Source organism: Oncorhynchus clarkii, chromosome 33, assembly GCF_045791955.1.
Source record: "Oncorhynchus clarkii lewisi isolate Uvic-CL-2024 chromosome 33, UVic_Ocla_1.0, whole genome shotgun sequence".
Lineage (NCBI taxonomy): Eukaryota > Metazoa > Chordata > Actinopteri > Salmoniformes > Salmonidae > Oncorhynchus > Oncorhynchus clarkii.
Genome location: NC_092179.1, coordinates 25,478,658 through 25,622,836, shown reverse-complemented (window position 1 = coordinate 25,622,836; position 144,179 = coordinate 25,478,658). Strand labels below are relative to the sequence as shown.

The 144,179-nt window shown below is 43.1% G+C and overlaps 5 protein-coding genes across 15 annotated transcripts in view; 3 read left to right on the top strand and 2 right to left on the bottom strand.

The window, feature by feature from the left end:
• The window catches only part of LOC139392954 (collagen alpha-1(VII) chain-like), a 23,116-nt gene extending 543 nt beyond the window's left edge, over positions 1-22,573 (top strand). Inside the window, exons 2-27 of the mRNA XM_071141265.1 lie at positions 708-734; positions 909-968; positions 2,146-2,271; positions 2,918-2,989; positions 3,076-3,111; positions 3,214-3,273; positions 4,681-4,725; positions 5,013-5,048; positions 5,657-5,692; positions 5,777-5,833; positions 6,045-6,116; positions 6,299-6,370; positions 6,474-6,509; positions 6,638-6,718; positions 6,829-6,882; positions 6,977-7,030; positions 7,260-7,322; positions 7,590-7,652; positions 7,804-7,920; positions 16,107-16,184; positions 16,323-16,376; positions 16,502-16,550; positions 17,019-17,249; positions 18,535-18,615; positions 19,399-19,584; positions 22,152-22,573. Of these exons, the coding sequence (XP_070997366.1) occupies positions 708-734; positions 909-968; positions 2,146-2,271; positions 2,918-2,989; positions 3,076-3,111; positions 3,214-3,273; positions 4,681-4,725; positions 5,013-5,048; positions 5,657-5,692; positions 5,777-5,833; positions 6,045-6,116; positions 6,299-6,370; positions 6,474-6,509; positions 6,638-6,718; positions 6,829-6,882; positions 6,977-7,030; positions 7,260-7,322; positions 7,590-7,652; positions 7,804-7,920; positions 16,107-16,184; positions 16,323-16,376; positions 16,502-16,550; positions 17,019-17,249; positions 18,535-18,615; positions 19,399-19,584; positions 22,152-22,171 (1,866 nt within the window). The 3' untranslated portion in view covers positions 22,172-22,573. The remainder of the gene's footprint in view (positions 1-707; positions 735-908; positions 969-2,145; positions 2,272-2,917; positions 2,990-3,075; positions 3,112-3,213; positions 3,274-4,680; positions 4,726-5,012; positions 5,049-5,656; positions 5,693-5,776; positions 5,834-6,044; positions 6,117-6,298; positions 6,371-6,473; positions 6,510-6,637; positions 6,719-6,828; positions 6,883-6,976; positions 7,031-7,259; positions 7,323-7,589; positions 7,653-7,803; positions 7,921-16,106; positions 16,185-16,322; positions 16,377-16,501; positions 16,551-17,018; positions 17,250-18,534; positions 18,616-19,398; positions 19,585-22,151) is intronic.
• Positions 22,574-33,019: 10,446 nt separating this feature from the next.
• On the top strand, positions 33,020-34,472 carry LOC139393144 (urocortin 3, like). Its single transcript, XM_071141514.1, has one exon. It carries the CDS (start codon positions 33,020-33,022, stop codon positions 33,479-33,481), a length of 462 nt encoding a protein of 153 aa, XP_070997615.1. The 3' UTR covers positions 33,482-34,472.
• Positions 34,473-39,707: 5,235 nt separating this feature from the next.
• LOC139392643 (COPI coat complex subunit gamma 2) lies at positions 39,708-51,355 on the top strand. Its single transcript, XM_071140768.1, has 21 exons — positions 39,708-39,860; positions 40,534-40,667; positions 40,756-40,827; positions 41,086-41,241; positions 41,441-41,533; positions 41,643-41,729; positions 41,924-42,081; positions 44,967-45,100; positions 45,258-45,325; positions 45,405-45,593; positions 45,885-45,980; positions 46,218-46,461; positions 46,784-46,859; positions 46,955-47,058; positions 47,274-47,468; positions 49,103-49,284; positions 49,607-49,736; positions 50,040-50,137; positions 50,296-50,434; positions 50,525-50,623; positions 50,843-51,355. Exons 1-21 carry the CDS (start codon positions 39,824-39,826, stop codon positions 50,971-50,973), a joined length of 2,622 nt encoding a protein of 873 aa, XP_070996869.1. The 5' UTR covers positions 39,708-39,823; the 3' UTR covers positions 50,974-51,355.
• Positions 49,464-77,424, bottom strand: LOC139392644 (mesoderm specific transcript). 2 transcript variants are annotated; one of them, XM_071140769.1, is made up of 12 exons: positions 76,854-77,424; positions 76,316-76,508; positions 67,919-67,998; positions 67,576-67,653; positions 67,130-67,266; positions 66,804-66,862; positions 58,992-59,032; positions 58,821-58,891; positions 56,950-57,051; positions 56,473-56,549; positions 54,066-54,129; positions 49,464-52,053 (listed from the first exon to the last, which is right to left on the bottom strand). In XM_071140769.1, exons 2-12 carry the CDS (start codon positions 76,467-76,469, stop codon positions 51,936-51,938), a joined length of 981 nt encoding a protein of 326 aa, XP_070996870.1. In that variant the 5' UTR covers positions 76,470-76,508; positions 76,854-77,424; the 3' UTR covers positions 49,464-51,935. The 2 variants fall into 2 exon arrangements, with proteins under 2 accessions (XP_070996870.1, XP_070996871.1); XM_071140770.1 differs by having other exon boundaries at positions 76,782-76,866.
• A 512-nt stretch (positions 77,425-77,936) lies between these two features.
• LOC139392731 (ATPase plasma membrane Ca2+ transporting 1a) lies at positions 77,937-134,911 on the bottom strand. 10 transcript variants are annotated; one of them, XM_071140941.1, is made up of 23 exons: positions 134,514-134,911; positions 120,015-120,440; positions 112,932-113,129; positions 111,105-111,362; positions 110,332-110,457; positions 108,185-108,343; positions 108,000-108,044; positions 106,160-106,192; positions 103,998-104,153; positions 101,733-101,947; positions 99,103-99,345; positions 98,473-98,714; positions 97,483-97,720; positions 96,743-96,922; positions 96,369-96,456; positions 96,144-96,250; positions 90,492-90,683; positions 88,628-88,841; positions 87,451-87,662; positions 86,812-86,919; positions 83,462-83,650; positions 82,716-82,808; positions 77,937-80,581 (listed from the first exon to the last, which is right to left on the bottom strand). In XM_071140941.1, exons 2-23 carry the CDS (start codon positions 120,199-120,201, stop codon positions 80,213-80,215), a joined length of 3,852 nt encoding a protein of 1,283 aa, XP_070997042.1. In that variant the 5' UTR covers positions 120,202-120,440; positions 134,514-134,911; the 3' UTR covers positions 77,937-80,212. The 10 variants fall into 10 exon arrangements, with proteins under 10 accessions (XP_070997042.1, XP_070997039.1, XP_070997033.1 ...); XM_071140938.1 differs by lacking the exon at positions 108,000-108,044 and having other exon boundaries at positions 82,634-82,808; XM_071140932.1 differs by lacking the exon at positions 108,000-108,044.
• Positions 134,912-144,179: the final 9,268 nt, after the last annotated feature.

Here is a 144,179-nt window from a genome sequence, read left to right as displayed (position 1 = left end):
ATCCTTTATACACAGTTTGTAAAGGCTGTATAAGAAGTTTGTAGACAATGTATTATTAATGTGTTGATCAGTGATACCCTGTGCATGGCAGACAGCTCACACCACCAACATGACGAGAACTACGTGCTTTATAGTCTATAGCTCTCTTAGAAATGAAGGCACACCTTTAATAAAGGGTACCTTAATGTAATGTCAACCCAATCTGTCCTTACACCCGTACACAGTGTCAATGTCACCAGGTCACAACATCAAACGTATCCTCGCTCCCCTCCTACCCACATCTCATTATCAGTGTCTCACACACACACACACACACACACACACACACACACACACACACACACACACACACCTATTTACCTACCCACATCTTCCCCTATGAGTTTGTCCATGTCTCTCTGCTCTCCTGTCAGTCAAACCAGCGGAGCTCAGAATGTTGGTCTTTGATGTCCCCAGAGTTCTATTTCTGATCCCATCATGACACAGTGGATTAATCATGTGGTATTAATAATTCCGTCTGTTAGCTGGCGGCATCGATACAAAACATATCCCTGAAAAACTCTATGGACTTTTTTTTCTCTCCGGCTGTCTGAATGTGATGGTACTATTTTGGTGCACGAGACGCAGACAGAGACATATGGAGAGAATGAACTTGAATAACAATCACTTTGTCACTGATTTGTCGACAATTCTCTTCGTTCTTCCAGGGGGAACTTGGTGAAAAGGGACACAAGGTAAATGCTTTTCCAATTCAGTCATGTGATGGAGCAAAGCCCGAACCAAGGTCATTCATGTTTTGAACATTGAACTATTCTTATTTATTGAAATATCTAACTAGAATGACTCCTGCACACTGTACTGTATATTAGCAAATTAAACGTATCCTATTGACATTGTTGTGTTTTTAGGGTGAGCCAGGTATTGGCCACAGAGGTCCTGTGGGACAGGCTGGTCCACCTGGAACTAAGGTAGACTCCCACACCATCACTTAGCTCTGCCTTCTACTTGGTCTAAATCTATTTAGCTTTAACTGGCTTCAATTGACAATTTTGTCACCTGAGGGCCTGATTGTTGCTATGGAGATACAATAGCCGAGAGGAAACACTGAACTTCAGTAGCTGCTGGAGAAATACCAACACGGTCCTTATCTGTCTCCTATTAGCTATCCCCCTCTCTCTGGGATTGTCTCTTTCTTTTTCTATTTGTTTATCAATTGTTGTTAACTTCCATTTACAAAGCAAAAACAGTAGAACATATGGAATTAATAACTGCAAGGGAATTATCATTGTAGTTATATCAGTGTAGTAATTAGAGCAATGCAAAAAAATGACAATACCTTTCTACCTTTGTCCCCCTGACTCTCTTTCTCTCCTGTCTGTCTGTCTGTCTCTCTCTCTATCTCTGTCTCATTATCTCCTGTCTGTCTGCCTATCTGTCTCTCTCTATCTCTGTCTCATTCTCTCTTTCTGTCTGTCTGCCTATCTGTCTCTCTCTTTCTCTGTCTCATTCTCTCTTTCTGTCTGTGTCTGCCTATCTGTCTCTCTCTGTCTCATTCTCTCTTTCTGTCTGTGTCTGCCTGTCTGTCTCTCTCTATCTCTGTCTCATTCTCTCTTTCTGTCTGTCTGCCTATCTGTCTCTCTCTATCTCTGTATTATTCTCTCTTTCTGTCTGTGTCTGCCTGTCTGTCTCTCTCTATCTCTGTCTCATTCTCTCTTTCTGTCTGTGTCTGCCTGTCTGTCTCATTCTCTCTTTCTGTCTGTCTGCCTATCTGTCTCTCTCTATCTCTGTCTCATTCTCTCTTTCTGTCTGTCTGCCTATCTGTCTCTCTCTCTATCTGTCTCATTCTCTCTTTCTGTCTGTGTCTGCCTGTCTGTCTCTCTCCCTCTGTCTCATTCTCTCTTTCTGTCTGTCTGCCTGTCTGTCTCTCTCTCTCTGTCTCATTCTCTCTTTCTGTCTGTCTGCCTATCTCTCTATCTCTGTCTCATTCTCTCTTTCTGTCTGTGTCTGCCTATCTGTCTCTATCTCTGTCTCTATCTCTGTCTCATTCTCTCTTTCTGTCTGTGTCTGCCTGCCTGTCTCTCTCTATCTCTGTCTCATTCTCTCTTTCTATATGTGTCTGCATGTCTGTCCTTCTCCCTCTGTCAGGGTGAGCCTGGTGAACTGGGGCCTTCTGGTGCTCAGGGTATCCAGGGTATCCGTGGTAATCCCGGTATTTCAGGTTCTCAGGGCTTGAGGGGCCAACCAGGAGACCCAGGAGAGGCGGGGAGAGAGGTGAGGAGCTCCCCGACCATCCCTTCAACCTGGGGCAAGGAGTTTGTCCTGATTACTGGAAGGCTTTGTACTCTAGTTATAAGAAACCCAACACCTTGTACTGTAGTTTTAAGAAACCCAACACCTTGTACTGTACTTTTAATAAACCCAACACCTTGTACTGTAGTTTTAATAAACCCAACACCTTATACTGTAGTTTTAAGAAACCCAACACCTTATACTGTAGTTTTAATAAACCCAACAACTTGTACTGTAGTTTTAATAAACCCTACACCTTGTACTGTATCTATAAGTAACTCAACACCGTGTACTGTAGTTTTAATAAACCCAACACCTTGTACTGTACTTTTAATAAACCCAACACCTTGTACTGTAGTTTTAATAAACCCAACACCTTATACTGTACTTTTAATAAACCCAACACCTTGTACTGTAGTTTTAAGAAACTCCTGGCCTTGTAGTTTTAGTCTATTTCCTGGTCAGATCACGTAGTCCAAAAAATGTTGCAGACAAATTTATATCAAATTCACCAATAGCCAGAAACCCAGAACAAAGATAAATGTTTTCAAAGAGCAAAAATTCTGCCTACTAAGTAGGAAGATAATTGTGATAAAGTATGATGTGTACTGTTTTTGTTCATCTGTAGGGAGACAGGGGTAGAAGGGGTAAGAATGGATCACCTGGGACTCCAGGAGCTAAAGGGACACCAGGAATAGAGGTATGGTGAAATATAACTTGCCCTAGTCATTGTTTGCCTTCCTATGGTTATCATGTAACATAATGGATGCTTTCTGTTTCCCAAAGGGTCCACCTGGTCTACCTGGGACGAAAGGAGAAAAGGTAAGACAATAGCATGTTTGGTGGTGGTGTTGTTGTTGTCATTGTCATGTGGTATATGAGGAGATAATAACATTAGCACTCACTTCGTGTTGTTCCCAACAGGGCGACAGTATCCCAGGGGAACCAGGGGCCAGGGGTGTGGTCGGGATCACAGGTCGCAGGGTGAGACGGAACAATGGACTTAATTACCTCAGAGAGATGGACTTAATTACCTCAGAGAGATGGACTTAATTACCTCAGAGAGATGGACTTAATTACCTCAGAGAGATGGACTTAATTACCTCAGAGAGATGGACTTAATGATCGCAGAGAGATGGACTTAACCTCAGAGAGAGATCCTAGGCAGCATTGTAAAATATGGAAAAGCTGCTCGTCACAACAGGATGGCATAATATGCACACATTTACACTGAACATAAATATAAAAAGAGCATGTAAAGTGTTGGTCCCATGTTTCATGAGCTGAAATAAAAGATCCCAGAAATGATTTTTTTTCTCTCAAATTTGGTGCACAAATTTGTTTACATCCCTGTTAGTCAGCATTTATCCTTTGCCAAGATAATCCATCCACCTGACAGGTGTAGCATATCAAGAAGCTGATTAAACATTATCATTACACAGGTGCACCTTGTGCTGGGACAGTAAAAGGCCACTCTAAAATGTGCGGTTTTGTCACACACAATGCCACAGATGACTCAGGTTTTGAGGAGTGTGCAATTGGCATGCTGACTGTAGGATTGTCCACAAGAGCTGTTGCCAGATAATAACATTTCTCTACCATAAGCCACCTCCAACATCGTTTTAGAGAATTTGTCAGTACGCCCAACCGGCCTCACAACCGCAGACCACCTGTATGGCGTTGTGAACAGGGTGCCCCATGGTGGCAGTGGGGTTATGGTATGTTATGGTATGGGCAGACATTTTATCTATAGCAATTTGAATGCACAGAGATACCCTGATGAGATGCCGAGGCCCATTGTCGTGCCATTCATCCGTCACCATCACCTTATGTTTCAGCATGATAATGCACAGCCCCATGTTGCATGGATCTGTACACAATTCCTAGAAGCTGAAAATGTCCCAGTTCTTCCATGGCCTGCATACTCACCAGACATGTCACCCATTGAGCATGTTTGGGATGCTCTGGATAAATGTGTACGACAGCGTGTTCCAGTTCCCACCAACATCCAGCAACTTCGCAAAGCCATTGAAAAGCGGGACAACATTTTACAGGCCACAATCAGCAGCCTGATCAACTCTATGCGAAGGAGATGTGTTGCGCTGTATGAGGCAAATGGTCACACCAGATACTGACTGGTTTTGTGATACACACTCCTACTTATTAGTTTTTTAAATGTATCTGTGACCAACAGATACATATCTGTATTCCCGGTCATGTGAAATCCATAGATTAGGGCCTAATGAATTGATTTAAATTGACTGATACCAATTGACCTCATATGAAGTGTAACTCAGTAAAATCTTTGACATTTTAGCATGCATTTAGCATTTTAGCATTATCTTTTTTTTTGTTCAGTGTAATATTTGTGATGTGTTTTGTTTGTGACAGGGTGAAAAGGGCATTGCAGGAGTCTTAGGAGCCCCAGGACATACTGTGAGTTGACATCATCACCTTTCATGACATGGACAGTCCAGAGGAGGCTGGTGGGAGGAGATATAGAAGGACGTGCTCATTGTCATGTCTGGAATGGAATAAATGTAACGCAGTCCAACGTGGTTTCCATGTGTTTGATGTGTTTGATACTGTTCCATTGATTCCATTCCAGACATTACAATGATCCTGTTCTCCTATAGCTCCTCCCACCAGCCTCCTCTGGTACAGTCATGCAGTTACGGACATTTGTTTCATAGCTACCTTTACCTTTGACCTCTTTTACTTAGGGTCCAAAGGGCTTCCCGGGCAGCAAAGGAGCAAAGGTAGGTTGACGGTTACTTCTCTGATGACATGATCATTTTGGTGGACTATATTTTACAAATGTATGCGATTGAGTGGGTCTTACTAAATACTTTGATATTTTAGATTTTCATCCCCTCATACGTCCACTCAGGTTCTCCAGATACTCTAGATATTTTTACTTCAGAGACCGTTTTAAAGATGGTTTTGACAGCCCGGTGTTTCAGCGTTCAGTCAAATTCTCTGCTCGTTCTATTGAAGTGTCATCACTCTAGTCACTTCTGTCTCTTCAAACCCTCTATAGAACCTTCTTTTTGAAACATGTTTCAACGCTCACCATGTGGCCAGTCTATTTCAATTAACTTCAGTCCATTTTGTTATGTATATAGGGATGTGGACAATGAAAATTAAGAGTCAATGTTTTTATGTAACTACCTGATACAGCCATATGGTATATAGTTTGTGTTTTCTACACACAGACTACAAATGAATAGTGTCTCATAAGCCCATACAGGCCGGGCACCATTTGGTGTATGACACTAAAATACAAATATTGTCAATCAATCAATCAATCAATTATTGTATGAATGTTATAAGCCATTGATTCCTTTCATAAAACATATTTTCACAGGGCGACAGAGGTTTAGCAGGAATACAAGGAGAAAGGGTAAGCCAAACATGACATAAGTACTACACAAACAGTATTTTGTATATGATTAATTCACATATGATGTACGTTCTTTATGTTTAGGGAAGCCCCCTCCAAATCCAGGGACCGAGAGGCTACAAGGGCTTAAAAGGAGAAGGGGTGAGAAACAAGTCCCCTAAAACAAGTCCCCTAAAACAAGTCCCCTAAAACAAGTCCCCCACAATGTATTTTGAATTCTAGTTTTATTTCCAGAGCAATTCTCATTAAACAAATGTTATTTTAGAGAGACAGATTTTGCATTTTCACTTTGTGTGTTTTCCCTTTTAAGACGCTGTTTATCTGTTTTTGTTTGTTTGGTTGTTTGTTTTAGGGAGAGCGAGGCTCCCCAGGTTTCGATGGAGATAAAGGAGAGAAGGGCGAGGATGGGCCCCCGGGGTTCAAGGTGCTTCCTAATGCTTGATGACAGAACATTTTATGTGGAAAAAGAGAAAAAGAAAGATTGTTAAAAGATGTAATGAAAGAGAGACAAACAACAACAGAAAGAGAAAATACATTTTCCAAAACATGGCAGCCAAAGAACATAGTGTTCTCACATTCAGCTTTTTGTTTGTTCCCCATCTGAAGGGCCTCAAAGGAGAGGCAGGGGCCAAAGGAGCCATGGGGCTGTTTGGGGTCCGTGGATCAGTGGGCCAAAAGGTCAGCAGGAAATACAGCATGTATCTATCTACAGGCTACATGGAACCACTGTTATCAGATCTATGCTGCTATGTGTATGCTCACTGTTGTTCTGTGCCTCCAGGGAGATACTGGTGAGCCTGGAGTCAATGGAGAAGTGGTGGGTATTTATCTAACACACTTTAACAGTTTAATATATAAACAGTATCTGTATAACTGTATATATACTATGGTGGCTTGGTATGAGGTCAAAAACAGGCTTTGTTGATTGGCTTGTTGTTGTCACAGGGTCGTAACGGGGACGATGGATTGGACGGAGCCACAGGAGCCAAAGGAGACATGGGACTCCAGGGACAGAAGGGAGATCAGGTGAGGAGAGTGTGGCATAGAGCATAGAATTTAGAGTCTAGACAAATAGAACCTGTCATCTGTGATTCATTATACAGTAATTTTTTTCCGTTCTGGTATTCTATTCCTAGGGTGACAGAGGTGAACCTGGCTTACCAGGGGATACTGGGCAGACAGGTGTGAAGGTCAGGGCTTGATCCTAATGCATTAGGCATGTTAATGAGATGGTAATGCAATGATCAAAGGTAACTCTTGGTGTCGGTTGTGGTTGTTGCACAGGGATTCCGAGGCCTACCTGGACGCATAGGAAGCACTGGGCTAGATGGAGAAAAGGTGAGTTGCCTGCTGTGGGATTCAATACAATGGAAGTATCGTCAGTACCACTGACCTGCAAAAGTAAAGGTTTACAGTAGTGCCAACTAGCTGCCACACGCTGCATACAATTTAGCATACGGTTCAATTGTCTGATCTAGTAGGCCACTGTCAGACTATGGTCAATGGTTGCACAGTTTCAGACACAGTTTCAGTGAAAATGTAAGTATTTCATCGTTGTTTGACACAGGGAGAGATGGGTATTCCTGGAACCCCAGGACATCCAGGGCTCAATGGACTCACAGGACGGAAGGTAGACACACACACACACACACACACACACACACACACACACACACACACACACACACACACACACACACACACACACACACACTCTCCGAGGGTGCCTCATGGGGTTGGGATATGCAAGAAAATACATTTCCATTTCACACGTATAATACACACTTGTGAAGTAGGACAAATATAAGCACCCGCCTAATTATTTATTTATTATTTATAGACACAAATCAAAATCATTGTCACTAATCTTCTGAAAAGTGTTGATTGTGATGTGTAGGGTGAAAAAGGGGACGGGGGTATCAATGGAGTAGAGGGAGCACCAGGACTAAAAGGAGAGAAGGTTGGTTCAAATCACATGTAAAAACACTATTGAAATGATGACTATTAATAGTCTATGTACTACAGAGGAATGTGGAAATATTCATGTAGTTGTTGAAGCGTTATGTTTTTCTTCCATCATGCACCATTCATGTTGTCCCTGTCTTGTGCAGGGTGCCACTGGTTTCCCAGGGTTCCCTGGGTTTAAGGGGTCAGCAGGGACACCAGGCAGTGATGGAGCGGAGGGGCGACCAGGACGTAATGGGTCCAAGGGAGAGACAGGAATCAAGGTAGATTGAGGTTGCCCTCCAGTCAAGGTTATTATACTGAAAACTGAAAAATTTGAAAAGCTTTATAGTAAATTGAAATAAAAACAAAAAACATTTGAAAAACTATACTGAAACTATCATCTTTGCCAGCAAAACTAACTAAAATAACTCAACTTTAGGCAAAAATCTCATTTCAAATGGGGTTTTCAAGCTTCTTTCTTTCTGTCTGTGTCTTTCTTTCTGTCTTTCTGTCTTTCTTTCTTTCTTTCTGTCTTTCTGTCTTTCTGTCTTTCTTTCTTTCTTTCTTTCTTTCTTTCTTTCTTTCTTTCCAACCACAGCCCACCAACCCCAAAACATAGTTTAACCCAGTCAGAGTGCACCTTAAAAAATCCACTTTTCACAAAAATAAAAAAAGAACCACACATTGTGATGATTAGATAAAACAAGCCTGATTCTGTCAGGCACATTGTGATGATTAGATAAAACAAGCCTGATTCTGTCAGGCACATTGTGATGATTAGATAAAACAGCCTGATTCTGTCAGGCACATTGTGATGATTAGATAAAACAAGCCTGATTCTGTCAGGCACATTGTGATGATTAGATAAAACAAGCCTGATTCTGTCAGGCACATTGTGATGATTAGATAAAACAAGCCTGATTCTGTCAGGCACATTGTGATGATTAGATAAAACAAGCCTGATTCTGTCAGGCACATTGTGATGATTAGATAAAACAAGCCTGATTCTGTCAGGCACATTGTGATGATTAGATAAAACAGCCTGATTCTGTCAGGCACATTGTGATGATTAGATAAAACAGCCTGATTCTGTCAGGCACATTGTGATGATTAGATAAAACAAGCCTGATTCTGTCAGGCACATTGTGATGATTAGATAAAACAAGCCTGATTCTGTCAGGCACATTGTGATGATTAGATAAAACAAGCCTGATTCTGTCAGGCACATTGTGATGATTAGATAAAACAAGCCTGATTCTGTCAGGCACATTGTGATGATTAGATAAAACAAGCCTGATTCTGTCAGGCACATTGTGATGATTAGATAAAACAAGCCTGATTCTGTCAGGCACATTGTGATGATTAGATAAAACAGCCTGATTCTGTCAGGCACATTGTGATGATTAGATAAAACAAGCCTGATTCTGTCAGGCACATTGTGATGATTAGATAAAACAAGCCTGATTCTGTCAGGCACATTGTGATGATTAGATAAAACAAGCCTGATTCTGTCAGGCACATTGTGATGATTAGATAAAACAAGCCTGATTCTGTCAGGCACATTGTGATGATTAGATAAAACAAGCCTGATTCTGTCAGGCACATTGTGATGATTAGATAAAACAAGCCTGATTCTGTCAGGCACATTGTGATGATTAGATAAAACAGCCTGATTCTGTCAGGCACATTGTGATGATTAGATAAAACAAGCCTGATTCTGTCAGGCACATTGTGATGATTAGATAAAACAAGCCTGATTCTGTCAGGCACATTGTGATGATTAGATAAAACAAGCCTGATTCTGTCAGGCACATTGTGATGATTAGATAAAACAAGCCTGATTCTGTCAGGCACATTGTGATGATTAGATAAAACAAGCCTGATTCTGTCAGGCACATTGTGATGATTAGATAAAACAAGCCTGATTCTGTCAGGCACATTGTGATGATTAGATAAAACAAGCCTGATTCTGTCAGGCACATTGTGATGATTAGATAAAACAGCCTGATTCTGTCAGGCACATTGTGATGATTAGATAAAACAAGCCTGATTCTGTCAGGCACATTGTGATGATTAGATAAAACAGCCTGATTCTGTCAGGCACATTGTGATGATTAGATAAAACAAGCCTGATTCTGTCAGGCACATTGTGATGATTAGATAAAACAAGCCTGATTCTGTCAGGCACATTGTGATGATTAGATAAAACAAGCCTGATTCTGTCAGGCACATTGTGATGATTAGATAAAACAAGCCTGATTCTGTCAGGCACATTGTGATGATTAGATAAAACAAGCCTGATTCTGTCAGGCACATTGTGATGATTAGATAAAACAAGCCTGATTCTGTCAGGCACATTGTGATGATTAGATAAAACAAGCCTGATTCTGTCAGGCACATTGTGATGATTAGATAAAACAAGCCTGATTCTGTCAGGCACATTGTGATGATTAGATAAAACAAGCCTGATTCTGTCAGGCACATTGTGATGATTAGATAAAACAAGCCTGATTCTGTCAGGCACATTGTGATGATTAGATAAAACAAGCCTGATTCTGTCAGGCACATTGTGATGATTAGATAAAACAAGCCTGATTCTGTCAGGCACATTGTGATGATTAGATAAAACAAGCCTGATTCTGTCAGGCACATTGTGATGATTAGATAAAACAAGCCTGATTCTGTCAGGCACATTGTGATGATTAGATAAAACAAGCCTGATTCTGTCAGGCACATTGTGATGATTAGATAAAACAGCCTGATTCTGTCAGGCACATTGTGATGATTAGATAAAACAAGCCTGATTCTGTCAGGCACATTGTGATGATTAGATAAAACAAGCCTGATTCTGTCAGGCACATTGTGATGATTAGATAAAACAAGCCTGATTCTGTCAGGCACATTGTGATGATTAGATAAAACAAGCCTGATTCTGTCAGGCACATTGTGATGATTAGATAAAACAAGCCTGATTCTGTCAGGCACATTGTGATGATTAGATAAAACAAGCCTGATTCTGTCAGGCACATTGTGATGATTAGATAAAACAAGCCTGATTCTGTCAGGCACATTGTGATGATTAGATAAAACAAGCCTGATTCTGTCAGGCACATTGTGATGATTAGATAAAACAAGCCTGATTCTGTCAGGCACATTGTGATGATTAGATAAAACAAGCCTGATTCTGTCAGGCACATTGTGATGATTAGATAAAACAAGCCTGATTCTGTCAGGCACATTGTGATGATTAGATAAAACAAGCCTGATTCTGTCAGGCACATTGTGATGATTAGATAAAACAAGCCTGATTCTGTCAGGCACATTGTGATGATTAGATAAAACAAGCCTGATTCTGTCAGGCACATTGTGATGATTAGATAAAACAGCCTGATTCTGTCAGGCACATTGTGATGATTAGATAAAACAAGCCTGATTCTGTCAGGCACATTGTGATGATTAGATAAAACAGCCTGATTCTGTCAGGCACATTGTGATGATTAGATAAAACAAGCCTGATTCTGTCAGGCACATTGTGATGATTAGATAAAACAAGCCTGATTCTGTCAGGCACATTGTGATGATTAGATAAAACAGCCTGATTCTGTCAGGCACATTGTGATGATTAGATAAAACAAGCCTGATTCTGTCAGGCACATTGTGATGATTAGATAAAACAAGCCTGATTCTGTCAGGCACATTGTGATGATTAGATAAAACAAGCCTGATTCTGTCAGGCACATTGTGATGATTAGATAAAACAAGCCTGATTCTGTCAGGCACATTGTGATGATTAGATAAAACAAGCCTGATTCTGTCAGGCACATTGTGATGATTAGATAAAACAAGCCTGATTCTGTCAGGCACATTGTGATGATTAGATAAAACAAGCCTGATTCTGTCAGGCACATTGTGATGATTAGATAAAACAAGCCTGATTCTGTCAGGCACATTGTGATGATTAGATAAAACAAGCCTGATTCTGTCAGGCACATTGTGATGATTAGATAAAACAAGCCTGATTCTGTCAGGCACATTGTGATGATTAGATAAAACAAGCCTGATTCTGTCAGGCACATTGTGATGATTAGATAAAACAAGCCTGATTCTGTCAGGCACATTGTGATGATTAGATAAAACAAGCCTGATTCTGTCAGGCACATTGTGATGATTAGATAAAACAAGCCTGATTCTGTCAGGCACATTGTGATGATTAGATAAAACAAGCCTGATTCTGTCAGGCACATTGTGATGATTAGATAAAACAAGCCTGATTCTGTCAGGCACATTGTGATGATTAGATAAAACAAGCCTGATTCTGTCAGGCACATTGTGATGATTAGATAAAACAAGCCTGATTCTGTCAGGCACATTGTGATGATTAGATAAAACAGCCTGATTCTGTCAGGCACATTGTGATGATTAGATAAAACAGCCTGATTCTGTCAGGCACATTGTGATGATTAGATAAAACAGCCTGATTCTGTCAGGCACATTGTGATGATTAGATAAAACAAGCCTGATTCTGTCAGGCACATTGTGATGATTAGATAAAACAAGCCTGATTCTGTCAGGCACATTGTGATGATTAGATAAAACAAGCCTGATTCTGTCAGGCACATTGTGATGATTAGATAAAACAAGCCTGATTCTGTCAGGCACATTGTGATGATTAGATAAAACAAGCCTGATTCTGTCAGGCACATTGTGATGATTAGATAAAACAAGCCTGATTCTGTCAGGCACATTGTGATGATTAGATAAAACAAGCCTGATTCTGTCAGGCACATTGTGATGATTAGATAAAACAAGCCTGATTCTGTCAGGCACATTGTGATGATTAGATAAAACAAGCCTGATTCTGTCAGGCACATTGTGATGATTAGATAAAACAAGCCTGATTCTGTCAGGCACATTGTGATGATTAGATAAAACAAGCCTGATTCTGTCAGGCACATTGTGATGATTAGATAAAACAAGCCTGATTCTGTCAGGCACATTGTGATGATTAGATAAAACAAGCCTGATTCTGTCAGGCACATTGTGATGATTAGATAAAACAAGCCTGATTCTGTCAGGCACATTGTGATGATTAGATAAAACAAGCCTGATTCTGTCAGGCACATTGTGATGATTAGATAAAACAAGCCTGATTCTGTCAGGCACATTGTGATGATTAGATAAAACAAGCCTGATTCTGTCAGGCACATTGTGATGATTAGATAAAACAAGCCTGATTCTGTCAGGCACATTGTGATGATTAGATAAAACAAGCCTGATTCTGTCAGGCACATTGTGATGATTAGATAAAACAAGCCTGATTCTGTCAGGCACATTGTGATGATTAGATAAAACAGCCTGATTCTGTCAGGCACATTGTGATGATTAGATAAAACAAGCCTGATTCTGTCAGGCACATTGTGATGATTAGATAAAACAGCCTGATTCTGTCAGGCACATTGTGATGATTAGATAAAACAGCCTGATTCTGTCAGGCACATTGTGATGATTAGATAAAACAGCCTGATTCTGTCAGGCACATTGTGATGATTAGATAAAACAGCCTGATTCTGTCAGGCACATTGTGATGATTAGATAAAACAGCCTGATTCTGTCAGGCACATTGTGATGATTAGATAAAACAGCCTGATTCTGTCAGGCACATTGTGATGATTAGATAAAACAAGCCTGATTCTGTCAGGCACATTGTGATGATTAGATAAAACAAGCCTGATTCTGTCAGGCACATTGTGATGATTAGATAAAACAAGCCTGATTCTGTCAGGCACATTGTGATGATTAGATAAAACAAGCCTGATTCTGTCAGGCACATTGTGATGATTAGATAAAACAAGCCTGATTCTGTCAGGCACATTGTGATGATTAGATAAAACAAGCCTGATTCTGTCAGGCACATTGTGATGATTAGATAAAACAAGCCTGATTCTGTCAGGCACATTGTGATGATTAGATAAAACAAGCCTGATTCTGTCAGGCACATTGTGATGATTAGATAAAACAAGCCTGATTCTGTCAGGCACATTGTGATGATTAGATAAAACAGCCTGATTCTGTCAGGCACATTGTGATGATTAGATAAAACAGCCTGATTCTGTCAGGCACATTGTGATGATTAGATAAAACAAGCCTGATTCTGTCAGGCACATTGTGATGATTAGATAAAACAAGCCTGATTCTGTCAGGCACATTGTGATGATTAGATAAAACAAGCCTGATTCTGTCAGGCACATTGTGATGATTAGATAAAACAAGCCTGATTCTGTCAGGCACATTGTGATGATTAGATAAAACAAGCCTGATTCTGTCAGGCACATTGTGATGATTAGATAAAACAAGCCTGATTCTGTCAGGCACATTGTGATGATTAGATAAAACAAGCCTGATTCTGTCAGGCACATTGTGATGATTAGATAAAACAAGCCTGATTCTGTCAGGCACATTGTGATGATTAGATAAAACCGCCTGATTCTGTCAGGCACATTGTGATGATTAGATAAAACAGCCTGATTCTGTCAGGCACATTGTGATGATTAGATAAAACAAGCCTGATTCTGTCAGGCACATTGTGATGATTAGATAAAACAAGCCTGATTCTGTCAGGCACATTGTGATGATTAGATAAAACAAGCCTGATTCTGTCAGGCACATTGTGATGATTAGATAAAACAAGCCTGATTCTGTCAGGCACATTGTGATGATTAGATAAAACAAGCCTGATTCTGTCAGGCACATTGTGATGATTAGATAAAACAGCCTGATTCTGTCAGGCACATTGTGATGATTAGATAAAACAGCCTGATTCTGTCAGGCACATTGTGATGATTAGATAAAACAAGCCTGATTCTGTCAGGCACATTGTGATGATTAGATAAAACAAGCCTGATTCTGTCAGGCACATTGTGATGATTAGATAAAACAAGCCTGATTCTGTCAGGCACATTGTGATGATTAGATAAAACAGCCTGATTCTGTCAGGCACATTGTGATGATTAGATAAAACAAGCCTGATTCTGTCAGGCACATTGTGATGATTAGATAAAACAAGCCTGATTCTGTCAGGCACATTGTGATGATTAGATAAAACAGCCTGATTCTGTCAGGCACATTGTGATGATTAGATAAAACAAGCCTGATTCTGTCAGGCACATTGTGATGATTAGATAAAACAAGCCTGATTCTGTCAGGCACATTGTGATGATTAGATAAAACAAGCCTGATTCTGTCAGGCACATTGTGATGATTAGATAAAACAGCCTGATTCTGTCAGGCACATTGTGATGATTAGATAAAACAAGCCTGATTCTGTCAGGCACATTGTGATGATTAGATAAAACAGCCTGATTCTGTCAGGCACATTGTGATGATTAGATAAAACAAGCCTGATTCTGTCAGGCACATTGTGATGATTAGATAAAACAAGCCTGATTCTGTCAGGCACATTGTGATGATTAGATAAAACAGCCTGATTCTGTCAGGCACATTGTGATGATTAGATAAAACAGCCTGATTCTGTCAGGCACATTGTGATGATTAGATAAAACAAGCCTGATTCTGTCAGGCACATTGTCCACCTAGCAGAATGCCTGTCAGATATGTAGATAGACAGGCAGTAGACAACATGCCTATGTATAGCAACGCATAGGAAGGAATAGAATAGAAGCATAATTAAGACACAGAAATGGGTCTATTTTCGGATGCGGCGGGAACGCTAACCAAACCTATATGCTAATGATCCTTTCAGCCACAATTAGCAGCCTCTTGATGTTAATAGGAGAGAAGGGATGGAAAGGATGTAATGACGTTCCTATGGGACGTTTTATCACAAAACATCTGGACATGTTTGATATTTATAGGATAACTAGAGGGGCAAGGTAAGCCTAATGATCAGGTTGAGCTTTATTTAGGCAACTACGTAGTAGGGAAGTACGTAATAAGGAGGTACGTAGTTTTTTATTTTACCTTTCTTTAACTAGGCAAGTCAGTTAAGAACAAATTCTTATTTTCAATGACGGCCTAGGAACAGTGGGTTAACTGCCTGTTCAGGGGCTGAATGACAGATTTGTACCTTGTCAGCTCGGGGATTTGAACTTCCGATTTAACCTTCCGGTTACTAGTCCAACGCTATAACCACTAGGATACCCTGCCGCCCCAAGTAGGGAAGTATGTTATAAGGAAATACGTAGTTGGGAAGTACGTGTTGCCTGTGTGGTGCCTGTGTGTGTGTGTGTGTGTGTGTGTGTGTGTGTGTGTGTGTGTGTGTGTGTGTGTGTGTGTGTGTGTGTGTGTGTGTGTGACTATTTATGTGTGTGTGTCTATCTTTGTGTGTGTCTATCTGTGTGCCTGCCTGTTTGTGCACGTGCCTGTGAGAGCACATGTGCGTGGGCTCACTACCACGCGCAGCACCTGTGTGAGTAAGAGCGTTCTCCATTTTGCTGTGTTGTTGTCCCAGGGAGAGAGGGGCAGGAGAGGCAGAGGGAAGCCTTGTCAGACAGGACCACCTGGAAGTCCGGGACAAAGAGGAGGCAGTGTAAGCTACTTCATAGACCAGACACATAACACTCACACACATGTTGTTGTTCATGTATCAATACCTAATGGGAGTTACTGTCACTAGGCTGGGTGACAGTAATAATTGCTGTGATAATAATCACTGTGTCTTTTCCAGGGAGAGCTGGGAAACGAGGGACTAAAGGGACAGAAAGGGGAACCCGGACTCTCTGTAAATACATCTTACTTATTCCCACACACACGTTTCACACTTGCCTGGCCTAAGACATATTTGTATTGACAGACAGCTTGGTTGAAGACAAGGTCTAAGCAGCACTCTGCTCTCTCTGTTTTCAGGCCGAGGAGGTGAAGGATCTGGTCAACCAAGAGGTTGTGAACCAGTGCGGTGAGTGTTTCTGTGTTTAGCTGTGTGTGTGCATGTGTGTCGGTTCTACATTCCAAAACTCCCACTGCTGCGGCATGGCACCCCTGTGTGTTCTGCCATCTGGTGTGCCCTCTCTGTGGAATGGCCCGTTGAGAGAGGGGACACCGTGACCGACCGGAGTCATTCACAAACACCAGACTCATAAACCATCATGCCACCCACCAGAACCCATAGGGCCCTACAACCACAGGGCCAAACGCATCTTTAGTTTACACCTCCACAACTTTGAGGAGAAAGGCATTGTTGCCTTATCCGTAGTGAACATCATTAAAGTAGAGAATTCGTTTTATGTCAACATATCATATAAAATTTCCTCCATTAGTTTCCAGGCGGTGTGAAATTGTCAATTGAATCCAGTAAAAGCCTGTTTAAGGCTCATGTTTATTCAATGGTAGGGAACACTGACTATTCTGTCTGTGGTTGTTGCAGGGATGGACGAGAAGTTTGTGGTGAAGTCCAAGGACCCGGATGCTGAGAGCATGTTGTTTGAGAGGAAACCGGACGAGCCTGTATCCATGTTCACTCGCAGCCTACCTGAGGATGAGATGGGAGAGGAAGAAGAGGACAATAAAAGACTTGTAAAGGAGCTGGTAGGATCAACCACTCCTCCCCCCGTCCACTTGCGAGAGGAGGGGACCCCAGGTGATGACAACCTTACCGGTAAGTCAAAGTTAGAGGTTTGTGCCGTATCTGGTGTGGCGGTCCAAGTTCCTGACCACATTTATGCCCCTGGTCCCGATGCGATGCTGCTTTCCATTCCTGTACAGCATAGCCACACTTTTTTACACAGAAGAAAACCTAAACGTCTCTTGTCTGTCACGAATGTTGAATAAAGTTATATTTAAACTTTGGGATTGGTTCTTATTCGGGTCGAGATTCCAGACAAATATCCACAGAGACGTATCGTTCATCCCCCACCTATTTGAGTAACTAACAAATAAAAAGCTGTTGTTTTTTCCTTCATGTAAACACTGCCCTTGTCCCTAAGTGAGACCCTCGCTTAGACCAATCTAATATCCTATCCATCTTTTTACTAACCTCCAGAGTTGACCCCAACCCTGAAGCTAGACTCTCCATTCTGAGTGCTTTATTACTGTGAGTAGAAAAAGACGAGGACAAAGACAGAGGGAAAGAGAGAGAGAGAGAGAGAGGCAGAAAAAAAGCAATCAAAACACAGTGTTATCGCGGGTCATTATCCTAGCCAGCCCTAGGCTAGCCAGCCCTAGGCTACTGGGCTTCTCATCCCATTTGAATCCCTATTTCAGGTTCCATTGAACCAAAGAGATCGGAAATAATCAAAGGCTCACATTGCCCCTGTCAATGTCAATGTGTCCATTGTTAAGTGTAATCCGGCGCCCGGGATCGTGACATCTAGCATATGACCTGAGTTCCAAAATATTTCATCTTTTCAAATGCTCTGAGCATTTGATTGAACTTGCCTGGTGTGCCAGATGGGCGGGGTTTTCACTCTTGGGAGTATTACATTGATTCCATTACACCAGACCTGATTTGCCTGATAAAAAAAGTTAAATAAGAATATAATACAAACTCCATAATCTCCCCGTAAATGCAGTGTATTTTACATGCAAAATGTATCAGTCACAGACAAACATCCGACTTGGAGATTCGTAGACATTTCCATCTTTCATCATCCTTTCCTCCATGTCTCCCTGTTCATCCTCCAGTATGAACCTATAGAGAGTCAGTACAACAGACCAAGTCAGTCGGACAGACTTAAGAGGGTCAGTGCCGAGTCTGCAGACCACGGCTGTATTCCAAATGGCACTCCATTCCCTGTATAGTGTAATACTTTTGACCAGGGCCAATAGAGTTGACATTTATCAAGGGCCCTGTGTGTTGATTAGAGGAGTGGGACGCAGCAGACCCCACTTAGTAATAAATAGTTGAATCTGCCTTTCTGTAAGCTAATGACTTCTCTCTTCAGACTCTGGAGCCAACAGGGGAGCGGATTGGGGACTGAGGCACAGGAGAAGAAGGGTTCCAGGAGTCGGGCCACGCTCATCAGGTGAATGAATGGAACTTGTTTTCCTGTCCATCTCTCTCTTTTCTCTCTCCGTCTTTCTCTTCCTCTTGTTCCCGCTTCTTCCTCTCCTCTTCTCATTTTGATTCTGTATTTGTTCTCTTGCACTCTCTTGCTTTCAATCCCTCCCTCCCTCTTTCTCTCTCTCTTTTTCTCCCCCCCTCTCTCTCTTCCTCTCTCTCTCTACCCCCCTCCCCTATCTTTCTATCTCTCTCCCCCTTTCTCTCTCTCTCGATCTCTCTCTCTCTTCATTTTTGTCTCTCTGTCTCTCAATTTTTTTTCTCTCTCTCTGTCTCTCCCTCTCTCTCTTATATTAGTTTGTAATGAGGAGGGAGTGTATGGGGCACAATGCGGGATGGGAAAGATAAGAGTGTGTGTGTGTTGTTGTGCGCTAGAATTTATGAATGAATGTGCAACCCACATTGAAAGGCAAAACTATTAAAAACCATTATTCACTTAATTAATGGATGATCTAACAATGACTCATACGCTTGATATCACAGCACAATGGACATTATTTCTTTGGTTTCCACAAAGGATTTTAATTCACTGATTATTATATTCCTAATTCTATGTGTTTTTGAACGTGTTCACTCTTGTCAAACATGCCTCAGAAAAGTTTTTCTTAATTATCTGTTACTTAACTCCTATAATTTAGTGATTAGCCTGGTCCCAGATCTGTTTGTGCTGTCTAGCTCCTACAGTCACCGTCATGTTTGGCACAAACAGATCTGTGACCAGGTTATATTATCTCTACTTTTGCTTTAGACTTGACCCCTGACCCCTGCCTGCTGCCCATGTCAGAGGGGGGATGTTGGGAGCATGTCCTGCTGTGGTACTACCACCCCCACTCCGGGGAGTGCCGGCCGTTTGTCTACGGGGGTTGTGAGGGCAACCACAACCGCTTCGACACCAAACAAGAATGTCAGAGGTGGTGTAGGAAAGAGAGGAGAGGTAGGGAACTACTTGGTGCCGGTAGTAGTCTCCAGGTTAGAGTTGACAAGGAGGAATCCCTCAGTTTACAGGGGACATCTGGGGGGAGGTGAACCAACAGCCGGAGGGTTACTGGCTTCAATATCCCATGTCCTGTCTAGCGCCTTTGTGCCCTTGAGCATGGCACATAACCCCTAATTGCTCCAGAGGCAGGTTGGGTACTGTGACAGAAAACAATAAGGACGTTTCAGTCCAAATGGACCAATAAAGCAAATATTTTATTCTATTGGAATAACTACAGAAGATTTGGGAAGCAGAGGAGAGGTCGGGAACCGCTAGGGATGACTAGGGAATGACAAGAGGAGATTTGGGAAATATTGATCAGAAATACAGTGTAGACATTGTTAATGTTGTAAATGACTATTGTAGATGGAAATGACTGATTTTTAATGGAATATATACACAAGGGTACAGAGGCCCATTATCAGCAACCATCACTCCTGTGTTCCAATGGCACGTTGTGTTAGCTAATCCAAGTGTATCATTTTAAAAGGCTAATTGATCATTAGAAAACCCTTTTGCAATTATGTTAGCATAGCTGAAAACTGTGGTTCTGATTAAAGAAGCAATAAAACTGACCTTCTTTAGTCTAGTTGAGTATCTGGAGCATCAGCATTTGTGAGTTCGATTACATGCTCAAAATGGCCAGAAACAAAGCACTTTCTTCTGAAACTCGTCAGTCTATTCTTGATCTGAGAAATGAAGGCTCTTCCATGCGAGAAATTGCCAAGAAACTGAAGATTTCGTACAACGCTGTGTACTACTCGCTTCATAGAACAGCCCAAACTGGCTCTAACCAGAATAGAAAAAGTGGGAGGCCCCGTGCACAACTGAGCAAGAGGACAAGTACATTCAAGTGTCTAGTTTGAGAAACAGACTCCTCACAAGTCCGCAGCTTCATTAAATGGTACCCGCAAAACACCAGTCTCAACGTCAACAGTGAAGAGGCGACTCTGGGATGCTGGTCTTCTAGGCAGAGTTGCAAAGAAAAAGCCATATCTCAGACTGGCCAATAAAAATAAAAGATCAAGAAGGGCAAAAGAACACAGACACTGGACAGAGGAACTCTGCCTAGAAAGCCAGCATCCCAGAGTCGCCTCTTCACTGCTGACGTTGAGACTGGTGTTTTGCGGGTACTATTTTCTTATGGCTGCAGGGGCAGTATTGAGTAGCTTGGATGAAAGGTGCCCAGAGTAAACGACCTGCTCCTCAGTCCCAGTTGCTAATATATGCATATTATTATTATCATTGGATAGAAAACACTCTGAAGTTTCTAAAACTGTTTGAATGATGTCTGTGAGTATAACAGAACTCATATGGCAGGCAAAAACCTGAGAAGAAATCCAAACAGGAAGTGGAAAATCTGAGGTTGGTAGATTTTCAACCCAGCCCCTATTGAATACACAGTGGGATATGGATAAAGTTGCACTTCCTAGGGCTTCCACTAGATGTCAACCGTCTTTAGAAACTTGAATGAGGCTTCCACTGTGTTGTGGAGCCGGATGGGAGCTCCTTGAGTACATGGTCTGGCAGAGAGCCAGGTCCTGGTCATGCGCATTTCACATGATAGCGACCTGCGTTCCATGGCTTCTCTACAGACATAGGAATATAGGAGTATTTAACAACATTTATAATGAGTATTTCTGTAAATTGATGTGGCTCTCTGCAATATCACCGGATGTTTTTGGAACTACTGAACATAACGCACCAATGTATACTGAGATTTTTTTATATAAATATGAACTTTATCAAACAAAACATACATGTATTGTGTAACATGAAGATCATCAAAGGTTAGTGATTCATTTTATCTCTATTTGTGCTTTTTGTGGCTCCTCTCTTTGGCTGGAAAAATGGCTGAATTATTCTGTGAGTTGGTGGTGACCTAACATAATCGTTTGTGGTGCTTTCGCTGTAAAGCCTATTTGAAATCGGACACTGTGGTGGGATTAACAACAAGATTACCTTTAAAACGGTATAAGATACATGTATGTTTGAGGAATTTTAATTATGAGATTTCTGTTGTTTTGAATTTGGCGCCCTGCACTTTCACTGGCTGTTGTCATATCGACCCCGTTAACGGGATTGCAGCCCTAAGAAGTTTTAATGAAGCTGCCAGTTGAGGACTTGTCTTTTTAATGGTTATGTACATATGTTCTAAATATGTCCATTGTGACAACTAGCATGTCCGTTGACAACTACCAACAGTACATTTCCTAAAAGAAAATGCAGCACTTGAATGCACCATCAATCAGGGCCAAGGTTGGTATTCAGGAATAGAAGGGGTCAAAGATGGAAGGAACCAATCAGACTAGCCGGAGCTGGCACTAGAAAAGAGAGAGGTGATCTAGACAGCCATTGTGAATCTTGGGATAAACATGGGCAAACACATTATTTGAAGTGCACTTGATTTAGCTTGCCGTTTGACAATTGTATTTGACGTCAGTCTGGCACACACAAATGCAATCTCAAAGGAGGGGCAGTACGCTATTGTTGCATTACATAACACATTCATTGTTTCTTCACAGGTCTTGAGCCTAGAAGGTGAGAGGGAGCCACCAATCAAGACAATTATTTTTTTTGTAAATGCCACAGTGTAAAATGTTCAAATTTTTGTGCAGATCTGGATTTTTTTCATATTTAAAGTAAACTAATGATTTTCCACACTTGAGAGAAATGCCCATATAGAGCAGAGCTGCATGGGTTTCATATATTTGCAAAATCAGTCAAAATGCTTTATCTGTGCCTGTTTGAGCTTGCCTGGCTTAATTACCCAATAGAAAAGTCCCAAAACTGCAAAACCCTGCCCATCTGGGACTCCAGGCAGTCTTTTAAGGTAACGCTCAAATTATTTTTCAAGTATTTGAACCCAGGTCTAATACAGCTATTGTATTTTCTATGGACTATGCCAATTACAGTTGACTCACCATGTGAATGTTATGAATGTGTTCTTTCATGTTTTAATCAAAAGGTAGCCTGCACATTCTATATTACTATAGTATAGTATAGCACATTCTATAGTACTATAGAATAGCACATTCTATAGTACTTTAGTATAGCACATGCTATAGTACTATAGTATAGCACATTCTATATTACTATAGTAAAGTATAGCACATTCTATATTACTATAGTATAGTATAGCACATTCTATAGTACTATAGTATAGCACATGCTATAGTACTTTAGTATAGCACATGCTATAGTACTTTAGTATAGCACATTCTATAGTACTATAGTATAGCACATTCTATATTACTATAGTAAAGTATAGCACATTCTATAGTACTATAGTATAGCACATGCTATAGTACTTTAGTATAGCACATTCTATAGTACTATAGTATAGCACATGCTATAGTACTTTAGTATAGCACATGCTATAGTACTGTAGTATAGCACATTCTATAGTACTATAGTATAGCACATTCTATAGTACTATAGTATAGCACATGCTATAGTACTTTAGTATAGCACATGCTATAGTACTATAGTATAGCACATTCTATATTACTATAGTAAAGTATAGCACATTCTATAGTACTATAGAATAGCACATTCTATAGTACTATAGTATAGCACATGCTATAGTACTATAGTATAGCACATGCTATAGTACTATAGTATAGCACATTCTATAGTACTATAGTATAGCACATGCTATAGTGCTATAGTATAGCACATGCTATAGTACTATAGTATAGCACATTCTATAGTACTATAGTATAGCACATTCTATAGTACTATAGTATTATTATAGTATAGTACAATTCTTTTTTTTGTAAATGCCACAGTGTAAAATGTTTGAATTATACAGTACTATAGTATAGCACATGCTATAGTACTATAGTATAGTACATTCTATAGTACTATAGTATAGCACATGCTATAGTACTGTAGTATAGCACATTCTAGAGTACTATAGCATAGCACATTCTATAGTACTATAGTATAGTATAGCACATTCTATAGTACTATAGTATAGCACATGTTATAGTACTATAGTAAAGCACATTCTATAGTACTATAGTATGGCACATTCTATAGTACTATAGTATATCACATTCTATAGTACTATTGTATAGCACATTCTGTATAGTATAGCACATTCTATAGTACTATAGTATAGCACATTCTATAGTACTATCACATTCTATAGTACTATAGTATAGCACATGCTATAGTACTGGTGTATAGCACATTCTACAGTACTATAGTATAGCACATTATATAGTACTATAGTATAGTATAGCACATTCTATAGTACTATAGTATAGTATAGCACATTCTATAGTACCATAGTATAGCACGTTCTATAGTACTATAGTATAGCACATTATATAGTACTATAGTATAGCACATTCTATAGTACTACTTCTAAGTGCATCATTTTATTCTAGTTGTTTTTAACACTTCAACCCTGATACTACTGAAATAATTTTTAACACTTAGACCCTGATACTACTGATAGTTTAAACCCTGGTACTACTGATAGTTTAAACCCTGATACTACTGAAATCATTTTTAACACTTAAACCCTGATACTACTGAAATAATGTTTAACACTTAAACCCTGATACTACTGGACAAGATTTTAACACTTAAACCCTGATACTACTGAAAGAGGTTTTAACACTTAAACCCTGATTCTACTGAAATATGTTTATTGTATTGGTACATGAATCTACACCAATGGCACTGTTCATGTGAATTGATAATGAGTATTTACTGTTTTAATGTGTGTCATTAAATCACAACGATGAGTCTATGAAGTTCCTTTACCACTGTGTGTGTCAGTGAATCACAACAATGAGTCTATGAAGTTCCTTTACCACTGTGTGTGTCAGTGAATCACAACGATGAGTCTATGAAGTTCCTTTACCACTGCGTGTGTCAGTGAATCACAACGATGAGTCTATGAAGTTCCTTTACCACTGCGTGTGTCAGTGAATCACAACAATGAGTCTATGAAGTTCCTTTACCACTGTGTGTGTCAGTGAATCACAACAATGAGTCTATGAAGTTCCTTTACCACTGCGTGTGTCAGTGAATCACAACAATGAGTCTATGAAGTTCCTTTACCACTGTGTGTGTCAGTGAATCACAACAATGAGTCTATGAAGTTCCTTTACCACTGTGTGTGTCAGTGAATCACAACAATGAGTCTATGAAGTTCCTTTACCACTGCGTGTGTCAGTGAATCACAACAATGAGTCTATGAAGTTCCTTTACCACTGTGTGTGTCAGTGAATCACAACAATGAGTCTATGAAGTTCCTTTACCACTGTGTGTGTCAGTGAATCACAACAATGAGTCTATGAAGTTCCTTTACCACTGTGTGTGTCAGTGAATCACAACAATGAGTCTATGAAGTTCCTTTACCACTGTGTGTGTCAGTGAATCACGACAATGAGTCTATGAAGTTCCTTTACCACTGTGTGTGTCAGTGAATCACAACAATGAGTCTATGAAGTTCCTTTACCACTGTGTGTGTCAGTGAATCACGACAATGAGTCTATGAAGTTCCTTTACCACTGTGTGTGTCAGTGAATCACAACAATGAGTCTATGAAGTTCCTTTACCACTGCGTGTGTCAGTGAATCACAACGATGAGTCTATGAAGTTCCTTTACCACTGTGTGTGTCAGTGAATCACAACAATGAGTCTATGAAGTTCCTTTACCACTGTGTGTGTCAGTGAATCACAACAATGAGTCTATGAAGTTCCTTTACCACTGTGTGTGTCAGTGAATCACAACAATGAGTCTATGAAGTTCCTTTACCACTGCGTGTGTCAGTGAATCACAACGATGAGTCTATGAAGTTCCTTTACCACTGTGTGTGTCAGTGAATCACAACAATGAGTCTATGAAGTTCCTTTACCACTGTGTGTGTCAGTGAATCACAACAATGAGTCTATGAAGTTCCTTTACCACTGCGTGTATCAGTGAGGGTCGGTGCCCTTAAAGATGAGGGAGGACAATTTTTTTATTACAGCATATTGTAAGACTTTCATTCATATTCCATTCACCCTACTACTACATGATACTCACATTTTCCCTGTACCCATCATGAGGTTGCTACAACCTAGCCTATGAATGAAAGTTTACAACGTAGGAGCACACAGGCCAAGAGAAAGATTTGAGGTGACAGACAGTGACACATTCAATACCGCCTTGCACACTCTTGCCTGCATTTAGCTGATCTAAGGTGTAATCATGTTACGAGAATTATGTTCTCAATGTTCATAAACTGAACTTCAATTAAACTACTCAGTCTGCAACCCATAATTTGTAAGATTCTAGTTGAATGAAACAGACAGAGTCCCAATTTACAATAATCCAAATGTTTATTTACGAGAGCTCTGAAAATCATACAATGCACATAGCCTTTTATACCTCACATTTGGTCATATAAATGCCCCTCCTCCTCTCTAACACTGTCAATGCTGTTTACATGTTTTCTCCAACATATACATTGCTTATCATATTCTACAACATGTTACATAATCTACTGCAAGCCTAACAGTTTCTCCCCTCTCTGGGTGGGGAGACCTCCTTCCCTGTTATCAGTTTCATAGTGGTCACAGGTTGTCTGCCACAGTTCCTTGTCTGCTAACAGTTCCTCTTTTTCTATGCACATACATTCAAGAATTATAGTCTTATGATTCAAACACATTTCTCTCCATTATACAGTGACAGGGTGGAATACTCTTTGTTATTGTCTTAACATTACTTTAAAAGTATAAATCATTTAGTCATTATCTTATCTTCATAAACATATAAATCATATGGATTTCTATAACAAATCATTAGCCCAACAGTTGCAAATTAGAGTTCAAATTCATGGATGTTTATCCCCGTTCAATTCTGTCTGCTTACGTTTAAAAAATGTTTTTCAACAGAATCGGTGGAATGAATACACCCTTGATCACATGCAAACAGCACGTAAAATAGCCACATACAAACAGCTTGTTGTGTTCCTTCTTGCATCTATGCACACTCCTCCTCTCACCTTTTCCCTTTGCTTGTGGACTTCAATTAACAACACATCAGCTGTATGTGACCAGGCAAAAAAAACTTTCCAAGCCAAACCTTCATATCATGACCGCTACACACAGCCTACACCGTTGTCACCATATTAGCTGAAGTAACATCATAGAACTAACGTGTTAGTAAACCCGCTACAATCATGCAGTAACATTACAGTGTACCGTCAGTAAGCAGTTTAGCAGTTACACCGGGGGTCCCAGTGGCAATAAATTAGTAAAACCAAAATCTTGGAAAACAGAAAGGAAAACGCTGAACACTGCTGCTCATGCTCCCAGGTGATATTTACCTGCTATAAATAAATATCACCTGGGAGCATGAGCAGCAGTGTGCAGCATTTTCCTTTCTGTTTTCCATGAGTTTGCCTACAACTCCAGCACCTGTGGAAAGTACCTGGATGTGCGTATGTTCTTCAGATTTTGTACATAAAACCAAAAGCTTACCTTGACATGGAAGAGTTCCAGTGTTGGATAGTCATAGCCAGCTAGTTAACATTGCATCCCTATGTTTGAGCCGGGTGTTTGAGTAGGCTAAACTAGCTAGCTTGCTGCATTTGCTTGCTAAGTAAGTGAAGTGAAAAATATAGCTCTCCCTCTCTCTATCTCTTGCTCCTCCTTCATTTTTATATTAATTAATTTGTTAAAAACTGTTCAACTATTGTCTTTCGCTCTCTTTTAGTCAACTATTCGCCACATTTTATGCATTTATGCACTGCAGTGCTAGCTAGCTGAAGCTTATGTTTTCAGTTCTAGATTCATTCTCTGATCCTTTGATTGGGTGGACAACATCTCAGTTCATGCTGCAAGAGCTCTGATCGGTTGGAGGATATCCTCCGGAAGTTGTCATAATTACTGTGTAAGTCTAAGGAAGGGGGTGAGAACCATGAGCCTCCTAGGTTTTTGAAGTCAATGTACCCAGAGGACGGAAGCTAGCTGCCCTCTGGCTACACCATGGTGCTACCCTACAGAGTGCTGTTGAGGCTACTGTATACCTTCATTGCAAAACAGTGTGTTTTAATCAATTATTTGGTGACGTGAATATATTTTGTAGTTCTTTCTGAAAAGGATAACTTTTTAAATATTTCACTATTTAAAATGTTCCTGAAATTCATGGAGGATGGTCCTCTCCTTCCTCCTCTGAGGAGCCTCCCCTGGTGTGTGTGTGTATGTGCATACGTGTGTGTATGTGTATAAGTGTGTGTGTGTGTACGTGCATGTGTACATGCGTGGGTGTGTACGTGGGTGCGTGTCGTGACCTATTTTTTGCACTTGTATTTGGACGGCTACTTTGAATCTTGGCTAAGTAACTGGTCTAAATGCTGCCGCGTTGGCTCTCTCAGGACTCTCTCCCTGCTTGGGCCACTGAATTCCCTATTGAGAGAATCTCTCTCCAACCCACACACATACACTCACTCTCTTTCCCACGCTCTTCTCTCACTTTTTGTCTCTCTTCTCACAATTATCATATTCTCCCCTTTCCCAAAACTCTCTCCATCCCTCCTTTCCCCCTAGCTCACATTACACAACCCTATCACCTACCATACATAAAGCACCAGTATCCCACCAGGCTTAAGACTAAAACACCCAGGGGTGGCTGACTACCCACCTGCCTGCCTGCCTTGCCACCTCTCTCTACTACATATGTCCCCGCAACAGGGGGTGACATCATGCAGGCTGAGGGCCAGAAGAGAGCCCAGCAAGGTAACAGAGTATTTGTATTTGTTAGAGGAGAGGACACATCGTCTACGCTCGGTAGCAGGGGAATCCTGCTTGAAATAGGTTGATAGGATGGATGGAAGGGGGTTGGTAAAGGAACAGACTTGACTTATTAATTTTACAATATTGTTACGTTAATAGCTGACAAATTCAAAATGTCGTCCACAACAAAGGGAACTAACAAAGACAAATCACAACTAAAACAAACCAGGAAGGGGTTCTGAAAGTCACCCATGTGGGTGCCCACTGAAAGTTGACAAAGCCACCAATAAGGGTTTCTAAAAGACACCCACCATAGATGCCCACTAGGTTGGCCTCCGAAAAGCCAAACTAAAAGAAAAACCCACAACTTAGGATAGGGAAAAAAAAGAATATGAACCAAAAGGGGAAAACCCAAAACTCAGGCTTCTTTCAAACTTAAATAGGTTGAGCTCAAAATTGCGCCTCAGCTGATGTGAAGTGTAGCTCTCCCAACATCTCTCAAGCTCAACTGGAGCACTGGGCCAGCCACTCTTAAATATCACCTGGGCCAGCCACTCTTAAATATCACCTGGGCCAGCCACTCTTAAATATCTCCCGGGCCAGCCACTCTTAAACTTGATTACACACAGGTGGATTGTATTTATCATCATTAGTCATTTAGGTCAACATTGGATCATTCAGAGATCCTCACTGAACTTCTGGAGAGAGTTTGCTACACTGAAAGTAAAGGGGCTGAATAATTTTGCATGCCCAATTTTTCAGTTTTTGATTTGTTAAAAAAGTTTGAAATATCCAATAAATGTCGTTCCACTTCATGATTGTGTCCCACTTGTTGTTGATTCTTCACAAAAAAATACAGTTTTATATCTTTATGTTTGAAGCCTGAAATGTGGCAAAAGGTCGCAAAGTTCAAGGGGGCCGAATACTTTCGCAAGGCACTGTATATATTCAGTTAAAGGAATAAGTCAAATCTGTTCCTTTACCAGTGCCTTCAGAAAGTATTCACACCCCTTGACTTATTCCACATTTTGTTGTGATACAGCCTGAATTCAAAATTGTTTAAACAGATTTTTTTCCACAATTTGTTTCACTATACACGATACCCAATAATGACAAAGTGAAAACGTTTATTTCTATTTTTGTCAAATTTTTAAAAATTAAATATTTAAAAAAAATATCAAATGTATGTATGTATTCACAACCCTGAGTCAATACATTGTAGAAGCACCTTTGGCAGCGTTTACAGCTGTGAGTCTTTCTGGGTAAGTCTATAAGAGCTTTCCACACCTGGATTGTGCAATATTTGTCTATTATTCTTTTAAAAATGATTCAAGCTCTGTCAGATTGGTTGTTGATCATTGCCAGACAACCATCTTCAGGTCTTGCCATATATCTATAAGTAGATTAAAGTCAAAACTGTAACTCTGCCACTCAGGAACATTCACTGTCTCCTTGGTAAGCAACTCCAGTGTATATTTGGCCTTGTGTTTTAGGTTTTTGTCCTGCTAAAAGGTGAATTAAATCTCCCAGTGTATGGTGGAAAAAAGACTGAACCAGGTTTTCCTCTATGATTCTGCCTGTGCTGAGCTCCATTCCATTGATTTTTTAACCTGAACAACTCCCCAGTCCTTAATTATTACAAGCATACCCATAACATGATGCAGCCACCACTATGCTTGAAAATATGGAGAGTGGTACTCAGTAATGTGTTGCATTGGAATTGCCTGAAACATATCACACTGACTAGCTCAGTCACTTCGTTCACAGTCGCTGCTGTCCTTGTCTGTTCCTAAGGCTAGAACTGAGATGGGGAAACAATATTTTTTCCATAATGCCCCTTCATCCTGGAACATGCTTCAAAAGATATTAAAGTTAGGGGAGTTAGTGTCCTTGCCTGTTTTTAATACTGATCGATAACACTGTTTGTGATAGCTGCAGTTGTTTCTAATATTTAATTGTATCCGTAACTTGTGACAGTTTGTATTTTGGGTGTAGTTTGTAAATGTTTTATGTACATGCTGCTATTTCCTGTTTTGCCTTCTTGCCAGGTCACCCTCGCAAAAGAGGTTCTTAACCTCAATGGGTCTTACCTGGTTAAATAAAAAATAAAAAACGTTGTATTCAGGACAAAAAGTGAATTGGTTTCCACATTTTTACCAGTACTACTTCAGTTAGCCTTGTTGCAAACAGGACGCATGTTATGGAATATTTGTATTCTGTACAGGCTTCCTTCTGTTCACTCTGTCATTTGGGTTAGTATTGAGGAGTAACTACAAAGTTGTTGAGCCATCCTCAGTGTTCTCCTATTACACAGCCATTAAACTCTGTAACTGTTTCAAAGTCACCATTGGCCTCATGGTGAAATCCCTGTGTGGTTTCCTTCCTTTCTGACAACTGAGTTAGGAAGGACGCCTGTATCTTTGTAGTAACTGGGTGTATTGACACACCATCCAAAGTTTAATTATTAACTTCACCATGTACCATGTAGGTAAAATGTAATATGTCAAATGTATGTAAATGTGACCAAAAAGCTGTAAAAACAACAACAAAAATGATTTTTGTCATCTGAAGATGGGGGTTGATGGATGGGTTGATTTAAAAAATAATAATAATACAAAGTCCCCATGCTCAAAGGGATATTCAATGTCTGTTTATTTCATACCAATCTACCAATGGGTGCCCTTCTTCACGAGGTATTGGAAAACCTCCCTGGTCCTTGTGGTTAAATCTGTTTGAAATGGTGTTTTTAATAGATCCATGCAACTTATTATGTGACTGATTAAGCACATTTTTACTCATGAACTGATTTAGGCTTGCCATAACAAAGGGGTTGAATACTTATTTTTTATTGATTTGTAAAAATGTCGACAAACATAATTCCACTTTGATTTATGGGGTATTGTGTGTAGGCCAATGACAAAACAAATGTACATGTAATCCCGTAACAACAGAATGTGGAAAAAGACAAGGGCTGTGAATACTTTCTGAAGGCGCTGTATATGTCACTGAGAACACTCTTTTATCAGAAGCGCCTTACAGTTTGTGACACGTGTTAATTGAACTCACTGCTTTAGCACCATGCTCGTACCAAGTGAGTCACACCGAACCTTAGTGAATTAACAGCAGCAGAGGTCAACCCTTCTATAAAGCATGCTTGATGACATATTTCCTGAATTAAGCATTTTGATACAATCACCTCAAAACCAAAGACGGACTAGGATTTATCCAGCATAATGGTCATAATGGGCAGCAACCATATGGGCACACAGTGTGGATGAGCCTGCCTGCTGAGATGAACGCTGTCCTTGCCTATACATTCACCCAAGTCACGACTCGGTTCGGACGCTAAAGACGTTTTAGTGAGAAGACTGATTTTTGGGATGTCTCCTGGTCTGATACACAGCGCTGTAGCTCTGCGGTTGAAAGTGGCGAAAAAAATGACATCTTTACTTTAAACTGGCGGATTATGTTAATGATATACTTTTAAGGATAGGAGATAAGCTCAAGGAACTTTAATTGAAAGCTCATGAAGTGGACCTGTTGTTTACCTCATGGAATATTCCAAGACATCTTTTAGTTCCCTCTATCCTTCCTCATGCCTACTCTGATCTGTGCAACGCCCCTACCCTATAGCCTGTAAAAACAAGATAACCCCCTAAAAAGTTATTTTTAATACAAGTATTTATTTGTCTTGATTGGCAGATATTTTTTAATCAAGAGAATCAAGGTCCAAAGGTAAACATCTGAAAATATTGTTCGGAAGGTTGTGCACCGCGCAATGGAAAGCATGGTGCGCATGGAGCTGTCCATGGTGCTGAATGCCATAGCATCAACAAGTAGTGAGCTTTTCATTTTCTAGGCTACTCACGAGCGCTATGTTGAAACTATTGGAAAAACATGACATTGGCTGACACAATATGGTTATAACGTTTGAAACTGCAAATAGCTTTGTAGGATAAATCGGATGTGTTACGAAAGTATCAGAAGGGATGACGAAATGGATCATTGCAAGGGGGTATCAACGCATCAGAGTCAGTGTGTGATCTTTGAGAGAGAGGAGACTAAAAATGTCAATCCTATGACGTTAGTTCTGGCGCACGAATGAATTCCGAACGAATGGACGTGCGAGCCAAATTCGTGATCAGAAGACGCGGAAAGAAGAAGGCGAGAACGAGGTTGGGAGATCAGGGAAGCCCGAATTTTAAAACGCTGGGATTGTCAATATTTTATAGCCTATTCAATTGTTATCTAGAGTGTTTTTCTTTCTTTGTACTGTTCACACGTGACTTTCTGGCGGAAACTGTCTTCTAGAATTACAGTGCACGGAACTTGGTAAGTTATTTTGTTGATCTGGCACATTTCCGTGTGCTCATTTCCGTGTGCTCAAAATGAATATAGTTACATATTTCAATACCATTCACTTAATGTATAGATCTTATCATTTTTAAACCATAAAGTGTTGCTTTATATCCTTTGCAATAGGGAAGACAATAACGCATAAAACGGATCTACTCGTTTGCACTATTGTCTTTACGCATGGTGAACATGGACAGGGCTATATTTGTCAGATATCTGGGAACTTTAAAAGTTTAGTGACCAATAAACGAACGGTTCTCTCTCTCTCTCGCTCTCTCCGACCGCATAGGACATCATGATGCCGTTCCTAAGAACCCTGGTTGTGCTGGCTGTCCTCTGCGCGCCAACCTCCAGCCTCTGTCTCAGACTGTACCAGAGCGACTCCAACCTCCTCTGTGACGATGACATACTAGCTGAGGTCCAGACGAACGACGTTCCCAGTGACACGTTCCCAGTGTCGGAAAGCTGGGGCTCCCTCTTCAAGTCCGGAGACACTCTCTCCTCCGCAGAGTCGCGGGAGAAAAGGACGTCTACTTACCCCGCCAACTACAGATTTCTCAGTCAGACGCAGCTAAGGAGTAAGATGTTCCAGAACAGCATTAATAATGATCGGCTACGCAAGTTTACCCTGTCTCTAGATGTGCCCACCAACATCATGAACATTCTCTTTGACATCCAAAAGTCCAAGAACCTGCGCGCAAAAGCGGCCGACAACGCGCGTCTGATGGCGCAGATTGGACGAAGGAAGAGACAGTAGACTATCTCTCCGACGGTTGAAGCTGCTACCCTGATTATCCATTACATATTAGATTTTCACTCTGACAAATACGTTTTGCTGGAAGTTTTATTTTTCCTCAAATCAAACTTTCAGATGTAGTATTTGTGAGATGTTTTTTTTTCTGTGGGTATGATCTAGCAAATTTAAATACGAAACATAGGGATTATTGAGATTTACTTTTCTGAAGTACAATTGGATTGTTTACTTTACAGGCCTATTCCATCTTAGAATCCCTGAAATTGAATGAAAATCAAAAGACAATTCGAGATCATTTTGAACTAGTCTATACACTGAATGATTTTCATTTCTGTTCAGAATATACATTTCCATTCATTAAAATGAAAGTACTTTCAAAATAAGGTTAGGCCCTTTAAAGATATACAACTTATAGTCTTCCACTGGAGTGTTAAAGATCGAACCAGGAAATGTGTTGTAATGAGAGGGGTCTTTGAAATTAGATAAGGCAAATGAGGAAATATGTCAATTGCATATGCATAAAATCAGTGGTTAAAGTGTAATTAGCCTGTCAATGGAAATGGTTTGCATTTCTTCTCATTTGTGCCCGCGTTTTATAGGAAAAGCAAGGCATGCATATGCTTGAAATACAGGACAGTACGGTACAATACAAATTCTGTGAACAAATTGCTTTCATTGAAATTCGCACGCATGTTGCGGCATATTTAGTGTAAAGAGAAGCGAGTTAGCCTATATACCTTTGTGAATAGACGCTAGAATGTGAAATGATTATGAGTTATTTCAAGGAAAATGCATGGTAGCCTCAATGTTTGATCATCAAATGTCTGTTATTTTTATACACAAAGGGATTATTTTTCCTCAAATAAAAGCAGATTAATTAAACGTTGTCTTCAATAACGGCCATTTTCAAATTTAGAAGGTGTTGTAATTTAGGTGTTAGGCATAATCAAGTCAGTCAGTCAGCAAATGGAAAACAACAGCTTTGTCTATATGAACTAAATATATTATCGTCCCTATATATGCTATAGCTTTCAGGTGCGTTAAACACAGGTTACACACACACACACACACACACACACACACACACACAATTGGGAGTCATCAGTGACCATTACATTTCCCCCTCTCTAAATATTTTAGAGGCATTTAAAGATGTTATTTATTATTACATTGTATTATATTAAAAATTGCATTTATTATGACAACAAGTGAGCCTATATGGAAACTTGAATGTGTGAACCAGCTTCAGGTTAGGAGTTTGGCAGCTCTGCAGTGTGGTCACTAGCTGGCACAGCCACAAAGTCGAAAGGTCTGATTTTATACCTAACCCCAGTGACGACCCGTCCTTCGGGGCTGGTGGGACAGAGCCCCACTTGTTTTGAGCCCCACATTTTTTGCCAAAAAATTGGCTTTGCCTGTATTGCATGTTATTTTGTGTCAGATATCAGTTTTCAAACAATGTAAAAAAAATATGTATATCATTGAGTTAATAAAGCTGCATACAAACATGGTCTCTTTTTTGTTTTCTTGAGTAAGGCAGCTACAAAATGCAGGTGTTTCAAGCGATCTCAGCTTTCTGTGGTGGTAGGGCAAGCCAGCAGAAAATACGGACTGTTGCGTCATGATTGGCTCAGTGTTCTGTCACTCATGGGGACATCCTGGTAACTTTGAGAAAACACACTTTATATCAGAGTTGTCTCAAAATGGCTATGCATATTCATGACATGAGGCTAGTAGCATAGCATCTTTCTCGATTGAATACAGGAGGGTGAAGTCAACAACCCTCGTCGAATATATACAAAATAAGATTACAATAATGACATGCATTAATCCACCAATCCAAACAAAGGATAGGTGGAAGCTAGACAGCCCGCTGTGCCTCTTTGTGGACAATGACTCCCATTGTTGGGGAAGAGAGACATGTATCTTGTCAGTATATCCGTAATCTTTGCTACAATTAAATTACATTTCATTTGATTGCTGCTGCGATGGCACACTGTTATTTTACCCAATAGATATCCGTTTATTGTGGGTCTGTAATCTGAGGGAAATATGTGTCTCTAATATGGTCAGACATTTGGCAGGAGGTTAGGAAGTGGAGATCAGTTTCCACCTCATTTTGTGGGCAGTGTGCCCATAGCCTATGGCGTCCTCTCGCAATAGCAAGGCTATGTTCACTGAGCCTGTACATAGTCTAAGCTTTCCTTAATTTTGGGTCAGTCACAGTGGTCAGGTATTGGTGTTTTACATTGTACACGGAGGATGCTTTTGTGAATTCTTGGTTGCTGAGCGGACCTCAGACCTCACAACCACAAAGGGCAATAACTGATTCAAGTATTTTTTGGTAGGGTGTAGAGGCCCTTCTTGCCTTGTCTCTCAGATTGTTCACAGCTTTGTGGAAGTTACCTTGTGGTGCTGATGTTTAGGATGAGTTATGTATAGTTTTTAGCGTGCTCTACGGCAATAGTGTCTAGATGGTATTTGTGGTCCTTGCAACTGGACCTTTTTTGGAACACCATTATTTTTGTCTTACTGAGATTTACTGTCAGGGCCCAGATCTGACAGAATCTGTGCAGAAGATCTAGGTGCTACTGTAGGCCCCCCTTGGTTGGGAACAGAAGCACCAGATCATCAGCAAACAGAAGACATTTGACTTCAGATTCTAGTAGGGTGAGTCTGGGTGCTGCAGACTGTTCTAGTGCCCTCGCCAATTCATTGATATATATGTTGAAAAGGGTGGGGCTTAAGCTGCATCCCTGTTTCACCCCACGACCCTGTGGAAAGACGTGTGTGTTGTTTGCCAATTTTAACTGCACACTTGTTGTTTGTGAACAGGCATTTTATAATGTTGTATGTTTTTCCCCCAACACCACTTTCAATCAATTGATATAGCAGACCCTAAGTTAAAAGCATGAGAAGACTTTGCCTTTGTTTTGGATTTGTTTGTTTGTCAATTAGGGTGTGCAGGGTGAATACATGGTCTGTCGTACGGTAATTTGGTAAATGCCCATTTGAAATTTTCTCACTACATTGTTATCACTGAAGAAATGTATGAGTTTGCTGTTAATGATAATGCAGAGGATTTTCACAAGGTTGCTGTTGACGCATATCCCACGGTAGTTATTGGGGTCAACTTTGTCTCCACTTTTGTGGATTGGGTTGATCAGTCCTTGGTTCCAAATATTGGGGAAGAGACAAGAGCTGAGGATGATGTTAAAGAGTTTATGTATAGTCAATTGGAATTTGTGGTCTGTATATTTTATAATTTAATTTACGATACCATCAACCTCACAGGCCTTTTTGGGTTGAAGGGTTTGTATTTTGTCCTGTAGTTCATTCAATGTAATTGGAGAATCCAGTGTGTTTTGGTAGTCTTTAATAGTTTATTCTAAGATTTGTAATTGATAATGTATATGTTTTTACTGTTTGTTTTTTGTTATAGGGCCAAAAAGATTGGAGGTGGTTTATCCATACATCTCTGTTTTGGATAGATAACTCCTTGTGTTGTTGTTTGTTTAGTGTGTTTCAATTTTCCCAGAAGTGGTTAGATTCTATGGATTCTTCAATTACATTGAGCTGATTTCTGACATGCTGTTCCTTCTTTTTCTGTAGTGTATTTCTTTGTTGTTTTAGTGATTTACCATAGTGAAGGCGTAGACTCAGGTTTTCTGGGTCTCTATGTTTTTGGTTAGATAGGTTTCTCAATTCCTTTCTTAGGTCTTTGTATTCTTCATCTAACCATTTGTCATTGTTGTTAATTTTCTTAGGATGTCTGCTTGACATTTTAAGATTTGATAGGGAAGCTAAAAGGTCAAAGGGGATATAGGTAGCACACATGAGGACATTATTCTCTGTTTAGATAATTTCCTTATTAATTTCTAGCCAGATGTAAAATGTTCCTTCCTGTTTTTACTAATTTAATGGAGTGGGTAATGTCTGCTCTATATCAAAGTCGCATACCACCTGAGTCTCTTCCCTGTTTCACACCTGGTAGTTCGGTGGTTGGGACGACCAGCTCTCTGTAACCTAGAGGTCAACCAATGAGTCCTTCTCTTCTATACCATGTTTCTTTTAGGATGATAACATCTTTTTTATAACTAAACACAGATAGACCACAGTCTGTCATTTCAAATGGAATCAAATGAGTCATAGTGGGTAGAACAAATAAGGAGGTGGGCAGAGCCAAGCACGAGCTAGCGAGATCCTATTGGCACATTCTTGCAGGCATCTGCATATTTCCGTTAGGGAACCCCTCTGTGAAGTACACGTGTGCAATAGCTATATTCGCCTTTGCACTCCTAAACAACGTGATTTTTACAAACCTTTGCAAAGGGTAAAGTCTACAATACCTCGCCCACTCTGTTCATTACAGATTTTAGTTTTGGGAACAGTATTGATCACATTTTTCATTGATGACAAAATTTGCAGAATGGCAGCCAAAATCCATCTCTTTCCATCTTCTCCCAGGCTCCCGAGTGGCACAGCGGTCTAAGGCACTGCATCTCAGTGCTAGAGGGGTCACTACAGACACCCAGGTTTGAATCCAGGCTGTATCACAACTGACTGTGATTGTGAGTCCCATAGTGCGGCGCACAATTGGCCCTGCGTTGTCTGAGTTTGGCTGGTGTAGGCTGTCATTGTAAATAAGAATATGTTCTAAACGGACTTTTTATCTCCAACTGCCGGCCAGTGGGCTTCCTCTCACTACCATATGTGGCAGTGAGTGGAAACGCCAAGCAGATGCTTCACATTTATATGTCCGGTGAAACATTTGTCTCATTGTTCTATCTGTGATGACACTTTCTGTATTTCCAATTTCATTGATTAAGTCTGTGTTCCTGCTCTTTAGGCCAAAGGGAGATGACCTCAGACCTTGTATATTCCAGGATGAGATAGTAAAAGCGTTATATTCCATAGTGTCTAGTCTTGTTTTCGTGTGGTTTATGCTCAGACCACTACAGTAGGTGTGAGTAGATCATGTTGAGTATCTGATACAAACTTTAGGTCGCAGGATGGGGCAAACCATCATCTATGCCAGTGGTCACCATCCAGTCGATCGAGATCTTGTTGATCTCCAAGGCATTTCTAGTCGACGCGATAAAGCCTTGTGTTGCTTTTTTTTTTATTAGTCTCAGGCTGTTAGTGGTAGGTGCAGACATTTCAGCTGCCCTGGCGCCAGATAGGCAAACTGTTGCCATTTCATGTGTCTGAAGGTACAAACTCCCACCACTTCCCCGTGGGCCTGGAGAGGAAATCAAGTGCACTATGCTATCGCTGGCTAATCAGATTGCTCAGATGACCGAGTCTGCAGTAAGGTAGCAGGCATAAAAGAAAGCTACGGCAAGATTGATACTGTGAGATTTCAAAACCATGACTAGAGAGAAACTGCCAACGAATACAGCAAAGAGCTGCTGTGTTTATGAGTGAGTTCATGTTTAAGTTCTTACTCAGCACTGTCAACACTTTGTATTCAACACTTTATAACCCATAAAATGTGCGTTCTTCCTATTTCCACTCAACGCTACAACAATCAGTGCAGCAGTAATGAATGAGTAGGGAAGTGTATTGATAGGCTGGCGTTGTTATTATTACCGGCTTGGGTCTTTTTTTATATTAAGGAATATTTCACTTTCTCTATTCATATGAGTAACAACATTAATTTGTGCATGAGACAGAAATAATGCAGTGCGACTCAAGTTTTTCCATCAGCTGGAAGACGGTGTCCCTTTTTGGTCAGTGTCAGTGGAGAAAAGGGAGAGCGGAGGGATGTTGAGAGACGGACCCTCAGTCTGCTGCTCTCTCCCTCAGATGCAGGCACCATCGGCTCAGTAAAATAAAAAGCAAATTATTTAAATGTATGCTCACTCAGCTGTGCCTCACAAGTAATACAACAATGGATATATTACCGGTGTGATCATATAGCCTACCTCAAATTTTGAAATATAATTTTCCCGAAAAACAATGCATTGGCTGGTCAATTCAAGCAAAGCCAGTATGCGGTGATAATGTATTGGGCCTATAGTTTACTGCAAAAACCTCATTAATACAGTACTGTTTCTAATTGGTTAATGTTGCATAGGCTTACATTTTTAAAGTCATGTTCATAAACAAATCAGAGCGGTAGATCTCGGCATGCATTTTGACTCAGAAAGTTATCTTGACTCAGAAAAGGTGACCACTGATCTACGCGCAGCTCACTACTCCCCTGCTACAAATCATTACATTGACGTCATTTCCGTCGACATGGACACAGACAGGAAGGTTGCATTTGGCGACGTGGAAGTGACTAGTCGTCTGTTGTGAGGCTGTACACCAACCACACTGATCCACAAACATTCCGTAACAATGATAAAGAAATTTGACAAGAAGGACGAAGAGTCTGGTAAGATAAATTAAGTGTAAAGAAGTCAATATAGCTGCTTGGAAATAGGTAACGTTGTTTTTGCCAGCTAGTTACCACTGACGTTAGCTAGCTAGTAGCTAGCATTCCAGCTAGGTAACGTTAACTACACTAAGTTGGTATTCGTTTAGTGGATATTTTTTTGTTGTCAAATAGACGTGTCTGTCTTTGTTGACCACACTAGCTACATGTCTCTATTTGTTGAGCAGATATGTCAATTGCTTGGTAGCTAGCTTAAATTGTATTTATCTGTCAAATTAGCTTGCAAACTAGCTAAACTAACGTTAGTTGGTTAGAAGACTACGTTAACTGTGCCTAGTAAAAAATGCACTTATTCTTCTTTGGCTGTGCCGTGTAAAATATGATAAGAGATTCAATATCTAGTTAGCTACATGTGTCTATCGATGTACCGTATACTGGTAGTTAGCTCGCTAATTTTGTTAATTTAAAAACTGTCAATGTCGCCTTGCTCAAGCTTGTTGACCATAATTAGACGAGGTTTAAGCTACTACCTAAGTTATCTATTTACGAAATCCACATTCAACACGATATAGTAATGACGCATAGTAAGCGAACTACCTAGTTAGTCTTTATAGTTCCAATATAATCAAATGTTGTCTTAATGTGGCTGTTTTTTCTTCACTGCAACAATTAGGAAGTGGCTCTAACCCTTTCCAGCATCTTGAAAAGAGTGCAGTGTTGCAAGAGGCTCGCATCTTCAACGAGACTCCGATCAACCCCAGAAGATGTCTCCACATCCTCACCAAGATCATTTACCTACTCAACCAGGTGAGAAACAAACCCATAACATGCAAACCAATTGTTTTGCACGTATACCCTTTGATATTAACAGAAGATGTTTTTATGTTCTGTCTAGGGGGAGCACTTTGGAACTATGGAGGCGACCGAGGCCTTCTTCGCAATGACCAGGCTCTTCCAGTCCAATGATGTGAGAATAAGTTATTGCTTTGGGTTTAGTTAAATTATTGCTGATCATACAAGTAAACAACATTATTGACAGAACATACCGCAACATATACAGTACACGATGACATAAACTCACAAACTAACCTCAAACAGGTCCAACTAGTGCCATTAAATTAGTATTCAATGAGTAGTGTTGTAATTGACCTATTGTAGAGATGTGGCGCATAGTGTTTTTGTATAGCATTATCTGCTTTTTGAAAATGTCTCTGTATTCCTCCAGCAAACCCTGAGAAGGATGTGCTACCTGACCATCAAGGAGATGGCCAACATCTCTGAGGATGTCATCATTGTCACCAGCAGCCTGACCAAGGACATGACTGGCAAGGAGGATGTGTACAGAGGACCTGCCATCAGAGCTCTCTGCAGGATCACGGATGTCAGTCTGTCTCTGTCTCTCTCCCTCTCTGTTTCTCTCCCTGCTTTTTATTAGGCTGTGTTATCTTTTTGTTTCCATTCTGATAGCTGAACAGTATTTTATTTTTTACATCCAGCTTGCATTGTGTTATTGTAATTGGACTAAACCTATGCTTTTTGGTCAATAAACTCAAGCCCTACTTTGTCACTCTGTCCCACAGACCACCATGCTGCAGGCCATTGAGAGATACATGAAACAGGCCATCGTTGACAAAGTGCCCAGTGTGTCCAGCTCTGCCCTGGTCTCATCTCTGGTAAGAAATTAGCCACACGGTGCCTGGATGTCTCAAGGTGACTGTGCCATTTGTAAGTACTCCCATTGCTTTGTGGGTAATGTATTTTGTGGTTTCTGTGTGTCTGTAGCACATGGTTAAGATGAGCTACGACGTGGTAAAGCGCTGGGTGAACGAGGCACAGGAGGCAGCTTCCAGTGACAACATCATGGTCCAGGTGGGTTACACACATTCTGTTGATAATATGTTCATTAGGCACCAAGCTGAATAAATAACTTTTACTGTTATCTTCACTCATTTAATATGAAATACACTGAAAAAGGTTTTGGTATGTTGTTCCCTAATGAACACAACCCGGGTAAGTTGAAAGAGAATCACTTCCACTGTGACCTCTCTGTGATTTCCCCCCAGTACCACGCCCTGGGCCTGCTGTACCACCTGAGGAAGAATGACCGACTGGCCGTATCCAAGATGCTCAACAAGTTCACCAAGTCTGGCCTCAAGTCCCCCTTTGCCTACTGCATGCTCATCCGCATCGCCAGCAAGCTGTTGGAGGAGACCGAAGCAGGGTAGGTAGAACCATGGAAGATGGAGGTCGAACGATTATGATTTTTCAACATCGATACCGATTTATTGGAGGACCAAAAAAAGCCTATACCGATTAATCGGACGATTTAAAAAATATATATATATATTTATTTTATTTGTAATAATAACAATTACAACAATACTGAATTAACACTTATTTTAACTTAATATAATACATAAATAAAATCAATTTAGCCTCAAAGAAATAATGAAACATGGTCAATTTGGTTTAAATAATGCAAGAAAATAAAAGTGCAATATGTGCCATGTAAAAAAGCTAACGTTTCAGTTCCTTGCTCAGAACATGAGAACATATGAAAGTTGGTGGTTCCTTTTAACATGGGTCTTCAATATTCCCAGCTAAGAAGTTTTAGGTTGTAGTTATTATGGGAATTATAGGACTATTTCTATCTATACGATTTGTATTTCATATACCTTTGACTATTGGATGTTCTTATAGGAACTTTAGTGTTGCCAGTGTAACAGTATAGCTTCCGTCCCTCTCCTCGCTCCTACCTGGGCTCAAACCAGGAACACATCGACAACAGCTACCCTCGAAGCAGCGTTACCCATGCAGAGCAAGGGGAACAACTACTCCAAGTCTCAGAGCGAGTGACGTTTGAAACGCTATTAGCGCGCACCCCACCCCGTTAACTAGCTCGCCATTTCACATCGGTTACACCAGCCTAACCTCGGTAGTTGATAGGCTTAAAGTCATAAACAGCTCAATGCTTGAAGCACAGCGAAGAGCTGCTGGCAAAATGCACTAAAGTGCTGTTTGAATGAATGCTTACGAGCCTGCTGGTGCCTACCATCGCTCAGTCAGACTGCTCTATCAAATCATAGACTTAATTATAACAGACAGAAATACGAGCCTTAGGTCATTAATATGGTCGAATCCGGAAACTATAATTTTGAAAACAAAATGTTTATTCTTTCAGTGAAATACGGAACTGTTCCGTATTTTATCTAACGGATGGCATCCCTAAGTCTAAAAATTGCTGTTACATTGTACAACCTTCAATGTTCTGTCATAATTATGTACAATTCTGGCTAATTAGTTTGCAACGAGCCAGGGGCCCAAACTGTTGCATATACCCTGACTGCTTGCACAGAACGCAAGAGAAATGACCCAATTTCCCCTAGTTATAAGAAATTAATGTTAGCAGGCAACATGAACTAAATATGCAGGTTTAAACATCTATAGTTGTGTGTTTATTTTGAAGAAAGGCCTTGATGTTTATGGTACATTGGTGCAACGACAGTGCTTTTTTCACTAATGGGCTTGTTGCCCGTTTGTTGAAGTAGGCTGTGATTCAATGAGAAATTAACAGGCACTGCATCGATTATATGCAACGCAGGACATGCTAGATAAACTAGTAATATTATCGACCATGTGTAGTTAACTAGTTTTTTATAAGATAAGTTTAATGCTAGCTAGGAACTTACCTTGGCTTCTTGCGGGCCTCGCGTAACAGGTAGTCAGTGGAGTGCAACTAGTAACCGGAAGGTTGTCAGCTCGGGGATTCGTTTTTACAAGGTACAGGGTAGGTGGCACCGTGGAAGCACTGTCACGCAGGGTAGGTGGAAGCACTGTCACGCAGGGTAGGTGGAAGCACTGTCACGCAGGGTAGGTGGAAGCACTGTCACGCAGGGTAGGTGGAAGCACTGTCACGCAGGGTAGGTGGAAGCACTGTCACGCAGGGTAGGTGGAAGCACTGTCACGCAGGGTAGGTGGAAGCACTGTCACGCAGGGTAGGTGGAAGCACTGTCACGCAGGGTAGGTGGAAGCACTGTCACGCAGGGTAGGTGGAAGCACTGTCACGCAGGGTAGGTGGAAGCACTGCCACGCAGGGTAGGTGGAAGCACTGCCACGCAGGGTAGGTGGAAGCACTGCCACGCAGGGTAGGTGGAAGCACTGCCACGCAGGGTAGGTGGAAGCACTGCCACGCAGGGTAGGTGGAAGCACTGCCACGCAGGGTAGGTGGAAGCACTGCCACGCAGGGTAGGTGGAAGCACTGCCACGCAGGGTAGGTGGAAGCACTGTCACGCAGGGTAGGTGGAAGCACTGCCACGCAGGGTAGGGTAGGTGGAAGCACTGCCACGCAGGGTAGGGTAGGTGGAAGCACTGCCACGCAGGGTAGGTGGCACTGTGGAAGCACTGCCACGCAGACCGAGGCAAGGTAGGTGGCACCGTGGAAGCACTGCCACGCAGATCCAGGCAGGGTAGATAAACACTGTCATGGACTGTTTACTTGAATGGGTTTTCTAGTCTGTCTACAGTGGGTTGGTGTCTAGTATTCCCTTTCATTGATATGTATAGTTTTTATTCAACACCAGGGGGAAGTGATCTGTATAGTGACATCATGCATTTTTTATTTTATTCAACTAGGAAAGTCAGTTAAGAACAAATTCTTATTTTCAATGACTGCCTACCAAAAGGCAAAAGGCCTCCTGCAGGGACGGGGCCTGGGATTAAAACAAATACAATAAATACAATATAAATATAGGACAAAACACTCATCACACATCACGACAAGAGACAACACTACATAAAGAGAGACCTAAAGACAACATAGCAAGGCAGCAACACATGACAACACAGCATGGTACAGAAGCAACACAACATAACAACATGGTAGCAGCACAAAACATGGTGCAAACATTGGGCTCAGACAACAGCCCAAAGGGCAAGAAGGTTGAGACAACAATATATCACACAAAGCAGCCACAACTGTCAGTCATACACATGGCAGCGGAGGACACAGAATGCACACTGTCAAATGTAACTTTATAAACATATTGGTATATTTTTGTCGTGTGTGTGGCATTATATTATAAATGGTTGGCTATTTTCTGTTTGCAGACATGACAGTCCCCTGTTTGACTTCATTGAGAGCTGTCTGAGGAACAAGCATGAGATGGTGGTGTACGAGGCAGCCTCGGCCATAGTCCACATGCCCAACTGTACTGCCAGAGAGCTGGCCCCCGCTGTCTCTGGTGAGTCTCTGTAATTACAGCCAGTTTGGTATATACACCTTACCTTCTGGTGTCCACATGTGGGTACCTACCTGTAGAAATTAGAGGTTGTAGTATCCTATCTACCTAGTACTTCTGGTTTTACCATTTGACTGTCTGTTAATGTGTTTCTCTCCAGTCCTGCAGCTGTTCTGCAGCTCTCCCAAAGCAGCCCTGAGATACGCAGCTGTCAGGACCCTCAACAAGGTGGGTCTCCACTTCTCCATGCTCTTCATTACTCTGAGTTACCTGTATTTACATCCGCATTCCCCCGTTTGTCCACCAGGTGGCGATGAAACACCCGTCGGCGGTGACTGCGTGCAACCTGGACCTGGAGAACCTGATCACGGACTCGAACCGCAGCATCGCCACGCTGGCCATCACCACGCTGCTGAAGACAGGCAGCGAGAGCAGTGTGGACCGCCTCATGAAACAGATCTCCTCTTTCGTCTCTGAGATCTCTGACGAGTTCAAGGTGAGGAGGAGGATGTGTTTTAGTTTAATGTGTACTTTCTCCTCAATGATATGCTCTTGTTTTTCCCCTCTACAGTACTCTAGTTGAATCATTTAGGAATTGAAATAGTTGGATAATCAATTAGAATACACTCAATATGTAACCCCCCCCCAAAAAGTATATAGTTATACTATAGCCTATAGCATCATTCTGCATTTCGTAAACAAACCACAACTACTTCAATCTATTTCCAAATGGGGTATTATTTCACCAAAGTGAAGTTCTATCCTCTGACTGCTGAGTGTGTTTCAGGTGGTGGTTGTGCAGGCCATCAGTGCCCTGTGTCAGAAGTATCCCAGAAAGCACAGCGTCATGATGAACTTCCTGTCCAACATGCTCCGAGACGACGTGAGTGGAACACCCTGACTGAGCAGCCTAATGTCTTTTTTCACTGATGTGTAGGACAAGAGAACCTATTGAAGCACATTTATGTCCTTCTCACTGACATGAAACCATCTGGACTACAGACAAACAGCTCTTTGGCCAACTCTGGCACATTTACATTGATATGACCACTCAGTTTTCTGATTTAATGTACGACTGTCCCTGAAACACAACATCTTTAAATGATGCCTCTCCTCTCAGGGTGGCTTTGAGTACAAGCGGGCCATCGTGGACTGCATCATCAGCATCATCGAGGAGAACCCAGAGAGCAAGGAGACGGGGCTGGCCCACCTGTGTGAGTTCATCGAGGACTGTGAGCATACGGTGCTGGCCACCAAGATCCTTCACCTGCTGGGCAAGGAGGGCCCGCGCACGCCCTCGCCATCCAAGTACATCCGCTTCATCTTCAACCGCGTGGTGCTGGAGAGCGAGGCCGTCAGAGCCGGTGAGAAACGGGGGAGTGTGTGTGTGTGTGGACCCCTGCTGGCCTGGAGTTGTCAATAGCATGTGTGTTTGAGAGACAGAGTTGTGTGTGTCTGGGTGCAACATAATGGTAGTTCTGATAAGTCTGTTGGGATTGGCTCCATTAACTGGTGACATCACCAACCATGAAAGGCTCAATTCACTAATATGAAGACAAATAATATTTGCGTCTGGCTTTTCAACAAAAACTCACTGTTACTCATGAAGGTTTAAACTAATGTAAGTTACCACGTTGTTGCTTGTACACATTGTGTAATAACTAAGCTCCTTTCTCATCCCTGTAGCTGCGGTCAGTGCTCTGGCTAAATTTGGAGCCCAGAATGATGACCTTCTCCCCAGTGTGTTAGTCCTGATGCAGAGGTAGAGACAGCCTTTCACTGGCTCCCTGTCATAACGATCCATTCCCTGTGTGGTTACCACTCTGAAGTGTGTTGACGTATGGTGTGTGTTTCTAGGTGTATGATGGACAGTGATGACGAGGTGAGGGACAGAGCCACCTTCTACATGAACGTGCTGCAGCAGAAGCAGAAAGCCCTCAACGCTGCCTACATTTTCAACGGTGAGAACACACACTGCGCTCCTAGTCTGAACTTGAGAGCACTAGTGTGTGTGGACATATCTGGTCCAATTCAGGAAGTAAGGTTGTGTTCTTTGACTGGTCACTCAAACTCTCTCAGTGAATTGACACGTGCAGAGAATGTATTTTTCTCCATCGAACCTCAAAATGAATAAATGTATTTCCTTTATTGAACCGTCTGTGTCTCCTCCCATCAGGTCTGTCGGTGTCTGTCCCGGGTCTGGAGAAGTCCCTCCACCAGTACACCCTGGAGCCCACAGAGAAGCCCTTCGATATGAAGTCGGTTCCCCTGGCCAACACACCCATCACAGAGCAGAAGACCGAATTCGCTCCTGTGGCCACTAGCAAGCTTCCAGAGAAACCAGGCCCGACGCGCCAAGACATCTACCAGGGTACAGTCACCTTACTTGAAACTATCATGGCAAGACATGGTGTTATCACAAGGAAACAAAACATTTGGTCTGAATTTATGGAGTAAAAGGACCCAGTCACTTTTATTTTCCAAACTATAGCACACAGTATTTTACATGGAAACACGTTCTTAATGAACCATAGAATTCAGTCTGCTAAGCGTTATTAGCCAAAACCAAGTATCATAGTAGCAGTAGTTATGATACTAGTATTGTGGCATCAACAACTTCAGAGCAGCAAAAACTTGAGGGCCGCTATAATATTGTAGTAGTTAGGACTAGGGGTGGATTCAGCTATAATATTGTAGTAGTTAGGACTATGGGTGGATTCAGCTATAATATTGTAGTAGTTAGGACTAGGGCTGGATTCAGCTATAATATTGTAGTAGTTAGGACTAGGGGTGGATTCGGCTATAATATTGTAGTAGTTAGGACTAGGGGTGGATTCGGCTATAATATTGTAGTAGTTAGGACTAGGGGTGGATTCAGCTATAATATTGTAGTAGTTAGGACTAGGGCTGGATTCAGCTATAATATTGTAGTAGTTAGGACTAGGGCTGGATTCAGCTATAATATTGTAGTAGTTAGGACTAGGGCTGGATTCAGCTATAATATTGTAGTAGTTAGGACTAGGGCTGGATTCAGCTATAATATTGTAGTAGTTTTGACTAGGGGTGGATTCAGCTATAATATTGAAGTAGTTAGGACTAGGGCTGGATTCAGCTATAATATTGTAGTAGTTAGGACTAGGGCTGGATTCAGCTATAATATTGTAGTAGTTAGGACTAGGGCTGGATTCAGCTATAATATTGTAGTAGTTAGGACTAGGGCTGGATTCAGCTATAATATTGTAGTAGTTAGGACTAGGGCTGGATTCAGCTATAATATTGTAGTAGTTAGGACTAGGGCTGGATTCAGCTATAATATTGTAGTAGTTAGGACTAGGGCTGGATTCAGCTATAATATTGTAGTAGTTAGGACTAGGGGTGGATTCAGCTATAATATTGTAGTAGTTAGGACTAGGGGTGGATTCAGCTATAATATTGTAGTAGTTAGGACTAGGGCTGGATTCAGCTATAATATTGTAGTAGTTAGGACTATGGGTGGATTCAGCTATAATATTGTAGTAGTTAGGACTATGGGTGGATTCAGCTATAATATTGTAGTAGTTAGGACTAGGGCTGGATTCAGCTATAATATTGTAGTAGTTAGGACTAGGGCTGGATTCAGCTATAATATTGTAGTAGTTAGGACTAGGGCTGGATTCAGCTATAATATTGTAGTAGTTAGGACTAGGGCTGGATTCAGCTATAATATTGTAGTAGTTAGGACTATGGGTGGATTCAGCTATAATATTGTAGTAGTTAGGACTAGGGGTGGATTCAGCTATAATATTGTAGTAGTTAGGACTAGGGCTGGATTCAGCTATAATATTGTAGTAGTTAGGACTATGGGTGGATTCAGCTATAATATTGTAGTAGTTAGGACTAGGGGTGGATTCAGCTATAATATTGAAGTAGTTAGGACTAGGACTGGATTCAGCTATAATATTGTAGTAGTTAGGACTAGGGGTGGATTTGGAGCTGGGCTTCTCCTCTAATCTCCTCTGTCAACAGAACAACTGGCAGCCATTCCAGAATTCCAGGGCCTGGGTTCTCTCTTCAAGACGTCGGAGGCGGTGCAGCTGACCGAGGCGGAGACTGAGTATGTGGTGCGCTGCGTCAAGCACACCTTCGCCAGACACATGGTGTTTCAGTTCGACTGCACCAACACGCTCAATGACCAGCTCCTGCAGAAGGTAGGGCTACACTGGTGATTGGTGCGCTTTAGGAAGTTCACGTCTCCTAGAATGCACAGCGATTGTCAATGTGTGAAGGTCTAGTTGGGTGCAAAATGGCTGCAGTGGCATCACCCCAAATCCCTCCTTACACTGTAGATATCTTTGAGCAGTTTGAAAAGCATAATCGTATTCAATTATTTTTCTAAAGCTTTATTGTCCATTCAATTGACAGTAGACAGAAAAGTTTAAACATTTAAAATCTACAACACTGACATTAAGACACAGGACTAAATATATATTAAATGTATTAAATGGAAGTCCACTGGTTGTTGTCCTTCAGGTTATGGTTCAGATGGAGCCGTCGGAGGCCTACGAGGTTCTCCACTACGTCCCTGCTGCTAACCTGCCCTACAGCCAACCTGGCTCCTGCTACAGCCTGGTCAGACTGCCTGAAGATGACCCCACCGCAGGTTACTTTTATTAAACCTCTGTGTGACTGTGTGTGAGAGAGAGAAATGAGCCATTTTCACAAGGGCAACTCTCTGAAGTGCTCAGTGTGACGTCAGTGTTGTAACTCTGTTAAAACCTTCTCAGAACTAAAGAATCTTAATGGGGATCATGTAGCACCTAACAACGTGGTTTTCCATTGAGAGAGAAAAGCACTTATCTGCTGGCCTTCTTCAAACACTAAGGACACGTATTTACATCACGTAGCGTAGTCATGTAATATCTGCACTGTCTATGTCATATTAAATGTGTTCTCTGCTCTCCAGTGTCCTGTACGTTCAGCTGTACTCTGAAGTACCTGGTGAAAGACTGCGACCCCAACACAGGAGAGCCTGATGACGACGGTTACGATGACGAATATGTGGTATGAGCTCAATATAAAACCTTTTTTTTTTATTTTTATCTTAACTCATTTACCCCAAAATAATTATATCTTATTTACCATCATTTGCATAAATTATCTCTTCTCCCCTTTTTCTACCTTCTCTGCTCCCCTCTACTCCCCCCCTGTGTGTATGTCAGCTGGAAGACTTGGAGGTGACTGTAGCAGACCACATCCAGAAGGTGTTGAAGCCTAACTTTGCCGCAGCCTGGGACGAGGTGGGAGACGACTTTGAGAAGGAGGAGACGTTCGCCCTGGCCTCTGTCAGAACATTAGACGGTAATTATTTCAATGGGGATCTTTGGATTTATCACCCCAACATTGAAACACAGTGTACATTCTGTGAGCTGTTCCCCGTTGTTTCTGTAGAGGCTGTTGGTAACATCATCAGTTTCCTGGGCATGCAGCCCTGTGAGCGTTCAGACAAGGTCCCAGAAAACAAGAACTCACACATCCTCTTCCTTGCCGGTGGGTGTTTCATTTATTTATTCTATCTTGATTTGAATTAATTATTGTTTTGCTTAGTGAATTGTAGGCTCATTCTGTACCCTTCATTACCGAAAATATGTTAAGTTCAGTTTCTAACCTTGACACGGCAGCTTGTTCAACTTCCTGTCACTAGTGTGATGGAAGCAAGCCCCCCCCATGGTATGGATGACAGTTTCTGTGTCCCTCCCCTTCCTCCAGGTGTGTTCCGGGGGGGTCATGACGTGCTGGTACGCTCGCGCCTGGCCCTGGCCGACGGTGTCACTATGCAGGTGACGGTCCGCAGCTCGGATGAGACTGTTGTTGACATCATCCTAGCCTCCGTGGGCTAGAGGGCGCCAGCGGGGCCTGTTGTTGTTCACCAACAGGCCGTGTGAATACAATGGCATATTCTGATTTGTTTTGTCCACTTTTTCCCCATTCACAATATTCTCTAGGCAATGTCCTCCACTGCTTTATGTCGTTGGAATGTGTCTTGTGTTTTTGGGTAGTCCGAGATGGAATACATTATGGTGAGGTGTGTGTACTACTGGCACCCTTCAACACAACTCATCTCTGTAGACTGGCCCCAGATCTGTTTGTGCTGTATAACCAACTCCAATGGTCATTCGTAGGTGTTTGCAAGGCAGCACAAACAGATCTGGGACCAGGCTAGTGTCATTAATGGCCCACGTTTTATCAAATCTATTAAATGTTGACCATGGAAATACTGAATTATTGTTATAAGCTTTATGGAAAACTCATTTTATTTCTAGAAATCATATCAAAATTATTTTCTTTGTAATTCGTAACAGGTTGCAACCCATCAATTTGTCATAAACAACAAATAGATTGGACCCCATAGATGAGATTACCTTGGGTGATCTTTCATGCTTCCAGTAAGATTTCCTATGTCCCTACAGCAGTAGTTGATCTATTCAGTACTGTCATTTTGTTTATACCGAGTAGCAGGAGACAGTATCTGTCCAACTTGGCTCTTTGATGACATACCAGGAATGGATTCAAGATTACTGTGTGTCATATCAGCTATGATTCAATGTGCACAGTTCTCATCCAGGCTGGAGGTTTTCAATTATGGGTGTTTGTTCACGACTGAGCCAGTCACAACTTTTTCCACAATGGGAGATGTGAAAATGTGTGTTCATTAGGCACCAAATGGAAGAAAACACTGAAACAGGGCTGAACTCCAATAAGAAATGCGTGGTTGTTTTCCTATTGCAAAAATGTTTTAACCTTCCCGTTGTGAGCATGACATGAGGTTATGCTCGCAAATGTTTTATGCTGATGAGTTGGCTCAGAAGGCGTTGATGAAGCTGAAGTAGGCGTTGAGGAAGCCAGTTGGGTCCTCCAGCTGGGGATAATGGCTGATGTGTTCATCTAGAACCGACACAGTAGACCTCTGCACCAGTTTCCTGAAGGAAAATGACAACATTGGGTTGGGAGGGACAAAAGGAATACGTTCTCTTCTGTAATACCCAAATGAATGATGGGGGATATATACAGAAACCCAAATACTACTCTAATCAATCAGTTCCGGTTTAGCCGACATCCGCATAGTGGTGGAATGCATTAGCGCTGTCACACAAGCGCCTCCTAGCATTATACCTAAAGCGCACATTGCCATTGGCTGCACGGAGTCACATTTAGCGAAATTACATGCAGCCTTGTTTACAATTCCGAACACTAGAATGTGAGATCTAGCTACAGAGCCATTAGGCTGATAGAAATCATTTTCTGTAATGATTTTCAATTTGAGTGACATTTCTATATAGCCTACACTTTCTCGTTCTGGTCAGTCGCCTTCAATCGAGTCAGACGGGGGTTCAAATCTTCACTTTAGTTCTGCATAATTGTGGTGCCTTACATCAGTCTACAAATCCCACACAACTCAAGGCCAATGGTGGTGCATTGTCTTGATTCACAAGTAAGATTCAAGTCTCTTTTCCCTCTCTGTTGGATTGAATGTTGAGTAACTTTGTTTATTATATATATTTATATTTTTACTTCAATCTAAATCCTGCAGTGGCTTGCAGAGCAAGATAATGGTTCAAAACCCGAGTGGTTCTGTAGCTCAGGTTATAGCCTCAATATATCCTGTGGCACAGAGGCTGTCAGAAGGCTACAGACCGACCGGAACAAAGAACATGTTTTCTGCTTTTTCGGACTACAGCCTTATGTTGAAGGAGACAAAGACGTCATGAAAGATGGTGGCATAAGAGAAAGATGTCTGCCTCTCAGTGTCCATGGGGAAAGACTTGGCAGGGACCGTAAGATATCCTGGGGTGGTAATTAGCAGTGCGAAGCGTTGGTTGGACAAATGGTGAGAGAGTCAAAAGAAGGATCTATCCAGATAGGTCCTAAAGAAATGATCAAACCGGACCAGCTGAAACTCCAGCAACTGACACGGACCACTTCAAGTATGGTGGTGGAGGAAGGTAGCAACCGAGAGGGGAGAAGTGAGTAGAGTTCGAGGCAAGCAGAAGCAAAGACTAAATATATTTTTTCAAGATTTAACCATGGTGTTTCTGGTGAATTATTACATAGCCATCTGCATTTCTATCTCTGAATACAGGGACCATGTCCTCTTCGCTCCCCATCTCAGAGATGAAGGGTGGTCCTCTTCAATTCCAACCAGCAACCTCATGTGTGAGAGACAGGGAGCATCCACCAGCGCCACAGACCCCTTCACACTAACTAGGAAACACTTGTTAAAAAGGTAGACATCTGAAGAGAGGAGGTTCATGTTAAAAATGACATTGGATGGGATTTGAACCCATGACCTTCGCGATGCCAGGTAGTGACAATTACTGTTAGTACGATAAAGTGCTCTGACAAAGAGTGCATTTAACATTCTACACAGTCTATGGACTGAGCTGAGGCCAAAAATAATTCTACAATATACTTTCTGTCTGTGTGTAGGGCTTGAATACCCTTCCTGGTATTTTTGCAGACATTAGAAGGAATGCACAGGCTTGTGCTCCAACAACAAGAGAAGAGGTACTACCTTATGACAAAATAAAGGCTCGACACGCCATAGAAAGTGTATTAAATTAATGTTTTAGACGTCGACGAAACATTAGATCCTATTTCAGTTGAATGCATTCAGTAGTACAACTGACTAGGTATCCCCTTTTCCCTGATTTGAAACAGGAAAAAACAGGAGTACATTTTTCCTCAGACACTCACTGTAAACACCCCCATCATGTGGTTGTACATGATACTACAGCTCTTCATATGGAAAGACAGCATTTACCATGCAAGCTCAACCCTAGCAAAACTCATTGAATAGTCCTACACTCACAAATGTAACTACCCAATGCAAGTGAATGGCAATGATCCAGTGCATGTGAATGAAACTCTCACCAACACCTTAAATAACTCAATGCATGTCAATTGGATACGAGTATGGAAGAGGTGCACTTACTGGTAAAGGAAGATGAATTGGGGGTGAGGGTTGACTGGATCCAGGGGTCCATAGATCATATGAACTGAAAGACAAGGAGGTAGAGAGATCACGTGGAGGAATGGGATTCCATGAACTTAAAAAAAATGTTTTTAGCCTTCCCATGATAGGTTAGTCAATTAGCATCTAATTAAATCCACATGCCTTCTCATAACAATCAAATGTTACAATGCATCTAGTGATGACACGCCGAAACGCTTCGCGGTGAGATGTTGAACAGGATTCTATGGGGATGGGGACCATGTGTAGTAGGGAGGGAGGTGTGGATCACACCGTTCACGCCACTACCAGCTAACCTTAATGGGGCACAGATGGGCTAATAAACTCCTGGGAGGTATTAGACTGTGCTAAGTAGCTTAGCCTCACTGACTGACTCGCTGGTCACCTCAGTCTAAACTAGAGGGGAGTTTTACAGCTTACAGTCACTGTACAACGGCATTCAGAAGTGTACTAACTGACATGCCACTGTAACTTGGTTTTGTGCAGTTTCATAAGTAGGCACAAACCTACCTATTGCAGGAAATCAACATCAACAGATAGAACAGCAGTGGTGGAGTTGAATGAATGACAGACAGTAAATCATTATCTTAAAACTTCCTGCCATTGCCCTTCTATCATTACAGTACCTTCAGAAAGGATTCACAGTCCTTGACTATTTACACATTTTTCTTGTCTCATAATGCGATTTAAAATAGGTTTGTCATTTTTTCTGTCAATGAACTATCCAAAATACTGTGGTGGGGTGGTAATGGAAAATAAACAGTAATATATTTGGATAAGAAAGGTATTCAACCCCCTGAGTCAATATATGCTAGGATCACCTTTGGCAGTGATTACAGCTGTGAGTCTTTCTGGGTCTGTCTAAAAGCTTTGCAAACCTGGATTGTACAATATTTGCCCATTATTCTTTTAAAAATTCTTCAAGCTCAGTCAAGTTCGATGTTGATCATTGCTAGACAGCCATTTTCAAGTCTTGCCATAGATTTTCAAGTTGATTTTTAAGTCAAAACTATAACTAGGCCACTCAGGTACATTCAATGTCATCTTGGTAAGTAACTCCAGTGTAGATTTGGCCTTGTGTTTTAGTTTATTGTCCTGCTGGATTTGTCTCCCAGTGTCTGTTAGAAAGCAGACTGAGTCAGGTTTTCCTCTAGGATTTTGCCTGTGCATAGCTCTATTACATTTTGTTTTCATATCCTAAAAAACTCCCTTGTCCTTGCCGATGACAAGCATACCCATAACATGATGCAGACACCACCATGCTTGAAAATATGAAGTGGTACTCGGTGATGTGTTGGCTTTAGCCCAAAAGTAATGCTTTGTATTCTGGACAAAAAGTACATTTCTTTGCCACATCTTTTGCAGTATTACTTTAGTGTCTTATTGCAAACAGGATGCATTTTGAAATATTTGTATTCTTAATTCTTAACAGGCTTCCTTGTTTTCACGCTGTAATTTAGGTTAGCATTGTGGAGTAACTACAGTGTTTTTGAGCCATACTCAGTTTTCGCCTATCACAGCCATTAAACTCTAACTAGTTTAAAAATCCCTGTTGGCCTCATGTTGAAATCCCTGAGCGGTTTCCTTCCTCTCCATCAACCGAATTAGGAAGGACATCTGTACCTTTGTAGTGACTAGGTGTACTGATACACCATCCAAAGTGTGATTAATAACTTCACCATGCTGAAAGGGGTAATCAAAGTCTGCTTTTTTTTCATTTTCTTCATCTACCAATAGGTCTCCTTCTTTGCAAGTCATTGGAAAACCTCCCTGGTCTTTGTTGTTGAATTTGTGCTTGAAATTCACTGAGGAACCTTATAGATGTATGTGTGGTGTACAGAGACGGGGTAGTCACTCAAAAATCATGTTACCACCACTATTGCACACAGAGTTAGTCCATGCAACTTATTATCTGACTTGTTAGGCACATTGTTATTCTTTACGTTATTTAGGCTTGTCATAACAAAGGGATTCGGGTATTGCGTGTAGATCAGTGACACACAATCTACATTTAATCCATTTTAAATTCAGGCTGTAACAACAAAATGTGGAAAAAGTCAAGGGGTTTGAATACTAAAAATGTCGACAAACATAATTCCACTTTGATTTATGGGGTATTGTGTGTAGGCCAATGACAAAACAAATGTACATGTAATCCTGTAACAACAGAATGTGGAAAAAGTCAAGGGGTTTGAATACTTTCTGAAGGCACAGTATATCACTCATCTATGAGATTATATCATTTTTTGTTTTCATTCAGTTATCAAAGGTTCAATCATAACTTGAGACACTCTAGTGTAACAAACTTCACATAAACCGGGCATTGATGTTTCAATCCTTGCTCATCAACTAGACAGACAGTACTCACCAGGGATGAAAGTAGAGGTGAGAGCACCAACCCATCTGTCTCGGTGCTCGTCCCTCTGGTTAATAAACTGCAGGATACTAGGAGAAGGGATCTTATTACCATCACTATTAATGACAGATCAATCACTTTTATCCATCACTGTATAGGAAGAAATGGGAAACTAGCTTTACACTAATGAATGATATCAAATGAAAAGTACAAGGGTTGACCACATAATCTATGCAGGTGGAAACAATTCTGTTCATATACAGTACATTAGAATTTAGATGGAAAATGTGCACATTTATTCAGTGCAATTTGTTTGGGTTAAAATAATTTTTTGAAATCAATTTCTTTCACCTATAACAATGTATCAAATAACACCAAATTTGACTAGCCATGTTAGTTTGAAATGAGTCAGTGACTAGTGACTACTCTATTCCGTATGTATAGATAGGTATTTAACTAGTGAGGTCTGAACAGTGTATGGTACAGTACCTGTCCATGACCAGGTTCCCATCATTGAAGCGAACACCTGTCCACATGTCCAAGAACTCCGCGTCTGTGGGCTGGGTGTAAGGACCAAACACGTCCCCAAGCCTGACATGAAACCAAGAGTAAACAGGGTAAATGCTACATCTTTACAGTACATGAAATATGTTCACTCAAACACAGTTGAGTGCTGGTTAGGTCATCCTCCATGTTTTTACTCAGTTTGTTTCGTCAGCTATGCTTTGCAGCGAATATAAATACCTTCATAATATTTAAATAAAATGTGTTCATCTTTGAAACAGTAAAAATGGTTGAGGGGGTTATAATTTAGCTGAATGGACATAACTAGAGATGTACTATTTGTGCCAAGTGAACTTGCCAACGATGTTCTTACTGTAAATATGTCATTACGGTTACATGCACACATTAATGCGGTTATTACGGATAGTCATTAATATAATAGTTCGATTCAAACGTTTACATGCTTTGCAAGAATAACGATTTCTCTAATAATCATGTTTACATGGACACGTCTGGAATCAGGTTACCCGATGGCACTCTGACAAATGCAGAAAATCGCTAATCAAAATAAACGTTCTACCACCGCGACCACGTTATTTTTGAGAAGCATATTTGACATATAAAGCTTGTATGTGAAAACTACTTCTGAAGCCGAAACCACAGACACACGCCGTCAAAATTTGCGTGCGAGAGTAGAGTGCGTCAATTCACATACACAGCATCGCATATGCCAATTTAATGGTCAATACATAACAAACAGTTGTATTTGTGTTCGCTATGTAGCCCTTGTTGTGTGTTCCTTTTGATTAACCTTATATCCTACAGGAGCCACCGCACATGCCTACTCTAAACAGTTATGTTAGCTCAAGAATGTGAGGAGTTGTTGCTAATACACCGGAGCAGATATCTTGTCTCATTCTTTCAACAGAAGTATTCTCTCTTGAAATCAGAGTCCATCGTGTTTCCTAGCCTGCCTAAGCTAAATTATATTCCTGTGATGGAAATTAACACAGGTAGGCATAAAGTTAGTTTTCAATGTGCATTATTTGGCACTGGCAGTTAAATGTAACACTAAGGGTGTGTTCATAAATTCACTCTAGCTATCTACTTCGATTTCAGAGCGCTCTTGTCTGAGTGCCAGAGCGCAGAATAATATGGCCGGTGCCAGTAAATGTCGGCAAAAAAAGCGTAATTAAATTGTTGCATGAAACATGAAAACAGCCAAACCAGCTCTGCCAGGGCGAGTAGAATGGTCAGAGTGAGGTTCTCATTTTTGTCTGGAAGTAGCTAGCAATCTAGCCAACGGCTTGGGTGCTTGACTGCCGTTGTGAGGTCAGAACGCTTGGATCAACCCTACTCCTCGGCCAGAGCGTCCAGTGTGCGCTCTGAATACTCAAGAGAGCGAAACGCTCTGAATGTACTAACGGACAATCTGACAATGCTCTGGATTTACTAACGCCCAGAGCGCACTCTTGAGTGAATTTACGAACACATCGTAAATAGACACTTTGGGTGTGTTCGTAAATTCCATCTGGAGTGCCAGAGTGCGCTCTGGGCGTTCATAAACACAGAACGTTGTCAGATTTTGATAAACAGAGTCAAGTGTTTACATGACTATTGCATCATCTGCCTACTGCCATAACTTGTAACTTTAATATTGATGTATGACTGTGCATGTAAAGGTAATGTATTTCACTGCAGATCATTCAAAATACACAATGAAAAAATATATAATTGACTGAGCCCCTTGCTGCAACGCTGTTAGCTTGAGCTCATGTGTCCCTTCTGTGTCCACGTTAAAGATTCAAGAGATGTGTACAGTAGGAGGAAACGCATGTGAGTACACAGGCATGTACCCTTTAGAGAACACCATGTAGTTGGTCAGACGGGTCAGCACTGGAGAGAGGAAGCTGGAGTCCTTGAGGAGCTGTGTGGGAGACAACATGGCGATGATCCAACAGAACAACAATAAGCAGTCATAATGCTTAGAGAAGTCAGATAATCCAGAATAGTAAATGTCGACTAACCTTCTGAAGGAATCTGGGATGGTGTGTTTCTGGGAATATTCCTGTTCAAGAAAAAAGTATTTTTTTACTTACATTAAATATTTCATAATCAAACATGGCAAGTTAACAGTAAGACAAAGGCTATCAAACAATGTGCGCTTTGTCTTGAAGTTCTTGACCGGTAATCTACTTTGTACACATATGAAGTGAGTTTGAGGGGGTAAGAGTTTAGGGTAGGGACATCCCAAGGATTCCGGATAGCAGGGGTTAAACCAAGGGTGAGCTACTCTGGTACTGATGAGAAGCAGGGTGTGCAGGATTTAGTGGGAAAAATATCAAATTGGGCTGCGTGTGTAAATGCAGTCTTAGTAAAAAATAAAATAATAATCAGACAATACAGGTGAGTTTACAGCAGCTGCCCATTGTTGTCTAATCAGGCTCTGATTGGTTACAGATTGTCTGCTACACACAACATATAAATACACAAGTCTTTTCTCCTCACTTCATCAGTACTGTTCATTGGGTGTCATGGCTGCTCATACTGGCTCAGGGTAAGATGGTGGCAAGAGCAATGTTACTTTCATCACATTGAGTATGTTGTTTAACGTTCAACCTCTGTCTGTAGGTGCCTCCTTGCTTTGCTGAGCTGTTCATTGTTATCCTTATCAACAAGGTAAGAGCAACATTAAAGTACTGTTTGCTTGAATTGTTTTTGGATGTTTTATTTTTATCTGAAGTTAATATTTCGTTTGTTGCTTCCCCAGTTTATAGGACCGTCTTTCTCCACCCTCTTCGAGCACGGCACTAGTCGTCTATGAGCACGGCACTAGTCGTCTATGAGCACGGCACTAGTCGTCTATGAGCACGGCACTAGTCGTCTATGAGCACGGCACTAGTCGTCTATGAGCACGGCACTAGTCGTCTACGAGCACGGCACTAGTCGTCTACGAGCACGGCACTAGTCGTCTACGAGCACGGCACTAGTCGTCTACGAGCACGGCACTACTCGTCTACGAGCACGGCACTAGTCGTCTACGAGCACGGCACTAGTCGTCTACGAGCACGGCACTAGTCGTCTACGAGCACGGCACTAGTCGTCTACGAGCACGGCACTAGTCGTCTACGAGCACGGCACTAGTCGTCGACGAGCACGGCACTAGTCGTCGACGAGCACGGCACTAGTCGTCGACGAGCACGGCACTAGTCGTCTATGAGCACGGCACTAGTCGTCTATGAGCACGGCACTAGTCGTCTATGAGCACGGCACTAGTCGTCTATGAGCACGGCACTAGTCGTCTATGAGCACGGCACTAGTCGTCTATGAGCACGACACCCGTCGTCTATGAGCACGACACCCGTCGTCTATGAGCACGACACTAGTCGTCTATGAGCATGGCACTAGTCGGAGCGACACCGACAAGCATACGCTGCCCCTCTCTCCTCCTGAGACTGAAGGCTCTATTCCCGTTCCATACCGACTAGCTGGTGTCAGCTCCAGCAGGTTCAGGAAGAGCCTGAAGCCTGTCTTTCCAGGGTGGAGAAGACCCTTTAGTGCACCATTGGTGCCCTGGCTCTATCAAGATTCCTTGGCATGAGCAGAACAACCACATTTTATTTGTCACATACACATGGTTAGCAGATGTTAATGCGAGTGTTGGCGAAATGCTTGTGCTTCTAGTTCCGACAATGCAGTAATAACCAACGAGTAATCTAACCTAACAATTTCACAACAGCTACCTTATACACACAAGTGTAAAGGGATGAAGAATATGTACATAAAGATATATGAATGAGTGATGGTACAGAACGGCATAGGCAAGATGTAGTAGATGGTATCGAGTACAGTATATACATATGAGATGAGTAATGTAGGGTATGTAAACATATTAAGTGTCATTGTTTAAAATGGCTAGTGATACATTTTTCCATTATTAAAGTGGCTAGAGATGAGTCAGTATGTTGGCAGCAGCCACTCAATGTTAGTGGTGGCTGTTTAACAGTCTGATGGCCTTGAGATAGAAGCTGTTTTTCAGTCTCTCGGTCCCAGCTTTGATGCACCTGTACTGACCTCGCCTTCTGGATGATAGCGGGGTGAACAGGCAGTGGCTTGGGTGGTTGTTGTCCTTGATGATCTTTATGACCTTCCTGTGACATCGGGTGGTGTTGGTGTCCTGGAGGGCAGGTAGTTTGCCCCCGGTGATGCGTTGTGCAGACCTCACTACCCTCTGGAAAGCCTTACGGTTGTGGGCGGAGCAGTTGCCGTACCAGGCGGTGATACAGCCCGACAGGATGCTCTCGATTGTGCGTCTGTAAAAGTTTTAGTGCTTTTGGTGACAAGCCAAATTTCTTCAGCCTCCTGAGGTTGAAGAGGCGCTGCTGCACCTTCTTCACCATGCTGTCTGTGTGGGTGGACCAATTCAGTTTGTCCGTGATGTGAACGCAGAGGAACTTAACTTTCTACCCTCTCCACTACTGTCCCGGCGATGTGGATAGGGGGGTGCTCCCTCTGCTGTTTCCTGAAGTCCACGATCATCTCCTTTGTTTTGTTGACGTTGAGTGTGAGGTTATTTTCCTGACACCACACTCCGAGGGCCCTCACCTCCTCCCTGTAGGCCGTCTCGTCGTTGTTGGTAATCAAGCATACCACTGTAGTGTCGTCTGCAAACTTGATGATTGAGTTGGAGGCATGCATGGCCACGCAGTCGTGGGTGAACAGGGAGTACAGGAGAGGGCTCAGAACATACCCTTGTGGGGCCCCAGTGTTGAGGATCAGCAGGGTGGTTATGTTACCTACTCTCACCACCTGGGGGCGGCCCGTCAGGAAGTCCAGTACCCAGTTGCACAGGGCGGAGTCGAGACCCATCAAGCTTGATGACGAGTTTGGAGGGTACTATGGTGTTAAATGCTGAGCTGTAGTCAATGAACAGCATTCTCACAGGTATTCCTCTTGTCCAGATGGGTTAGGGCAGTGTGCAGTGTGGTTGCGATTGCGTCGTCTGTGGACCTATTGGGGCGGTAAGCAAATTGGAGTGGGTCTAGGGTGTCAGGTAGGGTGGCGGTGATATGGTCCTTGACTAGTCTCTCAAAGCACTTCATGATGACGGAAGTGAGTGCTACAGGGCGGTAGTCGTTTAGCTCAGTTACCTTAGCTTTCTTGGGAACAGGCTTCAAGAGGGCCACCATTGTTCATGTGGGAACAGCAGACTGGGATAAGGATTGATTGAATATGTCTGTAAACACACCAACCAGCTGGTCTGCGCATGCTCTGAGGACGCGGCTGGGGATGCCGTCTGGGCCTGCAGCCTTGCGAGGGTTAACACGTTTAAATGTTTTACTCACATCGGCTGCAGTGAAGGAGAGTCCGCAGGTTTTGGTAGCGGGCCGTGTCAGTGGCACTGTATTGTCCTCAAAGCGAGCAAAGAAGTTGTTTAGTCTGTTTGGGAGCAAGACATCCTGGTCCGCGATGGGGCTGGTTTTCTTTTTGTAATCCGTGATTGACTGTAGACCCTGCCACATACCTCTTGTGTCTGAGCCGTTGAATTGCAACTAATTTGTCTCTATACTGACGCTTAGCTTGTTTGATTGCCTTGCGGAGGGAATAGCAACACTGTTTGTATTCGGTCATGTTTCCGGTCACCTTGCCCTGGTTAAAAGCAGTGGTTCGCGCTTTCAGTTTCGCGCGAATGCTGCCATCAATCCACAGTTTCTGGTTTGGGAATGTTTTAATAGTTGCTGTGAGTACGACATCGCAGATGCACTTGCTAATAAACTCACTCACCGAATCAGCGTATTCATTGTTGTTTGAAGCAATGCGGAACATATCCCAATCCACGTGATCGAAGCAATCCTGAAGCGTGGAATCAGATTGGTCGGACTAGCGTTGAACAGACCTGAGTGCGGGCGCTTCCTGTTTTAGTCTCTGTCTGTAGGCAGGGAGCAACAAAATGGAGTCGTGGTCAGCTTTTCCGAAAGAAGGGCGGGGGAGGGCCTTATATGCGTTGCGGAATTTAGAATAACAATGATCCAGGGTTTTACCAGCCCTGGTAGCACAATCGATATGCTTATAGAATTTAGGGAGTCTTGTTTTCAGATTAGCCTTGTTAAAATCCCCAGCTACAATGAATGCAGCCTCAGGATATGTGGTTTCCAGTTTACATAGTCAAATAAAGTTAGTTCAGGGCCATCGATGTGTCTGCTTGGGGGGGAATATATGCGTCTGTGATTATAATCGACAAGAATTCTCTTAGTAGATAATGCGGTCAACATTTGATTGTGAGGAATTCTAAGTCAGGTGAACAGAAGGACTTGAGTTCCTGTATGTTGTTATGATCACACCACGTCTCGTTAACCATAAGGCATACCCCCCCGCCCCTCTTCTTACCAGAAAGATGCTTGTTTCTGTCGGCGCGATGTGTGAAGAAACCAGCTGGCTGTACTGACTCCGATAGCGTGTCTCGAATGAGCCATGTTTCCGTGAAAACAAAGAACGTTAGTCTCTTATGTCTCTTTGGAATTCTACCCTTGCTCGGATTTCATCAACCTTGTTGTCAAGAGACTGGACATTGGCGAGTAGTATGCTCGGGAGCGGTGTGCGATGTGCTCGTCTCCGGAGCCTGACCAGAAGACCGCTTCGTCTGCCCCTTTTACGGCGTCGTTGTTTTGGTTCGCCGGCTGGGATCCGATCCATTGACCTGGGTGGAAGGCAAAACAGAGGATCCGCTTCGGGAACGTCGTATTCCTGGTCGTAATGATGGTGAGTTGACGTTGCTCTTGTACCCAGTAGCTCCTCCCGACTGTACAGTGCATTGCGAAAGTATTCGGCCCCCTTGAACTTTGCGACCTTTTGCCACATTTCAGGCTTCAAACATAAAGATATAAAACTGTATTTTTTTGTGAAGAATCAACAACAAGTGGGACACAATCATGAAGTGGAACGACATTTATTGGATATTTCAAACTTTTTTAACAAATCAAAAACTGAAAAATTGGGCGTGCAAAATTATTCAGCCCCCTTAAGTTAATACTTTGTAGCACCACCTTTTGCTGCGATTACAGCTGTAAGTCGCTTGGGGTATGTCTCTATCAGTTTTGCACATCGAGAGACTGAAATTTTTTCCCATTCCTCCTTGCAAAACAGCTCGAGCTCAGTGAGGTTGGATGGAGAGCATTTGTGAACAGCAGTTTTCAGTTCTTTCCACAGATTCTCGATTGGATTCAGGTCTGGACTTTGACTTGGCCATTCTAACACCTGGATATGTTTATTTTTGAACCATTCTATTGTAGATTTTGCTTTATGTTTTGGATCATTGTCTTGTTGGAAGACAAATCTCCGTCCCAGTCTCAGGTCTTTTGCAGACTCCATCAGGTTTTCTTCCAGAATGGTCCTGTATTTGGCTCCATCCATCTTCCCATCCATTTTAACCATCTTCCCTGTCCCTGCTGAAGAAAAGCAGGCCCAAACCATGATGCTGCCACCACCATGTTTGACAGTGGGGATGGTGTGTTCAGGGTGATGAGCTGTGTTGCTTTTACGCCAAACATTGAAACTTTTTTGTGTTGCTTTTACGCCAAAATTGAACTTTTTGGCAACAATGCAAGACGTTATGTCTTGCATTGTTGCCAAAAAGTTCAATTTTGGTTTCATCTGACCAGAGCACCTTCTTCCACATGTTTGGTGTGTCTCCCAGGTGGCTTGTGGCAAACTTTAAACAACACTTTTTATGGACATCTTTAAGAAATGGCTTTCTTCTTGCCACTCTTCCATAAAGGCCAGATTTGTGCAATATACGACTGATTGTTGTCCTATGGACAGAGTCTCCCACCTCAGCTGTAGATCTCTGCAGTTCATCCAGAGTGATCATGGGCCTCTTGGCTGCATCTCTGATCAGTCTTCTCCTTGTATGAGCTGAAAGTTTAGAGGGACGGCCAGGTCTTGGTAGATTTGCAGTGGTCTGATACTCCTTCCATTTCAATATTATCGCTGCACAGTGCTCCTTGGGATGTTTAAAGCTTGGGAAATCTTTTTGTATCCAAATCCGGCTTTAAACTTCTTCACAACAGTATCTCGGACCTGCCTGGTGTGTTCCTTGTTCTTCATGATGCTCTCTGCGCTTTTAACGGACCTCTGAGACCATCACAGTGCAGGTGCATTTATACGGAGACTTGATTACACACAGGTGGATTGTATTTATCATCATTAGTCATTTAGGTCAACATTGGATCATTCAGAGATCCTCACTGAACTTCTGGAGAGAGTTTGCTGCACTGAAAGTAAAGGGGCTGAATAATTTTGCACGCCCAATTTTTCAGTTTTTGATTTATTAAAAAAGTTTGAAATATCTAATAAATGTCGTTCCACTTCATGATTGTGTCCCACTTGTTGTTGATTCTTCACAAAAAAATACAGTTTTATATCTTTATGTTTGAAGCCTGAAATGTGGCAAAAGGTCGCAAAGTTCAAGGGGGCCGAATACTTTCGGAAGGCACTGTACAGTCGGGAGGAGCTACTGGGTACAAGAGCAACGTCAACTCACCATCATTACGACCAGGAATACGACGTTCCCGAATAAAACCTAAGATTACCTGGGGTACCAATGTAAGAAATAACATGTAAAAAAATAAATACTGCATAGTTTCCTAGGAACGCGAAGCGAGTCGGTCATCTCTGTCGGCGCCGGAATGTTTCCAGGAACCAGCAGTAAGGTTCTGATATCTTCTGAATAATCCAGGTTTCTTGTTGGCTACAACATGGTTCTTCCCAGGCTATGGGTGGTGTCTGGTTGGAGTCTTCCCAGGCTAAGGGTGGTGTCTGGTTGGAGTCTTCCCAGGCTAAGGGTGGTGTCTGGTTGGCGTCTTCCCAGGCTAAGGGTGGTGTCTGGTTGGAGTCTTCCCAGGCTAAGTGGTGTCTGGTTGGAGTCTTCCCAGGCTAAGGGTGGTGTCTGGTTGGAGTCTTCCCAGGCTAAGGGTGGTGTCTGTTTGGAGTCTTCCCAGGCTAAGGGTGGTGTCTGTTTGGAGTCTTCCCAGGCTAAGGGTGGTGTCTGGTTGGAGTCTTCCCAGGATAAGGGTGGTGTCTGGTTGGAGTCTTCCCAGGCTAAGGGTGGTGTCTGGTTGGAGTCTTCCCGGGCTAAGGGTGGTGTCTGGTTGGAGTCTTCCCAGGCTAAGGGTGGTGTCTGGTTGGAGTCTTCCCAGGCTAAGGGTGGTGTCTGGTTGGAGTCTTCCCAGGCTAAGGGTGGTGTCTGGTTGGAGTCTTCCCAGGCTAAGGGTGGTGTCTGGTTGGAGTCTTCCCAGGCTAAGGGTGGTGTCTGGTTGGAGTCTTCCCGGGCTAAGGGTGGTGTCTGGTTGGAGTCTTCCCAGGCTAAGGGTGGTGTCTGGTTGGAGTCTTCCCAGGCTAAGGGTGGTGTCTGGTTGGAGTCTTCCCAGGCTAAGGGTGGTGTCTGGTTGGAGTCTTCCCAGGCTAAGGGTGGTGTCTGGTTGGAGTCTTCCCAGGCTAAGGGTGGTGTCTGGTTGGAGTCTTCCCGGGCTAAGGGTGGGGTCTGGTTGGAGTCTTCCCAGGGTGTATTTGTCTGGGTACCATCAGTATGGTCACTACATGGCTACTAGGTAAGGTTGTTACATCTTTCTGATGTAGCTTTAACACTTTTCTATTCCTGGCTCAGCAGCTCTGTATTAACCTGGATCCTGATATCATTAGGCTATGATGCTCTACACCTTTGAATAAATTACTTTAAAATGTTTTTGTCTGGCTTGCTTTGTCCATTTAAATGGTACATTTGACTTAAGTATGGTTTATGCTACCTGTAGCCAATCAGGAAAAGGTCTGAAACTGTACTCTACCTCCATTGGACAAACAGAGGCTGTTGATGGTCAAGTGTCCAGTCCTGTTGTGGTCACTCCTGTGAGATACAAAGATGGGGAAGGGGTCAGTAGAAGCTCTACAGCCTCCATCATATTTCACCTTTCCTGTGTTGTTGGGTAAGGGAAGGGGAAACACGACTATTGAGATGCAGCCCTATGATGTCAGAGTGCTTTCAGTGATGATGGTTCCTCCAGGATTGGCTTCCAAGCCCAACGTTGACCATTAGTGGGGGAAATGCAAACTGACACAAGCTCAATGTTTAGGGGCAACTTCATTCTACTTGGTGCGGCAGTGCAGAGCTCACCTGTAGAGCAGTTCCAGGGCCACAGTGTCTCCATAGTCATGGGAGAGCAGGTTGACCCTCTGCTCTGTCAGACCCAGGTGGGACACCAATGCCTCCACAACACTGGCCTGCTCAAAGATGGAGTAGCGGTGGGGCCTCTGTCAGGGGGAAAGGTCAGTCTAGGTGAGCACCTTAGCTAGAAAAAAATTTGCTTATTTGGATTTTTTAAAGATTGTTAATGCAATTTTCCTACTGGTCTACTTTCCTGTAGTGTATAGGTTAGCATAACTTGCCTTTCCTCCGTTATTGGCAATTGTTTGCTTGCTTTGTCATTACAGTTGTACACAATAACCCACAAACAGTGTCGTCTCTCTCCCTGGTAGATTCCCTTGCATTCTAACCGATGCCTCAGACCGTTTCACCCCGAACTAGCCCACAATTCAAGTCTGTCATAGCCTGCGACTCACAGGCTTGTCACTGAAGCCAAAACCAAGGAAGTCCAGAGCAATGACACGGTTAAAGCGCCGATTCAGGGGCTCCCATATCTGTAAGACAGAAACAGATCTGGCATTCAGACACCTGTCCAGATACCTGGGTCATGTTCATAAGGCATACAAAAATACCTGAATCCAAAAAGGGATGCTTGTTTTCATATCCGGTTGCAAAACCATTTGCTACGGTGTGCCCTATTGAACATGGCTCTGTTCACAATATACCATCTGAGAGAGTGTGGAATAAGAATTATCCCAGCAAACCAATTGATCTGTGCATAACATTTTGTAGATAATCCCCTTTCTCTCATCAGCTTACCTTGTACCAGTCCAGGCTGGAGGTAGGGAAGCCATGGAGGAGAATGACCACATCAGAGCTGCCTACAGCACCATAAGTCTCTGGTAGAGGGAAAGTAAAGCATACACATTGTTCCTCACGTACCATGACCTGCTACACGCACCACGAAAATATGTTACATCGATCAAAGTAAAGGGCTAAAACTGCTGCTTGGAACTTGTCATTGCAAAGTGCAAATGATGACTGATCTGAACATGGGCTCCAACTTCTAGCAGTCCACTGTTCACTGTACTGATGAAGGAGACACTAGATGGCTACAGTAGTCTGTACTGATGGAACCACTAGATGGTTACAGTAGTCTGTACTGATGGAACCACTAGATGGTTACAGTAGTCTGTAATGATGGAACCACTAGATGGTTACAGTAGTCTGTACTGATGAAGGAGACACTAGATGGCTACAGTAGTCTGTACTGATGATGGAACCACTAGATGGCTACAGTAGTCTGTACTGATGGAACCACTAGATGGTTACAGTAGTCTGTACTGATGAAGGAGCCACTAGATGGTTACAGTAGTCTGTACTGATGGAACCACTAGATGGTTACAGTAGTCTGTACTGATGAAGGAGCCACTAGATGGTTACAGTAGTCTGTACTGATGAAGGAGCCACTAGATGGCTACAGTAGTCTGTACTGATGAAGGAGCCACTAGATGGTTACAGTAGTCTGTACTGATGGAACCACTAGATGGTTACAGTAGTCTGTACTGATGAAGGAGCCACTAGATGGTTACAGTAGTCTGTACTGATGAAGGAGCCACTAGATGGTTACAGTAGTCTGTACTGATGAAGGAGCCACTAGATGGTTACAGTAGTCTGTACTGATGGAACCACTAGATGGCTACAGTAGTCTGTACTGATGAAGGAACCACTAGATGGTTACAGTAGTCTGTACTGATGGAACCACTAGATGGCTACAGTAGTCTGTACAGATGGAACCACTAGATGGCTACAGTAGTCTGTACTGATGAAGGAGCCACTAGATGGTTACAGTAGTCTGTACTGATGGAACCACTAGATGGTTACAGTAGTCTGTACTGATGAAGGAACCACTAGATGGTTACAGTAGTCTGTACTGATGAAGGAGCCACTAGATGGTTACAGTAGTCTGTACCGATGAAGGAGCCACTAGATGGTTACAGTAGTCTGTACTGATGAAGGAGCCACTAGATGGCTACAGTAGTCTGTACCGATGAAGGAGCCACTAGATGGTTACAGTAGTCTGTACTGATGAAGGAGACACTAGATGGTTACAGTAGTCTGTACTGATGAAGGAGACACTAGATGGTTACAGTAGTCTGTACTGATGGAACCACTAGATGGTTACAGTAGTCTGTACTGATGAAGGAGCCACTAGATGGTTACAGTAGTCTGTACTGATGGAACCAGTAGATGGTTACAGTAGTCTGTACTGATGAAGGAGCCACTAGATGGTTACAGTAGTCTGTACTGATGAAGGAGCCATTAGATGGTTACAGTAGTCTGTACTGATGAAGAAGCCACTAGATGGTTACAGTAGTCTGTACTGATGGAACCACTAGATGGTTACAGTAGTCTGTACTGATGAAGGAGCCACTAGATGGTTACAGTAGTCTGTACTGATGAAGGAGCCACTAGATGGTTACAGTAGTCTGTACTGATGAAGGAGCCACTAGATGGCTACAGTAGTCTGTACTGATGAAGGAGCCACTAGATGGTTACAGTAGTCTGTACTGATGGAACCACTAGATGGCTACAGTAGTCTGTACTGATGGAACCACTAGATGGCTACAGTAGTCTGTACTGATGAAGGAGCCACTAGATGGTTACAGTAGTCTGTACTGGTGGAACCACTAGATGGTTACAGTAGTCTGTACTGATGAAGGAGCCACTAGATGGTTACAGTAGTCTGTACTGATGAAGGAGCCACTAGATGGTTACAGTAGTCTGTACTGATGGAACCACTAGATGGCTACAGTAGTCTGTACTGATGGAACCACTAGATGGTTACAGTAGTCTGTACTGATGAAGGAACCACTAGATGGTTACAGTAGTCTGTACTGATGAAGGAGCCACTAGATGGTTACAGTAGTCTGTACCGATGAAGGAGCCACTAGATGGTTACAGTAGTCTGTACTGATGAAGGAGCCACTAGATGGCTACAGTAGTCTGTACCGATGAAGGAGCCACTAGATGGTTACAGTAGTCTGTACTGATGAAGGAGACACTAGATGGTTACAGTAGTCTGTACTGATGAAGGAGACACTAGATGGTTACAGTAGTCTGTACTGATGGAACCACTAGATGGTTACAGTAGTCTGTACTGATGAAGGAGCCACTAGATGGTTACAGTAGTCTGTACTGATGGAACCAGTAGATGGTTACAGTAGTCTGTACTGATGAAGGAGCCACTAGATGGTTACAGTAGTCTGTACTGATGAAGGAGCCATTAGATGGTTACAGTAGTCTGTACTGATGAAGAAGCCACTAGATGGTTACAGTAGTCTGTACTGATGGAACCACTAGATGGTTACAGTAGTCTGTACTGATGAAGGAGCCACTAGATGGTTACAGTAGTCTGTACTGATGAAGGAGCCACTAGATGGTTACAGTAGTCTGTACTGATGAAGGAGCCACTAGATGGCTACAGTAGTCTGTACTGATGAAGGAGCCACTAGATGGTTACAGTAGTCTGTACTGATGGAACCACTAGATGGCTACAGTAGTCTGTACTGATGGAACCACTAGATGGCTACAGTAGTCTGTACTGATGAAGGAGCCACTAGATGGTTACAGTAGTCTGTACTGGTGGAACCACTAGATGGTTACAGTAGTCTGTACTGATGAAGGAGCCACTAGGAGCCACTAGATGGTTACAGTAGTCTGTACTGATGAAGGAGCCACTAGATGGTTACAGTAGTCTGTACTGATGGAACCACTAGATGGCTACAGTAGTCTGTACTGATGGAACCACTAGATGGTTACAGTAGTCTGTACTGATGAAGGAGCCACTAGATGGTTACAGTAGTCTGTACTGATGGAACCACTAGATGGTTACAGACTGATGAAGGAGCCACTAGATGGTTACAGTATTCTGTACTGATGAAGGAGCCACTAGATGGTTACAGTAGTCTGTACTGATGAAGGAGCCACTAGATGGTTACAGTAGTCTGTACTGATGAAGGAGCCACTAGATGGTTACAGTAGTCTGTACTGATGAAGGAGCCACTAGATGGTTACAGTAGTCTGTACTGATGAAGAGCCACTAGACCACTAGATGGTTACAGTAGTCTGTACTGATGAAGGAGCCACTAGATGGTTACAGTAGTCTGTACTGATGAAGGAGCCACTAGATGGTTACAGTAGTCTGTACTGATGAAGGAGCCACTAGATGGTTACAGTAGTCTGTACTGATGAAGGAGCCACTAGATGGTTACAGTAGTCTGTACTGATGAAGGAGCCACTAGATGGTTACAGTAGTCTGTACTGATGAAGGAGCCACTAGATGGTTACAGTAGTCTGTACTGATGAAGGAGCCACTAGATGGTTACAGTAGTCTGTACTGATGAAGGAACCACTAGATGGCTACAGTAGTCTGTACTGATGAAGGAGCCACTAGATGGTTACAGTAGTCTGTACTGATGAAGGAGCCACTAGATGGTTACAGTAGTCTGTACTGATGAAGGAGCCACTAGATGGTTACAGTAGTCTGTACTGATGAAGGAGCCACTAGATGGTTACAGTAGTCTGTACTGATGGAACCACTAGATGGTTACAGTAGTCTGTACTGATGAAGGAGCCACTAGATGGTTACAGTAGTCTGTACTGATGAAGAAGCCACTAGATGGTTACAGTAGTCTGTACTGATGAAGGAGCCACTAGATGGTTACAGTAGTCTGTACTGATGGAACCACTAGATGGTTACAGTAGTCTGTACTGATGAAGGAACCACTAGATGGTTACAGTAGTCTGTACTGATGAAGGAGCCACTAGATGGTTACAGTAGTATGTACTGATGAAGGAGCCACTAGATGGTTACAGTAGTCTGTACTGATGAAGGAGCCACTAGATGGTTACAGTAGTCTGTACTGATGGAACCACTAGATGGTTACAGTAGTCTGTACTGATGAAGGAGCCACTAGATGGTTACAGTAGTCTGTACTGATGAAGGAGCCACTAGATGGTTACAGTAGTCTGTACTGATGAAGGAGCCACTAGATGGTTACAGTAGTCTGTACTGATGAAGGAGCCACTAGATGGTTACCACTAGATGGCTACAGTAGTCTGTACTGATGAAGGAGCCACTAGATGGTTACAGTAGTCTGTACTGATGAAGGAGCCACTAGATGGTTACAGTAGTCTGTACTGATGGAACCACTAGATGGTTACAGTAGTCTGTACTGATGAAGGAGCCACTAGATGGTTACAGTAGTCTGTACTGATGAAGGAGCCACTAGATGGTTACAGTAGTCTGTACTGATGAAGGAGCCACTAGATGGTTACAGTAGTCTGTACTGATGAAGGAGCCACTAGATGGTTACAGTAGTCTGTACTGATGAAGGAGCCACTAGATGGTTACAGTAGTCTGTACTGATGAAGGAGCCACTAGATGGTTACAGTAGTCTGTACTGATGAAGGAGCCACTAGATGGTTACAGTAGTCTGTACTGATGAAGGAGCCACTAGATGGTTACAGTAGTCTGTACTGATGGAACCACTAGATGGTTACAGTAGTCTGTACTGATGAAGGAACCACTAGATGGTTACAGTAGTCTGTACTGATGAAGGAGCCACTAGATGGTTACAGTAGTCTGTACTGATGAAGGAGCCACTAGATGGTTACAGTAGTCTGTACTGATGAAGGAGCCACTAGATGGTTACAGTAGTCTGTACTGATGAAGGAACCACTAGATGGTTACAGTAGTCTGTACTGATGAAGGAGCCACTAGATGGTTACAGTAGTCTGTACTGATGAAGGAGCCACTAGATGGTTACAGTAGTCTGTACTGATGGAACCACTAGATGGTTACAGTAGTCTGTACTGATGAAGGAGCCACTAGATGGTTACAGTATTCTGTACTGATGAAGGAGCCACTAGATGGTTACAGTAGTCTGTACTGATGAAGGAGCCACTAGATGGTTACAGTAGTCTGTACTGATGGAACCACTAGATGGCTACAGTAGTCTGTACTGATGAAGGAGCCACTAGATGGTTACAGTAGTCTGTACTGATGAAGGAGCCACTAGATGGTTACAGTAGTCTGTACTGATGAAGGAGCCACTAGATGGTTACAGTAGTCTGTACTGATGAAGGAGACACTAGATGGTTACAGTAGTCTGTACTGATGAAGGAGCCACTAGATGGTTACAGTAGTCTGTACTGATGAAGGAGCCACTAGATGGCTACAGTAGTCTGTACTGATGAAGGAGCCACTAGATGGTTACAGTAGTCTGTACTGATGAAGGAACCACTAGATGGCTACAGTAGTCTGTACTGATGAAGGAGCCATTAGATGGTTACAGTAGTCTGTACTGATGAAGGAGCCACTAGATGGTTACAGTAGTCTGTACTGATGAAGGAGCCACTAGATGGTTACAGTAGTCTGTACTGATGAAGGAGCCACTAGATGGTTACAGTAGTCTGTACTGATGGAACCACTAGATGGTTACAGTAGTCTGTACTGATGAAGGAGCCACTAGATGGTTACAGTAGTCTGTACTGATGAAGAAGCCACTAGATGGTTACAGTAGTCTGTACTGATGAAGGAGCCACTAGATGGTTACAGTAGTCTGTACTGATGGAACCACTAGATGGTTACAGTAGTCTGTACTGATGAAGGAACCACTAGATGGTTACAGTAGTCTGTACTGATGAAGGAGCCACTAGATGGTTACAGTAGTATGTACTGATGAAGGAGCCACTAGATGGTTACAGTAGTCTGTACTGATGAAGGAGCCACTAGATGGTTACAGTAGTCTGTACTGATGGAACCACTAGATGGTTACAGTAGTCTGTACTGATGAAGGAGCCACTAGATGGTTACAGTAGTCTGTACTGATGAAGGAGCCACTAGATGGTTACAGTAGTCTGTACTGATGAAGGAGCCACTAGATGGTTACAGTAGTCTGTACTGATTGAACCACTAGATGGCTACAGTAGTCTGTACTGATGAAGGAGCCACTAGATGGTTACAGTAGTCTGTACTGATGAAGGAGCCACTAGATGGTTACAGTAGTCTGTACTGATGGAACCACTAGATGGTTACAGTAGTCTGTACTGATGAAGGAGCCACTAGATGGTTACAGTAGTCTGTACTGATGAAGGAGCCACTAGATGGTTACAGTAGTCTGTACTGATGAAGGAGCCACTAGATGGTTACAGTAGTCTGTACTGATGAAGGAGCCACTAGATGGTTACAGTAGTCTGTACTGATGAAGGAGCCACTAGATGGTTACAGTAGTCTGTACTGATGAAGGAGCCACTAGATGGTTACAGTAGTCTGTACTGATGAAGGAGCCACTAGATGGTTACAGTAGTCTGTACTGATGAAGGAGCCACTAGATGGTTACAGTAGTCTGTACTGATGGAACCACTAGATGGTTACAGTAGTCTGTACTGATGAAGGAACCACTAGATGGTTACAGTAGTCTGTACTGATGAAGGAGCCACTAGATGGTTACAGTAGTCTGTACTGATGAAGGAGCCACTAGATGGTTACAGTAGTCTGTACTGATGAAGGAGCCACTAGATGGTTACAGTAGTCTGTACTGATGAAGGAACCACTAGATGGTTACAGTAGTCTGTACTGATGAAGGAGCCACTAGATGGTTACAGTAGTCTGTACTGATGAAGGAGCCACTAGATGGTTACAGTAGTCTGTACTGATGAAGGAGCCACTAGATGGTTACAGTAGTCTGTACTGATGAAGGAGCCACTAGATGGTTACAGTAGTCTGTACTGATGAAGGAGCCACTAGATGGTTACAGTAGTCTGTACTGATGAAGGAACCACTAGATGGTTACAGTAGTCTGTACTGATGAAGGAGCCACTAGATGGTTACAGTAGTCTGTACTGATGAAGGAGCCACTAGATGGTTACAGTAGTCTGCATCACTGCATGCATCTCAATAATGTAATGAGACGCTAATTAAAGCTATGTTTCTTTATTTCGCCCACATTCATGTGTGACAACTGAACAGGTGAAATAAATGCCTACTCCGCTCCTGTCAATTAAATTGAATTAAATGTGCTTTATTGGCATGACTTAACAGAGTACATATTGCCAAAGCTTACTTTGGAGATTTACAATATTAACCTAATTAAAATAATATTGTCAACATGACAACAGTAACAAAAACAATCAAGTGTCAAAATAACCATACATTGAACAATAACAATGGCATAGAGGACATGTGAAGGTTGGTTGGTCTATCAGACACTGTCCCTCATTTTATGTCAGGCAGCAATGTAGTGCGCTGCCACCCCACAGCTCTCTGCATCCTCCCCCAACAGGGTAGCCTTTTCTCATCAGAGAGGTCTTTGAAACCTTGAATAAGGGTTTCAAATTTGGGGTAATTACACTCAAATTGTTATATATTTTGCTGTGGTTGCACAGCCTTTCCTCTACAGGGAGCCAGGTTTTCCTCTGTCTACCCTTCTCAATGGCAAGGCTGTGCTCACTGAGCCTGTACTTTGTCAAGGTTTTGATCAGAAACCATGCTTAAATAGTTTGCCGTGGTGTTCTGTCAATTTAGGGCCAGATAGCATTGCATTTTGTTTTGTGCTTTGTGTTTCCCAATAAGTAATGTCGTTTTGACTGTTGTAATTTGGTTTATTCTGATTGGATGTTCTGGTCCCGAGGCTTCAGTGTGTTTGTAGAACAGGTTTGTGACCTCAGCCCCAGGAACAGCTGGATGAGGGGACTATTGGCATTGCAGGGCTTGGTAATAATATGAGAGGGGGTCACTGTATTTTAGATGTTTCCAAAACTTAATTGCTCTTTTTTTTAGTTTGTATTATTAGTGGATATTGGTCTAATTCTGCCCTGCGTGCATTGTTTGTAGTTTTCCTCTGGACATGTTGGTGAATCTTACAGAACTCTGCATTCAGGTTTCAATGGGGTGTTTGTCCCATTGGGGGAAATCTTGTTTTGCAAGTGGACTCCACACTCGCTGCCATAAAGTGCAATTGGTTCAATGACACATTAAATTAGTCTTTAAAAATCAGTACAGTGCACTACTATCAGGTATGTGCAGGGGATAGAGAGATGGATTCATAAGCAAGTTCAATTTCAAATGTATGATGTTTGGAGCATATAATCTGAATCAAATGAGAATACACCCTATCCCTCTATTCTACTCTTACTGATGCCAAATCTTACCCCTGTAGAATATATTGTTGCTCCTGAAAGTGAAGAATGCTCCAGCAGAGCGCCAGGTCAGGAGGGCTGGAGACAGTTGGGGAGGAGGGATGTGCAGGTAGACTGCCAGCAGAGGAATGCACAGCAAGCCCACAAGAAGCCACCATTCCCTCATCTTTCCTTTGGTAGGAGGGCCGGTCTCGCATTCCGCAATCTGGAAGACAACACTGGGGTCACGGCACGACATTTAATTTAGGCTACGATCACCCTTTAACATGAATGGTCTATAAGTGCCAGACCTATTGTGTGATAATGTCATGCGACACCCCGCTACTTACTGTCTATTCTTAAATTCTAGAAGCAACATATTCGGCAAAACTAGACTTTGGAATACCGTCAAAATAGTGGGCTACATGTAACCGTCACGGTCTCCTTGCAACAATAGGCTATACTATCATTATGTTTTAAAAATAAAGCATTAGCCTACCTCTTGGAAATGTGTCAATTCTTAACACTAAAATAACACTTCCGCCCGGGGCACTGTCAGTGCTGTACCTACCTACAGCCGAGTCGCGGTTCTGTCATTCCTATGTGCTCAGTGCGTCCGGGTCACCTGGGTAGGTTTCGAACCTTGGCCCAGTGCACTGCATTAATGCAGGGTCGGGGAATTGTATTATTTTGTGGTGTCGCATGGAGAATTGCCAGGGTGCTGAGCGCTAAATCTTCAGGAGCCATCTGTCGGTGTGGATGTCCAATAAGCATGCCAATGATACATGCCACTTGTGTTTGAGGTTTTGTATTCGTGCGCCCCGTTCCAAATGTCCACTTCCATGTAACAAACCGTATACTGATTTGAATATGACTATTACAATCAAAATTACACTAGGGAAGGCTACTCATCGCAGGAATCAATGGAACAGCAGTCCAGAGGGAACGTAAGTTACCTTACTGATTATCAGTGCCATAATCAATATCACTGACTGATTATTAAAATGAGACAAGGCGAAGATGGTATATATGATGATTAAATAATCCTATATTTTTCTTCTCCATGCACGAGGTAATAACCTTGCTGCAGCCATCCAGAGGACGAATTGTTAGTTGCGGGTTACTTTTTTCCGCGTATCTTTCAAACCCCACCCAGACTCGCCACTAGATGGCAGTGTAACAACTAAAGCACTAATCTGACAGAATGGGTGTTTCACTTTAAGCAGAATCATACGATTATTAAAAGGACAAGTATATTTAAATGTAATTTTTTTTTAACCAAATCTGCATTTTAAATGTAAACATGTTATAGGTCCCAATAACTTTTTTTTTTGCAATTTCACTTCAATTTGAGAAACATATCCCACCAGCGATAAACCTCATTCAGATGCAGGCGCACAGATAAAACATGAAGGATCCGAAACGGCAAAACTCTGTGATCCACGTCTTACACATGACACGAGTGTGTCATTTCAAACTTCATCAGCAACCTTCTATTCCAGTTTGTTGGATTTGAGCAATACTTTTCCACGTGCGCGTGCACAGGCTATTTATGAGCCATTTTCATCCAAAATACAGGATTAGGATATATATATATATTTTAAAGTTATTTAAGGTGGCCTGTTACGCATAATAAATGAAAAACATGGCTCTATTTAGGCTAAATATCAATTTTTTATTTTTAAAAACCATACACATTACTCAAGTTTCAAATGTAAATCCAATCACGATAATCATTTAAATTACTCAAGAAAAACAGACATGAAGTAGTTTTTATTTCCAAATGTTAAGATAAAAAAATGATAATCCATAAAACAGATGGATAAACATTCATTCCCGTTATAGGAAGAATCTACAGAACAAAAACGTATGGATTCTTTTTTCTTCCCATTTTACATGTTTGCAATTTCAAGCTGCTTTTTTTGTTGTAAAAACAAGAAACGTCTTCCCAAAATATAATTGTCATTGAGCAACTACTGAACATATCTCTCCCCCCCCCACCCCCCTCTCTTGGCCCCCTACACCCAGCTAAGCTTGGGTGAGAGGTCTAAACAGGTGAGGGATTTAACAGTCAGAATCTGCACCCTGCTGCCGAAACAAAAACAACCCAACATGGCTGATAAGCTACTTCACAACATTAAAAAATGTGTTAGTATTTTGACCACAGGCCTATATAAAAGCCTAGTCTCTTATTTCATACCATTTGCCACCCTGAGAAAAATATTCCTATCAGAACCAATCACAACCTTTTTTAGTGAGTGCCCCACCCCACCCCAAATGTTCCAATGTGTAATTTGTGTCAAACCCCAAAACTCTGGTTCAGTAGGTTGAAAGTTATCGTCTGCGTTTCCATAAAAATACAAAGGTACAATTTGTATGGTTGTCTGTATAAAAATGTTCCCAAGGGAGGTGTTATGAAACAAAGTACCCCTGTGCAGTTACCAGTGTATGTATGCCTAGACTTTTTATTCTTAAAAAAGTGTCAATTCTTTACTTTTTCCAGTATATCAGGTGTCAAAAATATTCTACAAACAAGTCAAATGCAGCAACATTTATGACTGTAAAAGGAGTCTTATTGGGGGGGTTAAAATGTGAACAAACCATCAATTGGGTGAAATTTAAGTTTTCATAAAAATAAATGAATGAAATATGGAAATAATCCACTTGCTTTTATTTTTACCAATACAACATTTTACTACCTAAAGACCAAAAATGTGAAGTTAAAATGTTTTCTTAATTTATAGAATCCGTTTTCAATTCAACCCTTTTCTATGCCTGAGTAAACAAATTTCAATATTGTACATTGGCAGGGACTGAAGTTTCGCTGAGTGAAAAAAAGACAAGAAAAAACAGAACTGATTCTCAATGTGATGACCAACTGCCAAACTCCCTTTATGAACTCTTAAACGTGAAAAAAAATATATACTAGGATTTTAATACCCCTCCCCTTAACCCACAATTAAATGAGAAACAGGACTTGAGCTTCCCTGTGAACGAGAAAAACGGAACATTGAAACTGCTTAAAGCAATGAACGTAGTAAATATTTATAGAAATGTGAATGGATCCCTGGGGGTTCTTACTCCTTCCTTCTCCTGTTGAAACTCTCCACCCCCCAATGGACCTCTTCGCTATACAAGCCTTAGTGTTTATTTGTTTGGCTAGAAGGTTTCTATTTATCTACAAATATATAACAAATAAAAATTGCAGGCAAAAATAGTTCAGTTTCAATAGAAACACCCTTTTTTTCCTGAAAATACAGCAATATCTGAAATAGTCCTCTTATTCAATGTTTCACTCTGGCCCTCGTTTTTCTGCATCGTACGTCAGGAAGCTCTTTCGTCTACAAACAGAAAAAAAGTATCTACAAACTTTGTAAACAGACCTGCTTTTTCCAAAAACATAAATAATTAAAAATATTAACAGCCAATGGAGCAGAAAAAAAGTTTCTGAATGAGCAAGGGCCAAAGACATAAATATACAACACCATTCAGATAAAGAGAAGCTAAAGGTCGTCTTTCATTTCTTACAGCTGATCTTCAAGCCAGGAGGAGGACCCCCCCCTCTCATTAAAATAATATGAATAAAAAAAAACAGGTCACTTTCAATCTGAGTCTATATTCACCCCTCTTGCACCGAGAACAACCTAAAAGTTATCAATGAGGGAGGGGTGGAGACAAAAGAAGCCCTCGCGTTGCCAGAGGGGTATTTTTAAGAACAAAAATAAATTCTAATTAAATAAAAACCAAACACTACATTCGAGAATGTTTGCTCATTTCAGTCCAGCACAAGCTTGAAGCTTACAGAAGACTATCCGCTCTCCCTTCTACCCCTTCTTTCCTCTTCTCCTCTGCCGTCGCTCCTCCTCCTCAGAGGCGAGCTCCTCGTCGTGGCTGTGGTGGTAGTAGTAGTGGCTGAGGGTTGGCTCAGAATCAGAGGGAGGTCTCCAGGCTGTGTAAGGGGCTCCCTGGGGCCGAGGGGGTCCCTGCTGCCTTGTTGCCCTCCACGTAGAGGTGGTTGTTGCCGCTCTCCACTGCATTATTGTTCTGGTTGGGCGAGGGCGTCGGCGAGAGTGACGGGGAAGGAGGGGTAGGCGTGACGTTGCGGGGGGAGGCGGAGTTGCGCTTGGTGGGGGCATCGTCCTCGGCGTCGGTGTCGTCAATGAGGGGGATGGAGGGCTCTGAGTCCTCTATCCTGAACTCTGGGTGGGTCATGAAGTTGTGGATGGAGCTGCGTGACTCTGGCTTCTCCAGACCCTCATAGGGGGACAGGGAGCTGCGGAATGCATTCACCACCCGAATCTGTTGGGTGAGGGAGGGTGAGGGGGACACAGTCAGTCTCAACATACAAACATGCACACATATACATTTTGCATTTTCAATTGCAGTTCAAACCATGGACACACACACAAAAAAATGGGTAAATTGCAGTGAGTTTGGGAAGGGGTACATGAAAAAACACCATTGATTTTGTTGTGAAATTCTCAACAAGACGTGCAAGTATGCAGTGAGGACTTGTCCCGGAGGCTACAGTCAAACTGTGTCGTCAAACCCTGATCACTTTTGTTACCATCTTTCCTCGGACTGAGACTGAGCACTGAGTGGTGGAAGAAACCAGTCAAAAGTGAATGGGTCGTGGGACCATCTCTTACCATCGGCTTTCACACCTCAAGAAAACTCCCCTCGGTTTTCAACAAACCATTGAGGAGGAGGGGTGGTGGTGGTAGTAGTAGTAAAAGTAGTAAAAAATATCACACAAAAAATCCAAATGATTCAAAATGCAAGAAAAATGGAGACATGTTCTAGATGAGAACACATTCATAGAGGACAGAAGCTTGGACACAGATAGGTTAGTGACTTTGGTCATGCTCAGGGTGAGGAGGGTCAGTCACTGATTCTGTTGTGGAGAAAACAAAAACTGCAGCAGCCAAGCAGGTCTAAAGCTGATATATAGCTAGATACGCAACAGCACAAGAAACACTATAGAGACAGAACCCATGCAGAGCGGTGCTACCTTGTGTTCAACAGTAGTAAACCTTTGAGTATAGCCCATGACACATTTCACAGAATCTAAGGAGGAATATGGTTGGAGTCAGTAAGATTCTGGTGCTTGTTGGCTTAATTTGGGGGGGGGGAACAGTGGACAGTACACACTGGCTATGAAAGAGGAATATTGAAATAAAAAGTACATCAAATTATATCAATCCTAAATATTAAGGGTTCTCATCAGCGAAGCACCTGGAAAGAGAGGGTTCATCATTTAGTAGGGAGATGTGGCTTATAACCAAAGAGAGAAATTGAAATGAAAACATGGTCAAAACACTACTCCCTAGTCTCAAAGCCTCTGAAGAAACATCACAGCAGTTATAATACAATCCATGTCTGCAACTGCAGGTCAGCCAGTCTGAAAGAGACCAGTTGAATTCACGCAGACACACTCCCTGGTAGAGAACAGTTAGTACACTCAGAACACATCAAAGCCCTGAGTCTGGGTCTAAGGAAAGAAGGTTCATTTGGGAAGGGACTTGGTTATTTGCGGGATGCCGAAATTCCATTCCGCAGAGGAGAGGACACAGACATTCCAGGAGCCTCCTGCACACAGTACAGCAGCCCCCGCAATGTTCCACTGATTGTCTATTAGTGGAGCGACAAGGTGGCTAGAATAACCAGACCGACTTAACACTCTGGACTGGACTTCACCCTGGAAAGACCCTGAGAAAGAACCAGTCCGGTCTAAAATGGGAAAGGTCATTCATTATTGGTTAGGCGGTGAATGTTGACCAACATAACCAAAACATTGACAATATGTTTACATTTGGGGAGAGAAATAACTTGTTTATGCTCAGTCAGAGACAACCTCTGTTTTTGGGGGGGATTTTAAGCACTACCATCTACCGTGACCATGGGCTTATACTCAAAACATTTACACAGCTACTATAGAGGGGCCAGAGCTGCGACAACAAGGCCCACAAGAGCGCTAGTAGCCAGGGGGGCCAGCCAGGGGGGGAGGGGCACAGCAGCAGACGTGACCAGACAACAACGTCAATCCAACGTTCCTCTAGCTCCTCCCTCCCTCAACCTCTATCTTCAGAGAATGAAGCAGAAGCAGGAACAGAAAACAAGATGTGACACAGAAAAAGCCCTTAGAACTCGTGGTGACCTTGTGGGTGTTACAGTACATCCATATACAGCAGTTATGTTACCAAGCAACATGGAAGATATGGTTGTTTTTTGCATTTTTTGTATTTTTTTAAGAAAAGGAGGGACAAGTAAGAGTGAATGAATTCAACGTTAGGCGAGAGAGTAGAAGAGGAAGATGTTAGATTTTCATGCACTAAGGAAACACACACTCACACCCCACAGTGGAAGAAGCGGTGTTGGCGTCAGTAGCAGTAGTAGAAAAGGCTACATGTGTAGGGCTAGAAACATTGGTTACATCGTGCTGTTGTTGGCTGGAGGTGGAGGGCTGCCGCCTTAGCTGGCGCTCCTGAAAGGAGCTTCCGCTCTGGAAGGCACTCACTACATCCATCTGCAAGGAATCAGAGAGGGTGACAGGAGAGGATAGAGCCCAGAAACCACAGCAAGAGGAGAGGCGAGAGAGACGAGAGAGAGAGGCAGAGCGAGAGAGGGGCGAGAGAACAAGAGGAGACCAAGAGTGGAAGAAACCAGAGAAAGGTGAGAGAAAAGGCACCAACATATAATAGAAAGGTATATTTCCCCCCACTCAGAGAGATATAGCAGTAGAGAGAGAAAGGGGGTGAAAGGCACTGATCTGAAGGTTTCTCCCCGAGCCTGATCTGACGCTTTACATTTCCTCTTCAAAAAATCCTCCCATATTCAAATACCTTTCACTCCTGGCCCTTTAAGATACCTGTACCTGCTCTGCATGTGGTCTTCTCACTATCACACAAACGGGGCTTCTCTTCATTGACCATCACATTATCATGTTCAACTTAGCTTGTTAGAAAGAGAAATAGAATAGGCAAAAAGGACCTTGCTTGAGCTTTCCAAAGCAAACAGAAAATCCAAGTCAAAAGAAGGATTTTGAGGGGAACATGCCAGCTGTTCTCTCAAAGTGCTGAGAGAAAGGGAAAGGGGATGACAAGTGCGTAGAGTTAACCTTATGGCTTGTGATTCCTCTTTGGTGGACATCGGTGGAGACGCGGTCAAGGAGGACATTACCTGAGTCTGGATGCGGTTGAGGCCCCTGAACCAGAGGATCTGTCCACGGCGCAGCTCGCGCTCGGCGTGGTCGATCTCCTCCATTTCCTCCATGTCCTCCAGCTCCTCGTCAGGGATCTCCTGCCTCTGGGTGCCGTGGCCGGCAGACTTCAGGAACCTCAGACTTTTGGTGGGGATGGATGAGATCAGCTGGAGGGAGGAGAGGGGCAGAGGGGTTAAGGGCTTATCACAGTCCAAACCGTGTTAGCAATATTGGACCACAAATCCCATCTCTATCACAGAGGACTGACTACTAACATACAGACAGCAAAGGCCCAGGTTACTGGTATATATGCAATGACAGGCTGGACTGCAACAGGTACACAACAGGCACCCTCACACAATGCGCATCTGTTAACCGAACAACCAGTTTCCACAGGAAGTCAGCTCGGAAAAGAAATGCGACTGATGCAAAAGTAATGGGTTGTTGTCTGGTGACTAGAGTTGCAAAGGGTCGGGACCTTTTTCAAGAAATTTTCCATGGGAAGTTAAGCCCAGGAATTTGGGGAATTTTGCTTAAAAATTCATAAAAACAAAGTTTGCTTTATAACAGTGAACCTTTTTTTGTGTAATACACAAGGCAATTCTAGGTCTTGTGGCATTTTTTGGTTAAACTATCGCCAATTCAATGGAATTGCAGCCCTCTGCATGCACAGTGCACTCTTCCATCACATGTGCAGCTGATTCTCAAGATCTTGCACATTAATAAGATGCTATTGAGTCCACACTACTATACTGTCTGAGTCAAGGACTACATGCTTTCTGGTAAGTTTTGATTACAATACTAGGTGGGGTGAGTATATCTTATATGACATTTTTGTTAATGAGTAAAATTGTAGCCTACAGCAAAGTGTGTTTAAATAATTAGCTTCAGATAGTTAGTTTTTGCTACCATGTGGATTTTAGCTTGCTAACTGAGGAGTGTTAATTCACCTGTTTCCATACAAGTTTCATTTTAAAACATGTATCTTACAAAGAGTTGTTTAATCTATAAGCTTAACTATTTATCTGTACATGGAATTGTATTCGTTTAAAAAAAAAAAAAAAAAATTTTCTTTACAGGGAAACGCCACAGGCACCATCTGATGTGTGGAGACATTTCACTGCAGCTAATGTTGAAGGAAAAGCTGTGTACATTTGCAAATACAGTGCCAAATCATATGTAAAGAATGCAACAAAGATGGAGAATCATCTGGCCAAGTGCATAAAGTTCCCTCAGTGCTTACAACAAACAAGCTCTGACAAAAGTCCCTCTACTTCTATTAGAGGTGAAAATTATGAATCAGACACCTTATCGATAGCAACAGCTCATGGTCCTCCTGGAATCAGATTATTGTTTTTTACTCAATGGAGGAACGTAGTCAGAGAAATGCTGATGAATGTCTTGCTCGAGCTGTGTATGCAACATTGTAGATGAGCTGAAGGCAGTCATCAATGGCAGTCATCAATGACCTCGGACCACAGTCGGTATTTGCACTGGTGACAGACAATGCTGCGAACATGAAGGCTGCTTGGTCTAAAGGGGAGGAGTCCAACCCTCACATCACACCCATTGGCTGTGCTGCTCATGCATTGAATCCGCTCCTCAAGGACATCATGGCACTGAAAACAATGGATACACTCGACAAGAGAGCCAAGGAAATGGTTAGGTATGTGAATGGTCATCAAGTTATAGCAGCAATCTACCTCAAGAAGCAGTGAGAAGAATAAGAGCACCACATTGAAGCTGCCCAGCAACACCCGTTGGGGTGGTGTTGTCATCATGTTTGACAGTCTCCTGGAGGGGAAGTCTGCTGATATGGACAGCCCCATCAAGAGGATCCTACTGGTTGAGATATTTTGGGAGAGAGTGGTAAGCAGCCTGAAACCGATAGCAGTAGCCTTTTCATGGATCAAGGGAGACGATGCCTGATGTTCAGATGTAAGAGAAGAAATCCATACTGCCCTGCCCACTTCACTGTTGCTCCAAGCAGAGGAAACTGCTGTTCTGAAATACATCAAAAAGCGTGAAGACTTCTGCCTGAAGCCCAAACACCCCGCAGTGTACATGTTGGACCCCAAGTATGCTGGCAAGAGCATCCTGTCTGGTGCAGAGATCAACAACGCCTATGGTGTCATCACTACCGTGTTCGCCACCTAGGCCTGGATGAGGGCAAGGTTCTTGGCAGTCTGGCGAAGCACACTTCCAAGCAAGGGCTTTGGGATGGAGATGCAATGGCAGTCGTGCCAACATATCTTATCGGCCACCTGGTGGAAGGGACTGTGGATCTGAGGCGCCTCCATCATCCTCTAAATCCCACCAACCTCAGCCACCTCAGAGCACAACTGGTCCTTGTTTGGGAACACACACACACACACACACACAAAAGCACGCAACAGGCTGACGACCAATGCAAGGGTTGAAAAATTGGTGGCCATCTGGGCAAATCTGAGGCTTTTTGAGCCTGACAACGAACCATCCTCAACAAGGTTGGAACGTGACAGTGAAGATGAGGCCTCCGAGCCTGATGTTTAAGAGGTGGACATTGAGGTGGTCCAGGAAGAAGACATGGAAGCCTGAGAGGAAGACAACCAAAGCTTTAGTTTCTAGACTATTATTTTACAGATGTATGTAGATTTTTTGGGGGGGAGATGTGATGGATCATTGGGGATCATTCAATATTCCCTTTATTTTGTTGATCATTGAAATCATCCCTTGTGAAGAGTCAACTCATTTAATTAAAGTTAAATTCGTAACTAAATCTATATATTTTTTCTATTGGAAGGATTTAATCATTTGCAATTATGCCTACTTATAGTAAGGAAAAAGGGTTTGTTTCTGTCTCCATATGATATGGTAAATATATCCAATGCAAAAATATCTACATGGTATTAATATTAATTTGCCTATATTCCCGTTAATTCCCACGGAAAGTTTCCACCTCTGAATATTCCCCAAAATGTGCAACCCTACTGGTGACAAAGCAATGTTTGGTCTGTGATCATGTCCGGCCATTTACTTGCTAGGTCAGCATCAAAAAATGCACAACTAATGACATCACAATCAACAACATAAAAAAAACAGGAGACGGTCAACAGGAAATTGTAATACAACAGATATTTCAGAAATAACATGACAGCACTCAAATCAGGAATTCTAGATCCTTCTGTAAAGATCATCATCCAACTAGCCATTTCAATACAGTGTGGCCATTCAGCTACCCAACACAGCCACATTGGGGCAGCAGTGTATCCCTGACGGATGGGGCAGTGTTGGAAAGTTACAGGTGACGCACTTGCAACTCACTGTGTGTGTGTTTGGGTCTTCTTACCTGACCCCAGAGGAGACTGCTAAAGCCCAGAAAGGTGCACCATAGCCACTGGTCGATGCTCAGGCCCACGCAGCTGAAAGGTTTGCCTCCCCACTGCACTATGACTATCTGAGAGGCCGGAGAGGAAAGAAACATATTTAGAGGTCAAGCTCATTTTCCTTCACGGTTTCTTGGTTTGCTGGTAATTCCATTTGACAGATATGCGCGTTATAACAGGTTTCATGTGTAGCATGTATGAATATGGTTTGGGTTTCATTTTTATTGATTCTTTATTTATCCAGGTGAGAGCCATTGAGATGACTCATTTAAGGGAGCCCTGGCCTTTTTATATATGGCGAAGAACCCATCTTCCCTGAACATCTGAAACCCTCTTCTAAGAGCATCTTAAATGAACTCCTAGCGCTGGATTTGCTGATCACTACTTTAAATGAGGGAAAATATACTCACTACGACTGTGATGTAGTTGTCTCACCTAGCCATCTGAAGACAAATCCACTAATTGTAAGTCGCTCTAGACAAGAGCATCTATTAAATGACCAAAACATTATTTTTTTTTTTAAATGGTGCCTGTTTAAAGCAGTGAGCAACTCCAGCAAGCAGACATGCTACAGTCTGAAGACACTAGACACCAAGTGTTACCTGGATGATAAAGGTGCCAAAGACGATGGAGCAGAAGATGAGGTTGTTGAAGATGCCGTCGAAGACGTTGCGCTCGCCGTGGATCTTTCTGGCGTTGATCTCGTTGAAGAGCTGCAGGAGGACGAAGGTGTTGAAAATAATGGTGTAGTGCTCTGAGGGAGGCGAGTGGAGGGGTGCGTACCGCCCGCTGTCGATGTCAAAGATCTGCTCACCTGGGAGGGGGAGGAGAGAGAGAGAGAGAGAGAGAGGAGAGAGGAGAGAGACGGGGGAGGTGAAGCGTTGACCCACTACCTTTTTGAAATATCTTTATTTTATCTAGATCACGTGTCAAACTCATTTCAGAGGGTGTCTGCGGGTTTTTGCTCCTCCCTTGTACTTGACTGATGAATTACGGTCACTAATTAGTAAGGAACTCCCCTCACCTGGTTGTTTAGGTCTTAATTGAAAGGAAAAAACTAAAACCTGCAGACTCTAGGCCCTCTGTGGAATGATTTAAAGGTAGACTCAGTGTTATGATGTAGATGCAGAAAGGAAACAGTATGGTGGGTCAATTTCCACAACCACTAAGAACGTTGAAGCATAAGGCTCAACTTCACCTCTGTTTTGGTCCGGTGGCTACCACGCACTAACAGCGTTAAAACGAACCCTTGCACATGTGCAGATACTGTGTGAGAGCGAAGTGCTGCATCTTGCTCATCAGAATATCTGTGCCGCTGCTCGTGGTAGTCCCATTGAGATCAGAACACCTCTTTCACGTCAAAAGATCAGCAAATTTCACTTAAACGTTCAAATGTTCTCAGCCTTCTGCCGACTGAGGTTAATCTGACACTGGACAGTGAAATGTGTTGTTTTGCAGCCGTTGTACACGCCCCTGGAGCAAATTAAGGTTAAGTGCCTTGCTCAAGGGCACATCATCAGGTTCTTCACCTTGTCGGCTCAGGTATATGAATAAGCAACCTTTCGGTTACTGGCCCAACGCTCTAACCGCTAGCTTACCTCCTGCCCTAGTTAAGGTAGTAAAGATGACACCATCAGAGAGCCAGTCGATCAAGACCGCCTAATACCCATGTGAAATTCCATGGCATATGGTAAGCTGTTTCAGCTCAGTGTGCAATTAGAGTGAAATGCAGAGAATGAAAAACACACACTCTTCTACCCAGACACACTAGTACTTTACCTACGAAGAGCAGGGTGAAGATGATGATGAGCTGGTAGACTCCGTGGCCAAGAATGTTCTTCATCATGGTGCGGGAAATGAGGGGCTTGTTGCGGCCGTAAGGCTTCCTCAGCAGTAGAGACTCAGTGGGGGGCTCAGTGGCCAGGGCCAGGGAGGCAAAGGTGTCCATGATCAGGTTCACCCACAGCATCTGGACAGCTTTCAGAGGAGAGTCCTGGCGGGAGAGAGGGAGGTAGGAAAAGGATAGGGGGAGACAGAGGGAAGGGAGTGGAAAGAGGAGAGATACAGAAAGGGGGGGAGAGCAGGACAGAGAAAGATTACTCATGCAGTCAGTACTACTTACATAACATCCTCCACACTATCCAAACGTCAGACTGTAGACACACTGCACAAATCCAACCAAAGCATTCAAAGAAGTGCAGGCCATAACACGAAGAGCAAATGCTGCCTGAGCAGTGATCATTGAAAGCTAAAAGACTTCAGTAGCCCACACACTGCTCAGAAATGATACAAGCGGCTATACAGGTGTCCACTTGCTGACTCACCAGAGCTATTTGGGCTCCAGTAGAGGCAAACCACTTCACACCAGCAGAGGAGCTAGCGAGCTATATACGTCCATATACACATTGACAGCTTAGCATGCTAGCAAAGCAGCTAGCTTCATGCATTGTGCAGCTTAGCATGCTAGCAGAATGGCTAGCTACACACAGGTAAACACATTAGCATCTACACTAGCATTCAGTGTGTGTGTGTCTCTTGACCCATGTGGCCCTCTAGTAAATGCTCAGCCACTCATCACTCATTATCTCAAAACTACAGCACTGTTGGATAATGCACACAGCTCAGGCCCGGAGCTTTAAATAGCGGTTTGTTCCGTTTCTATTGCAGGCCCATTTACCATTGTTTTTCGCCTGGATGAGCAATAATTTGGCGGCTGCTGTGACCAACAGGTCAAATAGGGGCGGATGATTGCTACCTCTAGTCAGAGAACCTGAAAAGCAGCTCTGATCCAAGGGAATACATTACAATAAATTGGTTGCTCCATTTTGTACTGCCTCAGTCATTGTGGACACACACACACACACTCTTCAGTCATAGGTGACAAATCTTGCCATTCAAGCTAAGGGAGGATAGATCCTGGTGCTGCTCCTAAGAACCAAACCCTCTAGTCCCCTCTGAATGCAAATCAAAACCAAGAGCACAGCGCTTAGTTTTTCTGCATATCACATACAATGAGTCATATCAACGCACAACAGAGCTGCGGTGCTGTGCTCTGCTTGTTTCAGCTGAAGGTGGGGGAGGAGCAGGTGTGTGTGAGTCTGTGTAAGGCATGGAGGGAGAGAAAGTAGCCAGACCGACACGCGCTAGTTAGATAAACTGGCAGCAACAAGTTTGTCTATCACACCATCTGGTGAAACGGATGTGTAGGCTACATGCCAGTCCTTTTTACGGGCGCACTCATAACTGTCATAAAACTTTTATTGAAAAATAAATAATGCATTTTTTTAAACTAGGCAAGTCAGTTAAGAATAAATTCTTATTTACAATGACGGCCTAGGAACAGTGGGTTAACTGCCTTGTTCAGGGGCAGAAGGACAGATTTTAACCTTGTCAGCTTGGTGATTTGATCTAGCAACCTTTCGGTTACTGGCCCAACGCTCTAACCACTAACCTGCCTCCCCAATGGTCTATCTTGTAGGCTATGTACCAATGTCAGACAATTTTATTTCATTTCAGACAAATATTTTTCATTATTAAAATAGGCCTATATTCTTTTTACAAATGAATACTCTCCCAAGTAATGGAATAGCACCATCCGGTGGGATATCTGCATAACCGTGCCCATCCCTAGTTTGTGTGTTACCTGCGTGATGCAGGCGCCGGTGAAGGCCACGATGACGGCCACTACGTTAACGGTGAGCTGGAACTGGAGGAACTTGGAGATGCTGTCGTAGACGTTGCGGCCCCACATCACCGCCTTGACGATGCTGCTGAAATTGTCGTCCGTTAGGATGATGTCAGATGCCTCCTTGGCCACGTCTGTGCCGGCGATACCCTGCAGGTGACACACACACATTAAGTTCTATATTGAAGTTGTGCAGAGCCGTGGTCTAGTGTTAAAGCCCTCTGCTCTAGACACACATATTTCTCTCCCCGGAGACAAGGGTTCAATCCCCACTCCAAACCTTCATACCATTCCTCATATCCCCGTCTACCCCTCTGTCAACTCATAACGGTCTCATTAAGTCAAAATGCGTAAGAGAAACAAGAGTTCGATATTCAAGTAGTCGTAGCCCTATACACATGTAATTGCGGTGCAGTACGTTTGTTGTTACTGTTGATATGTGCTGATACCTGGGTAGCTGGGTCCCCTTTTCGATCCAAGATGGCGTAGCAGCAGGACGTATTGTCGTGTCGTGTCCCTTGTATATATCGTTTGTTTTCGTTTTTTTTCTTCACATATCTTTAAAACTTTTTGCTGAACCTCAACTTCTTCTAAATACTCTCCTGCAACCCGCCTCACCAAACGTAGCTATTTTTCCTAAAGTATTTATATTTACTTCGGACCTGGAACCCCTCAACTGAAGCTAGCCAACTAACCACCAGCTTCAGCAAAACATTGCTAGCGGTCTTCAGCTAACCGGTCATCAGCTAACCTTTAGCTCGGAAAGCTCTCGCCAGTTCGAACAACGCGACTCTAACCAGAGCATAACGGACCTATTTATTATTTTATTTTATTTTTCATCCCCGGATTCCCATCGCAAACGGAACATCTTGAGCTCCTGGGCTACAATATCCAGACCCACGACCGGTCCATCGATGTCACTGCATGAAGAGGAATAAACAGATACTCCCATCGCGACGTCCCCAAAGGCTAACTCTCTAGCCCTTGCTATCTCCTTGCTTGCAAATTCGGCCTGCTAACTGCTAGCTTGTTTAGCCCGGTCCGCTAACTGCTACCGTGTTTAGCACCGTCTACTAACTGTTAGCTTGTTAGCACAGGCCTGCTAACCGTCTGAATCGCCGCGTCCCAAACACTCACTGAACCCATATTTACTTTCTATCCCTTTTCGATTTTTAATTTGTTTATACCTTCCGGTAACCTGCCTCACCCAATGTGATACGGAACCACTATTATCTTTACATTTTTAGAACACACTCAAGAACCTCCAGAAGCTAACCAGCTAACTGGCTACAAGCTATTTGGTCATTGTTAGTTTTCTAACCTGGATAACACTCGCCAGTCCAGCTTCCCTGCCCCATCCACCGCTGCCCCTTGGACACTGATCACTTGGCTACATAGCTGATGCATGCCGGACTGTCCATTAATCACGGTAATCCATTCTGCTTGTTTATGTTTTATCTGTCGGCCCCAGCCGCACTTAGGCTCTGTGTGTAGTTAATCCGACCCTCTCTGCCTAATCAATCGCCATTCTACCTGCTGTTGTTGTGCTAGCTGATTAGCTGTTGTCTCACCTACTGTTTTAGCTAGCTCTCCCAATTCAACACCTGTGATTACTGTATGCCTCGCTGTATGTCTCTCTCAAATGTTAATATGCCTTGTATACTGTTGTGCAGGTTAGTTATCATTGTTTTAGTTTACAATGGAGCCCCTAGTTCCACTCTTTATACCCCTGTTACCTCCTTTGTCCCACCCCCCACACATACGGTGACCTCACCCATTACAACCAGCATGTCCAGAGATACAACCTCTCTCATCATCACCCAGTGCCTGGGCTTACCTCCGCTGTACCCGCACCCCACCATACCCCTGTTTGCGCATTATGCCCTGAATATATTCTACCATGCCCAGAAACCTGCTCCTCTTATTCTCTGTCCCCAACGCCCTAGGCGACCAGTTTTGATAGCCTTCAGCCGCACCCTCATACTACTCCTTCTCTGTTCCGCGGGTGATGTGGAGGTAAACCCAGGCCCTGCATGTCCCCAGGCACCCTCATTTGTTGACTTCTGTGATCGAAAAAGCCTTGGTTTCATGCATGTCAACATCAGAAGCCTCCTCCCTAAGTTTGTCTTACTCACTGCTCTAGCACACTCTGCTAACCCTGATGTCCTTGCCGTGTCTGAATCCTGGCTCAGGAAGGCCACCAAAAATTCTGAGATTTCCATACCCAACTATAACATCTTCCGTCAAGATAGAACTGCCAAAGGGGGAGGAGTTGCAGTCTACTGCAGAGATAGCCTGCAAAGTAATGTCATACTTTCCAGGTCCATACCCAAACAGTTCGAACTACTAATTTTGAAAATTACTCTCTCCAGAAATAAGTCTCTCACTGTTGCCGCCTGCTACCGACCCCCCTCAGCTCCCAGCTGTGCCCTGGACACCATTTGTGAATTGATCGCCCCCCATCTAGCTTCAGAGTTTGTTCTGTTAGGTGACCTAAACTGGGATATGCTTAACACCCCGGCAGTCCTACAATCTAAGCTAGATGCCCTCAATCTCACTCAAATCATCAAGGAACCCACCAGGTACAACCCTAACTCTGTAAACAAGGGCACCCTCATTGACGTCATCCTGACCAACTGGCCCTCCAAATACACCTCCGCTGTCTTCAACCAGGATCTCAGCGATCACTGCCTCATTGCCTGTATCCGCTACGGAGCCGCAGTCAAACGACCACCCCTCATCACTGTCAAACGCTCCCTAAAACACTTCTGTGAGCAGGCCTTTCTAATCGACCTGGCCCGGGTATCCTGGAAGGACATTGACCTCATCCCGTCAGTTGAGGATGCCTGGTCTTTCTTTAAAAGTAACTTCCTCACCATTTTAGATAAGCATGCTCCGTTCAAAAAATGCAGAACTAAGAACAGATATAGCCCCTGGTTCACTCCAGACCTGACTGCCCTCGACCAGCACAAAAACATCCTGTGGCGGACTGCACTAACATCGAACAGTCCCCGCGATATGCAACTGTTCAGGGAAGTCAGGAACCAATACACACAGTCAGTCAGGAAAGCTAAAGCCAACTTCTTCAGGCAGAAGTTTGCATCCTGTAGCTCCAACTCCAAAAAGTTCTGGGACACTGTGAAGTCCATGGAGAACAAGAGCACCTCCTCCCAGCTGCCCACTGCACTGAGGCTAGGTAACACGGTCATCACCGATAAATCCATGATTATCGAAAACTTCAACAAGCATTTCTCAAAGGCTGGCCATGCCTTCCGCCTGGCTACTCCAACCTCGTCCAACAGCTCCCCCCCCCCCGCAGCTACTCGCCCAAGCCTCTCCAGGTTCTCCTTTACCCAAATCCAGACAGCAGATGTTCTGAAAGAGCTGCAAAACCTGGACCCGTACAAATCAGCTGGGCTTGACAATCTGGACCCTCTATTCCTGAAACTATCCGCCGCCATTGTCGCAACCCCTATTGCCAGCCTGTTCAACCTCTCTTTCATATCGTCTGAGATCCCCAAGGATTGGAAAGCTGCCGCAGTCATCCCCCTCTTCAAAGGGGGCGACACCCTGGACCCAAACTGTTACAGACCAATATCCATCCTGCCCTGCCTATCTAAGGTCTTCGAAAGCCAAGTCAACAAACAGATCACTGACCATCTTGAATCCCACCGTACCTTCTCCGCTGTGCAATCTGGTTTCCGAGCCGGTCACGGGTGTACCTCAGCCACGCTCAAGGTACTAAACGATATCATAACCGCCATCGATAAAAGACAGTACTGTGCAGCCGTCTTCATAGACCTTGCCAAGGCTTTCGACTCTGTCAATCACCGTATTCTTATTGGCAGACTCAGTAGCCTCGGTTTTTCGGATGACTGCCTTGCCTGGTTCACCAATTACTTTGCAGACAGAGTTCAGTGTGTCAAATCGGAGGGCATGCTGTCCGGTCCTCTGGCAGTCTCTGTGGGGGTGCCACAGGGTTCAATTCTCGGGCCGACTCTTTTCTCTGTATATATCAATGATGTTTCTCATGCTGCGGGCGATTCCCTGATCCACCTCTACGCAGACGACACCATTCTATATACTTCCGGCCCGTCCTTGGACACTGTGCTATCTAACCTCCAAACGAGCTTCAATGCCATACAGCACTCCTTCCGTGGCCTCCAACTGCTCTTAAACGCTAGTAAAACCAAATGCATGCTTTTCAACCGTTCGCTGCCTGCACCCGCACGCCTGACCAGCATCACCACCCTGGATGGTTCCGACCTTGAATATGTGGACATCTATAAGTACCTAGGTGTCTGGCTAGACTCTAAACTCTCCTTCCAGACCCATATCAAACATCTCCAATCGAAAATCAAATCAAGAGTCGGCTTTCTATTCCGCAACAAAGCCTCCTTCACTCACGCCGCCAAACTTACCCTAGTAAAACTGACTATCCTACCGATCCTCGACTTCGGCGATGTCATCTACAAAATTGCTTCCAACACTCTACTCAGCAAACTGGATGCAGTTTATCACAGTGCCATCCGTTTTGTCACTAAAGCACCTTATACCACCCACCACTGCGACTTGTATGCTCTAGTCGGCTGGCCCTCGCTACATATTCGTCGCCAGACCCACTGGCTCCAGGTCATCTACAAGTCCATGCTAGGTAAAGCTCCGCCTTATCTCAGTTCACTGGTTACGATGGCAACACCCATCCGTAGCACGCGCTCCAGCAGGTGTATCTCACTGATCATCCCTAAAGCCAACACCTCATTTGGCCGCCTCTCGTTCCAGTTCTCTGCTGCCTGTGATTGGAACGAATTGCAAAAATCGCTGAAGTTGGAGACTTTTATCTCCCTCACCAACTTCAAACATCTGCTATCTGAGCAGCTAACCGATCGCTGCAGCTGTACATAGTCTATTGGTAAATAGCCCACCCATCTTCACCTACCTCATCCCCATACTGTTTTTATTTATTTATTTTTCTGCTCTTTTGCACACCAATATCTCTACCTGTACATAACCATCTGATCATTTATCACTCCAGTGTTAATCTGCATAATTGTAATTATTTGCCTACCTTCTCATGCCTTTTGCACACAATGTATATAGACTCCCCCTTTTTTTCTACTGTGTTATTGACTTGTTAATTGTTTACTCCATGTGTAACTCTGTGTTGTCTGTTCACACTGCTATGCCTTATCTTGGCCAGGTCGCAGTTGCAAATGAGAACTTGTTCTCAACTAGCCTACCTGGTTAAATAAAGGTGAAATAAAAAAAAAATAAAAAATATGTGGGGGCCATTGGTCACTACAGAGTGTGATGTTATCAGTCAGTCAAATTTGTTGAACTTTAGTTCCACATCTTTCTCTCGTTTTTAAGCATGATTACATTCATTGTGATGCTTTGTAAACATGCAGTAAATTACATCCATTAAGTTTACAATGCCAACATCGTTTTTGACTCCCCATATAAAAGTGCAGATTAAAGTTCCATCATGATCGTTATCTGACTCACGGTTATCTGGGCAGTATGAGATTCCATACAGTACGGCAATCATTTACAACCAACTAGTATCAACATGTTACTTTGTGATAGGACTGGCAGAGAAATGAGTCTCACCATGGCGAAGCCGACATCAGCTTTCTTCAAGGCGGGCCCGTCGTTGGTGCCGTCTCCTGTGACTGCTACCACCTGCCTCTGTTCTAAGACCGTACTGTCAATGATACCTGGGGGGAAAGAGAAACATATTACCAAATAACACATTTCAAATGACAGATTTCAGGACACTGTGACTTGTAAAAATGACATTTTTCATTTTCATCCTGAAAGAGCAAAGCGAAGTACCTTTGACTAATGTGTGCTTGTCGGTGGGTGAGGATCGTGCAAGTACTCTGAGTTTTGGCCAGATCTTATCAATGCGCTCTTGTTCAATCTAGAAGGGAAAAATTAGACTAATTAGCCTACAATCCCAATTCTTCATCTATCAACCATGTTGTTAGCTCATTACATTAGTCCATCAGGGCTAACTAACCCTACTAGGTTAATTAACACTGAAGTACAATGTCAAACAGGGTCGTGTTCATTAGGTCACGCAATGGAAAAAGGTCTCAAACCTTTTGCAATGGGAAATGAAAATAAGACTTTATTATTTGGTGATAATGAACACGACCTAGTTGATTGTGTTTTGGTGTAAAGCCACAACAATATATTTAACCCACCTCTCCCTTCTCGTTGCGGATCCGTCGGTTGAACTCCTTGCCTTCCATGCACAGGAACTCGTCTCCGGGCTGCAGGATGCCGCACTTGGTGGCGATGGCGCGGGCCGTGTTGATGTTGTCCCCGGTTACCATGCGTACCGTGATCCCGGCACGCTGGCATTTCTTGATTGCGTCCGGGACCTGGAGGGGCAGAGAGAGAGATGTTAATGTGACTGACTGGCTGCGAAATCCGAGTTTCCCGACAGCTGCAGGACTGTCCTAGCTTGAAGAGCTCAACCCTAGGCTCAGCTCAGGGAGTGTACACAAGTCTTCAGGTCTGGGGCAAGGTCACTGTACGAGCAAACCACTTCTGTTCCATAGGGAACAAGTCATCCTCAATACACCATCTGGTTGCAATGGGTCTTTAACTTTCACCATAACAGGAGCTGTTGATAGACCATGTGTGAGGCTGACAGAGATTAACCATTAACTAGGACCCAGAGTTGTTCCTAGTCAGTGGCCTCTCTGAATGCCACATATCTATACTGATAAGAACACACTTCGGGGTCAATGGAAATGTCAATAACACAATAACTCTGACATTTGCATACAACTGTGTGCAGAGGCTTGCTTCCTTTTCACTAGCCTCATGCCCTAGAAGCCATGTCGGGTGTGTGGTAGGTAAATACATCAGATTACTCCACTGTATCTTTGCTAATGTCAGTCTGCTTGTTTTGTTTGACTGTGGTCCATAAACTGACCTCGGGTCTGACTGGGTCCTCGATGCCCACCACACATACACAGGTCAGGCTGGTGAGGATGTCGTTCTCCTGGTCCCAGTCAGGCTCGCCCTCCGAGACAGGGAAGTCGCGGTAGGCCAGGCAGATGGTGCGCAGGCCCTCTGAGGCCATGGGCTCAATCACCTTCTTCACCATGTCCTCTCTGTCCCGGGGACGAAACACCTTGGTCTCGCCGCTCGCCGTCAGGAGCTTAGAACACCTGGTGTTGGTGGAAAGAGCGAGAGAGGGACAGGGCGAGAGAGGGAGCAACAGACGGGTGTGATGGGTTAGAACCAGCGATGTAATAACACACAGCAGGAAGCCTGTTTCTCTGACTTCGTCCCAAACAGCACCCTAATCCCTACATAGTGCATTACATTTGACCAGACCCTATAGGTGGGTAAAAAGGAGCCATGTTTAGAGCCATTTGGGAGGCTTAGACTAATTTCTCCGGGCCTGTTTTTAAGAAGCTATGTTAAGGGGCTTGGTGGGATGCACTTGAACTACTTAGCGCCTAAGCCGAAAACAATTCCTTTGCAAGCCTGCCTGGCCACCTAGAACCCATGTTAAGCTCTTTGAATGAGAGGTGCTTAGTGCTCTACTAATTGTGTGCCATCCACTACAAAACCAAAGGTGTTCCATGTTTGTATGAGGTGATAACTTGTACACTATCGGTATAGAATATCATTGGGTATATATGCCACTTAGCAGACCCGGTAGTCCAAACTAACTTACTGAATGCGTACATTTTAGTATGTGTGTGATCCATGTGGAAATTGAACCAACAACCTTGGCATTGCTAGCACAACGCTCTTTTCAACTGAGCCCCACAGGACCATATAATCCATACAGGGACTTAGACGTACACCAATTTACACTTAGTTTACCATTGATATCAATGTCTGACTAGTTAAGATTCACCCCACACCGAATACTGAGAGCAGCTTGATTTAGCTTGAAACCCAAACCTACTTCTTGAGGAGGATCTCAGAGGCTCCCTTGCTGAACATACGGAAGCTCCCGTCGGCGTTTTTCAGCACGGTGCTCATGGACTTCCTGCAGGAGTTGAAGGTGTAGACCTTGTAGAGCTTCTCCTCAGGGATCTCGTTGCGGATGGCCTGGTAGTCACGCTTCAGGTCATTAGCGAAGCCCAGCAAGGCACATTCGGTTTTGTTGCCCACCTGGCGCGGCAGACCACCTTCCTTCTCCGGAGACTGGTTACAGAGAGACACACCAAGTAGCACGTAAGGGTCGTGTTCAGTTGGCACAAAACAGAAGAAACCGGTACCAAACGGATGCAATGAGGAGGTACCGTCTGTACTTGCCCAACAAGAAAAATAGCTGGTCTTCCGTTGGAAAATGTTTTGCTACGGCATGGCCTAATGATTAGGACCCAGGTCATGTTGGAGACTATTAACAGCACATTCAGTCATCTCATACTAGTGATTTGTTACTGACATGACATTTACAAGCAAAACTCCTACCCCACATTTAATCTTCAACAACATCTGTTCTAAACCCATCAGTGACTGCACATCGATAGCGCGCACGCACACACACACGCCTGTGCAGTACACCATTTCTCGAGGCAACCTCCCTCACCATAATGTTGGTGGTGTAGGCGCTGTTGACGCTGATGCCCAGGACAAGGATGTCCATGATGGAGGCGGGGATGAGCTGGGGCTCAGGCACGTTGCGGTAGTGCTTGTCGGCCACGTAGGCCTGCACCACCGTCATGCGGTTCATGGTCAGCGTGCCCGTCTTGTCCGAGCAGATGGCCGTAGCGTTGCCCATGGTCTCACAGGCGTCCAGGTGACGCACCAGGTTGTTGTCTTTCATCATTTTCTGTTAGGAAGAAGACAGGGGGGAGGGAGAAGGGGAGACATCATGAAAAAGGTCATTGAATTAAATATGAGCTGCAGAAGGTAAATATGAGCTGCTGAAGGGGGTCAAAAGCCTAAAAATAGAAAGGGACGGTTTAACTAAGCTTTTCCATTCAACAGTACTGCAGTGGCATCCTCTCCTCTCTGCATCAAACGCTGCTGTAGCTTCTAAGTCTACAGTGGTGTGAGTGGGCTGGATAATGGTCTTCCAGGGCTAGGGTCTACTACTGATATTACTCGTCAACCTGTTGGCCCAACAACTCCAGTTAGAAGGATCATGACACAGCCAACCGGCTTTAATGTATCATGGAAGGCTAGCCTCTTAAAGCTACAGTCTTAGCTAAGTGAAGGGCTAACTGACTGAGGGCTAACCTACTATGCAAGCGAATTAAGCTTGAGTTAACAGGTAAAGCTCGTTGGCAGTGGGTCTGTTCACACTGCTCGCGGTAAAAAGCTACACCAGGAAGTTAACTGATGAATTGTAACCTTGGACAGCCACAATAGCTGGGCGATATGGCCTAAAAAAAATGTATGTTTTCAAACATATGGGTGAGTCATGATATACACTATATATAAAGGTATGTTGATACCCCTTCAAATTTGTGTATTGTGCTATTTCAGCCACAAAATGTTGCTGACAGGTGTATAAAATCGAGCACACCGCCATGCAATCTCCATAGACAAACATTGGCAGTAGAATGGCCTTACTGAAGAGCTCATTGACTTTCAACGTGGCACCGTCATAGGATGCCACCTTTCAGTTCATCAAATTTCTGCCCTGCTAGTGCTTCACCGGTCAACTGTAAGTGCTGTTATTGTGAAGTGGAAACGTCTAGGAGAAACAACGGCTCAGCCACGAAGTGGTAGGCCACATATGCTCACAGAACGGGAGCGCCGTGTGCTGAAGCGCGTAAAAAGCATCTGTCCTCGGTTGCAACACTCACTACCAAGTTCCAAACTACCTCTGGAAGCAACGTCAGCACAAGAACGGTTAGTCGGGAGCTTCATGAAATGGGTTTCCATGGCCGAGCAGCCGCACACATGCCTAAGATTACCATGCACAATGCCAAGCGTCGGCTGGAGTGGTGTAAAGCTTGCCGCCATTGGACTCCGGAGCAGTGGAAATGCGTTCTCTGGAGTGATGAATCACGCTTCACCATCTAGCAGTCCGACGGATTAATCTGGGTTTGGTGAATGCCAGGAGAACGCTACCTGCCCGAATACATAGTGCCAACTTTAAAGTTTGGTGGAGGAAGAATAATGGTCTGGGGCTGTTTTTCATGGTTCGGGCTAGGCCACTTAGTTCCAGTTAAGGGAAATCTTATTGTGACAGCATACAATGACATTCGATATGATTCTGTGCATCCAACAGTTTGGGGAAGGCCCTTTCCGGTTTCAGCATTACAACAACCCCATGCAAAGCGGGGTCCATACAGAAATGGTTTGTTGAGATCGGTGTGGAAGAACTTAACTGGCCTGCACAAAGCCCTGATCGAACACATTTGGGATGAATTGGAATGCCAACTGGGAGACAGGCCTAATCACCCTACATCAGTGCCAGACCTCACTAACGCTTGTGGCTGAACGGAAGCAAGTCCCCGCAGCAATGTTCCAAAATCTAGTGGAATGCCTTCCCAGAAGAGTGGAGGCTGTTATAGCAGCAAAGGGGGGACCAACTCCATATGAATGCCCATGATTTTGGAATGAGATTTTTGATGAAAAAAAATAAAATTTTCTCTAAATAAGCTTTGTCTTCAATACAGTGCATTTTAAACAGTCAGGAATAATTGAATGATACCTAAGCTAAATATAAGCCTTCCACAACCATAACACCCACTAATTATTTAATACAAATAGTTTAACTTGCTTTTTTGCAATAATCACTGATCTGGCTTTCATGTCTATGAAAATGCCATTTTTGTAACAAATGTAACCAGAAGGACAGGGTTGCAAGATCGAATCCCTGAGATGACAAGGTACAAATCTGTCGTTCTGCCCCTGAACAAGTCCGTCATTGTAAATAAGAATATGTTCTTTAACTGTCTTGCCTAGTTAAATAAAGGTAAAATATATATATATAAATAAATAAAAGAACCATGCATAATGCACATCCACTAATAATGACTAACTTCTTACAACAGGCATTATAGAAACCCAACACAGGTCTCATAAAAAAATCTCTCAAGCACAAGCCTACGTGCTAGTGAGTAGCCAGCTAATCTTTATATTTACTCCATATATTCACAGCCCTGACAGACACTCCATATTCAGACAACTACAACCAATAAAATGGCTTATTGTCTGGTATAGTGCTTTTGCCGCAGACCCTGAGGCTGAAGGGGAACCTACTTTGACGGAGTAGGCCAGGGAGATGGTGACAGCCAGGGGAAGACCCTCGGGGACGGCCACCACCAGCACGGTGACGCCGATGATGAAGAACTTGACGAAGAACTGGATGTAGATGGGTGTGCAGTCCTTGTGCCAGGGCAGGCCCTGCACCCAGAAGGTGTCCACCACAAACAACACCACCAGGATGATGACCGTGATGGCAGACATCACCAGGCCTAGAGAGAACACAGTAGTGAGACTCATCACTCTTCATCCACAATATAATTCAACAGGAGTGTAATCATTACGCCCATTCTGTTGCCAAAACGGTTACTGTCAACGGAAAATGTTTTGCAACCAAAACTAAAGTTTCTATTGGACAAATTAAGGTACATCCCTCCAAGTTGTTCTGTTAGTTTCCGTTTGGTTCTCAAACAGTTTCCGATGCAAGAGGTAATGAATACACCCCAGGTCTTCCTACTAGACTACAGAGTACTGACCAGAACCTCAGAGAGCGCGACCGCAAGAGAAAGGGGGGAGAGAGAGCAAAACCGCAAAAGAGCAGGGGGAGAGAGAGCAACGGGGGAGAGGGGATAGAGCGGGGGGGAGCGAGCGGGGGGGAGCGAGCAAGGGCGAGAGAGAGGGCGAGAGAGAGGGCGGGCGACGGCGAGAGAGAGGGAGCGAGAGAGAGAGAGAGCGAGACAGCGAGAGAGAGAACGCGAGACAGTGAGAGAGAGAGCGCGAGACAGCGAGAGAGAGAGCGCGAGACAGCGAGAGAGAGCGAGAGAGAGCGAGACAGCGAGAGAGAGCGAGAGAGCGCGAGACAGCGAGAGAGAGAGAGCGAGACAGCGAGCGAGACAGCGAGAGAGAGAGAGCGAGACAGCGAGAGAGAGAGCGACAGCGAGAGAGAGAGCGACAGCGAGAGAGAGAGCGACAGCGACAGAGCGAGCGAGAGAGCGAGCGAGAGAGCGAGCGAGACAGCGAGAGAGAGAGCGAGACAGCGAGAGAGAGAGAGAGAGCGAGAGAGAGAGCGAGAGAGAGAGCGAGAGAGAGAGCGAGAGAGAGAGCGAGAGAGAGAGCGAGACAGCGAGAGAGAGAGCGAGACAGCGAGAGAGAGAGCGAGACAGCGAGAGAGAGAGCGAGACAGCGAGAGAGAGAGCGAGACAGCGAGAGAGAGAGCGAGACAGCGAGAGAGACAGCGAGACAGCGAGAGAGACAGCGACAGCGAGAGAGAGAGCGACAGCGAGAGAGAGAGCGACAGCGAGAGAGCGAGAGCGACAGCGAGAGAGAGAGAGCGACAGCGAGAGAGCGACAGCGAGAGAGAGAGAGCGACAGTGAGAGAGAGAGCGACAGCGAGAGAGAGAGCGAGACAGCGAGAGAGACAGCGAGACAGCGAGAGAGACAGCGAGACAGCGAGAGAGACAGCGAGACAGCGAGAGAGACAGCGAGACAGCGAGAGAGACAGCGAGAGAGAGAGCGACAGCGAGAGAGAGAGCGACAGCGAGAGAGAGAGCGACAGCGAGAGAGAGAGCGACAGCGAGAGAGAGAGCGACAGCGAGAGAGAGAGCGACAGCGAGAGAGAGAGCGACAGCGAGAGAGAGAGCGACAGCGAGAGAGAGAGCGACAGCGAGAGAGAGAGCGACAGCGAGAGAGAGAGAGCGACAGCGAGAGAGAGAGAGCGACAGCGAGAGAGCGACAGCGAGAGAGAGAGAGCGACAGCGAGAGCGACAGCGAGAGAGAGAGAGCGACAGCGAGAGAGAGAGCGACAGCGAGAGCGACAGCGAGCGAGACAGCGAGAGAGCGAGCGAGACAGCGACTGCGAGAGCGAGTGAGACAGCGAGCGAGACAGCGACTGCGAGACAGCAACTGCGAGAGACAGCGAGAGACAGCGAGAGAGAGAGAGCGACAGAGAGAGAGCGACAGAGAGAGAGCGACAGAGAGAGAGCGACAGCGAGAGAGCGACAGCGAGAGAGAGAGAGAGCGAGACAGCGAGAGAGCAACAGCGACAGCGAGCGAGACAGCGAGACAGACAGCGAGAGAGAGAGCGAGACAGCGAGAGAGAGAGCGAGACAGCGAGAGAGAGAGCGAGACAGCGAGAGAGAGAGCGAGACAGCGAGAGAGAGAGAGCGAGACAGCGAGAGAGAGAGAGCGAGACAGCGAGAGAGAGAGAGCGAGACAGCGAGAGAGAGAGCGAGACAGCGAGAGAGAGAGCGAGACAGCGAGAGAGAGAGCGAGACAGCGAGAGAGAGAGCGAGACAGCGAGAGAGAGAAAAGAAGTTCACTGACCGGCTTTGCCAATTTGTACTGCTAATTTGGTTAGCTTCCCCTGGAGAACGGACTTCTCCTTCTTCTCCTTCAAGTTGGATTTCCTCTTCTCGTCGATGTCGACTTCGTCGCTGTTGAGCGGCTGCATCTCCATGGCGGCTCCGTCCGCGGCTTTAGCTGAGGGGGAGAGAAGAGAGGAGACGGACTTAAAGGTTGGACTGATTCAGAATGGAGGTACTCCTACTGCAGTTTCAATTACCAGCCCTCAAGTGTGAGAACGCCTCTAGTTTTCATGTTTTAGTTCTAATCAACTGGACTGTTTTGCCAACCAATTAGCTGTTGAATGAACTAGCAGTTAGGAAGGAAAACCAGCACTAGTAGCCTTGCCTTTCTGCCTACCTGGCTCATGTTCAGCAGGCAACAAGCGCAAACTAAGATTTTGAAACAGGATTTACAGGTACAACTTACAATCAAATGGCCCATTGTCATTTTTCTATTTCAAAACATTTCTTACTTCATGCCTACTGACCATAAGAATGAACAGTAATCAGGTTGTATGTTCATTTAAAAAAGCAAGTCACTGCACAACTGTTAAAGCAAACAAACTTTGGACATAGAAGTTGAGGGGGGCGGGGTTGAGATAAGCAAGTTGGAAAATCAATGAGTTCCATCTCTCCAGTCCTTTAGTGTGATTCAATAAGGAGTCATTTTCAAAGAGACTTAACAGGGTGCCATATTTTTTGCAAACCTTTTCTTTAGGCTTTGGCTTTCGATTCACAGAGGAGTGCTTTTGGAAGGGAACTTGGGGTAAAAGTCATCGCAATTTTGAGTCCGGTCCAAAATGTAATTTGGTAGGAATCTAATTACCATATTCCCACTCAGAGAGCAGCAGCCCTGGGATCTGTGGAATCCGCTGGGACAGTGGCCAGACAGACACCATGTCAATTCCTCTAAAGCCCCCTTCCCTCCCAGGTTTGAAAACGTCAGCAGACACCTTGACTCATCTGACCAAGTAACATAGAAGACGCTGAGCCCCTGGTCTGACGGTGGACAGGCGGGCTAGGCAGGCCAGCAGGGCTGATCTCTTACCCAACTCTCCAAATGATAAAATCATTATCTCTAGCCCTGCCAGGGCTAGCACTGCAAGGGAGGATACCTGTGTCGGCTTTACCACTGTCTCCCTCCCAGCCCTGGACTGACTGAACAGTCATCATATACTGTCTGTCTCTCTCCCAGCCCTGGACTGACTGAATAGTCATCATATACTGTCTGTCTCTCTCCCAGCCCTGGACTGACTGAACAGTCATTATATACCGTCTGTCTCTCTCCCAGCCTTGGACTGACTGAATAGTCATTACATATCACCAATCGATTCTATCCCCAGGCTCCTCCCTTGCTGATGCCAGGAGCCACACAGCCAGCATCTGCAGGATGGGTGCCACAATATTCCCAGGTGGTGTGTTCTGCATTTACACAGCCTGTAATCCCAGACTGAAGGATTATTCTGCTCACTCCTGGCAAAGAGAGAATCTGTGCACAAAGGAGCAGCGCCAGGACCTCAATGAACAGGCTCCGCTAGCTAACAGCACAGCTGGCGCTCTGTAGACACTGGCTGACTCAATGGACTTTAGAGAGCTGGGTCTCACGGTCGTACAATAGCATGACGCTGAACAGCTGACAAGGTCTATGAGTACTATAGAATGAAGGGTTCAGATTGGACAGCTACGTCCTCAATCAATAAGAGAGAGAAAGAGGGAGCGAGAAGGCCAAAAAGAAGATGCTCTTCCCCAAGATTGTTACAGGGCTGTAATCTCCTCGCTAAATCTCCATAGCTGAATTCAACAGCACCTGCCGCTAAATTCTCGGCGAGGCAAGGGAGAGAGGGCGAGAGAGAGAAGGTAACATACTGGCCCAGACTAGACAATGAATGGACCAGTCACGGGCACACGCACTCTGACCCACAAGGCCACAGAGTAGCATGGGGAAACAACCTGACCCGATACAGATTAAGCTACTTCTACTGACACCAGGCTAAGCGACAGATCAAGGTTGAACTAAAATCCAATACTGTTAAATGGGCTGAGGAGAAGGCAATAATGTAGAGCAAAACAGATCAAGGTACTGTAGCAGAGTGCAACCAAGTCAAAGGGAAATGAAAACGCACTCCGGCCTGTTACACTCACCTTTCTTGCGGTTTTCAGCTGCTCCATCTTGCTCTGTGGATGGAAAGTAAAATCCAGAGGAATAGAGTCAGTCACTTATTGGGGAGCAACTTGCAAACGGCTGCAATTCTGACCAATTTAATATATACTTCCAATTATGTAAATCTCCCATTTTGATTTGATACCGTGAGAGCCGCCAATCATTTTTATGAGAAGCCAAACAGATGAATGCTGGGATTGCATTATGACACGCACATTCTAAATCAGCTCCTCCAGCCAATAGGCCATTCTTACACCCTCGCCTCATACCAAACAAGTCCACACACACAATAGAACTACAGCCAGCCACTTTCATCATACACAAACACACCGAAAGCCTGAAAATGTATCCACATCCTACTAAAGTATATTAACTTGTTTCAAAACCCTGAAACGTATGCACACATACACAAAAGTATGTGGAAACCCCTTACAAATAAATGTATTTGGATATTTCAGCCACACCCCCTGCCGGCAGGTGTATAAAATCGAGCACACCTCCATTCAATCTCCATACATAGACAAACATTGGCAGTAGAATGGCCGTACTGAAGATCTCATTGACTTTCAACGTGGCAATGTCATAGGATGCCACCTTTCCAACAAGTCAGTTCAAATTTCTACCCTGCTCGAGCTGCCCCAGTCAACTGTAAGTGCTGTTATTGTGAAGTGGAAACGTCTAGGAGAAACAAAGGCTCAGTTGCGAAGTGGTAGGCCACACAAGCTCACAGAACAGGACCGCTGAAGCGAGTAAAAATCATCTATCCTCGGTTGCAACTCACTACCAAGTTCCAAACTGCCTCTGAAAGCAACGTCAACACAATAACTGGTTTCCATGGCCGTGCAGCCACACGGCTTTCACTGCCATTGGACTCCGGAGCAGTGGAAACACATTCTCTGGAGTGACGAGTCACACTTCATCATCTGGTAGTCCGACAGATGAATCTGGGTTTGGTGGATTCTGGAAGAACACTACCTACTCCAATGCATCGTACCAACTGTAAAGTTTGGTGGAGGAGGAATAATGGTCTGGGGCTGTTTTTCATAGTTTGGGCTAGGCCCCTTAGTGCATGTGAAGGAAAATCTTAACGCTACAGCATACAATGACATTCTAGACGATTCCGTTTCCAACTTTGTAGCAACAGTTTGGGGAAGGCACTTTCCTGCTTAAGCAGGACAATGCCCCCATGCACAAAGCGAGGTCACAACAGAAATGGTTTGTCGAGATCTGTATTGAAGAACATGACTGGCTTGCACAGAGCCCTGACCTCAACCCCCATCAAACACCTTTTGATTCTACCATCTAGTGGAAAGCCTTCTCAGAAGAGTGGAGCCTGTTATGGCAGCAAAGTGGGGGACCAACTCCATATTAATGCCCATGATTTTGGAATGAGATGTTTGACCAGCAGGTGCCCACATACTTTTGGTCATGTAGTGTACACACACACACGGCCTTGATTGAATAGAACTACAATTGCTGAACAAAGAATGGCAGAAGGCACTTGGCTATATGTAGAACAAACACTAACAGCATATATCCCATCGTGAGCTGAAAGCACTCAATACAAGGCTGTCGACTGCACAGGCACAGCAGCATTGAACACGGCAACAAGTGCTAAAGTAAAGCCTTGCCAACTATTCCCATTGAAGCAGCAGCTCTCCCAAAATAAGTCCCACCACAGCTGAGACCTGACCTGTGCTCAGCTTAGCTCTAGTTCAAACCTCTCTCCTCTGTCAGCTCAGTGCCGTCTGCTCTGCAGTGTGAGTAAGTGATTAGTGGTGCTGCCGTGTGCAGCCCAGACAGAGGCCACTGATTCTCTACCTGTCTGACTCTGCTTTCTCACACTTCTCTGCACATCAACTGCATCTATAGAAATTCAACAAAAGACTGTTGAGAGGAAAACGTCGTTCTCTGTGATGGGCAAAGGCATAATAAAATGATAAAAAGGCAAGGGTAGAGAACTGAATCATGAATGTATTCCGCCGGGCTCTGAAATGTCAACGTACTTTTCTTCTCTTTCTTCTCCTTCTTCTTAGCCTCCTTCTCCTCCTCATCATCGTCGTCTTCCTCCGAGGCGCCCAGTAAAGCGAAGATTATTCCAGTTTGAGAGTTCTCACCCACGGCTGTGACCAGCATTTTGCCGGAGCCCTCCATGACGTGAGTGCCTGCAGAGGGTAAAGGGGGTGGGTGAGGTAGTGCCGCCATAGACATACAACTGATGCTTACACTGTATAAGATCTCTGCTAGGGCTTTTCCTTACTATTACTTAACTAAAGCCATGTAGACTAGGATTATGCTAACATTTTCCATTACAGTACAATTCTATGGAGAGAGGGGAATGTGGGTGCTTGCAGTCCTAGATGCTGATTCCTGTGGTAAAGTGAGTAAACCTGGGGGATACAGATAAGCATGATGTTTGAACCTGCCTGCAGATAGAGATGAGAGGTAGGGCCAAAGAGGCAGGCGCCTAGCTAATGCTACAGTGTAAATGCTAGGTGTTCCCCTGACTATTACTCAGCTAATGCTACAGGCACCAACATTCCCCCTTACAATTACATGGACAGTGCAGTGTGCCCTGCCAAGCTCTGTTGCTCCCGGCATTATGTATCTGCTATAAATTGCTACTGATAGTAAGGAATATTTTGGATGTTTCCAGTCCTGGGTCTGGATTCGGGAGCCTGTAGTCATTGTGAGGAAATCTGAGCGGAGAAACTGTAGGCCTATATTTACAGCTAAATATGGAGAGCATACAAAACGTAATAAAGTGTATCACGTTTTGGAATGACATTTCAAAAGCAGAGTCGAGCCTCAAATACTCATCTTGGATGATAGCACAAACACATTCGCACACTCCCAGCCTTTAATCAAAAGCCAATTGTGAGCCTCAGTGAATTAATGGAAACATGAGTCCCACAACACAACAGTAGCTTTCTCCAGAGTTTAACGCCTACAACTGAGACAGAAGTGCATTAAGAGCTCCCCATGCCAGTGTTAATTAATTAATTAGGCAGGGGCTGGTCTGAACTGGGGGGGGGGGGGTGATGATACAGACTAAAGGCAGACAGACTCTCTTGGAGGTGAGACCAAAGGGGGCTGGGAGAGGCAAACAAGCACTTTTAAAATCCCTCCTTGGGGATCTGACCATAAAAAGCCCTTTTATTAAAGGATCAACGTGCCTTCATAAAATGGGATTAGGGACAAGATGAGCAATACCCTCGGACGGCAAAATAAAACAGGGTTTAGAGGTAGGTAGAGATATATATATATATATATATATATATATATATATATTCACAGTGCTCAAGTAGTCCTGGACCTACACCATCAAGTCCACAATTAGGGGTCCTTATTAGAGTTCAGAAATATGCATTTTCAAACAGACCAACAAAATATGGGTTTTAAACCATTTCACCTGTGTTTTATATTGAAAGTCAGTGTTGTATTGTGTCAATAGTCAGAAAATACATTAGTGCAACATATTCGGCAGAATAATCGCTTCATTTTCATCAGATAATAACAGAAGTGCAACGCTATTTGACTAGCACCCACATAAGTAAATTAGTTGACAATTATGATATATATTTTTTGCAAAAACAATACATGGCCATCATATTTCTAATATTTAAATCATAAAATATAGCCAGCTACATTTCCTAATGTTTTTCTTGGAGTTAATATAGCATTTTACCTGAGAAACGTAGGCTAGACCAAGAAAAGTAGCTACACATCAGTCAGAGCACTGTCTGCTGATTGACATTGGTGAATTCATTCTCATCAAAGTGGAGAAGTGCAACTGAAGCACACCAGTCTGATGCAGAGCAGAGATTTCAATAAGCAGCATTTCAGATCTGCCTTTACAAAACACAGCAAGATATTTCTTAAGATCTTTTATCTTTATGGAAAACGCAGAATTCCCTGACAGTACTTCTGGACTCAAGCTCAGAATATTGCTGGATACTGCCTGCATACCCCATTCCATGACAAAGTCAGAACATCTATCAAGGGCCTGGCCTTCTATTCCACTTGCAAAAATGGCTTATTCCACAATTAGGGGTGGGGTCAAATCTAGGCCGGGAAACTGATCTACAACCACCATGAGCTTCATAGTATAAGAAAACAAGCCAAGGCAGAAGAACAAGAATATAACAGCTACCTGACAACAGCATGGGGTCTCTTTCCAGCGTTTTCTTGACGTGGTCCGACTCCCCTGTGAGGGAGCTCTCATCGATTTTGAGATCATTTCCTTGAATAAGAATACCATCCGAGGGCAGGAGATCACCTGGGAGACACAAACAGAAAAAATATTCCTTAATGAATTCACAAGACGCGTGGCTGAAAACAGAATACATTACACACTCTGGTAAATTCATCCTCACCAATAACAGATAACTGGGCCCTAAATGTCTTCCTATTTCCTATGTAGTGGACTACTTATTATTTTTTCTCCCCAATTTCGATCTTGTCTCATCGCTGCAACTCCCCAACAGGCTCGGGAGGCAAAGATCGAGTTGTACGTCCTCCAAAACATGACCCGACAAACCACGCTTCTTAAAAACCGCCCACTTAACCCGGAAGCCAGCCGCACCAATGTGTCAGAGGAAACGCAGTTCAACAGACGACCGAAGTCAGCCTGCAGGCGTCTGCCCCGCCACAAGGAGTTGCTAGATCGCGATGGGCCAAAGCAAGCACCCCCAGCCAAACTCTCCCCTAACACGGACGATGGTGGGCCAATTGTGCACCGCCCTAAGGGACTCCCAGTCACGGCCGGTTGTGACACAGCTGGGGATCGAACCCGGGTCTCTAGTGACGCCCCAGGTGGCCATAGTGGACTACTTTTGACCAGGGCCCATGGGGCTCGGGTCAAAAGTAGTGCACTTATATAGGGAAGAGGGTGCCATTTGGGACGCAGAAAGAGGTCCCTCTTACCGTATTTTATTTGTGCAACGTCGCCGACCACAATCTCAGCCACGGGGATTTGGATGACTTGGCCGCCGCGGACAACGGCAAACTTCTGCTCTTGTTCGATGCGGCTCTGCAAGCCGCGGAATTGCTTCTCTTTGCTCCAGTCGTTGAACGCTGTCACCAGCACCACGCAGACGACCGACAGCAGGATGGCGGCGCCTTCGATCCAGCCCGCCTCTGCCTCACCATCATCCTCCACCCCTCCAGCTGCGCTCCCACAGTCTGCATAAGGATCAAAGTACACAGTTACTGGGATACACTGCCAGGTGTCTAACTGACACCTGAATCTGAACACATTTCATTAAATGCTGGTAATTAAATAGTAAACGGGTGACAACCAGGCCCAGACGGCATTGCCGTCCACAGATTTTATTTGAAATAAACTATCCCTCTGCAGTGAATTTAAGTCAACATACAAATAAAAATGTACACAGTGCAGTACAATGGACACCTGCAGTGCCTTCAGAAAGTATTCACACACCTTGACTTGATCCACATTCGGTTGTGTTGGAGCCTGAATTTAATTGTCACTGGCCTAAACACAATACTCCATAACATCGAAGTGGAAATATGATTTTAGAATTAATTCAAAATGAAAATCTGAATTGTCTTGAGTCAATAAGTATTCAACCCCTTGTTATGGAAAGACTAAATAAGTTCAGGAGTAAAGATTTGCTTAATAAGTCACATAATAAGTTGCATGGACTCACTGTGTGCAATAGTGTTAAATATGATATTTGAATGACTACCTCATCTCTGTACCCCACACATACAGATAATTGTAAGATCCCTCAGGCAAGAAGTGAATTTCAAACACAGATTCAACCACAAAGACCAGGGAGGTTTTCCAATGCCTCGCAAAGCAGGAGATCTATTGGTAGATGGGTACAAATAAAATAAAAGGCAGACATTGAATATCACTTTGAGCATGGTGAAGTTATTAATTACACTTTGGATGGTGTATCAATACACCCAGTCACTACAAAGATACAGGCGTCCTTCATAACTCAGTTTCCGGAGAGGAAGGAAATCGCTCAGGATTTTCACCATGAGGCCAATGGTGACTTCATTTTTATTTAACTAGGCAAGTCAGTTAAGAACAAATTCTTATTTACAAGGATGGCCTACCCCGGCCAAACCTGGACAATGCTGGGCCAATTGTGCTCCACCCTATGGGACTCCCAATCACGGCCGGATGTGATGCAGCCTAGATTCGAACCAGGGACTGCAGTGACACCTCTTGCAGTGAGATGCAGTGCCTTAGACCGCTGCACCACTCGGGAGCCCAAAGTCTCGGGAGACTTAAACCAGTTACAGAGTTTAATGGCTGTGATAGTTTTCTTCTGAGGTTTGGTCAACATTGTACTCCACAATACTAACCTTAATGACAGAGTGAAAAGAAGGAAGCTGGTACAGAATAAAAGAGTCCAAAACATGCATCCTGTTTGCAATAAGGCACTATAGTAAAACTGCAAAGAATGTGGTAAAGAAATTAACTTCATGTCCTGAATACAAATCGTTATGTTTGGGACCTTTTGTTCAGATCGTTAACAAATAAATAAATAATTAAATCCATTTGAATCCCACCTTGTAACAAAATGTGGAAAAAGTCAAGGGTGTGAATACTTTCTGAAGTCACTGTAGGTGGTTTACAAACTATCACGCTGATCCAAAGTGCTCCGATTTAAAAAGAAAACATCTGAGCCAGCACAGGATGGTCAGACAACCACAGAGTTAACTCCACTACTGCCTAGGCATCAAGTACAAGACGTAAATAGAGGTGTTGCTTACGTTCTCTTTCGGCATCTGGAGGTCTATAGAAAGAAAGGCCTAATGAAACTATGGCTGCCACTTCCAGGATAATCAGTGTTACATCTTGCAATGCTTCCCAAACTAATTGAAGAAATGTTTTGGGCTTTTTCGGAGGTATTAAGTTCTGCCCGAACACTTCTTTTCTTTTGTCGATGTCTGCGGGCTGCCCACTTAAACCTGGGGGAAAGAGAGCGATAGATGGAATTAGATTAAATTAAGACAGTACATTTGTGTTTCTACATTTTCTTAGTTTACCATTGAGATATATATTTGACAACCATTACCATACCCACAGACGACAAGTCTGGGGGAAAATAATGGCAATATCCAATGTCCCATTAACCTCATCAACAACCATGCATGTAGAAATTTGGTGAATGAATTAAATGAAAATGGCCAGGATCAGAAAGACGGAATAGATTCAGTGAATACCAACCCAAATGGTCAGAGAGCCGTATTCTGTGGCAGGGCTCTTGAAGCAACAATGCCACCGGGCGACAATACACGTTCTACTTCTGAAAAATAACAAGTCAACCGACGCCTCGGTCTCAGATTTTTCAAGGGTAGAATTCCAGGATATAAAAATAAAAATCGAGGAGTCATGATATTAAGATAAATCACACAAGTGACTTTCCCCTGTCAATGATTGATAACTGGAGATGCAGTGATCATTTTGACATTCAGACAGTCACAGCAAGGCCCGATCATTGTCTCACATTCAACGTGACAAGGCCCGACTGCTCTGCAGACCCATTCATTTGTGTGCAGAGAGCATTCCGCTTGCCGTACCACTCACTCAAATGGCTGCTCTCCACAGCCAAAAGGAGGGCGGTCAGATTCAAAATACCTTTATACATTTGATGTGGCTTTTTCAACCTCTACTTATGCACACTGAACTGTGGAGGCAGATAGAGAGAAAGACAGAGAGAAGAGAGACTAATCAAAAGTGATCTGGGAGATAAATTGGGAGGTTTTAAGCAGGCTCTAAGAGCGCAACAGAGAGACTAGAGAGAGATAGTCCATGTCTGTCTGTCTCAAGCTAATGAAGAGTGGGAGACTAGACTGGAAGGCTGTAGGGAGTCAGTTGGGAGGATGAGGCTCCCAGTCTAATGAATGGAGACCGAACAGCAGCAGAAGGGTCAGCAAGTGCCCAGAGTCTGCATTCAAGCACTGAGCAATGACATCACGTGTAGCAGTGGGTAATTAGTCAGCATTGCAGAGCAGCAGTGGGGTGGAGGAGGAGAGGAGTGAAGGATAGAATGGAGGAGAAGGCGCATGCACACCTGCTGAGATACGATTCTCTGCCTAAAGGAGCTGTCAGAATCAACTTTTGAACATGCTACTGCAACATCCAGTGTAATGTTTCAAGCCCAGGAGACGGGGCAATTTGGCCATGTCAAGACCACTCTATTCACAGTATTACATCAAACCCCTGGTGGAAAGCATGCTGGAATTCACCCCACAGAACAAGAAGTAGTGAGCAATAGAGTAGAATATTGCGCTGCTGCTCAAAGCCTACTTACAGCAATTAGCCTATAATGTAAACCCCATGATATTAGTCATTTGACTGATCGTTTCCAGATTTTTTAAAAAGGACGTTTTAAAGCTGCTGTCTATGTGTGCGTCAAACTGTATCTCGTAATAAATGTATATTTCTGCGTGTGTTTACACGTTAAAGTAGTGTGGGTCGAGGGGCAGCAATGCAGTCTCTCGCCCCCCGCGTGTGTGTGGATGAGGTGCCGCCGCTGCTGATGACTCACCGTTTACAGCTTGATCATTCCACCCCCCCATCCCCACATTAGTGAAATAAACATTAGTGACAAGAGAATGATTTAGACAAGAGGACGTATGACAAAACAAAAGGTTCAAATCATGTTAGAGTTGGAATCACTTAGCTAGTCCATCACCAGTCACCCGCGCAGCTATTCATTAACTCTTTAATAATCGACTTGTCCCCGCTTAACCCCTCCAAGTACTGTCCTATTCTGCCGACTCTGTGGTTTAAAATTAGCCCTCTGGACTTCACTCGTGGTGCAGGTGGTAAAATGATTTGGGCAAAACAGCTGTGGCTACATGATCTCCGCAGACAGAGAGAAGAGACATCTAGAATAGCTTCCCCTAGCAGGCGTCCATCTTTATAACAAACCTGCTACTTCTAGTTCAGTAAAAGTCCTCCAGCAGCCCCAACAGCCCACATTTTAGTTGTAGACTGGCACAAACATACCTCATTCAACTCATTTAGCGCTTGACAATTATTTGACAAGTTGAATCAGGTGTGCTTGTCCAGGGCTACAATAAGGAGGAATGGAGTCGTATTAGACTATAGACCAGGATTCTCCAACCCTGTTCCTGGAGAGCTACCCTCCTGTAGGTTCACTCCAACCCCAGTTGTAACTAACCTGTAACTAACAAACCTTATCAACCAGCTAATTATTAGAATCAAGTGCACCGTGCACTAGATTAGGGTTGGAGTGAAAACCTACAGGACCATAGCACTACACAGCTTATTCAAATAACCAACTCATCATCCAGCTTTGACTATTTGTAATTAGCTGTGTAGTGCTATGGCAAAAACCAAAACATGCATCCGGGGGGCCCAGGACCGAGTTTGGGAAGCCCAGCAATAGACAGGAGTAAGAAAAGTTTTCATTTGACAATCTTGCCCTAACAATTAGGAAACATACTTTTGTGTTCCATCAGCATTCTGCGCAAAGTCTACCAGAGATTCTGTGTCAGACATAGCCTTGGTTTCAAAAGAGAACGATACTAGCAAGACTGACACAGCTTAAAAAGTACAGGTAGGTTCAAAAACAAGACACCATGAAATCACCAATAACCAGAGACAAACCCAGAAGTGATCAATCAACTGCCCTGCTGAAGGGACTTTAAAGCCAGAGATAACAGGTAAATCAATCTGCAGGCAGATGTGTATTGCAGCACTCCCACGAGATTTATCACCAGATAAATGTAGTAGCACCCAAAATATGTCTACTCTGAAGAGTTTGAACAATAGTGAAAGAAGGAGTGGGCAATCAGAAGATTTGGGGATTGCATTAGCTTTCAGAAATCAAAACGCAGACCATCAATCTGCATTTTAAACCTTTTCACCTGCGTTTTAGATTGAAAGTGTCCGTGTTTTTTTGCTTCGATAGTGATTAGGGGTGAGCAACTACAGATGCATTCAGCAGAACATGGCTACAATTTGACCAGATGACAACTGAAGTGCAATGCTATTTTGGCTAGCAGCTGCACAAGTATATTAGCTTTTTTGCAAAAATGATGCATGGCCATCATATTTCAAATGTTTATAAAAGAAAGTAGCCAGTTAATATTACATTTTACGGAGAGAGAAAAAGAACACCAAAAAAAGTAGCTACACATCAGTCTGAGCGCTGTCTGCTGATAGAATGGCCGTTCCTGAATGCAGGAAATTGATTGGTCTGACGATGAGCCAAGATTTCTCATCCGAGTGGAGAAGCGCAACGAAAGCACAAAATGAGTATGAAGATGAGCAGAAATGACAATAAGAAGCATTTCAGAGCTGCGTTTTACAAAACAAGATATTTCTTAAATTTTTTATATTTTGTTTCCTGTGTGAAAAACAACTCTACATTAACGCATCCCCTAAGTTTGGCAATAATATTGTTGCTCAGCAGCAGAGCTTTTTCAAATTCATCTTAAACAGAAGAATATGGTTAAGGGACAGAAGAACAGTCTGTTCAGTGCTGAAATAATAGTGGGAAACATCCTTGGGAATTATGTTACTGGCTCTAGTAAAAGGAGAAAGATGGTGGTTACAGTGTAGAAAATAGCCTTGTGGAGGTCTGAGTACTGTCCTAAATATAGTGTGACATTCAAGGGTTATAGGAAGGCCTGCTCCCTTTAAAATAAAATGTCAATGCTGTCCCTAGTAATACTGTAACCAGCAAAGAAAGCATATTTTCAAAATAAAAGCTGGAAGTGGACAAAAGATTAGTTTAAGTACTGGGATTTAGAATGGAGAAATGGCCTACTAACTAATTAGCAATCCTCTTTCGATTGTCAAGCTGGCAGTAATCTTAAATGACGGCTTCATTTCCTGGGCCAATAGTGAATGAGCTGATTGAAATACATGTGTTAAAAACTCTGGGCCACCCAGCCAAGTAGTGGAGCTGCTGCACTGCACACGCTGTGGAGGAAACAATGTGGAGCTATTCTAGCTTATCAGGGGCAGGGTGTCATGTCAGAATGTCCCCAATTCAATTGTCACATTCTGATTGTTTTGACTGTGCTCTGATCGATTGTGACATGTACATTTCTCTGAGCCTGAAAATTGTCACAGTTCAATAATTGCACGCGCGTCTGCTTAGGTGGATGGCTGTGCTTGTGCGGATGTCTCTCCACACCCTCAATTAGCTAGCTAGCATAATTTGTGGTCAAGCTGATTGAGATGGCTTGGTTGTCAGAGGTGTGCAGTTGTAGCTTGTTTGTATAGCTAAATAAACCCGTAGCTAGCTAATTAAGGCCGAGGGGGTGGAAGAGACAGCCGCACGAGCTCAGCCATCCACATAAGCAGACGTGCATGCAATTATTGAACTGTGACAATTTTCAGGATGTGAGAAATTTTACAAAATGACGTCACAATCGAGTAGAACAGTCAGAGCAATCAGAAAGTGAAAAGGAGAATTGGGAACATTTTTACATGACACAGGGAAGGGCACTACTACAACAAGTTTCTGAACATGCACAAGGCCTAACTCAAATGGACAGATAACCCTACCTGATCTGACCCTCGCTTATCCTTAATAAAACACCAACTGTCATGACTACTTACACTAAAATTGTCTCTAGCTAGCATGCAGTACCAGTCAAAACTTGACACCTACTGGTTTGGTTACTACATGATTCCATATGTGTTATTTCATAGTGCTGATGTCTACACTATTATTCTACAATGTAGAAAATAGAGAGCTGGATACCAAAAGTATACAGTTTTCAGAAAGACCAAGATCTACAAAATACTTGTAATGTGGATCTGACTGCTTAGTTCAAAGTGACACAAAAAGAAAATGTTTACATTTTAAAAAAATCTTCAATGTGTAGGTGTGTCCAAACTTTTGACTGGTACCGTAGATCAAGACAAAATAAATCGACCAACCACAATATCATACAAGGCATGGCCGGCCCTGTACAGATCCCCTGCTTTGTCATTACAAGTTCTACAAATCTTACAATTCACCAAAAATTCCCAAATACAAAGTGCTCAACAAATCCTTGCAATTGACACATGTACATTAAAACCCCAGTTGGAGCCTTACTCTGGCACTTTGGCATGGAGCTGGCAGAACAGAATCCAGCTATGACTAGGCCTATATACTTCTGGCTGTTAATGGTCTTGTTTCAATACTCACTGAATAAAGGGCAGGAGAGGACACGTACCATAACAGACTGATCTAGGACATGTGGGATCATTCAAGCCTCAAGTATGAGCAGCCTTTCTGTTTGGCATTTCAACCGGTTGACAGTTCAGTTCAGTTTAGACGATGATCATTGTAAATTTGCTACTGGCACCGACGCTGTATATAGATCACATTCTCTTGTTTTTTCTTACTTTCTTATATCTCACATTTATTTTTTAGTTGAACTATTTTGATATTGAATACTGCACTGCTGGGAAGGTGTAATATTTTAACTTGAATAAAACAATGAGTTTTTAATAGTGAGCGAGTGAGGCTTTTCCTTTTAAAAAGAATGTCAGCTATGATTTTTTTTTTTTTTTAATGGATGAAATGGGGCAACCATTGTCCAAATCATTGAAATATTGTATATACTATTATACAAACCTATCTGATGTTCAAACCGACAAACCCCTGTGCCACATCTGAAGTTCAAACCAACAAATGAATGTGGCACAGGGGTTTGTAGAACCTACAAACAGATGTGGTACAGGCCATTCACTAGGAGTACTGAAACAGTGCAGGGCACTGACTGTGGTGGATATGCAGTGCCATTTTAATCTTGGATCAAACAGAAAATCTCCTCCCCCAAGAGTTCACTCCAGGTCATGCTAGCGATTAGGCACAACAACTTCTATGTGGAGACTGGAGAGAGAGCAGTAAACCAATGTATGCAGGAGAGGTTCTACACAGGCAAGTCCCTGATGTAAAGTGACTCTGCACTTTTTCCACACACTTGGCATGGCCAGATCTGCTGAGTGAACAGAGAGGATCAGCGCCTACACACACACAAACAGGATATAAAGCAGACAACATGGAACGTCCCTGAGGAACGGAACAGTGGTGCTGCTTACGCGCCTTTTAAAAATAGGATAAATATTGCATTGGTGGTAGGGACTAATATACACACACACTTTAAAAAGCAGTGGCATTTTTCTAGATTAGCTGCTACAGGGAGCGAGACATTGCTGGGGAGAGCCCTGAAAGACCTGAGCCCTGGCTACAGCAGGAAGGAACTCTCTCGGACAGACTCTGGTAATACGTTTTCAACCCTCGTCTCCAGGGCATGGCGAAAGGGGGATAAAGGCATGCCATGCTGCTGGAGAAAGGCAGAGCAGAACGGAACAGGCCAGCAGACCAGTTCCGGAGATGAGCTCATGTCTTGCCCACACCACAACGTTAAACCAGTTACTAGCCGCGCACACCATCCTGTCCTGTCCCCACATGTGGAACATTGACCTGCAGAGTCTGGTACTGTGCCCAGACAGACAGCTGGTCTGTCTGAAGCCTCCCTCCACACACCAGAGGTGAAAAAAGAGAGAGAAAGAGATACACAAACCCAGGAATAGCTCAAGGCCTGGACCGGGTCAGTGCCACCGTTCCCCCGGCCACCTGTCTACTAGGACACCAGCTTTCCAAGGAAGTGATGTCAAGGTGCTGTGAATGACATGGCCCAATGACATGCTTGCTAAGCAATCCATTTTTGCCATGAAACACTTTCATAACCACACGTATCACTAGCATTCACAACTAGCATTCACAACTAGCATTCAAGAAAAACAGATCTAATCCAAATGAAGAGTGATGAAGGTGTATTGGTTGAGAAATAGAATGAGGCGGTATCTACCGTCTACAGGTGACGTTTTCAATCGGGTGCAGAGTCCTTGAACGTCCCCATAACTTTCCCCGATTTTGCCTATTGCCTCTGCCCCCCGCAGTTCCATGAGCGACCGCAGGTCCTTTAGCGAGCAGCCAAAGTCCCCATGGTGGTTGGCCGTGGAGTTCTTCACTCCGCTGTAGGAGTTGTTTGCCATAATGTCCTTCTGCGTGCGCACCGTCGGCTACGGTGAAAAATGGCGTCCCAAAGGGAGAGCTAAAATCCTCAGCGAGCGAGCCCAGCAGTAGTTCCCATAAACAGCTACAAGTCCTTCAGAGGATGATGGTGGTGAAATGAGGAGACTCCAGGTAGAAGGACTTGGACAGATCAAAAGCATGTTTCATGTTGACCGAGGTTCACACACACAGACTCAGAGAGAAGACAGCATTCGAGGATCTGAAAGAAGAGAAAACGTACATTTGGTCATTCAGAATTCAAATGGCATGTTTAATTTCAATAATATACTAGCACTTATGAAAAAGTCACAAGGCAACACACTGATGATATAATCCAAACTATCAGGTAAAGACGCTTGTAGTCGTTCACTTCACAGCACCACTGAAAATAGACTGCAGGAACCACAGGTCACTGGCAAAGACGCAACTTAAAATGCTATCCTTTTGAAGAGAAAATGTTATGCTTATTTGAGGCACACTGCCGTGGGAAGCAGTCAGCCATTTAAACTAATGGACAGACAGGGCTGACATGTTATTCAACATTAGTATTTTCCTTGAGCCCTATGACAAATGTGCATAAAGGCGGAAGAATTCAGATATGACATCGTTTTAGCACTATCCACTAAGTTTGAACCATATCGCCCGCCGTAGTTAAAGTGCTAATAAATCAGAACAAATCCCCTTTAAATTTTTTTAAATGACCAGCAACTTGAAGCAACAATTTGGATTATGTCTACTCTGCTAATATCCATTAAAAAAACGGACAAAAAAAGACTGACTTTGCACTATTGAGCAATGTACAATAGTGCAAACTTAGCAAAACAAGTGATTTGTGGTAAGTGTATGAGGGCCACCATCTTTATGCACATCCGCTATTCAGTAATTGCCTTACTGTTAGGTATCAATTTGGCTGCCGACTAACTGACCCTCATTAACTGGTTAACAAACGGTTACATTTTTCACAAATAGTAAAATGTGACAGAAAATACTATCAGAGATCTTTATATAATGACGAGAAGCTTATTTCAGCGCCCTAACAAAAAGGCAGTCGTCCCAAGGCTGGAAGGCAGGCGACAGAAATGCATTGGGCTTGTTTTGATAAGATTCTGGCGAGAGCTGAACCTCTCACTTAGCCTCTTCCTCTCTGATACTATGTATACATACAAGGACCGGACATTTTTCATTAAGAGATTAATGGAAACATGTAACAATAGCAAGCCTATTGTGTTAGTCAAAATGCTATAGCCTTTATTTGAACATGCAACTCCTGTAATGTAGCAGCTAATAAGTCATTTTAAAACATTTGCCAAAATGCAATTAGCTGGAAAGCAGCGTTCTAAACAGCACGCCTAATGCGAGAGTCGTTCCATATGTGACAGAGATCAACATATCAGAAACTTAGAAAGAAGGGGACAATATATATCAACGACAAGGATGAGTTGCTTTTACGATTGTGCCTTCGGCTTCCGGACAATGAAAGAAAGTCGATATGAAAACCAACAGAACAGGAGAGAAATGCTGGTTAATGGCATCAGGAAGTCTTTATAAACTAATTGCCTCCACGTTTCTATGGATGGATTTTCGCAAGGCTACTTTGAAGCAAGGTAAGACATGCCTCATTATTTGAAGTCAAATGTTAACTTTCAGATAATTACTGCCTCAAGTTCACATTGCAAAGTGGTGGGTGACGCACTGATAGCCTGCCTACCGTTGATGATAGCCTATGCACTCAAATGGCAAATGGGAGACGTACTTTAATTACGAGTTGAAATTGATCAAAGTTTAAACACGCGATTGCATGTAGAATATTTATTTGTTGCGCTTTGTTGACTGGGCTTACAAAAGCACATTTCACTCCAGTGAGGAGCTACTCTGGCGCTCTCTGACAGGTTGTAAGATACTCCGCTCCTCAAACTAGGCTCAAACTATGCTGTACACGTTTGATAAATAAGATGCATGATGACTAACAAAAATACACACGTGCTAATTTAATTCCACACAATTATGCAAATTAACCTATAGACCGATAAGCATGACCGATCAAATGTATTTTCAGGGGCCAGATTACCAGTTAAAATCCCTACTTCCTGCATATTTCTCTCTATACTACAAACTAGAGGTCGACCGATTAATTAGCGCCGATTTCAAGTTTTCATAACAATAGGAAATTGGTGTTTTTGGACACCGATTTGGCCAATTAAAAAAAAAAGTGGGGGGGGGGGGGGTTTACACCTTTATTTAACTAGGCAAGTCAGTTAACACATTCTTATTTTCAATGACGGCCTAGGAACGGTGGGTTAACTGCCTTGTTCAGGGGCAGAATGACAGATTTTTACCTTGTCAGCTCGGGGATTCAATCTTGCAACCTTACGGTTTACTAGTCCAACGCTCTAACCACCTGCCTTACATTGCACTCCACGAGGAGCCTGCCTGTTATGCGAATGCAGTAAGAAGCCAAGGTAAGTTGATAGCTAGCATTGAACTTATCTTATAAAAAAACAATCATAATCACTAGTTAACTACACATGGTTGATGATATTACTAGTTTATCTAGCGTGTCCTGCGTTGCATATAATCGATGTGGTGCGCATTCGCGAAAAAGGACTATCGTTGCTCCAACGTGTACCTAACCATAAACATCAATGCCTTAAAATCAATACACAAGTATATATTTTTAAACCTGCATATTTAGTTAATATTGTCTGCTAACAATTTATTTTAACTAGGGTAATTGTGTCACTTCTCTTGCCACAGAGTCAGGGTATATGCAGCAGTTTGGGCCGCCTGGCTCGTTGCGAACTAATTTGCCAGAATTTTACTTAATTATGACATAACACTGCACAACCTTCAATGTAACAGGAATATTTAGACTTATGAATGCCACCCGTTAGATAAAATACGGAATGGTTCCGTATTTCACTGAAAGAATAAACGTTTCGTTTTCGAAATTATAGTTTCCGGATTCGACCATATTAATGACCAAAGGCTCGTATTTCTGTGTGTTATGTTATAATTAAGTCTATGATTTGATAGAGCAGTCTGACTGAGCGGTGGTAGGCAGCAGCAGGCTCATTAGCATTCATTCAAACAGCACTTTCATGCGTTTTGCCAGCAGCTCTTAGCAATGCTTCAAGCATTGAGCTGTTTATGACTTCAAGCCTATCAACTCCCGAGATTAGGCTGGTGTAACCGATGTGAAATGGCTAGCTAGTTAGCAGGGTGCACACTAATAGCGTTTCAATCGGTGATGTCATTCGCTCTGAGACTTGGGGTAGTTGTTCCCCTTGCTCTGCAAGGGCCGCAGCTTTTGTGGAGCGATGGGTAACGATGCTTCGAGGGTGGCTGTTGTCGATGTGTTCCTGGTTCGAACCCAGGTAGGGGCGAGGAGAGGGACGGAAGCTATGCTGTTACACTGGCAATACTAAAGTGCCTATAAGAACATCCCATAGTCAAAGGTATATGAAATACAAATGGTGTAGAGAGAAATAGTCCTATAATTCCTACAACCTAAAACTTCTTACCTGGGAATATTGAAGACTCATGTTAAAAGGAACCACCAGCTTTCATATGTTCTCATGTTCTGAGCAAGGAACTTAAACGTTAGCTTTTTTTACATGGCACATATTGCACTTTTACTTTCTTCTCCAACACTTTGTTTTTGCATTATTTAAACCAAATTGAACAGGTTTCATTATTTATTTGAGGGTAAATTGATTTTATTGATGTATTATATTAAGTTAAAATAAGTGTTCATTCAGTATTGTTGTACTTGTCATTATTACAAAGAAAAAATGTAAACAAATATTTAAATCAAAAATCGGCCGATTTATCGGTATAAGCTTTTTTTGGTCCTCCAATAATTGATATCGGTATCGTCGTTGAAAAATCATAATCGGTCGACCTCTACTATAAACCCGACGAGAAGCACAGGCAAACAGATGTAGGTGGTCACTATAGTAAAAGCAGAGCCAAACAAAAATGTATTGTAGTTAATGTATGATCATTTATGTACCATTGCACATGTAGAGTTCTATAGTCCATTCAACTGGTATACAAGTCAAAAGAAGAGCATTTCACTTAGCCTAACTGGAATTACTGCAAGAATTCTAACTCATGAAACGTCCAGCTTCCTCCCACATAGTGTTTGGTGCTTAATGTGAAGTAGCTATATAGGAAAAACCCCTTCCATTTCCAGAGTCCATCATCAAAATGTCCCTGCTACACTTATTTCAGTTGTGCAATTAAAAACCATTTGACATTCAGTGTCCCCACTTTGGCTAGTGGCGATTCATTGGGAGATGGGGCTGGCGCTCACTGAATGATCATCTCAGAAAAAAGCTCCTTTTTAATCTAATTAGACAATCTCTGGCATCATCTGGGAGATCCAGTCTCTGCTCTGCTGACCAAAGTGAAGAATAAAGCACAGCAGTCGTCAGCCTGTTTTAAGGACGATTCCACTTTGATTAATTTCTTAGAATCACCACAAGGAAAGGTGCCATGTTCGAAGCAGGGAGAGGGATGCACCGGAATAAGGAAGTCAAAAAACGTCAGGAAAGATGACATGTAAAAGGCAGCTTGTATGGAAAGACCATTCAAATGGGCAATGATGAAAATGACCCAACCTATATTGTCTCAAGGTTAAAATAGGACAGTGAATCCCCTAGGGCAGTGGTTCTCAAAACTTCTACTCTGCAAAATAAAATTACTTTTCAAAAATGTGTTATAGCCCTGAATTAGCACACCTGATTCACCTAGTCAAGTTGGAATCAGGTGTGCTCGCTCTGGAATAGATCAAATACATGGAACGGCTGGGGGTCCCAAAGGAGAGATTTTAGAATCACTGCTCTAGAGGAATTTAACACTGTAGGGCAAGCGGGGGAAGCACTTCCTACTCCCTCTCTCAAAGAGGTCACCAGCTGGGAAGTCGGTTTTATTCACGGTCTACATTAGTGTCTGGGTGTAACAATGAACTGAATGAGAGAAAAAGTAGTGAGCACACTTCCCTTTTTCAGATGGGGAACATAATACTCATAACTGCATCAGGACAAATCCCTGCACATTCTAAGATGCCCAGAAAACAGTGCTTTACTGAGGGCACGAATGTGGTACATTCACACAAGTGAAAAATATCATTTCAGTAACTGGACAAATGAGAGCAACCCAACGAACCCACTACTTTCAGACTTGTTTTTGAGAAACTATTTGGTCACGTGTCAATTCTATTTGGAGCCATCTGCCATGGAAAAAGGACAGGATTTATTATTCTTTACACAACATAATTGCAGGGCTGGTTGCAATTCTGAGGTGACATAAAATCTCATTTGAGAGGGAAATACCCCTTTTGCTGGCCACAAGTTTGGGGTGAGGTTGAAACGTACACAGAGGTTTCCACCAAAATATTTCACGTGGTAGTGTTTTTTATAGTTGTGCGAAAACACAAAGTGAAACTTTTTACCGTTGCCTAAGTATAATTTGTGTTCTAATTTTAGTGTGGCCCATTTAGACAAGAAGGGTTGCAGTTCCTTATTGAAACTCTGGCAACTTGCATTCTGCCTGACAGGAACGGCATCTTTCCACAAATTCAAGTGAATTAGACAAATTCAAGTGAATTACAACTGTGGCCCAGATGACTTACCATGTTAACTTGCCTATTGCGGTGTGTGACTCTCTCAATGTGTTCCCCCCCCTAAATGGTCTTCTAAAAATGGTTGGCATATTTGAGTTGCCCTCAGCACCCAGCGAACACACATGTTCAACCCCAAAGTAATGGAGGCGGCCAGACTCCATTTCCCTTGTCCTCACATCTCATGCTCTGAGCCTGTCCCCCTGCAAGCGCCTGCACCACCAAGATGAAGGAAGTGCCAACATTTGCTGAGCGGTGACAGTTTCAGGTTGCGGAACAGATCACATGTCACAACAGTGGAAAATCATTGTGATTGGATCACCGAGCTAACAGCTGGCATGGTATGGTTGAACAACGATAGGAGCGAGGTTAACCCTTTGTGCACAACAACAGCAAAACCCTTACTAAGTAAGAGAAGACCAAATAAATCTATTGGGGTTTCACTTAGAACCGTATACGAAGATGTTTGTCATAAAAAAGCTCAGCAGTTATTCCTTTCCAGGGAGCAGAAAATGAGATGTAACAGACCTCTATGGCCAAACGGTGCAAATGTTATCTGTTGATGGACTTTCAAGCAATTCTCCCCAAACTAAGGAAACCCTCTTGGTCATGGTTGGCACTTTGAACCCCTCTACATGCCAACTTACTCGTTGTGAGTCAAGGACAGCCATTCCAGGGATCCCTCTGCTATGGTCTTGCTGGTGCAGATGGGGGTATTTTTAGCATCCTACAGACTACCCCTTCCTGTCCCCATTCCCCACTCTGGCCCCTGCTGAAGTGGGTCAGGGCGTGTAAATGTGGAGGGTACAAAGCAGAGGCAGGCACCCAGCCTTACTCATGTCATGCAGCATGGCTCAGTGCTATCAGCGTGCCACTTCACACCAGAGACTGGGCACTTCTCTACTCTGTGTTCTACATGACCAGCCTGCCAATTCACAACACCATGCAGAGGTGTCCCTGCCCGGCGTCAACTCTACGACACGCTTCCTCTTCCCAGTGCTCTTCTGCTCATTTAATCGAGATTTGTGATGGTCTCTTGGGGGACATTTAAAAATCGTCCTTTGCGTCTCCACTTTCCCTTCTGTATAAGCAAATGGAATAAATTGAGCCTCTTCTGGGTTTTTAAAGGGGATAGAGGTAGATTTATTGAGGCTATGGTTTAATTTAACTTGTCTGTTCTTCATTTTCAAGAGCAAGCCATCTTTGAAGTTGAGAGCCTTTGCGCTCCTTTTTTTAACGGACTCTGCTGGGCAGCTCTACGGCCTGAGGTAGGGGGTATAACATATTTTACGATATCCTGGTATTGATGCCAGTTTGGGTTTTTACTTTACGTTCTATAAATGGGATTTGAATGTTTGATTTGTTAAATGTGATATGCCGTGTGTAATGTCCATTTTGATAGTTTACTCCGCTACTTGAGTCATCTCTCTCCGGCAGCACTTTCCACACAGACATAGCACCACCCCGTCACTCAAGGAGCGCATTTGTTGTTGCTTGACCAGAGACACTAGCAACCTAGAATTACACTTAGCAAGTTGGGCCTAAATCATGTTAGCTGGCTAGCTAATAAATGTACTGGGTCAAAGCAAACGTAACAAACTTTACAGCCTGATAATACAAGTGATGGTGTAGACCTAAACCCTCATGTAGCTTGTGCAACAGTATCTTCTAAATCAAAGAGGTATACGTGAAGCATGAATATGTTAGCTACGCGAAGTAGCTAAGAGAAATCATTTAATTTAGCCAAAGAATACAGGGTCCCCTAGGAAACACTTATCAACACATGGTTCCAACCCTATTTAAATAACTCCTACCTGGCATTTTCATACTAAACACTATTAGATTCTAACTATAGAATTATATATATATAGAATTATATAAATATAATGTTTTACTCTAAATAGCAAGTGAAATCGCAACATATGGTTAAAAATAAGGCCTAAATGTTTTGCCCATGTCGTGCAGCCCTACATGGCAGTGTAGAAATTATCTCAAATGGGTGCAAGAAATGCAACAAAAATATTTTAGTTGAATTGAACTGTATAAAATAATCAGAATGAGAAAGAGCTATTGAATTATCTTAGAAAGTTTGTTTCCACCATAGGGTCACGCACCACTCATAAAGCAAATTCAGAACTTGTATAATTCTAAAACATTAAATACCGTAAAAAATGTGAGGGGAAAAAACATATGATATTTTGCCATATCGCCCAGCCCTAGACTAAGGTCATGCTGCCCTGACATTTACTACCATTGTGTGACCAGCTGCCCCCACTATTTATAATTCGCCATGGGGTTTCCTCCTATTTAGGTAAAATGTTGTGCTCCTTGATTGGGTTTAAACAAATATGCTGGGTGGTCAATTGAGATTGTAGCCTACAGATTAAAAATGCATTTACAAGGCTAATTTCAAACAAAATAAGATTGTATGCATGTGTCTCTCTAGGCTATCCAACAGGACCGTTTTCTTATATGCAGACTGACAGTTTTGCACACTCTTGCAACCTTTCAACCAGCTTCATGAGGTAGTCACCTGGAATGCATTTCAATTAACAGGTGTGCCTTGTTAAAAGTTCAATTGTGGAATTTATTTTCTTCTTAATGCATTTGAGCCAATCAGTTGCGTTGTGACAAGGTAGGGGTTGTATACAGAAGATTATTTGGTAAAAGACCATGTCCATATGTCAAGAACAGCTCAAATAAGCAAAGGGAAACGACAGTCCATCATTACTTTATGACATGAAGGTCAGTCAATACGGAAAATTTCAAGAACTTTGACAGTGCAGTCGCAAAAACCTTCAAGCGCTATGATGAAACAGGCTCTAGTGAGGACCGCCACAGGAAAAGACCCAGTTACCTATGCTGAAGAGGATAAGTTCATTAGAGTTACCAGCCTCAGAAATTACAGCCCAAATAAGTGTTTCATAGAGTTCAAGAAAAACTTCAACTTTTCAGAGGAGACTGTGTGAATTAGGCCTTCATTTAATTGTATTATTATTTTTGTTAAATTGAACCTTTATTTAACTAGGCAAATCAGTTAAGAACAAATTCTTATTTACAATGGCAGGGTAGCCTAGTGGTTAGAGCGTTGGACTAGTAACCGGAAGGTTGCAAGTTCAAACCCCCGAGCTGACAAGGTACAAAATCTGTCGTTCTGCCCCTGAACAGGCAGTTAACCCACTGTTCCTAGGCCGTCAATTGAAAATAAGAATTTGTTCTTAATTGACTTGGTTAAAGGTTAAAAAAATAAAACCCAGACGATGCTGGGCAAATTGTGGGCCGACCTGTGGAACTCCCAATCACAGCCGGATGTGATACAGCCTGGATTCGAACCAGGGACTGCAGGGACTGATGCCTCTTGTACTGAGATGCAATGCCTTAGACCGCTGCACCACTCGTGAGCGGTCTAAGGCACTGGTCAGATTGCTGCAAGAAACCACTACTAAAAAACACCAATAAGAAGACGACACTTGCTTGGGGCAAGAAACACTGACGGAAATTGTAAATGTCTTTGTGAGACGCAGAGTAGGTGAACGGATGATCTCTGCACGAGTGGTTCCCACTGTGAAGCATAGGAGGTGGTGGTGTGATGGCCCTTTGCTGGTAACACTGTCAGTGATTTATTTAGAATTCAAAAGTAGGGCTGGGCGATATGGCCCATCTTATATCCAGATATAGGTCATTTCATATCCTGATAATGACACATCACAATATAGCACATTTTCTGTAAAATCAATGAATAAATAGTGTATATAAAATGACCACCTATTTTTTATTACATTTTGAATTATACTCAACAAATAAAATATTTGCATTTGATACCTTGGGTTGAGTGTTTGCACTCTCACGAAACGCCTGTTTCTCGAACGTGTAAATTGGGGCCATGTCTTTGCAGATGTAAGTTGTAACGGCAGCTGTTACCTCCATCTTTGTGATTCTTTGCCATATGCTGTGCCACGGGCAAAGGCCTCTTGCAACGTCTGAGTCAGGGGTTTGTTTTGAGCACCCGACTGTACTTTTTGGGGTCTCATCCGTAGACTCTCTCCATACTGTTTCACATGATTTTTGTGTAGGTGCTAAGATATGCTAGTGGTGTTTGAGCCTGTTGTCGGGACCGGCCTGCGACATATTTTGCAGGGGGCGGTTTTCTAGTTTGTGTCAAACCTTTCATACCCAAACCATGACAATGACCAAAGTATCCCCTCTTTTAGGTACGGTCTCCGTGCCACATTCACTCATGTGTTGCAAATTTCCTTCCACACGTGTCCAATTGATAATATGAAACGATAGACGTTTTTCTATCGTCACACAATGTATATCGTCATACCTAATTCAAAGCACACAAAACCAGCATGGCTACCACTGCATTCTGCAGCAATACGCCATTCCATCTGGTTTGCGCTTAGTGGGACAATCATTTTTTTCCCAACAGGACAATGACCCAACACACCTCCAGGCTGTGTAAGGGCTATTTGACCAAGGAGAGTAATGGAGTGCTGGTTGCTGTTGGTTACTACATGATTCCATGTGTTATTTCATAGTGAAGACATCAAAACTATTATTCTACAATGTAAAAAATAGTAAAACCCTAAATTAAGAAAACTCTTTATCTTTAATATCGCTCTATGCCATTTGATTAAAAAGAGAACACCTGAGAATGCCGATAGAGAAGGAAATATGAGCTTGTGTGTCTGTTTAGACTTGAGCCTAATTGAGCCAGCATGAGTCAGACTCGACTTGCCTTTAAACAGCAGTGTGGAATATCCTTGCCCTTACAATATTGAGGAGATACGCATCGCACCAGCGTGAGTAAAAAGCAGCATTATACAATGTAGGCCTACTTAATAGTACAGCAGACTATATTGAGCTGTCTATGATAGCCTACATGGGGTTGAATGTCACCTCAGATGAATGTGACAACAGCTCCATTGCCTTTTACATAACCAATTGTGCCTTTTGGCAGTAGGAGTCTCCGTAAGTAAGTTTCTATAGTAGGTCTTACAATAGTAAGACAAAAGGAGGATTATAGTAGCCATTTCTTAGATTTGATGCAGAATGTTAGATTTCCTGACAATTATAGACCTTGTTCAACATGAGGGGGAAATACAGTTTAGCAGGTAGCCAGCAGGTAGCCAGGGTCCATGTCCACGATGAGTCTGGGATGCAGTGTCGACAAGGCCAAATCATTACCTGGAATAGACAGCACGTTGTCCGAAACTTTGTTTAACAGGATAATTATGTTACATCATAGTACCTACCTAATCCTAATAGTACCTATTCGCTGATAAACAAGCATATTACACGTGTTATACTTTGACACCTGTCTATTCTAAATGCCATCAATATTAACTAAAGTCTACTGCTGCTCAATAATCCTAATTTACCAAGAAATGTGTTCCTATATTTACCAAGAAATGTAATCCTATAGCTATTGTACTGAGGTAGTATCGGCCTACCAATTTAATTAGGTTAAAACCTCTGACTGAACCACAACCACTCAAAGGCCTACTTTCCAAAACAACATAAGACCAGAGACACCAGAGACAAACTTAAAATCCTATTCAGTACTAAGTCAGCCGATCGTGAAACTCCTCATGAATCATTGGCATAGAAATCCTATGCAATTCACAGAACATACATCTGTTTTAATAATTGAACAGGGACCACAGCTGACCAATACCATGCAAGTGAGAAGGTTTTTATTACTGTATGCTCAGTTTTACTCTGCTGCACTGCTTATGGTGAGTGATATACAGTTTTGGTTAAAACTACAGCCTCAGACACAGTCAAAGGTTGTTGTTTTTTATGGCCAAAATGTGTGGATCTATAAAAGGCAAATGTCTAGAATATAGAAATCACACTCCTATTGAATGCCATATGCCGTATTCAGAATGCAACGAAATCTTGATCAAATTGACAGCAGTCAGCAGAGGACTGAGAGACTGAAAAACAGCTTCTATCTCAAGACCATCAGACTGTTAAACAGCCACCACTAACATTGAGTGGCTGCTGCCACATTTAATTTTAATTTTACCTTTATTTTACTAGGCAAGTCAGTTAAGAACAAATTCTTATTTTCAATGACGGCCTAGGAACAGAACGACAGATTTGTACCTTGTCAGCTCGGGGATTCGAACTTGCAACCTTTCGGTTACTAGTCCAACGCTCTAACCACTAGGCTACCCTGCCGCCCCACATGTAAAAAATGTATCACTAGCTACTTTAAAACAATGCCACTTAATATAATGTTTACATACCCTACATTACTCCTCTCATATGTATATACTGTACTCTATACCACCTACTGCATCTTGCCATCTTTATGTAATACATGTATCACTAGCCACTTTAAACAATGCCACTTAATATAATGTTTACATACCCTACATTACTCCTCTCATATGTATATACTGCACTCGATACCATCTACTACATCTTGCCTATGCCATTCTGTACCATCACTCATTCATATATCTTTATGTACATATTCTTCATCCCTTTACACTTGGGTGTATAAAGTAGCTGTTGTGAAATTGTTAGGTTAGATTACTCGTTGGTTATTAACTGCATTGTCGGAACTAGAAGCACAAGCATTTCGCTACACTCACATTAACATATGCTAACCATGTGTATGTGACAAATAAAATTTGATAACAACGATATTTCACATATCAGAACACCCTGACACCAAAAATCTTAAAATCATATCCCACACTGATATGGGTTAAAAAAGTTATTTTATACAACTTGTCCAATGATCACCATACCTCTCTTACATGACTACAGCATTGTAAATTATTCAAATATTATAGCATGTGTATTGTGGATGCATATTAATGCACATTACTAGACTTCAATACAAGCGTTGCACAGATCAATGGAATCCCCAATGTTTGCAATTTGATGACACAGATTCTCAAACGATAAGTGATCGTAATCCAGATGGTCAACCAGCAGCGTTGATTCGAAGCTCAGCATTCAGCAGAGACTAGAATGCATTGCTGGCAAAGTGCAGCACGCCGGGTGCCATTTAATAGGATAAGGACTGATCCCTTCTGTTAGACATCAAAACGTGATAGCTCGTCGCCTATCACACTGGGACCAGTACATAAGCTCTGCAATAGAAAAAGATGTAGAAAATTGCCTTTGGACTTTCTGTAGTCAAGGTCAAATGATTGGTTACGTTGCCTTGTCATAACGTGAACAAATAATCACGCTCGAGGTTGGTAGCTAATGGTGGCACACTGAGCGAAAAGAAAGCATGACAGGATAATGGATCTGTCGTAGCTAGTTAGATGGATCCGCTATGGACACTGCTACAACTAAATAGATATACCGGCGGTAATGTAACTTGTTAACGTTAGCTGTACTAGGTTGAAATTTCGGCATCTCAGCTGGCATCCAGAGTGCATATCACCAAGCTGATATGTATGACAGGTTTCAAAGACGGAGTTCAGACAGAAGTGCTAGTAGTTAACGATGTGTTGCGGCGTAGCTACCGTTGCAAAACATGTAACGTTAAAGGTAGGTTGGCCAATGTTAGCAGCTAGTGCACTAACGCTTCACCTAGCTAGCTACAGTATATCCTTCATTTAACTGGATAACGTTAGCTATCAGTCAGGACTGTTACCTAGCTAGCTATGTCACAAGTCAACCACTGGCTAACCAACTGTGCAGAACCGACGAGTGCAGTGGAATAACACCATGGAATAATTTCAAGTGGAGTACCCATCGCCGTCAAGGCTTAACGTTAGGTAGCTAACCGGCAAAATTGCCAACAAAGCAAAATGTAAGGCAACCAAGGTTCATTTTCAATTGAGAAATTGTAACTTATGTATAAAATGTAAATAAAGCAACGGACGTAGTCCTTTTGCGGCAAGAAAGCTAACCAAAGTTACGCTAACCTAACTGTTACAGGACTCATTATGAGCACACGGCTAATAGTTGACTTGACACATGCAAACTAACGTCACGTTAATAACAAGTTCAGGCGGAATAAAAATAACCCAGCAATTAAGATTCTGAATTAATTAAATTGGAGTCCGAGTCGACCAGCATGGCTGGACTCAGATAACGTTCACATAGCTAGCTACTCACGCAAATAATTCAACAAGCTATTTCAGGCACTTGGTTATTTCAAGTCGTTTTCACCACGACTTTTGCTTCTTCTTCACTCCTTAGTACAGTAGAGGTTAGGCGTCAACCTCCACCTCCTGTCCACGAGCTCCTACAAAGCTAGTGTCGAACCCATTTCAAAATAACGTTACACCGCTAACGTTATTTAGCTACACAACTTTTCAACCACAGTCACCCGCGAGTTGTATTTTCGCACGTTACAATACATTCCATTAACTTGTCAATAAGATCCTGTTCTGGAAAACGTTAGGTAGGTTAATGTCCGAAGCAAATTGTGGTGTAAAGAACAAGAAGCTCAATGTCAGTTGTTCCATCTTCTTACCCAAATAGAAGCTAGCTTGCAAGCTAGACATGAACTCACGAGCAGCTGCAATGAGCTAGCTAACGTTTACCGTTAAGCTAATACTGTAGTAAGGAGATAAAACCAAACCGGTTCGCTATTGCTTACCAGAATCAAAGCTTGGCTTGTGTCCATGTTGTTACTTATGGAAATATATATTTGTGTGCAAAAAAAAAACCAAACGAAGTACTTACTCCGTTTTCCGAATATTACCTCTGAGACCTTCCTCTCTTTCCCTCTCCTCAGTATCTCACTACAGACTGCCCCTCTTTCCCGATCTGTAGTAAAAATCCCGCCCACTACACTGTCACAACATCGCAAGGGACATGTGATTCACGTCAGGGGGATGGGCAATAACTCCAATGTAGATCCCCATTGGCTTAACCAACATATCAGTCGCCCGTGGAAACGGTTACGTCATCAATTCCGTTCACGGATGGAGATCCTCTTGCACCCACTCTTTGCCCGGTCTTACTTTATAAGAATCTGATGCGTGCAAAAATCAGTTCTTACATCGTATGATTTAACCATCATTAAATGAGCACTGACATCTGTTTATTTGTGTGTGCATCTCCCTGGCCCCGTCGGTTGTGTAGCTCCGCCCAACTTCCCGGCGGCTCATCAAACCTGACGTCATTCTTTCCATGACGTCGCGATTTTTCTATGTATTCAATGCTTTAGTGTTTGATTCTTCAGCACATAAGGGTGAAGGAGCGATACAGTCGTTTGAAATGGGCTATAGAATCTGTCTATTATATTGCAGTAAACATATATATATATATATGTATATATATAGCATTCAAGTCTGAATCACAAGTACTGCCTATCTGAATAGCCTACCAACACACACACAAAGCATGCATTGCATTGTACACCAAAAGCTGTTCTGAAATAGTGGCACCTTGTTCTCTTCCAACACTGCAGGACTAACTCATATTAAACATAAGGCTAACATTTCAAAGTACAGAGTACATAACATCTTGCACTGAACTTCAGCATATTACATTTTCCCACCCTGGCTCCCCAGGCTTAAGTGTCATTAATCTGAGTTTAACAATGAAGCTCTACATTACCTCTGATTCAATCCATTGATAGTTGTTAACTTCAGATAGCGGGGTTGTTCCTGGAATGAGGGTGTGATATCAGGTTGTAAACGGGTTGATGTCACATTTCCAGAGGCACACAGGAGATGCCATGAGAGGTGCAAGAGAGCTGTGTGTGTGAGCCTCGGTGGACAAGGTCGCCCTTGAATGTGTGTGTGTAGAGTACATGCACTTCTGTGTGTGTGTGGGAGTGTGTAGGTGCACGAGTGTGTGTGTGTGTGTGTGTGTGTGTGTGTGTGTGTGTGTGTGTGTGTGTGTGTATGTGTGTGTGTGTCATTGTGTGGATGTGTGTGTGTCGGAGTGTGTGTGTGTGTGTCTGCGTGGGATGTCTGGCTACCATTGATCTGTGTATTCTCTGCACCCATTATCAGACCCATATTGGTCTGAGTATACATAATGCTGCATAATCTCTGCCAGACTGGCTCTATGATTATAACATCAACGCAATGCATGCAGGCCTTCAACTGTGTATAGAATGTACATATTATTTGACCGGGATCCATAGCCATATATTAGCTACTCTTCACTAAATGGGTCCAATTTTTGAACACAAAAAACATTGCTGCACTTCTTCAATTTACCGCTCTGGATTTATAAACAGGAGAAAGAAGTTGTTTAAACGTTGTGTAATTTGGACCTAAATCTTGTAATGTTCAATCGGTAGCTCTGAATCACAAACCAGTGTTAGGGAGGAACAGAACAGAGAGAGGGGAAGGAAATTAACACAACATAAATATCTCCAGTCCTCCATTTTCAGCGTCCCTCTCATCCGTCTCTGGGACTGGGTGTCAATGACCGCTGTTGACTTGAAGTTCAAACCAGAAGCATTTCACCACAGGAGTTATGCAGCTGATATCTTTTCAAAAGTAATATGTAGGCCTCTCATGAGCCACATGAGGCAAACAAGTTTCCTTGCAGGCCTTCCAAATCTTGCGGAGCTGTGGGAAAACGCGTATCCTATTTTTATGTGTGCCAGTTTCCAGTTCTCTCTCCCCCTCTCTCATACACACACAGCTCAGCTTTAGAGGCTCTCATTTCGGGCCTCTCCGATTGGAGGCCTGTAGCATTGTGCCCGGCCCTCGAGCAGATGTCCCTCTAACACGGAGAGTAGAGCAATTTTGATTGGTAACTTCCAAAATAGCACCCTATTCCCTATATCGTGCACTACTTTTGTCCAGGGCCCATAAGGATCTAGTCAAAAGTAGTGCACTATGTATGGAATAAGGTGCCATTTGGGACACAGCCCTTCTCTTTCCACCGCAGGCCCTAACTGTTTCACGCTATGGGTGATGATGTCGCTGGCTGCCATGGAAAAAAGAGATCCACACTTCAAATTTGATGAGGTTGAGTGCCCCCCCCCTCCCCCCCACACACACACATACTGCAGAGACAAAATTAAGCATGCCCACACACACATGCTTGCCCGCCTGCCCGCCTTTCCTCCCCCCCCCCACACACACACACACACACACACACACACACACACACACACACACACACACACACACACACAGGTGTTTTGGGACTATGAGAAAGTCATTAGGAATAGTTCATTAAAAGTTGGGTGGGTAAATCAAATAAGAGCATGATTTATTGCAGTGGAGGATGCCATCCATTCTCTGAGCGTCTTTCCGTAACATGATTTGTTCTCCCATTACTAGCAAGCTAAACAATGTTTGTAGTCGCTATTGTTTATCTAAGTATGACAGCCAATGAATTTGAATTATGCTCTGTGCTAACATTCTGCATGTTTGCTCAGTTGAGCTCACTTTAACAGCGGTTAAATCCATTTAAAGACTTTGGGAATGGTCTTAATGTGCAGAAATGAACAAAACCCATTTCGCAACAGGCAATGAAGCTTATTAACTGTTCCAAGCAGGGCTTTCTGAGACAATCCAGATTGGCTGGTCATTAGAGCAATGGATAAAGACAACAAATGATTTACTTTATGAAGGGACAGTTTCAGCCAGTGTATGCTTTGGGCACTTTAAAATACCTTGGCTTAATTTCCTTACAATACAACATATATTACTAAATCAACTATTTAATCATTGTTGAAATAAAAAAAAAATTTTAAACTTAAACCAGAGTTTATATTTTCAAAGGGGTTTTGGGACTTCAAGTCATAGAAATACAATTACCCATCTAACCATCACAGAACATTGACTTGAATTAAAAGGTGTCTGGTTAGACTGTAAACTCTCCTTCCAGACTCACATTAAGCATCTCCAATCCAAAAATTAAATCTAGAATCGGCTTCTTATTTCACAACAAAGCCTCCTTCACTCATGCCGCCAAACATACCCTCGTAAAACTGACTATCCTACCGATCCTTGTCTTCGGCGATGTCATTTTGTCATGACTTCCGCCGAAGTTGGTCCCTCTCCTTGTGCGGGCAGTGTTCGGCGGTCGACGTCACCGATTTTCTAGTCGCCACCGATCCACTTTTCATTTTCCATTTGTTTTGTCTTCATTGTACACACCTGGTTTCCATTCCATAATTATATGTTCCCTATTTAACCGTCTGGTTCCCCCTTGTTTTTGTGCGTGTTTGTTCGTTGGAAGTTGTCTTGTATTTTGTGAGCTGGTATATTTTTCCTTCTTGGAATATTTTGTTGTGTTTTTGAGTAAAGTTACGAGTATTACTCATCTCGGTGTCCTGCTCCTGACTCCGCCTTACCTGCTTCACCTAGGCACTTGACACATTTACAAAATAGCCCCCAACACTCTACTCAGCAAACTGGATGCAGTCTATCACAGTGCCATCCGTTTTGTCACCAAAGCCCCATATACAACCCACCACTGCGACCTACATGCTCTCGTTGGTTGGCCTTCACTATATATCTGTCGCCAAACCCACTGGCTCCAGGTCATCTATAAGTCTCTGCTAGGTAAAGCCCCGCCTTATCTCAGCTCACTGGTCACCATAGCAACACCCACTCATAGCACACGCTCCAGCAGGTTCAGTATATCACAAAAGTGAGTACACCCTTAACCTTATTGGGCATGGAGTTCACCAGAGCTTCACAGGTTGCCACTGGAGTCCTCTTCCACTCCTCCATGACGACATCACAGAGCTTGTGGATGTTAGAGACCTTGCACTCCACCTTCCGTTTGAGGATGCCCCACAGATGCTCAATAGGGTTTAGGTCTGGAGACATGCTTGGCCAGTCCATCACCTTTACCCTCAGCTTCTTTAGCAAGGCAGTGGTCGTCTTGGAGGTGTGTTTGGGGTCGTTATCATGTTGGAATAATGCCCTGCGGCCCAGTCTCCGAAGGGAGGGGATCATGCTCTGCTTCAGTATGTCACAGTACATGTTGGCATTCATGGTTCCCTCAATGAACTGTAGCTCCCCAGTGCCGGCAGCACTCATGCAGCCCCCGACCATGACACTCCCACCACCATGCTTGACTGTAGGAAAGACACACTTGTCTTTGTACTCCTCACCTGGTTGCCACCACACGCTTGACACCATCTGAACCAAATAGGTTTATCTTGGTCTCATCAGACCACCTTAGTCTGCTTGTCTTCAGCAAACTGTTTGCGGGCTTTCTTGTGCATCATCTTTAGAAGAGGCTTCCTTCAGGGACGACAGCCATGCAGACCAATTTGATGCAGTGTACGGCGTATGGTCTGAGCACTGACAGGCTGACACCCCACCCCTTCAACCTCTGCAGCAATGCTGGCAGCACTCATACGTCTATTTCCCAAAGACAACCTCTGGATATGACGCTGAGCACGTGCACTCAACTTCTTTGGTCGACCATGGCGAGGCCTGTTCTGAGTGGAACCTGTCCAGTTAAACCGCTGTATGGTCTTGGCCACCGTGCTGCAGCTCAGTTTCAGGGTCTTGGCAATCTTCTTATAGCCCAGGCGATCTTAATGTAGAGCAACATTTCTTTTTTTCAGATCCTCAGAGAGTTCTTTGCCATGAGGTGCCATGTTGAACTTCCAGTGACCAGTCAGTATGAGGGAGTGTGAGAGCGATGACACCAAATTTAACACACCTGCTCCCCATTCACACCTGAGACCTTGTAACACTAACGAGTCACATGACACCGGGGAGGGAAAATGGCTAATTGGGCCCAATTTGGACATGTTCACTTAGGGGTGTACTCGCTTTTGTTGCCAGCGGTTTAGACATTAATGGCTGTGTGTTGAGTTATTTTGAGGGGACAGCAAATTTACACTGTTAAACAAGCTGTACACTCATACTTTACATTGTAGCAAAGTGTCATTTCTTCAGTGTTGTCACATGAAAAGATATACTCAAATATTTACACAAATGTGAGGGGTGTACTCACTTTTGTGATATACTGTATATTGCACTGGTCATCCCCAAAGCCAACACTTACTTTAGCTGCCTTTCCTTCCAGTTCTCTGCTGCCAATGACTGGAACAAATTGCAAAAATCTCTGAAGCTGGAGTCTTATATCTCCCTCTCAAACTTTAAGCATCAGCTGTCTGAGCAGCTTACCGATCACTGTACCTGTACACAGCCAATCTGTAAATTGCACACCCGACTACCTCATCCCCATATTATTACTTACCCTCTTGCTCTTTGCACCCCAGTATCTCCACTTGCACATCATCATCTGCACATCTATCACTCCAGTATTAATGCTAAATTGTAATTATTTTCGCCTCTAGGGCCTATTTATTGCCTACCTCCCTACTCTTCTACATTTGCACACATTGTACATAGATTTTTAGATTTTTCTTTTGTGTTATTTACAGTACATTTGTTTATGTGTAACTCTGTGTTTTTGTCGCACTGCTTTGCTTTATCTTGGCCAGGTCGCAGTTGTAAATGAGAACTTGTTCTCAACTGGCCTACCTTTTTAAATAAAGGTGTAATACATTTAAAAAAATATATTTAAAAAAAACAATGTCCATTCTAGTGATTCTATCCTTGTGGTTTATTTTGGGGAAACCAAACGTTTCCCAAAAGCTGAAGGCTTTATCAACCCGGTTTGGTTGATTCAGCCCCTCTGGGGAAATAGTTCTTACATTTTTCTGCCTTGCATGACACTTTAAATGTCAAGTGTCATTATAAACCACTGTGCATGTTAATGTGTTCACACCCTGTGGCTAAAGATAGTGACAAAACACACCAATCTATAAAAAGAGGAAATTCTAATAAGATGCATTTCCACATTGTATAAAGTTTGACATAATGATCTAGCAGTGAGAGACTAATCCCCAAAAGACCAAAAGATATGAGAGTCATCTACTCTAAGGTTGATATTTCAGAGAAGCCAAGCAAATATACCCAAGATGGCCGCCGTCTAGGGTTTATCCTAACATAGACAGTAATTATGGGGCTCCACAGACAGACATTGGAGTGAGAAAGCAGATGAATAGCCTAATTATGGGTTAAAAAGAACAACGTGTAGCAGGTGGCATTGTGCGTTTCTGGTTCCAGGCACATGGAGAGAGTGAACTTGGTAGCAGACCTCTTAGTGTATTATCACATTTTGTGATACTACTGGGGGTTGATAAGGGGAAAGGGGGAAACCTAGTCAGTTGCACAACTGAATGCATTCAACCAAAATGTGTCTTCCGCATTTAACCCAACCCCTCTGAAACAGAGATCTACTGGGATCTACTGTAGGACTACACAGGTAACAATACACTTAGGGAAATGTGAAAGTATGATAGCAAATCGGGAAGAGAGATAGAAAATGTAGTCTTGACTACTACCATCATACAAAAGATAGATACAGTGCCTTGCGAAAGTATTCGGCCCCCTTGAACTTTGCGACCTTTTGCCACATTTCAGGCTTCAAACATAAAGATATAAAACTGTATTTTTTGGTGAAGAATCAACAACAAGTGGGACACAATCATGAAGTGGAACGACATTTATTGGATATTTCAAACTTTTTTAACAAATCAAAAACTGAAAAATTGGGCGTGCAAAATTATTCAGCCCCCTTAAGTTAATACTTTGTAGCGCCACCTTTTGCTGCGATTACAGCTGTAAGTTGCTTGGGGTATGTCTCTATCAGTTTTGCACATCGAGAGACTGACATTTTTTCCCATTCCTCCTTGCAAAACAGCTCGAGCTCAGTGAGGTTGGATGGAGAGCATTTGTGAACAGCAGTTTTCAGTTCTTTCCACAGATTCTCGATTGGATTCAGGTCTGGACTTTGACTTGGCCATTCTAACACCTGGATATGTTTATTTTTGAACCATTCGATTGTAGATTTTGCTTTATGTTTTGGATCATTGTCTTGTTGGAAGACAAGTCTCCGTCCCAGTCTCAGGTCTTTTGCAGACTCCATCAGGTTTTCTTCCAGAATGGTCCTGTATTTGGCTCCATCCATCTTCCCATCAATTTTAACCATCTTCCCTGTCCCTGCTGAAGAAAAGCAGGCCCAAACCATGATGCTGCCACCACCATGTTTGACAGTGGGGATGGTGTGTTCAGCTGTGTTGCTTTTACGCCAAACATAACGTTTTGCATTGTTGCCAAAAAGTTCAATTTTGGTTTCATCTGACCAGAGCACCTTCTTCCACATGTTTGGTGTGTCTCCCAGGTGGCTTGTGGCAAACTTTAAACGACACTTTTTATGGATATCTTTAAGAAATGGCTTTCTTCTTGCCACTCTTCCATAAAGGCCAGATTTGTGCAATATACGACTGATTGTTGTCCTATGGACAGAGTCTCCCACCTCAGCTGTAGATCTCTGCAGTTCATCCAGAGTGATCATGGGCCTCTTGGCTGCATCTCTGATCAGTCTTCTCCTTGTATGAGCTGAAAGTTTAGAGGGACGGCCAGGTCTTGGTAGATTTGCAGTGGTCTGATACTCCTTCCATTTCAATATTATCGCTTGCACAGTGCTCCTTGGGATGTTTAAAGCTTGGGAAATCTTTTTGTATCCAAATACGGCTTTAAACTTCTTCACAACAGTATCTCGGACCTGCCTGGTGTGTTCCTTGTTCTTCATGATGCTCTCTGCGCTTATAACGGACCTCTGAGACAATCACAGTGCAGGTGCATTTATACGGAGACTTGATTACACACAGGTGGATTGTATTTATCATCATTAGTCATTTAGGTCAACATTGGATCATTCAGAGATCCTCACTGAACTTCTGGAGAGAGTTTGCTGCACTGAAAGTAAAGGGGCTGAATAATTTTGCACGCCCAATTTTTCAGTTTTTGATTTGTTAAAAAGGTTTGAAATATCCAAGAAATGTCGTTCCACTTCATGATTGTGTCCCACTTGTTGTTGATTCTTCACAAAAAAATACAGTTTTATATCTTTATGTTTGAAGCCTGAAATGTGGCAAAAGGTCGCAAAGTTCAAGGGGGCCGAATACTTTCGCAAGGCACTGTATACCTCCCGTTTGCTGTGCTGAACATGTTTCACCGAAACACATGACAGTGGCTCATTATCCCATCTACTCATGTACAGTAACGCTCTCCAGTCATGTTACCATTGATCGATGTTGAGAAAGCGGAAAGTGTGAACGTGGAAATTGCCAGGGTTCCTATCTGTCAGGACATGCTGTGTTATGACTTCCTGTGGTCACCAATCTTTCTCCATGACTTTTGTTTCTTGAAACAGACCTTTGTTTCCGTTCGCTCAGCACATTGGCAGGGCAACTTCCTTCTTTTAGAGTGACTGGAGAGAGAGGGAGGGAAAGAAGAAAAATCTGTCAAAAATGAAATAGACACAAACATTTGAATAGATACCCTACTTTGTGTGTTTATATACTGGCATTAACACAAAACATGAATGTGGCTTTGGCCCCATCACACCCAAGGCTAATATAAGGATAGTATGAACAGAAATGTTGCAAGTCTGATGTAGAAGAGAAGCAGATATTTAGTTTTTTGTAAAAACATCCATTGATATAAACATAGATGGCACTGATAAGGTCCAAGTTGATGTGTTGAATTTCATCGCAGAATAAAGTTGTGTTCAACAACAGAGTGGGTGCAATTACATTTCACACCTACCTCTCCCCTATCTAAAGGACATAGAAGATTTGGTATTAAGAGGGTAGTGGTCATTAGCGTAGGACTGACTGTGCCTCAGCCCCGGCCAGTACTTAAGACAGTGTCTATATTATCAGACATTGCCTGTGTCCCAAATGGCTCCCTATTCCCTACATAGTGCACTTATTTTCACCAGAGCCCTATGCACGCTGTTCCCTATATAGTGCACTACGTTTGATAGATACGTTAGAGTACTATGTAGGGAATAGGGTGCCATTTAGGGTGCTGTCAAGGTTTATATCAAGGCATGTTGTTTGGTGGCCCACAGATCTTAATGAGAAACACTCATTCCATCAAGCATATCATCAGCCTGCCATAATTACCGTAATCACATTTTCCTAAAATCTGAGAAGGAGCAAACATGGGTTAGTGTGGTCTAGAGCTCCCAATTACCTCCACAAAGAACACACATACACTGCTGACACGGCAAAAGACGGGCAACGACAGCCCCCATATTTTCCACCAAGAGAAGTAGCAGTGGCCAAAACAGACACAGACACGTACGTACACACACACAAGGGCGACCTTGTCCCGCGAGGCTCACACACACCACAACCCTCAGAGCCCAAAGCCAGTGTGAGGCAGTAGTGTTAACTGCCTCACACCAGTTAGCTAGTGTAACAGTTAAGCTTCCGTCCCTCTCCTCGCCCCTACCTGGGCTCGAACCAGGGACCCTCTGCACACATCAACAACAGCCACCCTCGAAGCATCATTACCCAGCGCTCCACAAAAGCCACAGCCCTTG

Excerpts from the sequence above, each read along its gene's own strand:
- LOC139393144 (XM_071141514.1), top strand. The coding sequence starts at position 33,020 with ATGATGCCGTTCCTAAGAACCCTGGTTGTGCTGGCTGTCCTCTGCGCG.
- LOC139392643 (XM_071140768.1), top strand. The coding sequence starts at position 39,824 with ATGATAAAGAAATTTGACAAGAAGGACGAAGAGTCTG. Across the intron at positions 41,534-41,642 it reads CTGCCCTGGTCTCATCTCTG|CACATGGTTAAGATGAGCTA; the intron begins GTAAGAAATTAG and ends GTGTGTCTGTAG. Across the intron at positions 42,082-44,966 it reads TTGGAGGAGACCGAAGCAGG|ACATGACAGTCCCCTGTTTG; the intron begins GTAGGTAGAACC and ends TTCTGTTTGCAG.
- LOC139392644 (XM_071140769.1), bottom strand. The coding sequence starts at position 76,469 with ATGAGGGAATGGTGGCTTCTTGTGGGCTTGCTGTGCATTCCTCTGCTG. Across the intron at positions 66,863-67,129 it reads GCCCTGGAACTGCTCTACAG|GAGTGACCACAACAGGACTG; the intron begins GTGAGCTCTGCA and ends TGTATCTCACAG. Across the intron at positions 58,892-58,991 it reads ATCCCAGATTCCTTCAGAAG|CTCCTCAAGGACTCCAGCTT; the intron begins GTTAGTCGACAT and ends TCTCCCACACAG.
- LOC139392731 (XM_071140941.1), bottom strand. The coding sequence starts at position 120,201 with ATGGCAAACAACTCCTACAGCGGAGTGAAGAACTCCACGGCCAACCAC. Across the intron at positions 113,130-120,014 it reads GAAAACGTCACCTGTAGACG|GTTTAAGTGGGCAGCCCGCA; the intron begins GTAGATACCGCC and ends TCTTTCCCCCAG. Across the intron at positions 96,923-97,482 it reads AGGACCCAGTCAGACCCGAG|GTCCCGGACGCAATCAAGAA; the intron begins GTCAGTTTATGG and ends CTGCCCCTCCAG.